Raw genomic sequence first — 143474 nt, 5'->3', positions numbered from 1 at the left:
GATACCCACAGCTTAGAATGTCTTTGAGGAATTAACAAGATGATGTATGTGGTCTGCCTGACACTTATTAGCCAATTTTATTAGCCAATTTTTTTTTTTTTGACCGTGCTGATCGGCATGTGGGATCTTAAGTTTCCTGACCAGAGACTGAACCACGGGCCCCCTGCACTGAGAGCACAGAGTCTTAACCACTGGATCACCAGGGAAGTCCCATTAGCCAATTTTTTAAATGTGTGTTTTCTTTCCATTCTTTTCTCTGAGAACTCACAGATTTCTTGGACTCTCCAATTAACTCATTCAACAATGTTTATTTTGCATTTATGCATGCTGGGCACCAGTGCAGTTCTCAGGAAACCAGTATGAATATGAGAGAGGCAGGTAATTTTGTGGGTGTTAGGAATGTTTTGTTCTAACAAGGCAACTCTGGGTGGGCTCCTGGGTGGCTCCTGGTTGAGGGTTGGTCAATACAAAGATTAGAAGATTGGAATTTTCAGCCCTGCCTCTCATTCTCTTGAGTAGGGAGAAGGGCTAAAAATGGAGTTAATGATCAATCATGCCTACAGGGTGAAGCCTCCATAAAAATCTCCAGAACTTGGGAAAATTCTGGATAGGTGAACACATCTACCGGAAAGGTGGCATACCCCAACTCCACGTGGACAGAAGTTCCTGGGCTCAGGACCCTCCCAGACCTCACCCTATATATCTCTTCATCTGGCTGTTCAGTGGTATTCTTTATCTATCCTTTAATAGAGTGGTAAATGTGTTTCCCTGAGTACTGTGAGCCCCTCTAGCAAATTACTCAAACCCTAGGAGGGGGTCATGGGAACCTCTGATTTGTAGCCAAAGTTGGACAGGACTGTGGGAAACCTGGAGACCTAGTAATTGTGATTGGCATCTGAAGTAGGGTGAAAGCAGTCTTGTGGGACTGAGCCCTTAACCTGTGGTATCTGACATTATCTCAGGGTAGATAGTGTCAGAATGGAGTTAAATTGTAGAACACTCAGCTGGTGTTGCAGAGAATTACTTGGAAAACAGATTAAAAGCCAGTAATAGAAAAAAAAAAAAAAAAAAAGCCAGTAATGGGAATTCCCTGGTGGTCCAGTGGTTAGGACTCCTTGCTTTCGCTGCCCTGGCCCACGTTCTGTCCCTAGTCAGGGAACTAAGATACTGCAAGCCGGTGTGGCACAGCCAAAAAAAAGAAAAGAAAAGCCAATAATATTTCAGACAAAAAACATAAAAAGTCTAACCATATTCACTAGTTCACCACTCAGTCCTATGTCACCAATCCTTGATTTTAATCTTCTGTTAATAGTTTTATGAAGCCATCAGGGTTTCCATTAGAATTCTTTAATTTATTACCCAATCCAGCGGTATTATCTGAAAGGTATCAGACATCTGTACTTGTCAAAAAGTCCTTTTTGTGAATCTTCTTGAAGATGAAGCATTTTTTGCAAAAGCATCAAACAATAACTGTTTATAGATGACAAAAGACTTAAAATCATGGTCAAAGATCTGATTACAATGCAGTTGACAAAGAAATGTGGTTACTGCTGTGACATACAACATTTTAAGATAATAACAAGAATTATGACTGATAACGTTTTATCAGGACATATTCAACTTTTAGAAATTTTAAATAATTTCTAGACATTAATATTAATGACATTTACTCATACAATATAACCTAAGAAGGCTTATTACCACTTATTTGAGAATGCTTTCCATGTAATTTAACATACCAAATAAACCTAATTAGTTTAATATTTCTTTCTCTGAGGTGCTTCCAGGGCCCTCTCTGAAGCATCCCACAGTTAGCTAGAGGTCAAAAGAACTTCAATTAGAATTTGATATTTGGTTAAGTTTGTCAAAACTATCAAAAAAGTTTTAAACACTTGAGGTCAAATAGAATCATATGGCACTTGGAAATAATACTTACTCATTTAATTAAAGTGGCGATAAAAAGAGTTCAAAAGCAAATACAGAAAGTAACAACAGATTACTTAAAAGGTAAAGAAACTTTACAATCTGTTATCAAAAGCAGTAATATTCTAAGAAAACTTTGTTCTCTTAACAGAGAGAAAACCAAATTCAGGTTTTGTACCACTTTGCCTTTAATATTAAAATTTATCTATTCAGTTAAATTTATTCCACTCTTAGTCCTGACCACACATAGAATTCCTTTCTAAAGATTCTTTTTTTCCCCTCACAAACCTTCTATAACTTCCTATATCCAAATTAATTTGTCTTTTATTTTCTTTGCCATTTAGAAATAAACAGCTTTTGGACAAAATGACTTCCTTTTCCCTTAACAAAACACACTTCCATCCTTTATATCTTCTTTTTCCTTGCATACCAAGAGGTTTTCCTTATTAATATTTAGTACATATTTTTATATATTTTAATTACATATTTAATCAGAATTCATAACCTTAGAACCTCAGTTTTAAGACATGAACAATATACTCAAACATCTTTAGTTTTTCTCTAATAAAAAGGCAAAAGTAGGTAAACTTAGACTTGTTTAGCAATTAATTTTCCAGCATCTTATTTGGAAATGATCGGGATATTCAGTCAGTTCCTGTCATTTAACTTAATTTAGCAGTTTCAAGTTACCAAAATATGGAGAAACTATTTTAAAGTAAAAAGTCCTAAAACATAATTATTTCTAAAGAGTTCACCTAAAAATTCTTAACTCATTTACATTTAATTTACTTAAAAGTTTGACCATATCACTAAATCACTTTGCTGTACACCTGAAATGAACACAACATTGTAAATCAACTATACTCCAACATAAAATAAATTTTTTTTTAAGTTTGACCATATCAAGTTTTTTTCATGCTGACAGATTTTATAACAGGAATAATAAGATTGTATTTGACTTCTAGTAAACCTACGTACAATAAAAATATATTTAATTTTGATGACCCAAAAGATATGACTGCAATCATTAAAACAATAAACTTAAACTTGTTTTAATTCATTAAAAATTAATCCTATATCATGTGATCCTGAAATTCATTCGTGTTAGTTTCTTTTACATTTCTAAATATTTATATAAGTGCTTAATTTCCTTTAAGTCAATTAGAGTTCTTTTACAATTGATTTCAGCAATACAGTAATTCTAGAACACACGTATATTGATACATACAAACATGCAAACACATACAGAGACTCCATAGTTCCCATTCTCAAATTTTAGCCATGAATCAGGTACAATAATGCAAAACCCATCTGTTACAAGAGAAGTTGGATTCAAGTTGTGTTTCTGGCAGATGGAACAAATCAGGTCACCTGTTTATACAACTAAACTCTTTATTATTATTTATGGAGAAGACACTTAAGATTTGTATTTGACCTTGACAAGTCAAGTTCCAAATTACCTACCCCCTTTTGTTTTTTCTTTAGATAAAAGTTACCTTCCTGAAATTTGCATTTTAGAAAGACGGCCTAGATGAGAGTTTCTGGAGAAGACCAGGTAGAACATTTATACCTCAAAGGCATAAGAGGAGAAATGCCAGTTCCTCCTAGGAGGACTTTGTTCCCTTAAGGCCAGAATGTTTTACTTACAAGTCTTTTAAGATGAATAGGGGAAGTTTGGAGAGTATAAAACCTATTATTGGCTTTGAATTGTTTCTGGAGCCACACCTCTGGTCCTGTTAAGACTAGATTTGTAAAACAAGGACAACTATTTTTAATTCCTCAAAGAATTGGATGGCCACCTCAATGATATCAAAGGAGTGACATACCCATACACCTAAGTTGGAATGTTTTCCTTTCCCTCATTTAGCTTAAAGAAGAAGGCAAAAAAAAAAAAAAATTCCTATCAGGCTCTGAATATCAGTTATGGTCAGTTTAGTCAGACAGGTGGCCTGCCATCTTGATTATTCATTTACAAAAAATTTTAAGGATCCCCCCTGGGCTTAAGAAATTCTTTAACTGTGGCCCTCAGTTCAGCCTTTGATCTGAAGAGGCTCGCTTAGAGCCTCATGCAGTCCCATTTCTAAAAGTAACCACTTACTAGTCTCTTCAGAGTGGAAAGGCAATTCAGACAGAGGATTACTACAGTGAGTACTCAAATAAAGGAAGATAGAGGGAAGCAGTAATTACATCACTCTTAAGGGGTTTTTGTTTGTTGTTGTTGTTTATTTGTCTGTTTGTTTGTTTTAGTACCTTTTATATCATTAATCTTTCATTAGCCTTCTACAACCAATCCTTCAATGAAGCTGTTTTGGAATTTTGAAGCCTTCTGGGGCTTCAAAATGCAATGTCAGAAAAGAGTCCCATCATCCTTGCCATTTCAGGGCAGGATTTCCTTTAATTTCCAATTAAGTAAGCACTTGCAAGCATACATAAGCCCTGCTGGTATTCCCATAGGTGACTCTCCACTGGGGGGCTGTTTGGCCTCTGAGGCACAATTTCCCATTATTAATTTGGTAGTCTAATTCAGATATGAGATATGATCTGAACAATTTTTTTTTTTTTTTGCCCCGCCGCACAGCCTGTGGGATCTTAGTTCCCCGACCAGGGATTGAACCCATGAACAACTTTCTGAGGACAGTGTGGTGGATCGAATATGTACTGCTTCTGGATCTAGCTCCCCAAGGCGTTACCCTTGAGTACATTCAACTCCTTTACATATCTCGATTTCTCCCTCTGACAGTGTAAAGCCACCATGGGTACTCAGAGCACTGGATGATCAGTCCTTATCTCGTGCATCCCCAGAAGAGCACTATTTACTTAATGGCTGTAGTGGGGTTTCCCTGTAGAACCGCTACACATCACAAGGATTAATCCTCAGATACTTCCACTAGGTCCTCAGTTGCCTGAGGACACCTTGTGGCCAGAAGGAGCAAATGTCCCTTGTTTTGTGGAGTTGAATAATTCAAACTGTCATTCACTAGCAAAAGTTTTATTCAGACCATATATCAACTTGTTTTTTTCCATTTAAACCAAATTTAACAAAAACCCAGCCACCCATGTTTCCCTGGGCCTCCTGCCCATATGCCCCCAGGTCTCTGCCTAGGAAATGCACTGGTGCCCTTTAAGACTGTGAGTCTTAAGTAAAAACAGCTCAAATAAAATTTTTAGGATCATCAGGGACTTCCCTGGTGGTCCAGTGAGTAAGACTCTGCGATCCCAATGCAGGGGGCCCAGGTTTGATCGGGGAGCTAGATCCTGCATGCATGCTGCAACTAAGGAGTCTCCATGCCACAATTAAAGATCCCACAAGCTGCAACAAAGATCCCGGGTGCTACAACTAAGACCTGGTGCAGCCAAAATAAATACATAAATAAATAAATATTTTTTAAAAAATAAAATTTTTAGGATCATCACTTAAAAGCAATGAAATCCAGATATCGGGAGAACTCACTGGAATACCTGAGGAGTACCGAGAAGCTGGTGGGGCTCAGTGGGCCTCTGCTGGTACCAAGTGCTGGTTCAGGGTAGACTCCAGGTGTCCTCTGGTGGGTATCTCTGATATCCTGCTGACTACACCATTCGTATGTTGATGAAAAAATTAATCAATAGTTTATCTAAGAAAGAAATGGAGAGTTGTATTCGAGCCAACCTGAGGATTATAACCTGGGAGACAGTCTTTCAGAAAGTGCTGAGGACTGTTCCACATGTTAGAGGTCAAAGCGCAGTTATTTAAGATTTTGAGACAAAGTGTCATATGTCAAATGATGTATTAACAGTTTACACAATCCAGATCTGCATGTACAAAATGAGTAGTGGGTCATCACAACCCCTTACAAAATTAAGAAAGAAGATTATTTCCTAAGTAGGTCTGGTTAATGCAGATGCAATACACTCTAAAGGGGAGGGACAAGGCCCAAACAAGCAGAGAAAAATTTTATGTTTAATTTTTTCTTGTCTTGCCATAAAATACAAATTTTGTTTCATCACTGGCTACAAGTTCACTCATAGGCAAAAAAGGGGAGAGGGGTTTTGGTGAACATCTAGCAATCTCTTCCATACATCATTCCAACGGCCCACATTTCCTTGAGGGTCTGTATTAGCTTCCTAGGGCTGCCATAACAAAGTACCACACACTGCGTGGCTTAACACAGCAGAAATTTATTGTCTCACACTCTGGCAACAAGAACTGAAATTAAGGTGTCATCAGGGCCATGGTCTCTCTGAACTCTCTAGGGAATGAACTGTTCTCCATGTTTCTTTTCTAGCTTTTGGTTGTTCCAGACATGTCTTGCATTCCAGGTTTGTAGATGTGTGATTCCAATTCTCCATCTTAATATGGCCTTCTCCCTGTGTGTCTCCACATTGTCCTCCCTTTGTATATATCTGTCTCTGTGTCCAAATTTCTTCTTTTTAAGGACACTAATCACATTGGATTAGGGTTCACCCTAATGACCTCCTTTTAACTTGATTATCTTTGTGAAGATCCTATTTACAAATAAGGTCACATTCAGAAGTATTAGGGGTTAGGACTTCAACATATCTTTTTGGGGGGAGACACAATGCAATCCATAACAAGATGTATTGTCTGCAATCAACTCTTGGGCACTGATATCTGTATCATTTGCAACAAAAACAAACCTAAACAAAGAGAATGTATTGGAAGGATATTGGGTAGCTCCTGGCATCAAAGGAGCACTTAACCAGGCTTTGGTGGAGAAAGTCTGGGCAGAATCAGAAATCAGGGCATCCCTAGGCAAAAACTCATGGACATCTCCTTAGGGTCTGCCTTCTGCAGGACTCAGCTGCAACATCCTTCTGGCCAAGTGTTTCTTCTCTCAAGACACAAATTCTTGGAAGAGTCAGTTGGGTCAGCCTAACTGACTGGAACCAAGGCCTCTTCAGGGGTTTGTGAATGGAACATATTGTCTTGCTGGGACCTCATGGGAGTGGGGAAGGGGCAGCTCCTCAAAAGAAACAGGGGGCTGCTACCAAAAGATGGGGGAGGAATGTGTTTTGCAGGAAAAACCACAGCTGTTTGCTACCCATTGTAATTCATTTGAGAAAGATTTTCAGCCCAGGCAGTTATATTTCTAAATATTTTGGCACTTAAAGGAGCCATTTAGTCATCTGGAAAATGCAGAGTTGTGGAAAAATGGCGTGTCATGTGGTAAAAGGAGCACTCATGGTGGAATCAGGAGAGCAGGTTTTATTTTTTTTAAATATTTGCAGATGGTATAATTTTATCCTGGAAACTGAAGAGCTCTTGGAAAAAACAGGAATGTTCAACCAAGTATCAAGTTACTAACTGGAAATAAAAATAATGCATTATAAAGCAATTATTAGAAAAGCATAACAGAACCAAAGATGTTATTCAAATTAGCTATCAAGGCAATTTGTAAAGGAATAAACTCAGCAAAAACTGCAAAGCACCTTTATTAAGAAAAAACATCAGATTCGCCTTGGAGGCAAAAAAGATGAAGGACGGGCAGACTTGAGATTAAAAATATGTCACCTCTCACTAAATTGATTCATTCAGTGAAAAAATTCTCAGCCAAAAAAAAAAAAGAAAACACCTCAGCCAATCAAAATCTTAAGTTGTTTAAACTTGAAAATATGAGTCTAAAATTCAAGAGAAAAGTCCCCGTCCTTAGACATCAGGCCCTCATAGCCAGCAAGTTTCCTTGCAAGGGACGGGGTCCAGGTTTTTTTCTTTTTTTGGCTGCATTGGGTCTTCGTTGCTGCACGCAGGCTTTCTCTAGTTGCAGTGAGCAGGGGCTACTGTTCATTGCGGTGCGTGGGCTTCTCATTGCGGTGGCTTCTCTTGTTGAGGAGCACGGGCTCTAGGCCCGCGCTCTAGAGGACAGGCTCAGTAGTTGTAGCGCACGGGCTTAGTTGCTCCACGGCATGTGGGATCTTCCCGGACCAGTGCTCGAACCCACGTCTCCTGCATTAGCAAGTGGATTCTTAACCACTGTGCCACCAGGGAAGCCCCTAGGGTCCAGGTTTTGATTCTGGCTCTGCCAATTACTGATCTATGAGAACTTGGGCAAGTAATGTACCCTTTTGGGACCTTACTTTCTCCATCTGTGAAGTGGGATAATCATATCTTCCTGCTTCAAGAGCTGTTGCAAGGATCATGTAAGAGAAAGTATTTGAAAATGTTTTATAAACTGTAAGGCACTCTTCATGCTGTAACTGCGATTTTTTTAAGCCCCCAATGATGCCAGACAAATGTGACAAATCACAATGAGAAAAGTCTCCATTTTGCTCTCATTTTGCAAAAAGACAAACACTTTTTCTTATTAAACTCAAGTTACAAGATGATTGTCAATATTTGATTCCTGTGGAAGACAGAGAAAAGCTCTGTGAGCTGTTTGCTGCACTAGAGGGGTAGTCATTCACTTGACTGCTCACTGGTCACGTGACCTGAACAGGATTCTTGTACCTCCCAGTGCTCTCTCTACTCTACCCCGACCCTGCCCTGCCCAAGCTATCATTTCCCATCTGGAGAATGGAAGGTTTTGGACTTCATGGGGTTTGAGAGCAAAAACTCTGGAGTCTTCACAGATCTCAGTTTGAACCCTGTTGCCATCACTTACCTTGGCTAATTCTTTCTTTTGCCTTCATTTCAAAATCTATTAGATGGGGATGATAATAATAGCTACCTTATCAGGAAGACTTTAGGATTAAATGTGATAATAAATACAAAGTGCTTGGAGGATAATAAATGCTCAATAAATGGTAGCTGTTATAATTACCATAATAATAATAAACACTATTATTATCATATGCTAGTATTATTATTATCACCTCTAAGGGCCTTTGCAGCTCTGACATTCTAGGATAATATATCATAGAAAAGCTAAAACAGAGAGAAAATGGAAAAAATTCCCTTAATAGGACTTGAGTCAGTATTGCAAGTGGGACATTTTTCTGGAAGGCAGGCCCATGTGTTCACAGGGCCTTATTTAACCCTGGTGACTCACAAATAGAGCTCAGCTAGGCCCTACCTCCTGTGGAAAAAGGGAGAGAGAAGAGGGCAAAGCCAGATGGATATGGGAAAGCCCTGGCCTGGGAAGCTGCAACCGATGGCCCCTTAGAGAGTTTAGTCCAAGGGTTTTTAACTTGTATAAAATATATTTTGATCTGAGGTTTTTTTTTTTCCTGTAAATAATTTTTGAGGTAGGCACCATTGGTATGCCCTTCTCCTTCCTTGAGGGCAGAACCCTGATGTGGTCAGGATCAGGCAGCTGTGGGTCATTAGAGAATGAAGCAGCCTTAGGGCAAGCGGTAGGAGGAAACCTGATTATTCTTTCCAGTGATTGGCTTAGGAAAGGCCATGTGACATAATTCTGGCCAATGAGATATGAAAAGATGTCTGCTCAGGGGCTTCTGGGAAAATTTTCCTCTTCCTTAAAAAAGGACGTTCAGTATAGTTTTGATGGGATGGCAAAAGCAGTACAGCACCTATGGTGGGCACATTAGTTTCCAATTGCTTCTTTAACAAATTACCACCAACTTGGTGACTTAAAATATCACAAATTATTCTCTTAAAGTTCTGGAGGTCAGAAGTCTTACAGGGCTGTAACCAAGGTGGTTGGCAGGGCTGTGCTTCCTCCGGAGTCTCCAGGGGAGACCTATTTCCTTCCCTTTTCTGTGTTCTAGAGCTTCATTCCTTCTGTTCCTTGGCACATAGCTCCTTTCTCCATCTTCAAGGCCAGCAATGCAGTCTCTGCTCAGTTTTCACATGGCCTTCTCTTCCATAGTAAAATCTCCTTCTGCCTCCCTTTTATAAGGACACTTATGATTGTATTAGGTTTTACCTGGATAATCTAGGATACTCTGCCTATCTCAAGATTCCTAATTTAATCTCATCTGCAAAATCCCTTTTGCCATAAAAGGTAATATCCACAGGTTCCAGGAATTGGGACCTGGATATCTGTGGGAGCCATTAATCATCCTACCACAGAGGGGATTTTATACTAATTAGCAAAATTACCTGTGCATTTATCTTTTTTTTTTTTGTCAGGTTTATTGAGGTGTAATTTATATATAGCAAAATTCACTCTTTTTAGTGTACAGTTCTATGAGTTTCAACAAGCACGTACAGTTGCATAATTACCACAATTCCATCACCCCCCCAAATTCCAACATGCAGCCCCTTAGGCATCAAACTACCCCTCACCTCAGCCCTTGGCAACCACTGATGTGTTCTCTGTCCCTACGGTATTGCCTTTTGGACAATGTCATATAAATGGAATCATGGAGTAGGTAGCATTTTAAATCTGACTTCTTTTTCTTAGAAGAATGTATTTGAAATACATCCATGATGTAATGCACCAGTAGCTTGTTCCTTTTTATTGCTGGGTAGCATTTGATTTTAGAAATGTGTCACAATTTATCCATCAGTTGAAGGACACTTGAGCTGTTTCCAATTTTTGGCAATTATGAATGCAGTCTCCTTAAATGTTCAGGTACACACAAATCTTATGTGAATATAAGTTTTCATTTCTCTTGAGTAAATATAGGAAAGGGATTGCTAGGTCATATTGTAAATGTGTGTTAAACTTTATAAGGGACTGCCAAACGGTTTTCCAAAGTGCTGTACCATTTTGTTTTCTCACTAGCAATGAATGAGAATTCCAGTTGCTCTACAACCTCACCACCATTTGGTATTATTTTTTTCCTCTCTTAGTTTTAGCCATTTGGATAGGTGTGTGGTGATGCAGCAATCCTACTTCTAGAGATCTATCACAGGAGTGCAGTGGCAAAAAGGTGAAAAGATGCACATACAAGGCTATCCAATATAGCTTTGTAATCACAAGAGACTGGAAACAACCCAAATCCTCACCAATAGAAAACTAATTGAATAGACTATGGTACATCCCCCAAATGGAGTATAGCAAGGAATAAGAAAATTCTTTATTACTATGGTATGATCTCCAGGATACATTTCTAAAGTAAAAAAATAAATGTAAGAGAAAAGTGTGTAAAATGTGCAATCATTTATCTACATATAAAAGCAGCTATAAAAATTTAATAAATATTACTATAGCAGAGGGAGGGACTAGAGAGGAAAGGAATAGGGTAGAATCTACAATCTATATTAAAAATATATAATGTGTTTTGTAGATTTAACTTTGGAGCCAGCTAAGTATTTTATATAATTGCCAAAAAATTTTATATAATTACCAAAAACAAAAAAACGAGAAAGCAATCCTTAGAAATAGAAAGTAAAATAAAATACAAATGTTCCTAACTGTGGATTCGGTGGATGATGTAACCATACAGAGAAGGCTTTGAGTGACTTTAAGTCATCATCATTTGACTCTATATCCCTAGAGCGATATATCCAAAGACAAAAGAACTGTGTATTATGGGATAAAAATATATAACCATGTTGGTGCCCTTAAGACCTGAGATATTTGGCATAGAGGTACAGATTAGGATTGATGAGGTTAACTGAAAACTGTAATTCTCCATTTCAGTTGGAATTATTCATGTGAACATGTTATACCTTTTATCTTTAGAAAATAATATATACTTCCTAGCTATGACCACTAAAAAGAATTCAAATTCAAGTAAACAGTAAAAAGCAAAACACATTTTTAAGACAAGTAGGGAAAAGTGAATCATTTTGCAGATTTGATGACACTAGGAAATGGTTGGCAATATTTTAGCTGTGATCATGATATTGTGGAGATTTTTTTTAAAAAAAGAATTTGTATCTTTTATAGATATATTATGAAAGATTTACAAAAGAAATAAGTGTTTAAGATTTGCCTCAAAATAATCTGACAGGAGGGGAAAGATGTGTGAAAGTGTAGATGATACAGAATGATTGTGTAGTGATAGTTGTGAAAGCTGGGTGATGAGTATATTGGGACCATTATCCTATTCTATTTTTAAAAGATTTAAAAATCCTTCAAAAGAAAAACCAGTGTTTTTCTGAAAAAAAATTTATTTGAAAAACTTTGTAGCTATTGTGTGAGGATGTGATGCTTGGAGCTGCTGCAGCCACCTTGTGACCATGAGCATGCAAGCCTGAAGTCAAAAGCATCCAAATTCATAGCTATTTAATTTGTATAAATTCAAGTTTATTAAACTGACTAACTAACTAACTACTTAATGAGAAAATGAGACAATTTCAGTGGATAAAAATATTGAAACTGGAGATTCTCAATGTACATTCATGAAAATTCTTTGATTGTAATTAATGGAAATCTTAGCTTAGGCAAAATTTGGAGATGTATTATGGGCCTTCAGGGCAATCTCATGGAATTCTAGCACAGAAATGCCCCTGAGACTCATGAAGAACATAGCTCAAGATGTAAAGTCTGTCATTATTCTTTCTTCAATTCTCATCTCCACTGCTCAGCTTAATTATGACTATCACTGCTCTATCTTTTTTTTTTTTTTTTTTTTTTTTGCGGTACGCAGGCCTCTCACTGTTGTGGCCTCTCCTGTTGAGGAGCACAGGCTCCGGACGCGCAAGCTCAGCGGCCATGGCTCACGGGCCCAGCCGCTCCGCGGCATGTGGGATCTTCCTGGACCGGGGCACGAACCCGTGTCCCCCACATCGGCAGGCGGTCTCTCAACCACTGCGCCACCAGGGAAGCCCACTGCTCTATCTTTTGTAGACCAACTTTCTTCATTTTCCAGTCCACATCACGGAAAACGTGCACATCCATAGTCTCTGGTTTTATACGCTCAAGTTCAGTCATTCAGATAGTGACTGATTTTTTCCCCCCTAGACCCAGTTCCAAAAATTCTGGAAGAATGGATTGATTGGTCCAGGAACTGGCATTGTCCTATCCAAAGGGAAGGGCTCACTTAGGTCAGTCATGCCCAGGGTTCAAGGCATGTGCAAAATGGCTGATCCTGTGGTTCCGGTGGTGTTCATGTGAATGGGGGGGGGGGGTGACAAGAACAATTCCCAGAGATGGTGGGGGGGAAGTAGCTGGGCAGCAGACAATAGGGGTCTAGTTGGGTCAGGCCAGATCACGAAGTTTAGACTGGGTACAAAGACTGGTGAGAATGATGACTTGGATGAGTTTTACTTTGCTTGACTCAAGAAAGCAAGCAAGCAGCGCATAATATATGCGTGGGACAAGGATACAAGTGAGGAGACTCGGCTCCCAGCTGCTCCTGGGTCCTCACCCAAGAAAGTTCAGTGGGTTGTGCAGCAATGTAGGGGTCAGAAACTAACCAGCCCAGAAGTGCTCAGGCCATGGCACTGGGGGAAGCTTGTGCCAGCGATCAAGGGTCCATTTACTCCCGTATAAAGGATCCCTTGCCACACTGCTGTCCCATGTTAGTCCCATGTTGTTCTCTTTCTTACCATGCCATCAGGTCTAAACAGGGCCCACCTGGTCCACCAGACAAGTGTAACCTTCCATCTGTGCAGCTTCTAATTTCCTTCTGCCTTCTATTTTGGTTACATAGTATTGAGAAAATCCTGATTCACATGGATAAGGAGTTGCAAACTGAAGCAGTTTTTCATCCTCTCCCATTGCAATGTCAGGCCTGAGCTACTGTCCAATTAAACTGATCCAGAGCGAAGCATGTAAAAAATGTTCAGTCTGGGTTTAAATCATTAGTAATAGCCAATTGTTGTGGGTATTCCTTATCATTCATTTAACAGAGGAGAAAAAGAGCACCCAGGATTTAAAGTAAGTACAAAAAGTATCCAAAATAGAACAAAGTCAGGGACTTCCCTGGTGGTCCACCCGTTAAGACTGCTCTCCCAATGCAGGGAGGGAGCCTGGGTTCGATCCCTGGTCAGGGAACTAGATCCCGCATGCCTCAACTAAAGACCTGGTGCAGCCAAATAAATAAATAAATATTTTAAAAACAAACAAACAAAAACACCCAAAATAGAACAACGTCATCAAATTTACACACTTGTTACACTGTGATCCCAGTGGTCCCCAATGTCCAACCCACCTGGCTCACAAGGTTCTGGTAATGAGTCACTGATAAGACATAACTAATGCTACCTCACTCACCTTGACTCCGACCCCCTGCAAGGGAGTCCTGCCCAACAACGGGTGGTCCACTAATACTGCCGTCTTCAGTTAATTAAGGGAATAAATGCTATACAATGGCTAATTAATAATAACTAGTGTTTTCATGGAAATGAATAAAGTGCTTCCATATTCCTTTCTTTATTTGATCTCCAATAAGCCTGTGAGTTAATTGGACAGGTTATTTTATAAAGGAGGAGACTGAGTCTCAGAGGAGTGCCATAACCTTCCAAGTTAGTGACAAATAGAGAAAACAAGTGTGGAACTTCAAGCCCTTGTTTTTTCCTTTTTCCTTCCTCTCTTCCTTCCTTCCTCCCTTCCCTTCCCTTCCTTCTCTTCCCTTCTCCTTCATTCCTTCTTTGCTTTTCTCTCCTTCCCTGCTTTTCACTCTCCTTCCCTTCTTACATCCTTCCATAAGCATTTGTTGATTCCTACTGTGGGTCAGGCCCTAGGCTCGAACTGGGGATTTAAAGGTAAATGAGACATGGTTACTGCTCTGGAAAAACACGGCAGGAGAGACAGATGTAACCAGAGCTAAAAATGAACGCAATGTGGATGCACCGCAGAGGGAGGGAGGACATTTAGCTAGACCTTGAAGGGTAAGTAGCATCCCCAGAGAGAGATCGTGGAAACGGGAATGTGACATTTACTCTCTAAATACGTCTCTTTTAGAGTAAATACTTCCCTTTCCCTTCCCTTATTATTCTTGTTCAGTTTTTGGAGTAAACTTTTTAATTGAAGTGTAACATACACACAGCTGATGTTCATTTTTAAAAGACCCGCCCCAAATAAAATAAAAGACCCATTCGCAATTATTTAAAAATCATTATTCAAAATTAAACATAAGACAAATTAATCAATTCTCCCCCAAACATTTCACAGAATATTTTTTCAGTGCTCGTGGGTACTGGGGAAATCCAGAGTTCATAGCCTATTGGGGGTGGGTGGATGGGTGTGGGAAAGACACACAAACAAAGTATTATTTGAAAAATTCTAAAGTAGAAGCATTTACTTGACAAATATTTATCTAGTGCCCACTATGTGCCAGGCACTGTGAAAGATGCCAGGAAGTCAGTCCCATGGACTCTAAGTGCTAAAGGAAGTATATAAGAAGAGATGTGGCAGAACTGAAAAGGGTCAATTAGTTTTACCCCAAGGGCTCAGGAGTGGAGAAGGTGGTATTTGAGTTGGGCTTAAAAAAGTAGAATTGGCAGATGGTGAAGGTAGACAAAGGGCATTTTATTGTTCAAGAGCCAGCATGAGCAAAGGTCTGGGGGAATGATGGTTCAAGGACATGTCTGGGGAGCTGGGAGAAATGCCTGTGACCAGAGGTGGATTATGAGTTGGGAAGGGGGCCAGTGGCAGGAAATGAAGCTGGAGGGAATCCTGGGGGGAGATCACAAAGGGTCTCGAATGCTATGTATGAAGAGATATTTACTGCTTCCCAAATATCCTTCTCCTCCCCACATTTCCCTGTCTCCTCGCCGTTAAAGAGAACCACCTGCCTAGTTTCACCAACGGCTGTCAGTGGAAGTTACGCGTGTCAGTTCTGGACTGGAGTATTAAAAAGCAAGTTCTTGGGCTTCCCTGGAGGCGCAGTGGTTGAGAGTCTGCCTGCCAGTGCAGGGGACACGGGTTCGAGCCCTGGTCTGGGAAGATCCCACATGCCGCAGAGCAACTAGGCCCGTGAGCCACAACTACTGAGCCTGCGCGTCTGGAGCCTGTGCTCCGCAACAAGAGAGGCCGCGACAGTGAGAGAGCCCCGCGCACCGCGATGAAGAGTGGCCCCCGCTCGCCACAACTAGAGAAAGCCCTTGCACATTAACAAAGACCCAACACGGCCAAAAATAAATAAATAAACAAATGTGGGGTTTAAAAAAAAGAAAAAAGAATATTATTAAAAAAAAAAAAAAAGCAAGCAAGTTCTTCCTTAGCTTTCCTGCCTCGCCAAGGAGCCAAGGAGCCCTCATGTTCCGAGTGATACAGCTCCACCATGGTGGCCCCCCCATCCGTCTGGGTCCGTGACTGATTGTAAGTGGAGTGCATGCATGCAATGTGTACCATGAATAAGAAATAAATTTATGTTGTGGTAAGCCATTAGGATTTGGGGATTACTGCAGCATAATTTAGGCTACTCTGACTGATACACCAGGCTAAGAAATTTGGAATTTGCCCTAGAGGTGGAGTATAGCCATTGAAAGTGCGTAACGTTGTCAGATTTGCCAGACACTGCTCTCCAGATTATCCCTGGTCATGCGTAACAGTGGTGTCATTAAGCACTGTCCCATCTCAGGAGGATTTGAGCTTGTTCAGTTCAAATCCCACTTTTCTCATTCCCCTTCCCGCACTGAGTACAGATGCCCAGAGCTTTCTTGTCACCATTCCACTGGGTCCAGGTGCCCATTCCCTTGCTTTGGGCTCATGGGTTTTGTCCTGGGGCATGATGTCACCTGGAGGAATGGGGCAGGTTCATGTTGAAGTTGTGTGGCATGGCTGGGCAGGCATCCAGTGAGTTAGAGATGCTAATGCATCTAACAGCTCCAATGCTGTTAGAGGGACCTGTTCACCAGCTGCCCACAGAGGAGCAATGTGTGTGGATGAGTTTGGGGCAGGCAACAGGAGGTTCTCTGGTCATGGCTGCGTGACCTGTGACAATGACTCAGCTCTTGCCTTGCTCCTTGTTGCTCAAACAATGTCCCTTGAAGCCTTGTTTGCTAATTCAATTCACCTGGCTCAACTGTGCTTTGGGTCGTGTTCCTTTTTGATAAACTGCCCCAGATCAGCTCCCAGGCCAGGAGTGTCCTTGTGTCAACCCCTGCCTGTCACTTTCCTCTCCTCCTCACATCCTCTGACCTCCTTCTACTTTAGAGAAAATCTTTCTTTCCCCTTTTGGTCACCTCCAAAGGGTCACGCCCCTTCCTCTCTTCTCGTTCCTCTGCTCTTCTCCAGTTCGTTAACAGAGGACTTGATGATCTATTAAATCGAGGGTCTGGATCATCAGCAATTAATACAAACAAACCAAAAAAGAGAAAGAAAAAGAGTTCCCTTTTTTTAAGGGTAGGGACAACTCACCTTTCAAACTGCACAATAAATAAGGGAGAATAATTGTGGTAAGTAGGCGAAAAAAGGGAGGCAACTGCAGACTGTTTTGGTATTGAAAAGGTTTGAGCCCTCACATCCTGCCACATTCATAATGGCAAGATCTGGCTCCCCCTAAAACAATAGTCACTTGTTCTAAAGGCCTCCAGCCTTACACCATTATGGAGAGCCATCTCAGCCCTGGAGGTCTGTTCCTATTTCTTATTCTTATTTAGTTCCTTCTCTTTATTCTTTTCTTTCGCCAGGTCTCAGTGCCCCAAACTCCTGGCTCTTGGGTCCACCTCAGAGGAGATAAAGAATTACTTAAAATCAGAACTACCTCTCACCCAGAGAGGTCACCCGTTACTTTCTGATGGTTTTAGCTGGGCTTTGGCTCTGCACACCCAAAAGACCCTTAGAAGGTTTTCTCCCCAACAGGAGAGCAATTTTCTCCAGAATATGAATTCTTCTGCCATCTCTTTAGCAACAAGTACATACTGCTGTATTTTTGTGTCTCTGCAACATGTGTTTTCTGTCTATTATTGTTATTATTTTGAATAGAGGATACATTCAGATGATTTAAAATTCAAAGGCAACAAAGGGTATACACAGAAAAATCCCCTTTCTGCCCGTGTCTAGCTACCCCAAGATTCTCTCCAGAGGTGAACAATGTTACTAGTTTCTTATGTATCCTTCCAAAGTACTTTATACAAGTACAAACACATGTATCTATTCTTTCTCTCTCTCTCTCTCTTTTTTTTCAGTCTTCTCACATATGCTGGCATTGTATACATGCTGCTTTGCACCTTGCTTTTTTCACTGACAAATATGCATATAGTTTGGGAATGCCCCCATTTTACTACATAGAGCGTCACCAATCTATGGTATTCTAGTGTATGCACGTTACGTGACTTATTTAAATCATCCCCTATTAATGGACATTTAAGTGATTTCCAGTTTTTTGCTACTATAAGCATTGCTGCCCTAATCACCTTGTAGATGTGCCCTTTTGCACATTTTTGAGTACGTCTGTAGAAAAGAATTCCTGGAGGTGGAATTCTTGGATCAAATGATAAGTATTCCAATTGTCCATCTTTGGGCTTTTACCAATTTACATTCTCACTAACCATTAAGAGATTCTGTTTTCCCACAGAGTGCTTTACATGTATTTCTAGAAAAATCCTTCTGGGGCCATGTGGAAATCGGACTGGAAGGAGAAGACCTAACAGTACCCATGAGAGAGATGGTGTGTTCTAGGTAAAGTGGGGCAGGGAAGATTTGCTCTTTGGAGGTCAGAGAAGGCTTTCTGAAAATAAGCTCTTGAAGAATCAGGTGCTCGCCAGACAGAGAAAAAGCCTGTGTGGCCATGCTGGCTCTTCCTGGTAGTTTAATCTGAAGAGATAATTTTGGGGAGATAAAAACATTGTATGCCTGAGGATGTACCTTGCAGAATCACCTATAAGAATAAGGAATAAGAAATCATTTGGTAAGGGTTAAATGATGATACATGAACGTTATAGAAAAGCAAAGTATAATAATAATAGCAATAGTAAGAGCAGCTTTTTTTTTTTTTTTTTTTTTTTGCTCCAGACACGCAGGCTCAGCGGCCATGGCTCACGGGCCCAGCCGCTCCGCGGCATGTGGGATCTTCCCAGACCGGGGCACGAACCCGTGTCCCCTGCATCAGCAGGCGGACTCTCAACCACTGTGCCACCAGGGAAGCCCAAGAGCAGCTTTTTTAAATATTTGCTAAGAAATTTATTATTTTCTGATATAAAGCTTAGCAATTAAATGATAAAATTGTATCTGAAAAATATACACATGCATATAAACTTTAAGTTTAGGACCATATCTTGGTAAAACTAGCATAAAATATGAAAATAAGACAAAGAAAAAGAGAATTATCTTGGGCTAGGCAATTCAAGATATTTGATTTTTCATTAATAGCAGCTATTGTTTATTAAGGGCTACTCTGTGTCAGGCACTGGATTACATATTACACATGCATTTCTCAAAACCCATTGAATCTTTATTCCATCTCTCTGCATAAGGCACAACTATTTCCAATTTAACAGGTAAGAAAACCGAGGATCAAAGATGACAAGTAACTTGCCACAGGTAACATAACAAGGAAGTGGCAAAACCAGGATTCCACAAAGTTGTGTGACCACAAAGCCTGCCCTCTCACCCACTAGAATAGCCTCCTCCCTGTTAGCTTGCTCAACTCTCCAGAGCTCTGGTGAAGGTGTCAGCGGAGATGAAGCGATTACAGGTATAAAGAATATATTGCAGGGCTTCCCTGGTGGTGCAGTGGTTGGGGGTCCGCCTGCCGGTGCAGGGGACACGGGTTCGTGCCCCGGTCCGGGAAGATCCCGCATGCCGCGTAGCGGCTGGGCCCGTGAGCCATGGCCGCTGGGCCTGCGCGTCCAGAGCCTGTGCTCCGCAGTGGGAGAGGCCACAGCGGTGAAAGGCCCGTGTACTGCAAAAAATAAATAAATAAATAAAATAATAACATAGCGAGGGAAAAAAAGCTATGTGCATAATTGTTTAAATGAGAAGATCACAACTATGTAAAAATAGAAATACCTGTGGGTTTGCTGATTACCCATCCAGAATAGTCTAGGGCAGTCCTGGGTTTAAGTTCCTGATTGTTGGCAGTCCTGTATCGGGTGCTATGCTCTGACTTTAGGGAAGTTGGGGAAAGTTGGCTATTGTAGTTAAAACTAAAGACTATATTGAATACATTTAAGTATTTTTGATACCACTGAGCATTTAAATATGTAAGTATTATGGAACAAACAGAGTTCCTAAAACCTTTGTAATTTCCTAAGTGGTAAGGCTGCCAGGAGCATCTTTTGTACTGATGTTTGGTTTACTGATCCTGTTTCCTGACACAGAGCTCCTAAATCCCTTGGAATGTCCTGGGTGATAGGAATGTCTGTTCTAATGAGGAGAATTTTGGTGGGTAGGAATGACTATTATTCTAATGAGGAGACTCTTGGTGAGCTGGTGGATGGCTTCAGCATGGGGGTTGGTCATCAGAAAAAACTAAGCTGTGGTTAGAAGTCTGGAACTTTCAGCCCCACTTCCTCCATCCTCTGAGAAGGGGAGAAGAGCTGGAGATTGAGTTAATACTTGATCATGCCTGTATGATGAAGCCTCCATAAAAATTCCTGAACTACGGGGTTCAGAGAACTTGCAGGTCGCTGAACACATACAGCTGCTGGGAGAGTTGTGACTCCAGAGAGGGCATGGAGCCCAGCTCAGCACCTTTCCTCCACATCTTGCCCTGTGTATCTCTTCCATCTGGCTGTTCCTGACTTGTATCCCTTATTGTAAAATGGTCACCTAGTAAGTAAATTGTCTTCCTGAGTTCTGTGAGCCATTCTAGCAAATTACCAAACCTGAGGAGAGGGTCATGAGAACCCCTGACTTACAGCTGGTTGGTCAGAGGTACTGGAGGCTTGGGCTTGCCTTTGGCATCTGAAGTGGAGGTGGAGGACATTCTTGTGGGACTGAGCCCTTAACCTGTGGGGTCTGATGCTAACTCCAAGTAGATAATGTCAGAATTGAATCGGATTGTAGGACACCCAGCTGGTGTCACAGAATTGGTCAGTGTGGGGAAAACACCTACACATTTGGTGCCAAAGTGAAGTTCTGCGTGATTGTAGAGAACAGTAGTTTCCCCTTTACACACACACACACGCACACACACACATTTCAGGGTTGTTACAGTGACTCAAACTTCTTTAAAATATGAAACTTGGAAAGGGGTGATATTTGATACAAACCTAGAAGGTTAAGGAAGCAGACGTTTTGAGAGGGTATCTTAGCCTTACTAATTAATGTAAATTGATAGCAATGTCTTGCCTATTCATTACTCCAGTCATTGGATTTCTGTGGTGACTGTTTTTTAAAGGTTAGACTTGACCAACTCCATTATAATTTTTTTTCCAGTGGTACAAGCAGACAGAATCAAGAGAGGAGGCTTATGTTTATTTCAAATAGTGAAAGTAACAGCTATCAATAGGTTGTATCAGAAAGGTTATTGGAATTCCTTTATTTGATCGTTTGTTCATCCTGTCTTCATGTTAGTTCTGCTCTTTATTCATTAAAAAAATTTTTTTTTTAATTTATTTTCGGCTGTGCCATGTGGCATGCGGGATCTTAGTTCCCCAACCAGGGATCGAACCTGGAACCCGTGCCCCCTGTGGTGGAAGCGTAGAGTCTTAAACACTGGACCGCCAGAGAAGTCCCTATTCATTTAATTCATTCATTCATTTATTCATTCCACATTTACTAGTCTCCCATTATATGCCAAGTTCTGTGCTGGGCACTGGGAGCATAATAGTGAATGAGACTTTGTCCCTGCCCATGAGGGGTTCACTGGTAGTGCTAGAAACATAAACAGATGATTATTAACACAGTGTGATCAGTGCCATTTCAATTCAATTTAATAAGTGTATTCTGAGGGTCTGCTCTGTCCAGGATGCTGTGCCGGCCACTTTCATAGGTGGTAGAGGATGAGATATCTGGCCTTGTCCTTAGGGAGCTCATAGTCTAGTGAGGGAGACAGCATACAGACCAGTAACTGAATCATTACAAATGACCATCATTTGTAAGGGAATTAAGCAGGGTTCTGGGATGAAGAAAAACAGGACAGGGGAACCTATTTTGGCAGAATGGTCCAGGAAGTGCTATGACAGAGGCATCGCAGGGGACCATTGGAGCACGGAGGGGCAGCTGGTATGACATACCATGTAGGAGTCAGAGAAGGCTTTGCTAAGGAGGTTCCCCCCAAAGCTAAATCTGAAAAGGTAGGAAAGATTTAAACAGGAGGAAAATGTCAAGATGGGCAATCTGAAGAGAGAGAGAACTGGGGTACAAAGCTCTGGAGGTGTTGAGGTGACAGAAAGCAGGATCTGCCGGAAGATCAGCAGGTGATTCAGTGGCAGAGGGGTACAGGGTTCAGGCAGGAGGGGACGAGATGGAGTTGCAAAGATAAAGCAAGGCCAGGTCATGTGTGGCCACCAATACCAGGCTATACAAGCTTGGAATTGTCTGGATGGTGATAAAATGTAGAGCTTGCCAACCCATGGCCCTCAGCACCTAAGGTTCGCACAGCTTTCCATGGGTCCCCTAAAACCAGAGTGTACTGATTGCATTTTATGCCATGATTAAGTTGTATACTTTAAAAGAGTGTGACAGGTTGCCCTCTGAAGATTTATATGTTTTTCTTTTTCATCTCTAGGGAAAGATGAGCTTAGAGATCCTCTTTGGGTAATTCACCTTTAACTGCTTAAAGGTTTCTCCCTCATCCCTGAAGGGGGACATGTAGGGCACCTGGAGACAAAAAAAAAAAAAAAAAAAAAAAAAAAGGGGGAGGTCTGGAGTTCCAAAGGGCAGAAATGCACACAAATTTTGATCTGGACCTTTTGGATATATGGGTATGGTATGAGCTATAATATCAATCGGGTTCTTGGGGTTTATCGTATGAGCCCACCACACATTCACAGTAGGTATATATGTTGATACACGAGCATATTTTACATCAGCCACTATAATTATCACTATTCCCACAGGGGTAAAAGTGTTTAGCTGACTGGCAACACTCCACGGAGGTAATATTAAATGGTCCCTGGCCGTGATGTTTCATCTTCCTTTTCACGGTCGGTGGACTAACAGGCATTGTCCTGTTAGCTAATTCATCATTAGTATTGTCCTTCACGATACCTACTATGTAGTCACACACTTTCACTATGTGCTCTCAATTGGAGCTGTTTTCACTATCGTAGGAGGATTTGTGCACTGATTCCCACTCTTCTCAGGATATACACTCAACTCAACATGAGCAAAAGTTCACTTTGTAATCATATTTGTGGGTGTCAACGTAACCTTCTTCCCACAGCATGTTTTAGGCTTATCTGGCATGCCTCGACGATACTCCACTACCCGGATGCCTATACAACATGAAACACTAGTTCATCAACAGGCTCATTCATCTCGTTAACAGCAGTCATGCTGATAATCTTCATTATCTGAGGAGCAGTTGCATCCAAACGAGAAGTACTAACAGGGGAACTCACTACTACAAATTTAGAGTGATTAAATGGATGTCCTCCACCATACCACACATTAGAAGAGCCAATCCACGTCAATCTAAAGTAGTCAAGAAAGGAAGGGGTCGAACCCTTTTTTATCAGTTTCAGGCCAACACCATAGCCGCTATGTCTTTCTCCATGAATGAGATATTAGTAAAATTTTATATAACTTTGTTGAAGTTAAGTCACAGGTGGAAATCTTGTATATCTCTATGGCATATCCCTTCCAACTAGGTTTTCAAGATGCAACATCGCCCATCATAGAAGAGCTACTACACTTTCACGACCACACACTAATAATTGTTTTCTTTTTTTTTTTTTTTTGCGGTACTTGGGTCTCTCACTGCCGTGGCCTCTCCCGTTGCGGAGCACAGGCTCCGGACGCGCAGGCTCAGCGGCCGTGGCTCACGGGCCCAGCCGCTCCGCGGCATGTGGGATCTTCCCAGACCGGGGCACGAACCCGCGTCCCCTGCATTGGCAGGCGGACTCTCAACCACTGCGCCACCAGGGAAGCCCTAATAATTGTTTTCTTAATTAGCTCCCTGGTTCTTTATATTATTTCACTAATAATAACTAAGCTAACACATACTAGCACTATAGATGCACAGGAAGTAGGAACTATCTGGACTATCTTGCCGGCCATTATCTTGATCTTAATCGCCCTGCCGGCACTACAAAGCCTTTACATAATAGACGAAATTAACAATCCATCTGTTACTGTAAAAACTATAGGTCACCAATGATACTGAAGCTATGAATATACTGACTACGAAGACCTAAATTTTGATTCCTATATAATCCCAACATCAGACCTAAAACCAGGAGAACTACGACTGCTAGAAGTAGATAACTGAGTAGTTTTGCCTATAGAGATAACAATCCGAATACTACTCTCCTCCAAAGACGTATGGCACTCATGAGCCGTACCTTCCTTAGGTCTAAAAACAGATGTAATCCAAGGACGCCTAAACCGAACAACCCTAATATCAGCATGACCAGGCTTATATTACGGACAGTGTTCAGAGATCTGTGGGTCAAACCATAGCTTCATGCCAATTGTCTTTGAGTTAGTGCCTCTAAAATACTTTGAAAAATGATCCGCATCTATGCTATAAGCTCATTAAGAAGCTAGGTTAGTGTTAACCTTTTAAGTTAAAGACTGAGAGCTAAGATTCTCCTTAATGACATACCACAACTAGATATATCAATGTGATTTATTACCATTTCATCTATATTTCTAACACTATTTATTATATTTCAACTAAAAATCTCAAAACTTATCTACTACCTCAACCCAAAGTCAACACTCACTAAAGTGCAAAAACAACCTACCCCTTGAGAGACAGTATGAACGAAAATTTATTTGCCCCTTTCGTGACCCCAACAATAATAAGCCTCCCCATAGTCATTCTAATTATTATATTCCCAAGTATTTTATTTCCAACATCAAAACAACTAATTAACAATCGCATAATTTCCCTTCAACAATGGCTAATCCAACTCACATCAAAACAAATAATAAGGGCTTCCCTGGTGGCGCAGTGGTTAAGAATCCGCCTGCCAATGCAGGGGACACAGGTTCAAGCCCTGGTCCAGGAAGATCCCACATGCCTCGGAGCAACTAAGTTCGTGCGCCACAACTACTGAGACTGCGCTCTAGAGCCCGCGAGCCACAGCTACTGAGCCCGCATGCCACAACTACTGAAGCCCGCATGCCTAGAGCCTGTGCTCTGCACGCAACAAGAGAAGCCACTGCAATGAGAAGCCCGTGCAACGCAACGAAGAGTAGCCCCCGCTCCCCGCAACTAGAGAAAGCCCGCGTGCAGCAACGAAGACCCAACGCAGCCAAAATAAATAAATAAATAAATAATAATAAACATCCATAATCATAAAGGACAGACTTGATCACTGATACCAATGTCACTTATCCTATTTATTGGGTCAACCAACCTTCTCGGACTACTGCCCCGCCCATTTACACCCACCACGCAGCTCTCAATGAATGTGGGGGTAGCCATCCCACTATGAGCCGGTGCCGTGGTTCTAGGTCTCCGCAACAAAACAAAAGCATCACTTCCTACCACAAGGCATGCCCACCCCCCTCAACCCCATGCTAGTAGTTATCAAAACTATCAGCCTATTCATCCAACCAGTAGCACTAGCTGTGCGACTAACGGCCAATATTACAGCAGGTCATTTATTAATACACCTAATCGGAGAAACAACCTTAGCGCTAATAAGTATCAGCACGTTCACTGCTCTCATTACATTCATTCTTCTCACCCTACTCGCTGTCCTCGAATTCACTGTTGCTATAATTCAAGCCTATGTATCTACCCTCTTGGTAAGCTTATATCTGCACAACAACACATAGTGACCCACCAAATCCACACGTACCACAAAACATAGTAAACCCTAGTCCTTGGCCCCTTACGGGAGCCCTTTCAGCCCTTCTCATAACATCAGGCCTAATCATATGATTTCACTTCAATTCAATAATTCTACTAATACTAGGCCTACTAACTAATACTCTAACAATATATCAGTGATGACGAGATGTTATTCGAGAAAGCACTTTCCAAGGCCACCACACACCAACTGTCCAAAAGGGACCTCAGTACGGAATAATCTTTCTTTTTGTTTTTTTTTTTGCAGTACGTGGGCCTCTCACTGTTGTGGCCTCTCCCGTTGCGGAGCACAGGCTCCGGATGCACAGGCTCAGCGGCCATGGCTCACGGGCCCAGCCGCTCCGCGGCATGTGGGATCTTCCCGGACCGGGGCACGAACCCGTGTCCCCTGCATCGGCAGGCGGACTCTCAACCACTGCGCCACCAGGGAAGCCCCGGAATAATCTTATTTATCGTCTTAGAAGTCCTCTTTTTTTACCAGCTTCTTTTGAGCCTTCTATCACTCAAGCCTCACCCCTACACCTGAATTAGGCAGGTGCTGGCCACCAACAGGCGTTCACCCTCGAAACCCCTTAGAGGTACTGCTTCTCAACACTTCTGTGCTATTGGCCTCTGGCGTGTCCATTACTTGGGCCCATCACAGCATTATGGAAGGAAATCGCAAACACATACTTCAAGCCCTCTTTATTACAATTACTCTTGGTATCTATTTTACAATCCCACAAGCATCAGAGTATTACGGTCTCAGATGGGGTCTACAGATCGACTTTCTTCATAGCCACAGGATTCCACAGACTACATGCAATTATTGTGTCTACCTTCCTTGTTGTTTGTTTCCTGCGCCAATTAAAATTCCACTTCACATCCAACCACCACTTCGGCTTTGAAGCTGCTGCTTGATACTGACCTTTTGTAGATGTTGTATGACTCTTCCTTTACATATCTATCCATTGATGAGGCTCATAGTTCTGTTAGTATTAATTAGTGCAACTGACTTCCAATCAGTTAGTTTCGGTACACTCCGAAAAAGAATAATAAACTTAATACTGACCCTATTAACAAATACAACACTGGCCTCATTACTTGTACTCATCGCCTGCTGACTCCCTCAACTAAACACTTAGGCAGAAAAAACAAGCCCTTAGGAACGTGGATTTGACCCTATAGGATCCACCCGCTTACGTTTTTCCATAAAATTTTTCCTAGTAGCAATCACGTTCCTCCTTTTCGACCTGGAAATTGCTCTCCTACTGCCCCTCCCCTGAGCAACCCAAACAAACAACCTAAAAACAATACTCACCATGGCTCTACTTTTAATCTCAGTATTGGCAATTAGCCTGGCCTATGAGTGAACTCAAAAGGGACTGGAGTGAGCTGAATATGGTATTTAGTTTAAAACAAAACAAGTGATTTCGACTCATTAGATTAGGATTAGGCTCATCACTACCAAGTGTCTTTAGTACATATAAATATTATCATAGCTTTCACTATATCCCTCATAGGGTTACTAATATATCGAGCCCGCCTAATATTCTCACTACTGGAAGGCTGGGACCTTGGAGAATGGCTGGGTGAGAAACTGAGCATGGGGTCTAGGCTAAGCAGTATGGGAGCTGGCCAGCTCCTGGAGACCCCTGGCACCTGCTCAGGGACCTGGATCTGCAGGGTCCCCTGTCTGAGGTCAAGGTCGGTACAGCACCACTGTGTGCCAGGGAGAAAGCAAAACTCCAGATTCCCTGCTTGGTGTGGACATGGGCAGACCCTCTCCCTGCTGGGGCTGCTTCAGCCTGGGAGTTTCTTGTTGAAACCTAAAAACAGGTTTCTCAAGTTGGTGGTTTTGATTTGAGAAGAAAAAAACTGAAGTGATTGCATTTGCCCTGTGAGTTTCTGAAGACATTCTTACAAATCACAGCTGTAAAAGAAGACAACCTAGAGTGACTTGACCTGAAGTCTAACATTTTGAAGGACAGTTTACTAGATCTTAAGAGACAGAGGCCCTCTGGCTCTCCTTGGGGCCAGTGCAGCAGAAGCAGGGGCTGGAAAAGCTCCTGGGTTTATGAGCCACGTATAACCTTTCTCAGAGGCGGTTACTTCTATTGTCCCAATTTGCCGATGAGACAACGGAGGATCAGAGGAGTGAGTGACTTGCCCAGGACCATCCTGCAAGAAAGAGGCAGGGCAGGGAGTGAACGCGGGTGTTCTCATTCCCCGGGCAAGGCTATTTGGACTCCAGCAAAGCACTGCTACTGCTGAAACAGCAGTGAGAAAGGAGAAAGCGGAGAAGGAGGAAGGGGGAAAAAAGAAAGAGGGAAGCACAAAAGAATAGGGGGAAGGGAAAGGAGGAGGAGAAAGTGGAGGAGCAGGAAAGCAGAGGAACGAGATCAACCCAATCAGCTGTTATGGACGACTTTTTGTTTGTTTTTTCCATTCCTCAAATCGCAAAGAAGGTAATGCATTGCTGGTCTGATTGTGTTTCTACCACAACTTGCAGCCCAAGATGCAGCACAACCTCTGAAAAGCCCATTGTTCCTTGGAGCGATAACTATAACTCTCTGGAAATGGTGCGGCCCAGTGCACACAGCTCTGCCTGCCCCCACCCCACTGGTGACCTGCTGGGGCAGCTGAATGCCTTCTGGTCCGCTGAGCCCAGAAGAGTGGGGCTGGGCTTTCAGAAACAGCTGCGCTGATTCATCTAGAACAAAAGCCAGCTCTTCCTGCTAAATCCTTGGCAGGCAAGGGTTGCGAGGCCAGCAGGCCCCTGTGCCCCTCCGCAGAAACTTCTTCTTGATCCGGCTACAACAGCGTGGGTCTGCTGCATGAGAGTCAGCTTCCCGCTGCCCCATCCCTTCAGCCTGGCCTGCTCTTAGCCCCTCCTGGGGGACAGTGGCTTTGGAGTGAAATCCGGCTTCTCGTCCCAGTCCTGCCATTTCCCAGCTGTGCAATGTAAACGAGGGACTTCACTTCTCTGAGCTTCAGTTTCTCCATCTGTGAACTGGGAGGGAGAGTAGTTTCGATCTGAGGAACTGCTGTCAGATTTGAAGGAGATAATGCCCGGAGCAGGCACCTATGACTAATTGTCCTCTTGCTGTCTTGTCATCTTGCTGTCTGGCCTCATCTTTCATAACTCAGTCCGGTACCTTGCATTCCAGACACGATGGCACAAGCTCACCCTTCTTCAACTCCTCCGTGTCTTTACCTGTAGGCTTCCCGTAAATGATACCAGCTTCTGTTTACAGAGGCCCTGCTATGCCCCAGGCCTTGCGGCAAGCAGTTGACGTAGATAATTTCACTTCATTTTCCCACAACTTTTTGAGGTGGACACAGATATCAGATGAAGAAACTGAAGCACAGAGAGGCATCTTCCAAGGCCCAGCTCGTCTCCTTCTTTGCAGTCTTCTTGGAGTCTGCTCCCCAGCTTCTCCTCTCGTCCCCACACTGAGCTTCCTCTTTCTTAGTTCCTGTAACACCCTATTGTAACTGTCTTGTTTCCTTAGCCACAGACCCTGCAAAGATTGAGTCTATGACCGATTCACTTCTATGCCCTTCACACCAGGCACAGGGCTTGTACTCAGAAAAGCGGTAAGTAAATAATAACTAAGGGAAAAACAAAAAACATGAACTTCCTATGCGGATACAGAATGAAAGGATACCAAAATAGCACTGCGTCCAAGGTTTTTGGGTGTGTGTGTGTTTAAGGGGTTTTATGAATTACTTTTTATTTGTAAAGCACAGCAGTGTACAACCTTTCTTAAAACAGGCGTACATTTCTTAAACAACTCCAGATACTTTCCACATAAAGAAATACTGAGTTTTCATCAAACATTATATGAAATGTACAGGGAAGGGCCCAACTTCAGGCCCTAACCTTGTCAAGATGAAGAGAAATAATTCCTGATCGTGAACAGAAGGTATGGAAAAGCCTTTATCTTCCCCTTGACTTTCACTTTGACTGTAGAAAGAGCCTGGACTTTGGAGACAGACCTGGGTTCAAATCCCAGGCTACCACTCACCCAGCTGTGACACCTTAATCAGGTTACTTACCTTTTCTGAGACTGTTTATTTATTTGTGAAATTGAAGATTATACCTAACTTGGAGGTAGTTGTAAGACTTAACTGCAATAATAAAGTGGCCAATAAGCATCCCCAAAGTGGTAGCTATGATTACAATTTTAGCTTTTATTATTTAAAGTACCACTGTCCTAGGGCCAGCTATGTGTAGCTGTGGACAGCAGTGACAGGCATGGCAGAAGGAAGAAGGGTGTCTGGGCGCTTCTACAATTTCCTTGAAAATCTAACCTGGGAGGCTGGACAGAGGGGAAATCAGCACCAGGACGCTCTCCAAAGCTCAGGCTGCTCAGCATTTTATTGGCATGTGTGGGGCACAATTATAGGATCAGGCCTTCTAGGGATTCAAACGATGTGGAAATATAGAAACTATGCGTTAGGACTGAGCTGACAGTGATTGTATGGTACATGCTTCTAAGTTCTCATTAAAATAGTGTGACACACACGTTCCTGCCCGGGGCGTTCCGAAGACGCTAGGATTGGCGGCTCTTGAAATTCAAAGCGCAGCCCTCTCCTGCGTCCTTCTGAGGCATCCCAACTCACTCTGTCCGGCCAAACTTATCTCTTGTTTCCCTCACTTACTGATCGATTAATTCAGTAAAAATCTGCTAAGCACTGGCTCTGTGCCAGGCACTATTTGACACTGGGGATATATTGGAAAACCAAGCAAACACACTTCCTCCTTCTACTGCGTACCCAGTCAAACAGGCGATCTCAATGCAGAGACCTGAATGGGGGAAACCCACCTCCACTCCGGCTCGAGTCAGTTGGATAAAGGGTAGGCATCTGCCTAAGTTAGCATGTGGGCCACAGACAACGAGTCCAGCTCACTGCTGGTAAAAGGCATTTTGTGGAAAGCAGAGATGCTTTTCTCATGTGAGCCAGAGCAATGAAGCAGATGGGCAGAGATGAACGATGGAGTGAGAGTACTTCCTGGGTTTCCTTAGTACTCAGGCCCTGCTTCTAGTCTGACTCTGAGGCCCAGCTGCATCCCTGCCCTAGGGCTCCTTGAGATAATTCCAAGGTCTCTCCTGAGAGCACTTCTTCAATTACTCCTTTGCATAACATCTCCACTTGGGCTCTGCTTCTATAAGGCATTCACTGCTCAGAAGACACCTGTCCTTATAACTTATTTTTCTGAAGCTAGCTCCAGGAGAGGTCTGCGTCCAAAAGAGGCCACAGATCCAGAAGTCTTCCCTGGTCAGCCCAGCCTTTTCCTCCCTGCGTTTCTTCACACCCATCTAGTCATTTAATGAGAGTCTCATTGGCTTTCTCTGTGGAAGACAGCTGCCTCACAATGGTGGCACTGGCCTTCAGAGATGACCAGTCCTCACATGCCCAGCTAATCAATCACCACTGTTATGTCCCAAATTCTAGTTCCAAACTCTGATAGTGCAGTTTGGTTGTGGTGTCCACTCCAGATGGTGTCAACTGTGTTTGTGGTGGGGTGAGAGTTATAGTACCAACTTGGGTACCAAGTGAGGGCCACCACTGTGGATGGGGAAAGGCAGTCTCAGAAGAGGGAGCGGGTACCCCCAAATTGTCTACTGCATGGCCTGGGTGTGGCCTTTGTTTCCCCCATCCTCACTCCTGGGAAAGAGGTGGTCTTCTGGCAAAAGACGTCAAAGTTCTTCCATGAGAGGAGGTCCATATCAGCAAGAACAAGAAGACATTCACTCTGAAGGGGAGCTACAGGGCAAACAGTCCTTACTGATCCCTAGACCAATGGGGAGAGGAGTACAAAAAGGAGTCTAGAAAGAAATGAGAATAAGACACCAAGGCAGAGGAGACCTCTGTGCATCCACGCAAGGCTGACTTGACCCTGACTGAAGGGTCAGGCCGAGATATATCCTGATTAGCTGTGAGACACACATTGTCCTGTTGACATATATAGAGCAGAGCGCTAGGAATTTGCTTGGCCCTCCGATGTCTTATTGGATGTCACTCTTGTTGTCATAATCATTTTTTAAAATTATTTCTCGTGACAGTCTAGACTGATGGGCTTCTCCAGGACCAAATGGAGCTGTCAGAGTGTTCTGTGGGCAAGCCTCTCTGCTCTCTTGGCCTCAGTTTCCCCATTTCTAAAATGAGGGGTTGGATTAGATGTTCTCCAATGTTTCCTCCATGCCAATATCATATCCTCCAGTTATCTGAAGACACAGATTCAGAGGTTTCCCTCTCTTTGCCTGAGAGAAGTTGCTGGGGTTGGAAATGATAAGTTAGATAATTCGAGGTCATGTGTATACCAGGGACTGTAATCAAAGAGCCTAGAACTAAATAGTCTGTGTTTATGCCTTCCTCCCCATCTATCCCGCAGTGGGCCACAGGCAGCCTCTGGGAAAAAGCAGGGAGTGGCAGAGAGAGGGTGGGAGCCTCCTGGGGGTGAAGGTGGGAGCCTCCTGGGGGTGAGGCATCCTGCTTCAGTTCTCAGAGAAAGTGGAACTGGACAGAGTTTGCCAAGCCAGGAAGAGTGGCAGAGTATGACAGAGGACATTGAGCAAAGAAGAGGGGGCCAAGGACTCAGACATGCACAGTGTCACTTGTGTGAACTCGGGAGAGCTACTTAACCCTCTCTGTGCCTGGGTCTCCTCATCTGAAAACTGCACATGGTAACGCTTACCCTGGGGGAGCAGGGAACGGGTAAGGTGAGGATGAACGTCGGTAACATGTGGGAAGCCCAGAGCATGGCACGAGGTGTTCAAGAAATGGTTCTTGTAATCACTAGAGTTGTAGAAAGGGATTGGGGGCAGGAGGAAGAGCCAGGCTGGGATTTCCCCAGGCCCTGTGGCTTCCCTGACTGCTACTCAGTGGAAACACTAGGAAAAACCAGGAAGTGAGTGTGTGCTCTTAGCTTCTCTGCTACTTTGACAACACAAGCTTTTCTGTCTCTATTCCCAGCACTCGGCAATTATTGACTTGGTACATTTTACCTTCTGTTGGAGGGAGGTTTACCCAGCTGAACATGGGACTGCTGCCAGCACCTAAGCTGAGAATGGACCTCGCAGTCAACTGCTCTAGTCTCCTGCAGTGTGAATCGTCCCAACTCGGAGTCACAGAGCAGCTGCAAGAGGCCAGGATATCACATGTGCACAGGACTGTTGGGAGGCTGTCCTATGCCCTCCTCCATCGTAAATGGCTCTCTGTCACATGCATGTGAGATGCTATTGCTATAAATAAAATATTACATTTGTTTAAAAGTGACGTGGCATTCATATTTTGACAAGGTGGATTTGCTCTATCATCTAAAGTAATATCCGCTGTCACACTAATAAGAACGTCCATTTATAGAGAACCCACGGTACCAGCCATTGTGTTAAGAGTCTTTCTCTCACTGAGTCTTCCCAACAGCCCCGTGAAGAGGAAACTATGATGTCCATTTTACAGATGAGGAAATTGAAACTTTGATACGTTAAGTCATTTGCCCGAAGTTACAGGACTAGTAAGTGTCGGGGGGGGGGGGTCCACCCCAGGCAGTCTGACTCCAAAGCCGCCGCTTAATATTTTAAAGACAAGGATGCGCTTTGGCATTTCTTATATTTCTTGTTTCTGAATGCAGTTGGGAATCATTCTGATCCTTTGTTCCCTTCCGTGGGTCTAGCTGCTGCTTATACGCCTCCCCGGTTTTGTGGGTTGCCCAGGTTTCAGTGGTTTTGCCTCTGAAGCCTGAACTCCCCCGGAGCTGAATCCGCCTCCGCACGCTGCCCATTCCAACTGAGCTCTTTGGCCCCAGCCCAGCTCAAGCTCTCCCCGGGTCTCCTCCCCTGCCCGCCAGGTTCCTTCAGATCTCCCCTCCGCCTCCGGGCCTCAGTTTCCTCCCGTGTAAAGCAGGGAGCTTGATGCTTTCCTTGGGCAAGTAGCGCGGGGTCTGGGGCAAAGTCACATGCAGTGCACTCCACGAACGCCAGCCCGGAGCCAGAGTCGCCATCCTCCCCGCCGCCTATGGGAGGGGCCGTCGCTCCTCCCCTCTCCCCCCCGACCGCACGGCGGCCCCGCCCTGAGGGCGGCTCCCGCCCGCGCCCTGCCCATCCCAGCCCGGCGACCTCAGCGCCCCTGCCCTGCAGCCAGGAACCAGCTGAGCACAGCTGGACCCAGCAGCCGCCGTCGCCAGCGCCGCAGCAGCAGGTAGGGGAGGGGAGCGACCACGACCCTGGGGCATCTGGGGATCCCGGGCCTCTGGGTCTTTCTCCCTCCTCTCGCGGTCCTGTCCGAGGTTGCCCGCGCCTGGATCTCGGCCCGGCAGCCGGGGCATCGCTGGAGAAGAGCTTCCTCCCTCACCTTGCTGGTCTTCCAGGGGACCAAGGAGAGTTGGATTGGGGGCTTAGGGCAGGGGAGGAGGAGGTTCAGGCCTCCACCCACAGGCCCCGTTTGCTGCAAGCACCTGAACTAACTTTGACCCAGTTCGCGCGGTTGGGGTTAAGTGGGCCCGGGGTCACCCCTGCACTCCCTTGCCGGCGGTCTCCAGCACGCGGGCTGGGCGGTGGCTCCGCTGGGCGGGTCTGCTCCGCGGATCCTGGATTCCATCCAGGGTTAACGCCTTTGCCTGCGCTCCCCCGACGATGAGGAGCCCTCGACCTCCTTCCTCTTTCAGGGCCCAGGACTGTTAGAAAGTGCTTCCTCCTACTCCGGAATCCGCTTGCACTTGCTACCTGTCGGTACTGTCTTTTCCCCCGCCCTGCAGAGTATGTTCTCTTCCCTGACGCACACGGAAACTTCTTTCAGAGTTGAAGACAGTGATGGGAATCTCCCTTTCCCTCTAGGCCCCCATCTCTTCTTGGGTCCAAACGCCCCAGATCGTGATTACAGCAGTGTTTCCTGGCTCAGTGCAGGCCGGCTGCTCTGGACAGTGGCCAGAAGGAAGCCTGGGTCCTTGGAGACTGTGGGGGATGCAGGGGACATTGGCTTCTTCTGCAGCCCCTCATCTGCCCAGACATCCACTCCTTATCCTGCTTTCACATCTTCCTCAGAGCAGAGAGGACATCTTTACAACACCCAGAACTCTGTAGGGCCAAGGACATTCAGGGCTGCCCTGGGGGTAACTGCTTTTTGTGGAAGGCAGGGCCTCTGGAGGCTTTTAGGCTTAATCCTGCAGGTCCTGTTCTCCCAGGACCATGTTTCTGACCAGGGCACTGTGAACTCTTGGCGCACTTTACTTTACAGTGACCATAGCTTGTTGGAGTCTCCCCGCAGCCCTGTTCGTTCCACAGTTGAGAAAACTGAAGGGCCCTGAGAGTTTGTGACTAGCTGATAGTCACGCAATGAGGAAGGGGCAGGGACTAGCTGATAGTCACACAATGAGGAAGGGGCAGCGCTGGGACCCAGTTGCAGGCCTCACTTAGCTGACTCCTAGCTGGTGGGACTGTAGACTCTTTCTTGAGTCTCGAGTTCCCTTCACGAAGAAACTGAGCACTGCAGCAACACCCCTGCACCAACACACACCCACATGTTGGGGTGCTGGCTGGTGTTTCTTGGGGATGTTAATTAAGGGGTAGAGGCCTTGGAACAAAGGAGGTGGGCTGGGAGTGGGGACAGTTGGCATCCAGCTCCCTTGAAACTCCATTTTCCTCTTTGGGGCCTCACTATTTATAAATGCCAGGGAAATTGTAAACAGCCGGGGGAGCTTGCATTGGCACCCGGGTGAGTTTCACAGCAGCAAATGTTTCCGTGTGAATCAGGGAAAGGAACTTTCCTCCAGAATTTTCCATAGTCTTTTTTATTGTGGACTGACATGGATCTGGAAAAGCAAGCGGCTCCCAGGAGGAGGCTGTAGGGGTTGCCTCTCATGGCATTTCCTTCCTTCCCTCCTTCCTGGATTTAGCGCTCTTCTGGGTCCATGTTCTGTGTCTTACCCTGTGAGGGGCCTCAGAGCCTTGAGGAGGACAAAGCTATTTGTCCTCAAGATGCTTCTCATCTGTAGTGGTTGGAACAAACATGCAATACTGAGAGCTACTTCAGCCTAAAGGGGTGATTAAGTCTGTCTGGCCGACCCAGGCCTTGGAGATGAGTAATAGTTTTCTAGGGCATAAAGCGATTGGGGAAAAGGCATTCTAAGAAGCTGGAACAGCTCATGCAAAGGCACTGAGGTTTTCTGAACAATCAACATGGCTAGAATGGCAGATGAATGAAAGGTGGAGTGGTGGGAGTTGAGACCGTAAATCAAAATGGAACTAGATTGTAAACTAAGGGCTTGGAATTACTTTATCCTGAAGGCAGTGATCAAAACTCTCATTAATCTTGTGGCTGATGTAGCAGATGCACTGGAAGGGGCTAACTGGAGGCAGGGAGATCCCGAGGAGGCTGTTGGGTGGTCAAGAGAGTGCAGGTCTGAACCGGAGCAGAGACCACGGAATGGACTAGAGTGGCAGATTCTGGAAGCCCAGCTGAAGAACCTGTCAGAACCTGCAGTAAATTTCATCTCAAAGCAGACAAAAGGCTTGTAGCTATCGGATAAGGTTGCTGTTACTCTGAGTTGTTCAGTGTTGGGTTTTACTTTTAAAGCAAAAAGATATTGTTAAAGATTCAAACGTAAAGAAGGGTGTAGAGTGGGCTTCATCCCTCTAACCCGCTTCTTTCCCAAGAGGTGGCCCCTGTTGACAGCCTTGTGTGCACTTCTGCCAAGCTGGCACAAGCAAGGGCTGTAGACTGGATGCCTTCACACTTCTTAGCCATCCAGTGCCAGAGGGTCACTTCTCCCCACTCCATGTGGGCAGTTTGGGTCTCTCATGAGAAGTTGCCAGGTCATGGAGATGATTTCTGTATGGTCTGTCATCCTTTGCTGAGGCATTTCTTCAAGAAAACTTTACAGCCTGTATCTAGTCTCTGAGCATGTATATTTGGTTATTAGAGATTGTAGGGCTAAGAGAAGTTAGACACACTGACCTGGGAGTGGAGCTGTAGTCTGAGTTCTTCTGAGTGACCTTGGACAAGTCCCAGTTTGTTGGGCCTCAGTGACCTCATCTGTAAAATGGAGATGTTGGTCTCCGTGATAATAATAAAAAGCTACCTTTTAGTAAAACAAGCGCTGGAACATTAATTACTTTGTTGGTTCCTCACAACCGTTCCTCTAAGGTAGCTACTATTATCCGCTTTTATAGAGGAGGAAACTGAGGCTCAGAGAGGCTAAATAACGTGCCTCGGGTTGTGAGGCTGTTAGGTGTCGGTGACAGGATTCTGGAGGTCTGACTGTAGAGCTGTAGCTCTTAATCACTGCACTAAATGTTCTCCCGGAGGTTCTGTTTAGTCCTGACATGATGAGAACTGAGGGGGAGTTTTGCTGTGGCTGTGACGAGGGATGCAAATCAGTGTGTGTGGCTTGGGGAGCTCAGCTCTGCAGCACATAGGCCTGGAGGGGCCTCTTGGGACTGTGCGTAAACTGATGCTTTTCTGTACTGTCTACAGGACTCCAGAGTGTAGGTCCATCTCCCCTCCGTTTTAGGGAATTCAGGCTCTGAGAGGACACAGACTTGCCCAGGGTCACTCAGAGAGTTAGCAGGGGGCCCAGCCAGGCCCAGTCTCCCTCCTTTCACCATTTGAGCCCATGCTCTGGAAAGCTTTCTGAGGAAGCCAGGAAGAGTGGGCACCCCTCTTGCCCCACGGTTATTTCCTGAGAAAATGCTGGCAGAAGCAGGGAAAACCAGGTCCCAGGAGCTATGCATTTTGGGGGGGAGGGAAAGAAAGAGACCAGTGTTCAGGCAGCTGGGGGATGTTAAGTAAAAATATCTCCTCCCTTTCAACTGAGTGAGCCTGTGTCATATTTCAGCCTGGTGTGGTTTGAGAGTTTGGAGACCACAGGCAGGCTGGGTTCCTGCTGCTCTCCAGTTTTTCTTCCCCACTCTCCACCCCCGGCTGTAGACTGACTGCTCCCCCCTGCCCTGCCTGGGACCACATCAACAATTTAAGGGCAGGGCAGAGGACAGCAGTAGGCGTGGTGGGCAAGGCTGGACAGCAGAAGGCCTGGGCTTGGGTCCTGGTTTTGCCACTGACAAACTACTGGGTGACTTGAGCTAATCCTTGCCTTCCTCTGGGCCCCGGTGTCCTCCTGGCACTAGGGGGGTGGATAGAATAACATCAGGCTTTCCCAGCTCTGGTGGCCTCTGAGTCAGGGCTTTGTGCTCAGTGCAGGAACATGGGACCCGCACGTCTGTAAGCATAAAGTGAGCCCACAGCAATCATTTTTGTTTAAGTGACTTGCACCAGTGCCAGCTGGAGATTCAGCTACTGTTCATAAATTTGGTCTTTGTGTGTTGAATTGGTTGCCCATTTGACAGATAGGGAAGTTGAGGCCTAGGATTCATTCATGTATCCTAGTTCCTGTTCCATAAGCAATAAGGATGAGGGCCCCTGTCTGTAGTATTCTTACTGTCTGTGTTCACTTTTTGTCTTCACTGCCTTGTTTAATCTTTTAACAGCTCTACTAGGGAGGAGATATTGACTCAGTTTTACAGATAAGGAAATTGATGTTCAGCCTAGAGAGCTGAAATGCCTTACTTTCTCTTTTTTGAGCCTCACGGTAGCCCTGAGGTTGTTATGGGTCCCATTTCACAGATGAGGAAACTGAGGCCTGGAGATGTGAGCTCTCATGCCCAGGGGTCCCCAGGGACCACGTGGCCAGTTAGGTTCCTTCCCAGGCCCCCCATCCTACTCCTTCCAATACCTTGCTGATTCTGCTTCAGAACCTCTTACATTCAATGCTTGGACTCAGGGGTAACAGTTTTCTTCCTGGGCTGTAATGTATCCCTGAAACATGCTCTTCCCAAGGGGGCTCCAGCAGCAGTTAGAGCTGCAGAGCTTCTCAGGGAACTCGGATGAAGGCGCCGCAGAGCTTCTCAGGGAACTCGGATGAAGGCGCCACCGCACCAGTGGGAGTAGATTTATTTATTCTGCTGAACTGGTTAAGCAAACAACCTTATTTCTTTCCAGCTTCAGCAAGGATATCATCTGGGCTCCGCTTATTTGCCAGACAAAGAATATACACCCGGTATATGTGAGCCTTCAGGGTGGGGCTTGGCCCTTAATTTTCCTTTTATAGTGGCTGTGGCTGTGCTGGGCCCTTGGTGGGTACTCAGTAAATACCAGTTAATTTGGGGGGAGTGGCAAAGTGGTATGGGTGGGATACCCATGGGATATGGGTACTTTTCCCCGCCTCTTCCAATGACTTTTTTTCTTGTTCTAAATATAACTCTTTATGATAGAAAATCTAGAAAATAAAAATAGCATAAAAAAATAAGAACTGTCCATAATTCTGCCAACATGAGATAATCGCCGCTAACATTTGGGTGCATTTCCTTCCTGATATTTTCAGCACATTTTTTTTTTTTTACCCCCATATAATTGTGGTCATACCACATTTGTAATCTTCTATTCTTTTCAATTTTTTTCCAACATTATAACATAAATATTTTTTCATGTTATTTAGTACTCTAAATTTAATTTTTAAAAGAGTTTTAAAAGTATACTTACTCAGCCATAAAAAGAAACGAAATTGAGTTATTTGTAGTGAGGTGGATGGACCTAGAGACTGTCATACAGAGTGAAGTAAGTCAGGAAGAGAAAAACAAATACCGTATGCTAACACATATGTATGGAATAAAAAAAAAATGGTCATGAAGAACCTAGGGGCAGGACGGGAATAAAGATGCAGACCTACTAGAGAATGGACCTGAGGACACGAGGAGGGGGAAGGGTAAGCTGGGACAAAGTGAGAGAGTGGCATGGACATATATACACTACCAAATGTAAAATAGATAGCTAGTGGGAAGCAGCCGCATAGCACAGGGAGATCAGCTCGGCGCTTTGTGACCATCTAGAGGGGTGGGATAGGGAGAGTGGGAGGGAGACGCAAGAGGGAGGAGATATGGGGATGTATGTATTATGTATAGCTGATTCACTTTGTTATAAAGCAGAAACTAATACGCCATTGTAAAGCAATTATACTCCAATAAAGATGTTAAAAAATAAAAAATGATTAGAAAACAAAAGTATATTCTACCTAAGTAGATAAATGCATGTTTATTTAAAATCTTTCATTCCAATAGTCTGGGGGAATTAAAGAAGTGAAATAATGCATTTTATTTGTAAAAAACAAGTTTTACGTTTTTATTATTAAAATGATAAATGCTGACCTGATTTTTTATTATTCTCTATTATTGTATCTATGGTGTGAATTGTTCACTTAACTGATCCTGTATTATTAGGCATCCAGGCTGTTCATAAACAATCCTGCAATGAACATTCTAGTGCATAAATTATTCCTCTTTCATTATTTTCTACAAGAGAGCCCAAGAAATGAAGTTGTTGGGTCAAAAATGATGTATTTACAGCTTTTGCTACATTTTGCCAAATTGCTACCCTTGAAAGGTTGTAGCAGTTCTTTATTTCCACCAGCCATTCACAAGGATGGCAGCATTCTTTAAGGAGCATTGGAAGCTGGTTATCAAAAGGCAAGCTGTCCTGTTAGAAGGCTCAGGGACCATTTTCCTGAAACATCTACTTCATTTCTTCATTTAGCAAATACAGGCATAAGTTGGAGGTATTGTGGGTTCGATTCCAGATCACTACAATAAAGTGAATATTGCAAGAGAGCGTGTCACACAAGGTTTTTGGTTTCATAGCTCATGTGAAAGTTATGTTTACACTATACTGTAGTCTATTAAGTGTGCAATAGCATTCTGTCTAAAAAAAAAAATGTACATACCTTAATTCAAAAATGCTTTATTGCTAAAAAATGCTACCCATCATCTGAGACTTCAGCGAGTCGTAGTAGTAACAGCAAAGATCATTGATGACAGGTCACCATCACAAATATAATAATCATGAAAAAGTCTGAAATATGGCGAGAATTACCAAAATGTGACACAGAGACACAAAGTGAGCAAATGTTGTTGGGAGAATGATGCCACAAGGCCATTTGCTCGAAGGGTGCCACACACCTTCAATTTGTGAAAAACACAGTATCTATGAAGCACAATAAACAGAAGTGCAATATAACGAGGTATGCCTGTAGATCTGCACAGTTCAGCATCAGTAAGGGATGACGATTAAGATCCCAGGCTGAAGAGGCAGAGAGGATCTGTTCTCACTCCAGTTTCTGCTTGGCACTTGCCATAAGACCTTGAGCTTGTGCCCGGTCACTGCTCTGCCTCCATGCTTAGGACAGAGGGACTTGCCTTTTTGTTTCCAGTGCAGAGACTTTGTTGTGATTGTGGTCACCCTCTGCTGAAGGCTTCTCTCCTGACTGCCTCCTCGCCTTGAAACCGTTTCCAGATTCCGACCATAACGGCTGGACCTCGGGAGTTGCTTGGTCCCACCTCCTCACTCCATGGCCAGGGATGCTAATGCCCAGAGAGAGCAAGTGAATTTCCTAAAGCACAAAGCAAGTTCTCTGATTTCTGCTCCACCACTTGTGAGATTTCAAAAGTTCTGGTCTAAACCGAAAGGATTTCAGTTATTATTAAACCCAAGACCTGGGAAGAAAGGAACTTGGTCATGGTCAGACCCCGAGTCTGTCCTGGCAGTGTTGTCCTGTGAAAGTCATTTTCCTCTCTAGCCGGTTTCCGCCACTGTGAAATGGGGATGGGCACCTTCTCTGGTCTGCCTGGGTCTACTTTTCCACCAGTCAAAGGCTTAATCACAAGATCCAGCGGCAGGTCTTGGTCTCTTGATTGTGCATCCTAAAGTGGGTGACCTCAAGCTTTTTGAGGTCAGTGGTGCAGACGTTAGGGCAGAGACTTAATATTACGACATAAAAAAAGATGCCTTTGGACCCTTTCTCTCCTCGGGGGAAGGGTTTTGTTAACAATGTTGCAGTTGGTTGTAAGGGATGTTCTAGAGCATCTCAAACTTATCTTGCACACAAATCACCTGGGGATTTTGTGAAAATGCGATTCTGGTTCCATAGGTCTGGAGTGGGGCCTGATACTCTGCATTTCTAACAGGCTTGCAGGTAATGCAGGTGTTGCTGGGTCAGGGACCACACTTTGCACAGTAAGGTTCTAAATCCTTTGGTAAGGGCCCAGACTAGAGCCCACATCTCTTGATGTCTTCTCTTTGAGGTTCTTTCTACCCATCGTGTTTGCCTCCCTCCTCTCTTCACAACACTGAGTTGAACTGTATTTGGTCCACAGTTATGAGTTTCTAGAATCTGAACAGCCCTTGAAATATTTTGCTACCTAATTGCAGAGCGAGGTAGGGCTCTTCTTCAGGAGAGAGTGACTCAGTAGGAAGCCATCTGAAGGGGGAGAAATACAGCTGAAGGACCTAGCATTTGGCATAAACATTTCCACCAGAAGTTTTTATACTCAAGATTATAAATATTATTCTTTTGTAGCTGTAGGCTGCAAACTACAGCCCCGGGGAAGCCCCAGCCTGTTTTTGTATGTCTCTAAGCTAAGAATGGTTTTTACATTTTTTTAGATGTAAAGATGTAAAAAAGAAAATCCAAAACTAAACAAGGAAGAATATGAAACAGAGAGGGTATGTGCCTGCAAAGCCTAAAATACTCACTCTCTGGCTCTTTACTGTCAAAGTTTGCTAACCCCGGTCTAGAGTAAGTGGAGCTTTATATTTTTCTCTAGTGAGCGAGAGGCCCAGCCTTATAGCTTGAAATTTAGTGAGACCAAGGTATCGGGGAGGCAGCCTGACTTGATGGGAGCTGGCCCGACATCTTAGCTGTGTGACCCTGAGCACATCGCTTCACCTCTCTGAACTTCTGCTCTTCCTTCACAAAATAGGGACTGTGACATCTGCTGGCTGAGTTATTGTGAGGATGAGACATGGTGTATGTAAGGAATTTAACACTTGGTAGGTGCTCAAAAAATGACAGCTGTTGTCATTGGGGCGGCCATTTGAACCCTTCTGGCGTTACTGGACAGATAACACGTTGCCCCCACCAAATCTGAGGGTCCTCCCAGCGAGCTGGGAGCAGTCTTTTAGGATAGAACACCTCTGTTCCAGCCTCCCCCAACCACCACCCCCCCCTCCAGGGCAGAAAGCTCCTCTTCAGCCACCCGGACAGATGGGGTTCCTGGTGCTTGTACGCTTTCACTAACGGCAAGCTCTCTGCTCACTCTTTCCACTTGTGGGCAGCTCTGACTATTAGAAAGTGCTTCTCTCCCTCCCTAAGATATAATTCAGCAAACAGGCACCACGCGAGCCCCAGACTGGGACAGTGAGTACTGGAAGGACACTTCCTCTTTATGGCTCCATCCAACATGTGGGTGGTAGACTCGAGCTAGTGGTTTATGGACCTTGTTTCTAAGTTGTGGCAGCCTTAAGGTCCAAAATGGAAAACAGACCAACTTGGAGTTAGCTGGAGCTAATTCTAAACCCAGTTGAGTTTGAAACTCTGGGGCTCTCGGTGTCCAGAGCCTGGAAAAGAGTGTAATGCTCTTTCTGCCCATAGATGGCAGCACCTGTACCCTTTGCCGTCTCTGTGAACGCGTGTGCGCATGAGTGTTTATGCACGTGTGCACACACGTGTACACGCATGTGTGCATGCATGTGATTTACCAGTTTTTTCCTTCGATGAATCTTGAGCTGTGGTGGCCCTAGACTAGGCGCTGGGATAGCCAGGAGCAGGTCTTGGTCTGATGGGGGAGGCTGACTTGGAAACAGACCATTAACAGTGTGACAGGGGAGATGGGTGGTGGCTCAGAGGAGCTCAGCCTCATGGGGGAAGGGGAAGTTAGAGGAGAGCTCTTGGAGGAAAGCTGGGCTTGATCATGAGCGGGAGAAAAGAACAGGAGGGATGGAAGAGAGTTTGGGAACAGAGGAAACAGTCTGTGCAAAGATTACAGGAAGATTCAAGGAACAGAGTGCAGCTGCCTCTGGCTGGAGCTTGGAGGGGTGTGGGTGGAAGACAGGAACTGATGAGAGCTGAGGCTCAAGGCGCTGATGGGGGCAGATCGTAAAAGGCTTTGAAAGGTTCGCTGAGGATCTTGTGTTTTACCTGGGGGCTGTCGGGGAGCCATGGTCGAGTCTGAGCAGAGGAGTAACAGTGGTCTGGGCTTGCTTTGTAGGCGAGGAGAGAGGAAGCAGGAGGACCAGGTAGGAAGCACTGCAGTATGCCAGGTGAGAGGCAATGGTGCCTGGACCAAAATGTTGGCAGTCGGGGTGGGGAGAAGTGGATGCATTAGGGTAGAACCAGCAGGCAGTTTTGCAGCTGAGCGTGACAGAGCAGGGAAGACTGAAGAGGTGGGTGCCTCGGTGTCTGGCCTGGCCCCGTGTGTACATGGTGGGTGACGGTGCTGATGCTGAGATGGAGAGCATTGAGGGTGAAACAGGTGGCACTTGGGAACAAATGCAGCACTGCCGGTGAGGATGAGCGTGAGATTTGGAGGTGTGTCAGAGAAGGGGGCTGGATTTGAAAGGTTTGTCCTCAGGGAGTTAACAGAAAGTGGGATGTCATTAGTCATTTGCAGGAACCCAGCTCTACTTTGATCTATCCCGTGGAACTGGGAAGTTTCTGTGGAATTCTTTGAAGAGGGCCCATGGAGGTGGCATTTAGGGGCATCTAGGTCATGGGGCCCAGATAAGCGCCCAACCTCTTTCCAGATCCCTTGCTATGCACTGGTGCCACTCACAATGCAGACATCCTCAGGACTGTCTGAGCCATTTACTGTCAGCTAAGAATAGGGTTCATTTGTGTCTTAATCCCAGGAGCCTGCAGGGCTCCACTGCATTTGGAATCTTGGACTGTCTCCCCTTGGCTTGGAGGTTTGTGCAGAGAAATTTACCAGTTCAGGCAGGAGCGAGTGTGCTCAGCTGCTCCCTGAATGTGGATGAGCTGTGAATGGGTCTGGGAGTGAGGTAGGGTGACGATCCAGGTTGTCCCTGAAAGTGTGGGAGCTGAAAGACTGGGCTGCACTATCTACTCTGGGGCCGGCGTAGGCTGGCCCTTCGTTTAGTCATCCAGCATATACCCACTGGTCCTGCTGTTTGCTAGGTCACGTGCCAGCGCTGGAGTTTCAAAGGCAAAACAGTCTAATGGAGCTCACAGTTTGATGGGAGAGAGAGACCCATCACCAGATAGTGATAATACAGTCTTACAATAATAGAGCAATGCTAAGCATAGAGGTGGGGACATGGCATGTAAACAGCTTGGGTCCCCAATCTGCACCAGTACAGGATGAGAAAGATATAATTTTTAGAAAAAGGCTTAGAGATTAATAATCAGAGTAAGCACATACACTGTTCAAAACCCTAGACATATGTTATCTCATTTAATCCTCATAATGAGCCTATGGGATAGGTTCTAACATAATCCCTCTTTTACAGAGAAGAAAACTGGGACTCAGAAAGATGAAGGAACTTGGTTAAGTTACATATTAGTTAAATGAGGGGCCATTTTTGTCTAACTCCAGGATCTTGAACCACAGCTCTGAAGGTGACCATAAGCTAAATTCAGTCATGCAGTGAGGTTACCTTCAATGCTCATGGGACTTTAGGCTGCATTAATAGAGGCATGATATCTAGAATGATGGAGGTGAGAATTCTGCTTGCCCTGCCCTGGATAGAGCTCGGCTAAATGTTGAATTCTGAGCCTTGTGCCGTCAGTAGGGACCGGGTTCATTTGAAGTAGATCAGGGAAGCAGGGGGAGGGAACCAGACACCTTGATCTCAGGAAGAGCTGGAGGAAGGGGGGTGTACAACTTGCAGAAGACTTGAGGGGCCCAGGGTCATTGTCTTCAAGTCTCTATGGAGACATTGGGAAACAGGGTGGCAGACCTGTTCTGGGTGACCCCAGAGGGTAGAGTTAGGACTAGTGTGTATGAGGCATGGGAAGAGAGATCTTAGCACATCCTTGTGACAAGCCTTTTAACCAGCCAGACTCTCCAACAGAAGGTCTTGCAGCCTTGGCAGGAAGTGAGTGCCCCGTGGCTGGAGGTGTGCAAGTAGGGGCTATGTGACCTTGGTGTGGAGGGGGGGTGGGGATTGGGGACGAGTGGAAGTATCAAATGGGGCTTTGACCAGATGACCTTGAGCCCCTGACCCGGGGAGTCTTGGCCCTTTCTTTACAGGTGGTGCTGATAACGTCCTGTACCGTGCTTCCGCCTTGGTCCTGACACCTCCCAACAGGAGCAACCGTCTTCACCCAGCAGCCTGCAAGGTAGGTAGAGCAGTGCAGACACCCCGGCGTCCTTCTAAACCTAGCCCTGGCTGCCCAGGGGAGTCTGGAGGGGACTGTGGAAGCAGCTGCTGGTCGCCACAAGTGGATTCAAAGGCAGTCGCCGAGGTTTTTCTAGTAAGGCTCAGCGAATGCTTCTGCTCATTACTTCATTTACCCCTCACGGTCCCTTGAGAGGGAGGCCAGACAAGGGTGATCCCGTGGGGAAGAGGCAAGAACTGGGCTGGGTGCCAGGGCTCCTGGGCCCCGAGCCTGGCTGTGCTGCTTGCGTGCTGGGTGACTGTGGGAAAGCGCTTTCCCTCTCAAGGCCTCTGTTAGCGCTTCTGTAAGAGGGTGGACTCCCGTGAGGAGGAGGTGTAGGAATTCTTTGGAGAGGTGAGAAAAGCTGGGGTACGGCTGCCAAGGAGGCTCCAGGCTTGTTGACCCTAGGAGGAGTGAGAAGTGTGAGTCATGGGGAAAGTGGATGAGTCATACCCACCTGGGATGGCCGGCAGGGCGGGGCCCGCCTGACTATCAGGTTCACAGGTGACCCGCTGAAGGAGGCTGAGAGGCAGGGGGTGGAGTGCAGAGTCCTCGGCTGGAAGCAGGAGACCTGGTTCAGGTGCCAGCTCGGGTCTCGGTTTCTCTGCCTATAAAATGGGTGCATTGGTCTCCCCCACTCACCTAACAAGGTTGTCGTGAGTACTGCACAAGCTCATAGATGCTGAAGGGCTTTGTGAGCTGTGGAAAGGGGAAGTATCAGCCCTAGGGGAATAACCCAGCTTCCAGTGTCGGAACAGAAAGAAGTGAGTTTGTGATAGCAACCCTGCGGAGAGCCTGGAAAACACCCCTCCAGGTCATGACATCACCCTTAGCTGCCAAAAGGAGAAGGGGCTGAATGCCTCAGGGCTGACTCATCCTTGCAGCCCAGCTGGCTTGGGGGGGGGGGTGGTGGGGGGTGTGTGTGGTGGTGACACGACAAGCCAACTGCAGCTGGAGCTGTTCCTCTTTCCCCAAGCTTAGATGAAAGGGTCTTCCGATGGTCTCCAGAATGTTGTGTCCTCAAAGCTGGGGATTCCTACAAGGCCTGCTGGGTCCTGAGAGGGGGACTTGTCCAATTGTAGCCGTATCCCGAGGGGTCTAGATGAAGGGGCAGCCCTGAAGCTGCCCAGATAGGAGGGATGGGGGCCGTCTTGGTTCTGATGCTCCTGATTTTGAGACCGAGCCCCGACAACTCCCAGAGCCGAAGTGCCTCAGAGTGATCCGTCACCAGAAAGAGTTATGCTGTGTTAATGCTTTTGGTGACAATGACACAGGAGCCATCTTCTGCTTTCCCACTTCTGCAGAAGTGAGCACCCACCGAGCGCATACCTGTCAGCTGAGGGCTTTACGTGTTCACCCCTTCCCTCCTCCATCCCTGTGCTGTACCCTACCTCACGCCCACCTCTGATGGGACCCCGCCGGTGACCTCCTCCTTGTCAAAATCCAGTGGTGTTTCCTCCGCTCTCCATGTCCTACCTCTCTGGAGCCTCGGGTACCTCCTCCTTCTGGAAGCTCTCTCTTCTTTTTGCTTCTGGTGGGCTGCACCGTTCACTTTATCTCCTACTTCTCTGACCTTCCTAATCAGGGCCCTGGTTTTTCTCCTCAAACATTCAGCAGGATTCTGACTACTTCTTTCTCGAGTTACACGTATAATAACATAGTTACTATATATACGATACTATAGTAACGTAGTTCATTCATTCGTTCATTCATTCATGCCTGCATTCACCTGACAGAAATTTGGGCCCTGGACTGGGTGATGGAGAATCAGCAACGAACGAGATTTTTCCAGCCCTCATGGTCTTACCGTCTTGGGTCTTACATACATTGTTCTACACATAACAAATTCATTCTTTCCTCAGCTATGAAGGAAAGGACCAGCGTCATGGGAGCATATGGGATTGGGTGGGTGTGATGGGATCTTGTCTGGACAGATGAGGGAGGCCTTCCTGAAAACCCTCAGACCTGAAGAAGAAGTAGAAGGTGGCTGAGTGGGTAGGGACAGAGCCCCAGGCAGAGGGAACAGCATGAGTGTGGCCTTGAGGAACTCAAAGAAGGGAGCACGACGAGAGAAGGGCCTGGAGACCAGGCAGCACCTTGGTCGTGTGGGCCCTTGGGGACCTTGGTTAGGGTTTGGACTTTTTCCTAGACCCCTGGGGAACCACTGGAAGTTTTAAAGTAGGGGAGAAGTTTGCCCTGATTTCATTATTAGAACCCTTGAAAGAGAGTCAGAAGCCCCACCCTGATGAGCCCCGAGGCTGTAATTTCTGGCTCTTCCACACTGTGGCATCCTGACGCTGTTCGTCAGTAGAAGGCTTGGTGTTGGGCAGCCCTGAAATGTGTACTGGGTAGTATTCTCTGGGCTCCTTGCATTTTTTTCATTGCTGAACTTCTGCACTGGGGAGAGGAGGTGAATCAGACCCTGTCCTGCCCTGGGAGATCCAGACCTGCGGTGGCTGATGCCTGGGGCCCTGGGAGCCGCAGAGGGCTTCCCCCTGAGTCAGGCGCGAGGCTGAGAGGATGGGCATTCCAGGCAAGGGAGGTGCCCGTGCAAAGGCTTGGCCCCCTGCTGGAACCTCTGTGCTTGGGGACTAGTGAGCAGAGTGGCTAAAGCAGGAGGGTGGGGTTGAGGTGGGGAGACTGGGAGAGCGCGCGCGCGCGCGGGAGAGGCTTCGAACGCAGGGTCCTGATCCTCTGGGTGTCAGGGAGCCGTGGCAGGTCTCGAGCTGAGCAGTGGCTTGAGCAATGGGATTTGAGAACAATCAGCTGTTGGTGGGAGGCAGAGGGGAGGGCGGATCGAAGGGGCAACAGTGTGAACTGGTTGGAGAGAATGAGTATCCCTGGGTGAAGCCTTGTCAGTCCCACCCACCTACACACACACAGTCAAATGCTCTGTGCCTCTTTCTGTTCTGTGTCCTGTTGGGTCATTCCCCCGTCGGCTGGCCCTCCTGAGCTGTTTCGCTGGGGTTTGGTTACACCCTGGGCTCCAGAGGCAAGCAGGTCTGAGCATCACTCTGGCTCTGACTTGCTATTTGCCCCTTGACATGTCCTTTAACCCCTTTCAGCCTCAGTTTCCTCATCTGTGAAATGGGGGTGATATTAGGGTTGTTGAGGATTAATGATGGGGAAGTAAAGTCCTAAGCATATGCCTGGTACCTAGTGGTGGCTTGGTTATCTTTATTTCCCTGTTGGTTGGTAATGGCCCAGTCTTTGTCATGATCTGCCCCTTTGGGAGGCCTCCTCTGTGGCCATAAATCTGTAATGTGAACTGGAAACAAGGTGTCCCCAGAAGCCCTGAAGGGAGCCTATAGTGGGATGCCGAGTGGTTTGGAGATGCCTTTACACTTCCCCCACTGGGGTGTGGCACGGGGCTGGGCTCCGAGAGCTGGACCAGGTCTTAGCTGTCTTTTAGCACCAGCACTCAGCACAAGACTGGCCTATCATGGTTCTCATAAATACTAAACAAACAAAAAAAATTTTTAATTAAAATAAAGTCATAGACCTCAGGCATCCATCTACCAGCACCTTCATCTTATGACTGAGGAATCTGGGGCCCAGAGAGGGATAGTGACTCCTCCAAGGTCACCCAGCCCTTCAGTGGCATGGCTTGGGTCTGTCTCAAGTATTTATTGCAATTCTAATTTTTAAAATACTGACAGGACTTCCCTGGTGGCGCAGTGGTTGAGAATCTGCCTGCTAATGCAGGGGACACGGGTTCGAGCCCTGGTCTGGGAAGATCCCACATGCCGCGGAGCATCTAGGCCCGTGAGCCACAACTACTGAGCCTGCGCGTCTGGAGCCTGCGCTCCGCAACAAGAGAGGCCACGACAGTGAGAGGCCCGTGCACCGCGATGAAGAGTGGCCCCCGCTCGCCACAACTAGAAAAAGCCCTCGCACAGAAACGAAGACCCAACACAGCCAAACATAAAAAAATAAATTAATTAAAAGAAGGCTCAACATTTAAAAAAAAAAAATACTGACCATTTCAAAGTTCCCAAGTAGACTGGGAAAGGGGTAACAATGTCCCCTAGACAATTCTGGGGAGCATCCTGGCTAGAAGGGCCCCAAGGATATCAAGTGCAACCTCCCAGTTTACATTTGGGGAGACTGAGGCCCAGAGAGAGGTAGTGACTTGCTCGGCGTCCCCAGAGAGCGGAAAGCAGAGGAGCAGCCACAAGGCCCATTTCCAGTAGCCTGCAGTAGGTGGGTGGGCTCTTCTCCCAGCCCACTGCCTCGTGTTTAAGAAAGCGAATTAGAGCATGAGCAGTCGTGTCCTGAGGAAGTTTGGGGTTTTAACTGTGTCAAGGCGAAGGAGCATTTCTGGAACTGTGTGCCTGTGGAGTTGGGCCTGGCACAGCTATTTCAGACTAAGCCGCAGGGCCCTATTTATAGGCCGATGTGATTAGATTGATGTGGTCAGGAGAGGCCCGCCTGTCCTCTGCCCAGCCCAGCTATGGTGGAGGAAGAGGCCCTCAGGGGCGACGCTGACCCATGGGTGAGTAGCAAGGGATCTAGGGTCGTCCCCAAGGCCTGCTTGGAAGAGGAGCTCCGGGGAGGCCTCAGGGGAAGTCCCAGCCCTGACTCCCAGTTCATCCGCCAGCCAGGCCCTCTGCAGAGATGAAACCAGCTCCGAGCTTATTCTCTCCGGGCTTAAAAAATCCTCCACTGCCTCAGATCAGGCCAGGACCCCTAGCAGTCAGGCCGCTCCAGTGTTTACCCACCAGGTCTTAACCCCAGGCATGCCTCGCCAGTGCTTGCATTTTCCAGTGGGGGCACACCTCCGAGCGTTTGCTTTTGCTGTTCCCTCCGCCTGGCGTGCTGGTTCCCTGTTCCCCAAAGACAAACCTCCATTCATCCTTCAAGACCCTGCTCAGATGCTCCTTTGTGGTTCATCAGGCCCTGGGCGCTTCCTGCCTTGTGTTCCTGCTGCCTAGAGCCATTTGGGTGAATACCCAAGTTCCTGTGTGTGCCCCACTGGGCCGGGGAGTCCTGAGGCAGGACCTGACACAGGGAAGAAAGGAGAAAATCATGTGTGGTTGAGCCCCTACCGGGCCATTGACCTTACACGGTTTATGAGACAAGATCAGCATGCCACGCTACGCGGTAGGTATTTTTAAAAGGAGTGAGAGTAGCACTTTGGAGTCAGATAGCCCTGGGTTTGGACTCTGCTCTGTACTTCCTAACTGTGTAACTTTGGGCTGAACCTTTCTGGGTCTCAGTTTCCCCATCTGTAAAATGGGCATGATGCTAGCCATGAGTTTTGGGGAAGCATTGTCAGCAAGACAAAGCTGAGAAGGACTTATCCTGTTGCCTGGCCCACATTGAGCTTCTATGTGCAGGAGCAGGTGTTATTTACTCAGGGGAAACTGAGGTCGGAGCAGGGAAGCGCCTTCTCTAGGGCTCAGTGGTAGAGAGGAAAGACCAAGTCTTGGGGTCCCAGCTTCCAACTCCATCCTGTATTCTCCTCCCCTTCCTCTTTTAACCCCCTGGGCCTATTCTGTTCCCCAGATCAGGGGAAGCTTTGTTTGGGGATTGTTTTTCCTAAGAAGTTTCCTCTCCCGTGCCCTTGGATGACTCAGAGCCCTGAGTCACCAGGAGGCTGAGGGCCAGGGAGGAGTGGGGCGGGAGGAGGAGGGAAGGAGAGAAGGAACCAGGAAGCGGCCCCAATTCCAGCCCAGGCCCTCCCACTGCTTGATGGACTAGATCTGGCAAGTCCCCAGTGCTGCCTGGCCTCAGTTTCCCCAAGTGCGAGAGGAGATGTTGGGCTTTGATGAGCGTTTCCCAGTCCAGGTTGAGCCTCATCACCCCAGGTTTCCAGGCCCCACCCCGAGCTATAGACAGACGCTGGGCGTGGGGTTTTCAGGAGCTCCGCAGGTAACTCTGCTGCACACCTGGTCTGTAGAGGTGTTTGGGAACCATGTGGCTCATGGCTGCTTTCCCCTGGGCCTCAGAGGGGCTGCTCAGCCTCTGCTTGACCGTCAGCACGAACTCACGGAGAGCACTTTTCTTGCCGAATGCCTTGGCGGAATGGTGCCCGGGAAGCGCATGGGCTTTAAAAAACCAAAACCAAAACCAGCTTTATTGCAGTATAACTTACGTAAATTGCTGGAGTAAGTTTACATATAATTTACATACATATAATTCACTGGTTTTAATTAATTCAGTAATTTTTAGTAAACTTACATGAGGGATGCCAGTGTCACCACAATCCAGTTTGAGAACATTTTTATCACCCCTCATCACCCCTAAAAGGTGCCTGTGCCTGCTGGCCAGCACTCTGCACACCCACCTCCTAGCCCACCACTAATCTACTTTCTGTCCCTCTGGACGCCCAGACCTGTGTGCAACTCCCAGCTTCACCCTTTCTGGCTGTGTGACCTCCTGCAGGTTTTCGCCCCTCCCTGAGCCTTGGATTTCTCTCCCGTAGGGGAGGAGGCATAGCCTCCTTGTAGCTCTTTGGTTGAATTGGACTAACGTGATAGAGTGTCTGATGCACAGTAGGGGCTGGGGTCGAGCGAGCCTGGTAGGCAGCACACAGGACGTGGTACAGATACGTGGGCACCGTTGTAACAATACAGCAAACGTCTGATAGACTCACTGTGTGTCAGGCACTGGGCTAAGCCCTGTAATTGCTATATCTCCTTCAATCCCCACGACAAGACTTCTTAGGTAAATGTCAATATCATTTCCATTTTATAGCCAAAGAAACTGAGGCACTGAGAAGGGGAGTAACTTTTGCAAGGTCGTGTAGGTAACGGTTGATAGTACTAGGAGTCTGTCCCAGAGCCTGTCCTCCTTGACCTTCACACAACAGACGGGAATCATGGCGCAAGGGACACAGTGTGTGAACCCAGGGCAAGGTTTATGGCATACACTTCCAAGGGACAGGGCCTGCGACAGTGGACGTGGGATTCAAAAGATGATAGATAGCACAGATCTTCCTTAACTTAAAATGGGGTTACGTCCCAATAAGTTGAAAATATCTTAAGTCAAAATGCATTTAATACACCTAACCTACCTTGCCTTCACATGTCATAGCTTAGCCTAGCCTACCTTACATGTGCTCAGAACACTTACATTAGCCTACACTTGGGCAAGATCTAACACAAAGCCTACTTTATAATAAAGTGTTGATTATCTCATGTAATTTGTTGAATACTGTCTTGACGGTGAAAAAACAGAATGGTTGTCTGGGTGCAGAATCGTTATGAGTGTACCGGTTGTTTCCTCTGGTGATCGCGTGGCTGTCTGGGAGCGGCCGCAGCCCAGCATCACAACAGAGAATAGTACAGCATATCGCTAGCCCAGGAAAGATCAAAATTCAAAATTGAAAGCACTTTTTTTTTTTTAAGTCTTTATTGAATTTGTTACAATATTGCTTCTGTTTTATGTTTTGGTTTTTTGGCCACGAGGCACGTGGGATCTTAGTCCCCCTACCAGGTTTCTAGGGAATGTGTATTGCTTTTGCACGGTTGTAAAGTCCCAGAATCCTAAGTTGGACCATCACAAGTCAGGGACCGTCTATACAGAGTACATCACACAGCAGAAGTGACATGGTGCATGGTGTGTGATCCAAGCTGTAAGTGACATGGGACGCAGCACGTGGACTGTGCACCAGGGTACACAGGCAGGACAAGGTATGAGGAACACAGGGTCTGGTATGGGACACAGAGAACACGGTGTATGGGACGCTGGACGTGGTTCAAAGTATATGACGCAAGAACAAGGTCCCCAGGGTATAGGGTTTGATGTACAGCAACGCGGCACAGAGGGTCCTTTTTTCATGTCAGTGCCTGGGGCCCCAGCATGTGGCAGCAGGAGCCAATTTTCTCCTCTCACAAAGGCCTGTCTGGTTTGTCTCCTCCTCTCTGCCTCTTTGGTTGCCAAAGAGTGGGAGTGTCCCAGAGGACTGGAGCTCAGAGTCCCCCCCCCACCAGCTCAGACAGGGGTCAAGGCTTGGGGCCAAGTTCATGGCTCAGGAAGAGCCTGCCAGGCCCCCAGGTCCCCTCTGTCAGAAGCAGCTGTGAGCCCCTGTTGGCTGGGCCGGAGCCGGGTAATTTTCCTCTAAGCCGTCCTCCCTCCTGCTTCCCTCCCTGGCTGCCACTGCGGCTGTGAGCGCGTCTTAGTTGCGGGGCTTAAGGGAGAGAGAGCCCCTACGGCTGCTGGGGCAGAGGAGCCCATCCCTACCAGCTGCTGTCAGAGTGGGGGAAACGGAGGTGCAGGTGCAGCGGGGAGGCTGTGGCTCCCGCGCTAGCATTGCCCAAGCCCTCCTGGCACCTGACGCTCACTCCCTTACCTTGTCTCATCTGCACAAGGCCTCCAATAGCCTGATGAGGAGACTGAAGCTCAGAGAGGCAAAGAGCTTGCCTGAGGTCATGCAGTCAGAGCCACAGCTGAGGCTAGACCCCCCACCCTCAGCTCTCCGGGAGGCAGGAAGTATAGAGGCAAGAGGTGTCGCAGAGGGTGTCGGGGGGAAGGTGAAGGGGGTTGTCAGTGGGTGATGAGGCTGCAAGAGCGTGTAGGTACCAGATCCCAGAGGGCCTTAAAACCCAAGCTGAGGAGTCCTGACTTCTTTCAGTTTGCACTGGGGTCCGTGGAAGGGTCTTGAGCAGGGAATGATGTGATCCCTGTGGATAAAGGGAGAGTCGAAGGCACTGAGGAAGCTGGTGCAGTGGTTCCAGAGAAAAGATGGGAACCCTGAACCAGGACAGTGTCTGGGAGGCGGGAGAGGGAAGTGAGTGTGAATGGGGAGTATGTGGGGTTGAGCGTCTCTGCTCTGGCCTCAGCCCTTGTGTATGGCCTGGTGGGATGACTCTGGAGTGTCCCAGAGGGTTCTGGAAGCCCTCAGAGGGCTTGATGATGCGGGTCATTGGGCAGGTGCCTGGATGGAGGTGAGGCTGGGAGAACATCTGGGGAAAGGAGACAGCACCGTTCCGGAGCGCTGTCATGTGCTAGGCACTGTGCTTTGTGGACTGGATCTCATTCATTTCTTCCAGCTGGTTACGATTATTCACTGAGCTGGGAAAGGAACAAAAGGGTTCCAGTACTATACCTCTGTTTGTGTTTAAGAGGGGAAAGTACGTTTTAAAAAGCCTTATTAAAATTGAAGTGATTAGTAAGGATAAAAAATATCTTTGAATCTCTGGTAGTTCTATTGTAGTTAAAAGTTTGAGATAAATTGCAGAGAGTTTCTAATCATGCTATAGCATTTGGAGTTTTTCCATAACTGATTTTTACTAGTGTCAAGTTCCAGCAAGCCTGTGAGATAGTCTGGCTTTTCTATACCCAGGGACACAGGTTCAGAGAGGTTGAGTCACTTGCAGGGTCACCTAGGTAGTAAGAGACAGGGCTGGGATCGGGCAGTGACTCCAGAGCCCTTGTGCCTTGGGGTGGGAGGAGACCAGAGGAGAGGGGAGGGCATCATAACGAGGTTTGTGGATGGGGTGGGAGGCAAGGGGGGCTCTTGAAGTGCTGGATTGAGGCCCCCTCCTAAGAAGCCTTCCTATCCTTGGCACCAGCCATCCCTCCAGGTCTCTGGGCCTTGGCTGGGACCCTCCAGTCCTACCCTGCTTTGGATGCAAGGATGCAGAGATAGAAGTCAAGGGTGGGTATGGGGGCCAGTGGGCTGTTGGTTTCCGGGGCCTGGACACATGCCGGGCGCTTGTCTTTGGGTGTTGCAGTTACTGAGCGCTTGCTGTGTGCTAATAAGCACAGTGCTGGGAGCTCCTTCAACCCTCCTCCCAGATGACCCCCAGGGTAGGACTCATCACCGCATTTTATAGAGGAGGAAATTGAAACACTGCAGAAGGGCCATTGGCCCAAGTCCCCCCCCGCTCCCCGAGGTAGGGATTTGGGCTCTGTCCAAACTCAGCCTGGATATTATCTTGTCTTCCCTTGGATGGAAGGTTGTGCACCCCTCACCCTACTGGTCATTCTTGGTATCCCGAGCTCACCTAAGCTCTGCTCCTGGATTCTGCTCCTGGATTCTGGACTCTCTCCTCTGTCCTGAACCTGCCCCCTTTGTGTTTCTTGGAAGTTCTGCCTGCAAGGTACAAACTGACACCCAGAAGATGGGCTCCTGTTTACAGGAGGTCTTGGCTGTCACTGGCTGTGCAAAGCTTGGGGACAGAGAAAGGCTTCACTTGGAGCCTGCAGCAGGAGGGATATGTCACCGTCTTCTGAGGTCCTGTCATGGTGATTATTGGCCTAGGGAGCTGGGTCCTGCTGAAGGATGAACTTGATCCCCAGACAGACAGTGGGGGACCTTGACCAGATGCTCAAACATTGTTTGCCTTTTGCTGTTTCTTTCAGAATCTTAAAGTCCCAGGGCCTGAAGTGTCCTTAGAAATGGGCTGCTTTGCTCATCATCTGAATCCCCTTGGCTGGGTCACCACTGGGCCACTCATTATCTCTCTGGAAGAGGGGGAAGGAAACCGGCATTTTTGAACTGTCTTATGCCAGGCATGGTCCTAGGATCTTCCACATTTATGGTCTCATTCAGTGCTCTCCACTCACCTTTGAGAAAAACATTTTAACACTGATTTTATACATAAGGAACTTGAGTGTCAGAGAGAGAGAGAGAGAGAGAGAGAGATTGAGAGAGAGAGAGAGAGAGAGATTGAGAGAGAGAGAGAGAGAGAGAGAGAGAGATGCTTCCTAGCCCCCAGCAAACAACCACCACAGCTTCCTCTATATGTGCATAGGCTAGGCCAAGCCCTGTGCTAAGCCCCAAATGTATTTTTACCTTACGACATTCTCACAGCAACTCTGGGAAGAAGCAATTCTAATCCCCATTTTACAGATGAGGAAATTGAGGCTCAGAGAGCAGAAGCCACAGAGCTAAAAGTGGTAGGTCGGGATTTATACACAGCTTTTCCTGTTGGGAGCTCTTTCCACAATCATGCACGTTGTTTTTCTCTCTATTGGAAAGCCTTTCCTCTGTGGAGCAGGGAGCTGCCTCCTGTGGCCTTTGTTGCTTCTGGCTCTTGTTTGGGCCCCGTAGGCCCTGCTGCCCCAGGAGGCTGGCGCGCGGAGACTGTGTTCCCACCTTCTACTGGTCCTGCACCGCAGTGCCCGTAGTTGGGCCTCACTGTCCTGCTGCTGATAGTGTTTGTGCCTGGACTCCCCTATCGGTGGGCTGTGGGGTGCCAGAGGGGCTACGATACAGCTGTTTGCAGCTCCAGCTGCTGGCCTGCCAAGCCTCCCAGGGCCACTGCCTCCCCAGAGAAGGGGACACCGACTTCAAAGTGGACCCTGGCAGGGAGGGCACTGACTCACACCCACGGCCAGATCTGGCTGCTTCCAGGGCACAGGCTCAGGAAGTGGCAGGGTTAGTCCCTCTCTGAATGTCCTGCCCTGGCTCTCAGCACTAGGTGGGGTTGCCTCCAAAGCTGGGGAAGAGCCAGTGGCTTTGGTCCCAGGGATAGTCAGCCTCTTGGAGTCCCACTGGCCATCTCCCCGCCAGCTGTCCACACCCAGGGTAGACTGGGCCAGGGCAGAGGTCCAGCTGGCCCTTACAGGGCGCCTTGTCATGTCATGGGCTCAGGCCTTACCTCTGGCCCAGGAATGGAGACCTGGGTTCTAGGTCTGCTCTGCCAGGTACTTGCTATGTGATTCTCAGAAGTTACACTCTTGTTCTTGGTGTCATAGTCTACAAAGAGAGGATGGACTAGTGAGCGTTGCTACAGATAAGTCCTACTCTGTGCAATGCACTCCAACAGTCTCGCTCCTGAGCTCCCAACTGTCCTGCAACTGGGCACTACTATCCCCTTTTACAGATGAGTGACCCAACGCTCAGAGAGGGAAAGCAACTTGCTCCAGGTTCCACAGCCCAGACCTGAACTCAAGAATCTCCTGTGAAGTCTGTAACCTTCCTCCAGCACCACCACGCTGCTCTCACGTGGCACATGCTGAACAGAGGCCTCTGTGCAAAGAAAGCAGTTCAAAAAATGGGCACTAACTTTTGGGAAGCTTCTACTGTGTGTCGGGCCCTGGGCCTCCTCACTGCTCTGTGAGCTGGGTATCATTCTCCCCATTTTATAGATAAGGAAACTGAGGCCCTGATCACAGGAGCTGAGTCTCCCAGATTCTAAAACGTGTTCTTTCAAGTCCCCAGGGCTCCCCAGACCTCACAGAGGCCCTGTCCGCTTTCACTGGGTTTCATAACTGCCTTCTCTGTTTACTGCCTGTTGTCCCATTTAGCAAAACCAGAGGGGTGGGTATTCCCAGGAGGACCCAGAGTGACCCAGAAAGCAAGCAAGCTCTGAGAGAAGACTTTCCATGAGTAGCCGGCTGCCTGGGAATCAAGAACAACAGTGTTTGGGGTGAAGAAAAAAGAACAGGGTGGTGTCTTCCAGGGCCAGCCAAGGCCTTTTGTACATCGAGGCCGGGGGCGGAGGGTGAGGCTGCCTGCTCCCGTCTCTGATAGCTGCCTTGGGAGGTCCAGGGAGACACGGACGCTAGCCTAAGGTCACAGAGGAGCAGGGCCAGAGCTAGTGGTGGGGGTCCTGGATCCAACTACAGGGGAGAGATGTGGGCTGATGCTGAAAGCCACCTACTGTGTGTAGCACTAGGCGGGAGCCTGGAACACCCAAGATCAGAGGTCAAGGGGATCTCTGAGGTCCAGAGAAGGGCAGGGACTAGGGCGTACTCACATAGCAAGTGGTGGCAGAGCCAGGCTGCCTCTCAAGTACAGGAGACCGTGCCTGACCTGTGTGCCCATGAGTGGCACAGAGTGTAGGTACCACAGTCCTTCTTCCACCCAGGGGCTGCAGCCTGGGGACCTTCCTAGGACAAGCCTCTGTCCTGGGTGCTCACAGGTGCAGGTGCAGGGCTGGAGGGCTGCGACCTCTTCAGCCTGGGACGCGTGGTAGGGACGGCCACCCCACGGAGTTCGGGCTGCCAGGCTTGGCTCGGGCTTGACCCTTTACCTGTAAACGGTACTGTTTCTCCCTTCCTGCCCAGGTGGGATGGTGCTGGGAGGCCCTGCTTGATCCCCAGATAGAGCTTGGGCACTGGAGCCAGCCAGTCTTGTGTCTGAATCTCAGCAGTGCCTCTTTCTAGCTGAATGACCCCAAGCAAGTGACTGAAACTCCCTGAATGTCTGTTTCCTGGTCTATAAAATGAGAAATTTAATACCTCTTTCCCCTGGTTGCTGTGAGGAGACTCAGAATCAGACACCGCCCATCCCTTCCTCCCTCTCTTCTCCCAGAGATGTCTGGATCCAGAGGTGAGGTGGCATGCTGCCATCGGTGACCGCCGTGCCCCCTTGTGTAGTTCAGGGGCCCTGCACTGTCTCATTCAGAAGGACCTGTAGAGGCAACCTGGACCAGTGCTCCCATTTTACAGATGGAAACCCTGAGGCTTAGAGACGTGTCGGTTCTGGATATGGTTGTAGAGCCAGTATCTGGGAATGCTGGGCTAGGAATGAGGCTTAGAGTCAGAGCATCAGGGCCTACCCCATCTTTTGGGTATCTGGACCTTGAGGCCCAGATAGGGACAGTGATTTGCCCAAAGTCCCCCAGGAAGTCAGTGGCAGAGGGAAGCCTAGCACTGGGTGGGGACTCTTCCTTTCTACCTAGAAGTTTTTCTTTTGCATTTAAGTCCCCCCACTGGCCCCTGCCCCCACCCTCGCCCTGAACTCATCCTCTTCCAGGCAGGGAGCAGCATAAGACCATGTCCCCATCACAGTCTGCACACATCACTGCCCTGTAGTGAGAGTTTCTAGGCCATGGGCTCCCCGAGGGCAGGAGCCAGGGCCCGTTCACCAGGTCTCTAGCGCTGAGGACCCAGGCTCCAGAGCTATGTGACAGGCAAAGCTGCAGGGCCTTTGTGATCATTAACCAGGGGCCAGTGACCCTGGGCTAGTGTTCAGTGACCCCTGGCACCAAGGCCAAGCCACAGCAGCCCTCTGTTAATCACCAACTGAGCAGAAAGGACTGCTCAGCTGGGCCAGATGCCGACTCAGGGTCATTCGGGGGACAGGGATGACAAGGAAATTTCTTCTTCCTGCTTGTTTGGATTTTCCAAATTGTCTAATGAGCAGGTATCATTCTCTATTTTAAAGGTATTATTTCTAGATCAGTCTTTTTTTTTTTTTCCTCGGCCATGCCACGTGGCATACGGGATCTTGGTTCCCCGACCAGGGATGGAATCCGTGCCCCCTGCAGTGGAAGCGCAGAGTCTTAACCACTGGACTACTGAGGAAGTCCCCGTAGATCAGTCTTTTATAAAAAAAAAAAAAAAAAACCCAAAAAACCAAAAAAAACTTCATTGGATAAATACTTGTAAATAGTTTCAATCCCTAGAGCACATTAAAAAAAATTTTCACACAAGTATATTGAGGTATAATTTAGATACCAGAACAATTCACCCATGGTAAGCAGACGGGACTGTGATTTTTAGTACATTTTTCAGTTGTGTAATCATCACCATAATCCAGAGTTAGAATGTTTTCATCACCCTAAGATGTTCCCTTGTGCCAATGGCAGCAATGTGGGTGCTTGACCCCAACCTCTTATCCCTTTCAAACAAACTGGCTTGACGGTTTGGTGTTTACCCTCCTTGATTTTTTTAAGGATGTATACAAAAACAGACACCCTCATAAAACAGAGGAGAGGAGTCACATTATAGTCATTGTACAATTCGCTTTTTGCACTTGGAGATCTCTCCGTGCTTATTGAGCACCTACTATGTGCCAGGGACGGTCCGCACTAGCTTATTCTTTTTTCACAGCTGCAGAGTGGTCTGTTGTATGGCGGCTCCATAATTTGTTTAACCGGGACACTTGGGTCCTTTCCAGTTTTCTTCAAACAATGCTTCAGTGAACATCCTTGCACGTATATTTCCACGTTCCTCTGCAAGTGATACTGAAGGAAATGGCACTGTTGTTGCAATATGTGTTTCGAATTTGTGGTCATAAATTGCTCTCTAGAGAGGGGAGACTGGTTTATACTTCCATCAAGAGCATATGAGAACTGTGGGGTTTTTATAACCCTCGAAATGCCTAAGGAGAGGGAAGAGCTCTCTGAATTTAGGCCAGAGCTGATTCACTGCAGGCTCTACAGGCCCAGGACTAGACATAGGGCTTCAAGAACTCGGGCATCTCTCTGTGGTTCCCCACAGACACTGGGATAAAATTCAGACTCCTCAGTGTGACACACAGGCCCCTGTGACCCCCGCCACCCTCCTCTAGCCTCATCTCTTCTTGCTCCTGTGTTTGAGACAGGACCCCTCCTTAGTCACTGCATGTGGCCTGCATTTGCCCTTTGCCCATGCTGTTCCCTCCTCAGAATGCCTCTTCTTCTCAACCTCCCTCCTCCCTGTCCTTCAAGGCCCAGGTCACAAGTCCCTTTGTCCATGAAGCTTTCTTATAATCCCTGCAGTCTGATTTGTCTTCTCCGTGTGTGTGTTCATTTAGCCCTTTATCTGACCCACAGTCCATCTTAAATGGGAGGAAGTTGTGTGTGATGGAAGGCAAACTTCAGCCTGATTAGATAGAAACTGGGCTCCAGGAGGAGCTGGTGTGGATGACTAAAGCTCGTGGGGAAGGGGGATGGGAACTCCCATTTACTAATTGTCAGACCAGGCCATTTTCACACAGAGAGACTGGTTTAAGTCTCAGCAACCACTTTATACCCATTTACTAGATGAGAAGACTGAGGCAGAGAAGAAGAAAGTAACTTACACACAGTGGACGTGGGAATCAAACCCAGGTCTCCAGCTTCTGCATTCTCTTCCCTGTCACTGCATTCCCTGTTATTGGGAAAGGAGGAGATTTGGGATGCAAAGGGAACTTGGAAATAGAGAAGCTGGGCCCGGCAGAGTAGTGAGAGGGAGAAGAGAGGGGCTGGAGAAGGTGGGAAGCAGGCCTGGGTGAATTCGAACAGCACTTCTAACCCAGTGACTGACTGTAAGCCTCCAGTGGGAGAGTGAGAGATGGAAAGGGAGCCTGGGAGAAGGGCAAGAGGCTTGAATCCTTGACTTCCCCAGGGAGAGCCAATAGGACCTAAAACTGAAAAAAACAAGAACAAAACCAAAACTAACACCCCCCCCAAAAAAAGAAAAAAACCCAAACAACAAGGGCTTGTTATTTAAGACATGAAGCCAAACACTGAAATCAGCTGAAGGAGGAAGATAGAAGTGGTTGGTTGCCCCAAGGTGTAAGTGGGGTTGAGAGGCAAAACTTTGCATAAATAACGTGACTTTAAGTTTTTATCAAAACAACCTTTTACAAAATAAAAACTTTTTTAAAAGGAAGGAAAGACGGGCAGTCTTGAGTAAAATAGAACCTGCAATCCAAGAAGTTGAGAGATCTGCCTGCCTTTCTCTGTCTGGCTTGTTCAAGGGTCCAGTGAAGGTCAGCCTCCCGGACTGTGTCCTCAGCTGGTGACAGCCACATGCTGCCTAAGTGGGTCGTCCACTCAGAGCACCTGGAGTGAAATGTTGCCTTTCATTTCCTAGTAGTGTGCAAATTGCTTGACCTTTCTGCACTCAGTTTTCCCCTCTTTAAAATGGGGCTGTCGATGGTACCCAGTCTGTAAAGGATGTTGGGATGTGTCCGTTTTCATATGAAGTGGAAAACCTTCAATAAATATTAGTTCATGGGATTTGTTGCTGGAGACGTTAGGGGTGGAGAGGGAAGGGTTCTTGCATGGATCACACAGGAGGCTAAGATGGGTGAACTCCCTGCCATTCTTACGTGTGCCCATTTAGTGTGCACTGAGTTAGCGCCTGCTGCTTGGTCTCCACCCCTGACCTGGGGTGAAGGGGTGGCCACGCCCAGTTGGATCTGTCCGGGTGGGAACCCCGAGGTCTCTAAAATCCAGGCCAGATCCCCGCCCTTCCCAGGCCCGCGGGGGCCCAGCCCTGCCGCACGCCCTCCCTACGGGGCGGTCCCCAGCTTGGGCGGGATGGGCGGGCGGCTACTTAAGGTCTGCGACTAGGGAGGCAGAGGCTGCCGCCCAGGTCTTCTGCCGCCGTCGCTGCCATGGCTCCGCACCGCTCCGCGCTACTGGACGCGCTGGTCCTGGCGCTGTGCGCGCTGTCGCCGCCGGCCCGCGCCGCCACCGCGTCGCGGGGGGTGACCCAGGTGCGGGTGAGTGCCCGGGGGGCCCCGGGGGGCTCCCGGAGTAACTCTCTATTGTAAGTTCTTGCAGATACAGCGCTAGGAAAAGGGGAGTATTTCAGGTCTAGAATGGAAAAACTGTTTTGTTGCTTTGTAAGTATCTCTTGCTGCTTCCGGGGCTCTGGTGGATGGGGGTGGGAGCCTCAGGGCCCTGGCTGTTTCCCTCCCTAGAGGCTAACCTCACCTTGGCCGGATTTCTTTTTCCCTCGGTGCTACCTTCTGATTTCGTACCCATCTCTGCCCCTAGATTTCTCCTCTTCCTTGCCTGATTTCTCCTTCCCTCTGCCTCATTTCTCTCCTTCCCTCTTCTGATTTCTTCTTCCATTTCAGATTCCTCTTTCTCATCTAATTTCTCTCTGCCTCTTCAATATTTTCCCCCTCTTCCCTGTATGATCTCACCTCCGCCTGCTTACCGTCCTTCCTGTTATTTATTCTCGCCTCTCTGGTACCTCCTCTGCCCTGTCTGGTTTCTCCTCACTCCTGCTGTCCTTTTGTGTTCTCCGTCCCTCTGCCTGAGTTCTCCCATCTGTTTTTTTGACTTCTTCCACCAGATCCGGCCCGAGGTGACCTGCGCCTGCTGATTTCCACCCTCTGACTCCAAGCTAACCATCCCACTCTGCTCCATGTCTAGCCCCAGTGCATGTCTGACGGCCTTCCCCCATCCTTGACCACCTCATCTCCAACAGGCTCCTGCAGACCCCGGCTGCGTCCTCTCGCCTTTTCCAAGAAATGGAATTTGGGGGGGGTGGGGTTTTGGGGGCAGGAGGGAGGAGGCAGACAGCGCAGGAGGCCACTTGGGCTCAGTCATCTAGGCCCTTCTTGGAGGTGTGGACATGGACATGGCTGGGGCATGGGAAATCTTCCCACTTCCAAAGAGCAAAAGCAGACAGGCTGTGTGACCTTAGGCTAGTCCCCTTCCCCTCTTGGGGCCTCAATTTTCCTGTCTGCAGGGTGGAGTTGGATAATGAACTCTGTGAGGACCCTTCTAGTTCTGAGGACCACTGAGGATGCTGGAAGGGAACAAGCTGAGCCCCTGGCGACCCCCAGATTTACCATTGCCATCTGAGGGGTCTCCCCATGGTCCCAAAACTCGTGCTCTTAGAGCATGGGCCAATTCCTGCTCTGTCATTTCCCAGCTAGGGGGTCCCCGTCTTCACCTCTCTGCGCCTCGACTGTTGCATCTAATTGGCACTAAGAAAGGAAGAGAGAAGGGAGAGAGAGCCTTCTGTCCCCCCATCACCAGGGAGCTGAGGAGGGGAGACAGATGCTGGCCACGGACAGGGTTTGGAGCCTAAACTCTGCCCTGTTTGCTCACTCGTCGAGCAGGGGTCATAGAACGGGGTGGGGAGAGTCAGCGGCTCAAGTGAGATGCTCTTGGTGCTGGAAACCACCCTCCCTCGTGCCCCGGGGTGGGGTCTCTCCCCGCCGAGGCTCCTGCCCTCACTCAGGCTCCTCCCCGTCTCTTGCAGCCCAGCAGCATGGTGGTGGAACACCCCGAGTTCCTCAAGGCGGGGAAGGAGCCCGGCCTGCAGATCTGGCGTGTGGAGAAGTTCGACCTGGTTCCCGTGCCCCGCAAACTTTACGGAGACTTCTTCACAGGCGATGCCTATGTCATCCTGAAGACGGTGAAGCTCAGGAGTGGGAACCTGCAGTACGACCTCCACTACTGGCTGGGTGAGGCTGGCCCCGCCCGAGCCCCCATCCCAGCCCCTCTGCCGTAAAGCACAGACCTTTGAGGCATGGTCGCCAGGAAGTGCCCACGGGAATTAAGTGACTATTGAGCATCAAGTGTGTGCCAGACCCTTGGTTACGTGTTCCCAAGACTCTAGAGCCCACCTGCCCGAGTTCAGACCCCGGCTCTGCCCTTTGGCAAGATATTCAGTGTCTCTGTAAAGTGGACCTGATGATTGCGCTAGACTACCTCATAGGACTATTGTGAGGGTTAAACAAGCCACTATGGCACACAGACTGGAGGTGATCTGGGGACCCTGGACCCCCTGCACAGCTCCAGTCACACTCCAGTTTGCCCTTCAGAGTCGGAGCCTGGAGCCCTGCCACAGCTCTGCTGTGTGACTCTGTGAGTCCTGCCCCCTCACTGTGCCTTGGTTTTCTGTTTTGTTGTTGTTTTGTTTTGTTTTTTGTTTTGTGGTACGCGGGCCTCTCACTGCTGTGGCCTCTCCCGTTGCGGAGATGCGCAGGCTCAGCGGCCATGGCTCACGGGCCCAGCCGCTCCGCGGCATGTGGGATCCTCCCGGACCGGGGCACGAACCCGTGTCCCCTGCATCGGCAGGCGGACTCCCAACCACTGCGCCACCAGGGAAGCCCTGTGCCTTGGTTTTCTGATGCTCCCTGGCCTGACTTCGTGCTCAGGAAGGTTGAGAGTGAGTGCAGGGGGAAGCGTCAGAGCTGGGAGGACTCCTAGAGACCTGGAGTCAGCCTCCCACCTCCCCCATTATACAGATAGATTAACCGAAGCTCATAGGAGGCAGGGGCTTGCCCAGCTTCTACAGCCAGTGCAGGGCACTGCTGGGGGCTCCAGACTCCTCCTCTGTGGGAGGCTGGGGCCACTTTACAGAAGCCCGGCTCATGCTGCTCTGATGTCCCCCAGGCAATGAATGCAGCCAGGATGAGAGCGGGGCAGCTGCTATCTTCACCGTGCAGCTGGATGACTACCTGAACGGTCGGGCTGTGCAGCACCGTGAGGTCCAGGGCTTCGAGTCTGCCACCTTCCTTGGTTACTTCAAGCATGGCCTCAAGTACAAGGTGGGTGCCGGGCAGCAGGGACAGATGCATCAATGGCAGGGCTCACTCAGGTCCATCCATCATCTTTCAGTCTTGTTTGGTGATGTGGGCAGATGGGTCAGAGCTCAGCCTTTGGAGTTGGTTAGCTCTGGGCCCTTCCTAGCTGCGCGACCTTGGACAAATCACACTCTCTCTCTCTGAGCCTCTGGTTTCTTATTAAATTGAGAGAAGAAAATTCTCCATCACTTCACAGGGTGGTCTTCCTAGCCCCAGCTGTAAGGGGTGGGCCATGGGTGGGAACCTTGCTTTCCCGGGGCTTGAGCCTGCCAACAGAGGGGCCTATGTTAGGTATTTGAAACACATTTGATCACATGTCTCCTTCTGCTTGTTAGAATCCCCCTTGAACTTGAACTCTGAAGCGTCTGAGCCCCAGCCCCAAGCCAGGTAGGGCTGAGCAAAACCAAGCTGGAAGCCCCAAGAGGCTGTGCCGTGTATTGTGTATGACGTCTGGGAAACCGCTTGGCCTCCCTGAGCCTCCCTTTCCTCTTCTGTTACATGAGAACCAGCTGTACCTGCCCTTTGGGCCTGGGGAGAGGATTTGGTGAAGGCATAGCTGGGAAATGCCTTGCATAGAGCTTGGCACCTTGGAAGGGCTCCTGGAAAGCTGTAGTTTTACGAAGCTGGGGTTCTCGTTGGTCAGGATAAGGAGGGGATCATAAGCTTTGATGGTCTTAATGTCAGAGTTCAAATCTCTTATTTTAAGAGAGGGAGGGGCAACTGAGGCATAGAGAGGTTAAGCAACTGGTCCGGGGTCACACAGCCAGTCAGTCCCAGAGCCAGGACCAGAACCCAGATCTCCTGACTCCCAGCTTTTTCCCACTACACCAACCTGCTTCTCATGAGCAGGGTTCTAGGATAGGTATTAAGCCCCATCTATGCTGCCGATGTGCTGTGTGACCTTAGAGAAGTCATCATCCATCTCTGGGCCTCCGGGGTGTCTGTGTTAGCAGGGTGGCCACGCTGTCTGCTCAGCTGACACATCAGGGATTAGGTGATGGAAAAGCTCTCATGAGACTGAGATAGCAGAGGGCAGGGTGTGTTGTGGGAACAGGGCCTCAGCCCTGCGCTGGGTGGAGCAGGGTTGGAGTCCCTGGAGGCTACCAGCACCCCTGTCAGTCACATCCACGCCCACAGTGCCTCCTGCGGAGCTGTCCAGTTCTACCTTCTTTCTACAGCCTCTTCTGGGGCCCTGGTACCGACGGAGGGAGGGGTGAGAAGCTTGGGACCCAGTCCCTGGACTTGGAGAAGGACCAGGGCTTTTTGCAGCTCCTGGAGCAGAAAGCGGAAAGGACACTCGATCAGGAGTCAGAGAGGTTGGTTCAGGTCCCAAGGCCACCCCTCTCCCTGCTTGTGCCTCCAGGTGGGCGCTCTCACATATTTGTCATTCATTCAGCAAATAGTTATCAAGCCCCTTGAGCAACAGCGCCTGCTTTTTGTTGTTGCTGTCTGGACAGCAGTGACTTAACTTGTGGACAAGTTAAGCAGCTTACAGAGCTGGTAAGTGACAGAGCTGGGATTTAAACCCAGGTGTGAAGGGCCTTGCACAGAACGAGTTCAGAGTGGACATTTGAAGACTCCCTGGTCTCTGATCTTAGCTCAGATGGAGCCTAGGAATCTGCATGTTTAGCAAGCCTCCTTCACCCTCCGGTGATTTTTCCAAGATGTTCTTGGACCATACTCTGAGGAATGTTCCAGGGGATGCGTTCCCAGCCCAAGCCTGGATTTGGGACTTCAGTCCTGAGAGGCCCTGGCTTTCGGTGGAAATGTGAGGTCCAAAGCCAGTCCTGTTTTCCACCTTCTGCAAGTCCTCCCGCCGCCCCTGCACTTGGCAGGCCCAGTTCAAGGTTCTCGGCCTGGCGCCCTCATCAATTATAGATTTCCAAGGAGCAGAGCTTGTTACGCAAGACTTGTTTCTGTGAAAGCCTGCTCCTGGCGCCAGTTCCATCCTCAGGGTGTGAGAAGGGGCAGGGAGGGGACGAGAGCCGCTGGAAAGGGCTTTCACGGGGCCTGTGCTGTCCTGTTCTGTGACCTCCACATCCTTCAAGTCATTGCATTTGATCCCTCCTCCTCCTCCTGACTCCCAGACAGAACCCTAGAGACCCCACGGGGCTGCATTATTTGAAAACCTTGGTTCAAGCAGAGGCTGGGGTGGCCTGAGTCCTAGAAGCTCCCGAACGCAATGGGAACTCACAGAATCACTTGAACCCTTCCTGTCCTCCCTCCTGTTTCTTAGATGAGGAACACTGAGTTTAGAGGGTGGAGGGGACCAGCCCCAATCAGTAGGTTTTTCTTTGTTTTATAACATATTTTAAAATGTAGATCTTTATAGCTTTTATCCTTCTTCAGACTGCAAGTGTGATACAAGCTTACTGTAAAATGTCAAACGTAGAAATATGGCTTCTAGGAAGTAAAAGTTCCCCATGATTCTACTCGTGGAGATATACACCAAATGGTACATAATTTTTCTCTATATATACATGAACATATATGTTATTTATTTATTTTTTTAGCCGCACCGCGCGGCATGTGGAACCTTCCCCATGACCAGGGATCGAACCCATGCCCCCTGCAGTGGAAGTGCAGGGTCTTAACCACCGGACTGCCAGGGAAGTCCCTATATGAACGTATAGATGTGTATATTATGTATAGATATAGAATCTATACATATATATGTATATATAGATATATCATCACTTTAATTTGGAAAGTGGCTTTTAAAACAATATCCTATTAAATTTTGTTTAAATAATTTGATGCCAATCTCTGCCCACCTAATGATTAGACCATAGAAAGCAACAATCAATCCTAAAGATTAAAGTAAAAATAGTGAAAAATAGTAAAACTTTCCAAAAAGTCCTGCCCCTTATACTTGGAGATCCACTAATGTCTCCTAAGAGCTTACTTTTATTTTTTTGCTAACTAATCTTTCTAAGTCTAATTTCCCAGATCAGGAAGATTAGAGGAGTTAATTAATCAGGAAATGCCTGTCCATACTCATTAGAAATCAAGTATTCTTTTAATTTATAAATTCATATACAGAGAATTTATTGGAACCAAGATTTATGACATTGAACAACACTTTTCCTTTTTTAAAAGAAAGTTTCTATTTTTTTGATAAAAAATAAAAGGCACACTTGTACAAGTAAAATATTTTAGAGATGTATTTCTACAAGTTAAGGGTCTTTCTCTTCCCTCATTTCCCCATTTCTTCCTCTCTGAGGAATCCATGAAAATGGTCCATGTGTCCGTTCAGCACCTTTTGGAAAAGCTTTTCAGATCCACGGTCTCTGTACCTCCAGATGAATGAGGTTCCAGGGTCAGTGGTGCCCACAGACACTCAGGAGTTCCTGGGCTGGCAGACTTGGGCAAGGCTGGTCCCTAGAAGGGCAAACTTGGGGGTAAAACTTACACCAATTATCTGGGACCCTGGGCACGGGGCTGAACCTCTTTTCACCTCAGTTTCCATGCCTGTGAAGTGGGGTAATGAGAGTTGCTACCTCAGGGGCTTGTGGGGACCACACCGCATGGCCATAAAGCAGGTGCCTCAGCCTCTGTCACAGGCCTAGTAAGTGGCAGCCTCTGCGGTCATTACCAGGTGAGCACGGGGCATTGCATCTTCTTCCCCAGCTGCCTTTCCTTACCTGCTCCCCAGCAGGAGGGTCCCTGAAGCCAGGTGGAAAGAAAGGCTCTGCGAATACCTTGGCCACCCTGCTGGGCCCGAGGGGATGCTCTTGAAAGGCCTCATGCTAGTACTAAGAAAGGACACCAGGGCGCTCCACTCACAACAGGGAAAACATTTCAACTTGAAGAACCTTGCTCTGAACAGTGGTTTGTTCCTGCCTCCCATCCTGGGTGACCCTAGTGACCTTTGCTCTAAGAAAACCTGATGTTGGGGGAAAATGTGGCCCTTACAAATTTAGTTACACCTGGGTTTGCATCCTAGCTCCACCATTTACTAGCTTTGAGATCTTAGGCAAGTCTCTTCACTTCTGGCGTCTGCATTTCTCATCTGTAAGTTGGGGATGATGACACCTCCCTCATAGAGGACACATACAAAATGCCCGGCAGAGTGGGCATTATCATTTCACAACCACTTCTGTATTGCTTACTGCGTGTAGACGTAATAGGAACCCAATTATACTCACTCCCTTTGTCCCTTGCCCTCATGGACTCTGCGGCAAGTCAGACTTGGCTTTGCTCTGCAAACTGAGGTGTCAGCAAGGGGCCTGGAGGTGATGGCCACATTTCTGGCCTTAGTGGCCCTTGACGTGTGGAGCAGGGAGGTGAGTGCCAGATTGGGAACAGGAGGCAAGGTTTTACTCCTTAGCTTTGCCGCGTGCTTTTTGAGTGCCCTTGAGTAAGTCACTTCACTTTTCTGGGCTTCAGTTTCCTCATGCATAAAACGGGAAGCTCATAAGGACCTTCGCAGCTCTGACTTGACATCCCTGGGGCTTGGGGTCGATGAGCACCTGGAGCTGGGAACTGTTAATGAGGACGCCCAGCCCACTTTATTTGGCTTTCTACTGAGCCAAGGGCAGTTTTGACCGCTGCCAGGAATCCTTCCTGAAGTTCCCTGGAACTTGGTGATGACTGCAGAAGGTGGCACAGCAGGGGCTTTTGTCACCATTTCAAAACGGAGAGGCCTGAGGCTCAGAGAGGGAAAGAGACTTACCCAAAGTCACCCAGCACTGTAGTGGCAGGGCAGGGACTTGAACCTGAGGTCAGTGCTCTGTCGTTTACCCACAGCTGCCTCTGAAGGCACAGCTGGGTGGGACTTGCTGCAGCAGCATCAGAGGAGGGAGGGGAATGGTCTCGGCTGGAGACCGAGAGAGCCTTGAAGGATGGGAAAGCTTCGGGTGAGTGCTTCTGAAAGTGGGTTTTGCAGAACACTCGAGCTACAGGCAGGATGAGGAGGAGAAAAGCAGTTCTTGATTCAATAAGGCAGGGAAATATTCTCTAAAACAAAAGGCAAGCAGGTTTATTTACCAGAGGACTTCCCAGAGCCTTTATTATGTGGATGTACATTATGTAACAGTCAGGGAGCAAGTAGGGAGCATTCCTTGTGCTTATTTGATCATGGAATCCTTTCCTTGCAGACTATTTGGGGGATTAGAGTTCCTTAGAACATCCCTTAGAAAATGCAGCTTTTGAGAAAGGAATGTTTGAAGCTTTTTGATCCAGGAAAGTGGGCCCAGTGGTCTTTGTTAGTGGAGTATGAGATTCAAAGGGGTGGCAGCAATGTGCAGTGGGTAGGGAATCTGCTAGAAGTCCAGTGGTGCATAGGCCAGAATTTCCTTCAACTCATCCCTATCCCTTCCCCAGACGCTCTGCCGTGGACTAACGCTGTCTCCTTGACCCAACAGAAAGGAGGCGTGGCATCAGGATTCAAGCACGTGGTACCCAATGAGGTGGTGGTGCAGAGACTCTTCCAGGTCAAAGGGCGGCGTGTGCCCCGCGGCACCGAGGTGCCTGTGTCCTGGGAGAGCTTCAACAATGGCGACTGCTTCATCCTGGACCTGGGCAATGTAAGTTGTGCCCTCCCCTTTCCCAGGGGCCACTGAGGTGCTCCAGGCCTGACTCTGGGGAGGTGGACGCATCCACGTGAACAAGTAGGGCAAGCCACAGAGACAGCAGCCCCCGTGCACACACATGCTCTGTGTAGCAGTCAGACATACCTGCAGAGATTTGGGTGCAGATGTGCCTGGCGTGTAGACTCAGACTCATCATATGCCCACACACAGACCTCACGCACAGCGCACTCTGGCTTCAGTTGACGTACAGACTCCCTGGCATGTTCATGTGCACATCTTGTGTACCTTTTTACACGTAGTCATTCACTTGCAAATACATGGCGCGCATGTGCAGCAACTATAGGCTTTTGGAATATAGCCAATATTTTATAACCACTACAAATGGTGTATAGTCTTTAAAAATTGTGAATCACTATGTTGTACACGTGAAACTTATGTAGCACTGTAAGTCAACTATATCTCAATTAAAAAAAAAAACTATAAGCTCTTGCCCAGCAGGCGTGGGCATGGCATCACGATGAGTGCCTACACATGGAGACTTGGGCATGTTGTTCAGGGACCCACAATGTGCACGTCATACGTGTAGTTGCACATGCCCACTTGTATGTGGCAACGTGTGTGGGCTGCACTTACCCAGGCCCCCCTTACTGACTGATGCTTTGTACACATTCTTCTCAAATCCACATATACTCATACCTGCAGAAGGACATGGCCGGATGTTCTACACCCAACCTCATATATACACGTGGTGTAAGGTCCATGCAAACGGAGGCACACACTGAGTGTAAGCTTGTTATTAAAGTGTAGCAGGTACACAGAAGAGTGTGTGAATCCTGAGTGTGCATCTCTATAGATTTCAGAGTGAACACACCCGTGTAATTAACACCCAGATCAAGAAACAGAATGTCACCAGCCCCCAGAAGGCCCCATCTGTCCTCTTCTTAGATTTTTTTTTTTTTGGCCGCGTGGTTTGTAGGATCTTAGTTTCCTGACCAGGGGTGGAACCCATGCCCCCTGCAGTGGGCCCCACAGAGTCCCAACCACTGGACCACCAGGGAATTCCCCGTCTGTCCTCTTCTCATCCTTTTACCCCCAAGGATAACCGTCATCCCAGACTCTCTCAACCAACAGCATAGACTGGTTCCACCTGTTTCTGAACTTCATGTACGTGGAATCTTTGCTTTTGATCTCTGACTTCTTTTGCCCAACATTTTCTTTCTGAGATCCATCCATATTGTTGCCTTTAGTTGTAAATTGTTCCTTCTCCTTGTTATATAAGAATTGATCGGGCAGATATGCCACAGTTCATTGATCCATTCTGTTGTTGACGGACACTTGGGATAGTTTGGGGCTATTCCAGGTGGTGCTGCTCTGAACATCCTTGCACGGGTCTTTTGGTGGATGTATGCATGCACTTCTGTTGGGTGTATTCCCAGGAGAGGGATTGCTGAGTCATAGGATACCGGTATACAGAGCTTTAGAAGGTACAGCCAAATGGGTTTCCAAAGTGGTTGTACTAATTTCTGCTCCCACCAGCAGGCAAACATTTCTATACACATTCTATGTGTAGGGGTACCTGTGAAGAAACACATATCCCAAATCATGCACTCACATACCCTGGTGCACACAGATCACACCTGTTGTGCTTGGATGTGGGCATGTGTGTGCTCCACCGCTGTCACCTGGGCAAGCAGAGAACAAGGTGAGCTCACCACCCGCCCCCATAGTTCCCTCCTTGCCATGTCGCTGGGCAGGGCTTATATGCGGCACTGCCTTACGTGGGGTACCTGTCTTACAGGACATCTATCAGTGGTGCGGCTCCAAGAGCAACCGTTTCGAGAGGCTGAAGGCCACAGAGCTGTCCAAGGGCATCCGAGACAACGAGCGGAATGGCCGGGCCCGTGTGCACGTGTCCGAGGAGGGCTCCGAGCCGGAGGCGATGCTCCAGGTGCCCACGGCCACATCCTGGGAGTGCATGGTGGGGCTGAGAATAGGGACAGGAGGCTCCTTTCTTTCCTCCATCCAACAGGCAGTTTTGAGGTGAATTTGTTTTTCCACCAAGCTGGAAGAGCAGCTTCCCCGACAACTCCCAGACTCCCCTGAGAAGTGGGGCTGGAATCCCAGGACCTGGTACATCCCGGGGTTGTGAGCCACACCCTCCCACTGGGAGGGCTAGGTCCTCCAAAGGAGCTGAGAAGGAGGGTCTTGGCGTCTTCCGAGGGTGGACCTGGTGCTAGAGCCAGGTCAGAAAGAGACAATGGAGACCCTATCCCCTCTTTCCTCTTCTGACCATTCCTAGTAGTTTATAGCCCATTTCATCAAATTGCATGATGGCATTGTCAGCCGTTGTGCTTTGAGGACATATCAACAGAGGCAGAGGTCACCAGGAAAAGGAGGAGACCACGGGCTCTGCTCCATGCCACTTGTCTCCTGCTTGTCTGGGGCTGTTGAGTTCTGGTTTTTAGGAAGAGCAGAAGGTGATTATTATGGGGAGGAGCCTGGACACCAAACATGGCTTGAGAGGGGCAGTAGCTGGGGCCATTGAGGCTCGAGGTAGCTCAGAATGGAGGTGTGAAAATAGACTCTAAAATCACAGGGATACGGGTTCAAATTCCAACTTAGCCACCTTATAGCTGTGTGGACAAGGTACTTCTTCTCTCTAGACTTCAGTTTCCTCTCCTGTGAAACGAGAGTGATAATCTGTGCCTCTCAGCATGGGTGCGAAGATGAAATGAGGTCTGTTAAAGGCATGTGGTGGAAGGTATTCATAGCTCTATTTATCATTCTTAGAAGGCTAGGAGGAAATGGTAGAATAAATACCTGAAGGACTGTCCAGGAGGCAGAGGAGCACGGAGCTCCTGGAGACAAGGAACAAGGAGGGAAGGACTCGACAGGCAGCCCTGGTTGAGCTCTGCACACAGGAGACACGTCAAGAGATGCAGGATGTCTCTGGAGGGGACCTTACCCTAAGTGGAAGGTCGCTGTGGATGGACGCCCACGTGGTCCTTACCTGCCTGGGGAGGGAGCTGTCTCAGGAATTCAGTCCCCTCCCTGGGGGAGGAGGCTGCCAGGAGCTCACCGCCACCCTTTCTTCCGTGTCTCCCTCTCCTGCAGGTGCTGGGTCCCAAGCCGGCTCTGCCCGAGGGTACCGAGGACACAGCCAAGGAGGACGCAGCCAACCGCAAGCTGGCCAAGCTCTACAAGGTGAGCCTCAGCTGCGCTGGCCCCTGGGTCTTGGGTCAGGAGACCTGGTCTTCCTGAGCTCCGCTGCCACGGGGCCTTGAGCAAAGCATGCGTGGGGGTGGGGTGGGGGGGGACTCGGCTTCCACACGCCTCCAGTAGACGCCCACCTGCTGCCTTTGCCTTCCTGCCCCGGGAGTAAGGGCGTGCGAGCGACTGCAGACACACGTGCGTTACATTCATCTGTGGGGTCTTGGGCGGCACATGTTCTCTGCTGGGTCTCAGTTTCCTAGTCTGTAAAGTGGGGAGAAGGGCAGTCGAGTCAACTTTTCAGGATTTCCGGGGGTCCACAGAGGAAACTGATGGGAGTATTGTAGGAAGATACAGGGAAATAGTACAAAAGTGTGTGTGGGGTGTGTGTGTGTGTGTGTGTGTGTGTGTGTGTGTGTGTGTGTGTTGAGGGGCAGGTTATGGTTAATGACTTTATTTATAATTTCTTCTTGTGATTTTATTATTTATTTATTTTGGTCGCGCTGTGCGGCTTGTGGGATCTTAGTTCCCTTTAACCCACGCCCTCGGCAGTGAAAGCACGGAGTCCTAACCACTGGACCGCCGGGGAATTTGCCTTCTTGTGATTTAAAGAAGTGAATCGAGGCTGCTCCTGGGCCAGGGAACTCTGGCCTCTGGGCCTGTGACACCCATGTCGTGCCCTAGGCTTGTTTGTGGTAAAATAACAACAACATGAGGTGAAGGTTCTCATCACTACCACGGAAAAACCGCATTGTTGACATTTACTCTGATACTAAAGTAACACATACGCGTTGTAAATAACAGTACTGAGCAGTTCTCAGGAACGTAAGAAGAAAATACGAGTCAGTGCAATTTCACTAGTTTAAGGTAGCCAGTACTGTTTTAAAAATGGGTTTTAATTACAGAAGTAACGACACTCAAAAGTCAACCTCGCCTCCTCTCCTCTCCATGGGTTACCATGGTTACATGGTTACCCTTTTGGTAAAGAAATCTCCAGATACAGCTTTCTGTGTCTAGTTACATATATTTTTCCATCTCTGTTTGATATTCATGGATCCAAACGATTCATGCTTTTCTGTGGCCTTTTTTCCACTTGACGTGGTCAGGAATATCTGTCTGTAATAGAGTTACACATGGTCCTTTATAACGGCTGTGTAGTATTCTATTTTAGGAATGTAGGAATCTCAGCAGATCCCTATTTGATGGACATTAGAATGTTTCCACCTTTTCTGATTGCAGACAGTCCCTCTTTGTGCACTTGGGCGAAGTGTGGCATTAGGGGAGTTTCCCAGACATGGATTGCTGGGTCATAGGCTGAATAAAGAGTCAGTGATTGAAAATACTGGTTCTTGGGAGTCCTCTGGTGGCCTAGTTGTTAGGATTCTGGGCTCTCACTGCTGTGGTTCAATCCCGGGTCCGGGAACTGAGATCCTGCAAGCCTCAGGATGTGGCCAAAAAAAAAAAAAAAAAATTACCGGTTCTGGAGTCAGACTACCTGGGTTCGAATCCCAGGTCTGGTACTTTCTAGCTGTGCAGGTTACTTAATCTCTCTGTGCCTTGGTTTCCTTGTGAATAAAATGGGGACACTACTAGGACTACCACAGGGTTGTTTTAAGGATTAAAGGAGTTGTATAATTGTAGAAGTGATTAAATTATATAAATTACATAAATTGCTTAGAACAGTGCCTGGCACATAGTAAGTTTTCAATAAATGTGGAGCACTTATTTTTTAGAGTTCTGATATGTATTACTAAAATGCATTCTAGAAGGGCTCCCTAGTTACCTTCATCACGGGTTTGAAAGTGCCTGTTCACCCAGAGTCTTTTCAACGCTGAGTATTGTCGATCTTTTTTTTTTTTTTTTTTTTTGCGGTACGCGGGCCTCTCACTGTTGTGGCCTCTCCCGTTGCGGAGCACAGACTCCGGACGCGCAGGCTCAGCGGCCGTGGCTCACGGGCCCAGCCGCTCCGCGGCATGTGGGATCTTCCCGGACCAGGGCACGAACCCGCGTCCCCTGCATCGGCAGGCGCCACCACGGAAGCCCGTGGGTATTGTCAGTCTTTTGAATTTTGACGAGTATGGTACACTTAAAAAAATTCAATGAACTTTTATTTTAGAATAATTTTTAGGTTTACAGAAATATTGCAAAGATAGTACAGAGGGTTCCCGTATACCCTTCACCCAGCTTCTCCTGAACATCTTAACATAACCAGGTACATTTGTCAAAACTAAGAAACATCAGTTCAATACTACTAACTAAACTGCAGACTTTATTCAGTTTTCCCCAATTTTTCATTCCAGGTTCCAATCCAGAATCCTACACTGCGTTTAGATCTTTTTCTTTTTCTTCTTTATTTCCTTTTTTTTTTTAACTGATGAGGTTGAATATCTTTTCACCAACTATACAGTTCTTTTCCTATGCCACCTGCATTCCTGCATTGGATCCTCCCCCTTCCCTTTCCGTGTGCAGTTTCCATGCTACACCTGTGTGTAGGTCGCAGATGTGGTTGTGACATAGTGGAAAAAGACAAAGAAATCCTGAATGAGCCTCAGGGCTTGAGGGCACAAGTCCTCATGTTACCCTGCAGTGTCGTTTGGGGGTGGGGGTGAGACGAGGGTCTCCCCACGTGTGGTCTTGGGGGCGCCCATGGTTAGGCTGAAGTGGTGGAGGTCACTGATGGGCTGGGCTGCCTTTCCCTTGTCCTCCCAGGTCTCCAATGGTGCGGGCACCATGTCGGTCTCCCTCGTGGCTGATGAGAACCCCTTCGCCCAGGGGGCCTTGAAGTCCGAGGACTGCTTCATCCTGGACCATGGCAAAGATGGGAAAATCTTTGTCTGGAAAGGTATTGGGGACAGGGGAGGGGCTTGAACAGAACCTCGAGTGGGAGCTCCAGCAGCCTTGCAGGAACTTGGCTCATGAGTCTAGGCAAGAGGAGGGGGGCCTGAGGGTCTGAGTTGCAACTTTCCTACTGGCTGAGCGGCCTTGGTCAAGTCACTTCACCTCTCTAAGACCCTGGTTTCCTTATATGTAAATGAGGACAAGATAATGATCTTTATCACATAAGGTTGTTGTGTGGATGAAATGCCATCATTTTTGTATAGTTCTGAGCTCAGTAAATGGGCCACAGTGGTCGGTGTGCTTGCCATCATCAAGCAGGACCCCCAGCTGGCCCCCCGAGAGCTCATGGTGTGATCAGCTCTGAGTTCTCTGGCCTTGGCTGTCCACAGTCTAGGAAGAGGAGGGAGGGAGGTTGGCCTTCTGCTTTCCCTGGACCATTGGATGCGGGGGCACAGCACTGACCCCCGGCCCCTTACCCTCCCTCTGTTGACAGGCAGGCAGGCCAACACGGAGGAGAGGAAGGCTGCCCTCAAAACGGCCTCCGACTTCATCTCCAAGATGGACTACCCCAAGCAGACCCAGGTGAGTCTTGGAGCCAGGTAGGACAGTGAGAATGGGTCCATTTTGGGTGGGTATCCCACCTCAGTGTGGACTGGGTGTCTGAGGCTCCCTTGAGGACCCCTGCTGGGTGGCCCCTGTCCTCAGGGGGACCCCAAGCCAGCATGTCCTGCTCTCCCCCCTCCCCTTCCAGGTCTCCGTCCTTCCTGAGGGTGGCGAGACCCCACTGTTCAAACAGTTCTTCAAGAACTGGCGCGACCTAGACCAGACGGATGGCCTGGGCCTGACCTATCTCTCCAGCCACATCGCCAACATAGAGCGCGTGCCCTTCGACGCCGCCACCCTGCACACCTCCACTGCAATGGCCGCCCAGCACGGCATGGATGACAATGGCACAGGCCAGAAACAGGTACCTGGGGGGCTGGGGTGGGTGTGTCCAGGCCCCTTCCTTGCTCCCTCCCTGGCACCTCTGGCCCACCCACTGCCTCCTGCTTCTCTGAAGATGTTTCTCTAAGAGATTTTGACCACAGTTTTTGGTGGATGGCATTATTTTGTCTTGCTGGATTATTGCAACCAACATACCCTAAGCACCTACTGTCTTCCAGGCTCCATGCCAAGTGTCTGAGACCCCACCCCGCCCATGAAGAGTACATGGTCTGGGAGGGGAGGTGACCACAGCCACAGCTGGTTGCTCAGACCTGTGTGGTCAGTGGGAGATGGGAGGTGCACAGGGATTATGGGAACACAGGAAGGGAAGTGAAGGTGGGTGGTTGGGGCAGTCTTCACAGAGGTGGGGACCTTTTGGTTGGGCCTCAGAGTATGAGTAGGAGTTTGCTGCCAGAGACGAAGAGTAGGTATTCCAGGCAGGGAGCTGTCCTGGGAGCCTGCTGCTGATGGCATCCTCAAGGAGGGGCCTTGAGTTCCATGTCCAGGGGTGTGGACTTGATCCTGTAACCATTAGGTGCTAGTGAGGGGTTTTTTTTCTTTTTCTTTTTTTTAAAGGCAGAAATGTGACAGGCTCAGTTCTGTGCTTCCTAAACTCACTGTGAAAATGAATTTAGAGACAGGATAATGACGGTAGAGACCTCCTGAGGAGGTTATAATAGTCTAGGGAAGAGATAATGACCTTGAGATCAGGAAGGTCACAGTGAAGATGGAGAAGTGTGGGGGGGTGGAATTCAGAGATGTTTATGAAGTAGAATCTGCTTCAGGCAAACACTGATTCCATCCTTCACAATAGAAATAGCAAAAGTGTTTATTTTTATTTATTATTGTTTTTGTCATTGGTGTTATTATTTTTCATTCATCACTCATTCATTACTTCAGTGGGAGGGGAGGATGCAATGAAAATGATCAGGATAGGGCAGTGTGGAAAGAGCTCTGGCAGCTCAGCTGTGTGACCTCGGGCAAGTTACTTAACCTTTTTGAACCTCACTTTCCTCACCTGTAAAATGAGGCTTAGCCCACTCCATCACCTTCGAGAATTTTCAAAGTCCGGAGATTGTTTCCCGGGACTTGCAGCACCACCAGGTGGCGCTGCAGGGCTTTGTGACCACTTTTGACACCGTGTTACCGGAGCTCTGCAAAGAGATCTGCCAGCAGGTGTCATTCTGAGGTCACTTAGTGATGGCCCTGCCTCTGCAGGTGATCTATAAAATTCAGACAACTTAATAATGATCCAGATAATGGCAACATTAATAATAAAATAATAATGGTGCTAATAATTAAGAGTAGCTGCCACCTGTAGAGCCATTACCCTGTGCCAGGCACTGCGCTAGACTTTCATGAATAGACCAACATCCTTTATTAGTCTCCTACTGAGGCTCATAGACAGTGAGCAAGTTGTCCAAGGCTGCACAACCTCTAAGGGGGTGGATCCTGATTTGGATCCAGGTCATTCGTTGATTTGTACCCTTAGCCTGGGTTATACTGTGTAACGCCCACTAAACCCATTTTGCAAATACTATCATGCAGGTCCAGTATACTACCATGCGGCCACCAGTCCCTGTGCTGATTTATACAAGGAGGAAGTACAGGGTGGGGCAGGGGTGCAGTATAAGGATCCGGAGCAGGAAACATGGGTTTGAATCCTAGTGGCTGTGTGATTTGGGCAGATTATTTCACTTTAGTCTGAGCCCGAGTGCGGTCGTGTTTTGTAACCACTACCCACCACTGTGTGGTTTCTCAACTGGTCTGAGTTGGGGACTGGGGGTGCTGCACTGTGTCTGAGCCCAGCTTTGCTCTGGTAGATCTGGAGAATTGAAGGCTCCAACAAAGTGCCCGTGGACCCCGCCACGTATGGACAGTTCTACGGTGGTGACAGCTACATCATTCTGTACAACTACCGTCATGGCGGCCGTCAGGGACAGATCATCTACAACTGGTGAGGGTCTGGGGCCCTGTGCTGTGGGGCGAGCATGGCAGCAAGGAGGGATGTGAACAGGGCTGCGGGAAGCCTGCGAGTGTGTGGACCTGAGCCGGGGCAGCCACCATCCACTGGGAAAGGCTCTCGTCCACAGGGCAACACCTCTTGTCTTTTTTCTCTAAACAAATTTTAAACTATTCTCATAAAAGCATTACGTGTCCATTGTAGGAGACATGGGGACTAGGGAGAAACAAACAAACAGAAAATCTCTCCCACAATCCCACTCTAAGTACTGTTCATCCTCCCACCTTTTCTAATTAAAAATTATTTTTAATTCTTTAAAAATAGATAATACATTCACAAGTCAAGGATCGAAACAGCATAAAAACGCATGTATTGAGAAAGCTTGTCCCCATTCTGTCCCTCCCCACCTTGCTCTATGACCCCCACCCCTCCATGGATGCCCACTTTCATTAGTTTCTTGTATACTCTTCCAGTAATTTTTGATGCAAATATAAGAAAATCTCACCCTATATTCCTAGTTCTTTTCCTTCCTTACAAAAGCTGGCAAACTATGTATTTTATCCTGCACTTTGCTTTTTTTCACTTAATACTTCCTGGAGCTTAGTCTCTGTCAGTACATAGAGAACTTCCCCACTCCTTTTTACAGCTGCATAATATTCCATCACGTGGCTATCCTGTAGTTTATTTAACAAATTCCCTGCTGTTGCGTACTTGGGTTGATTCCAGACTTTTGCTATTAGAAGCATTGCTGTGATTAGTAACCTTAAACAAACATCAGTTTGAATGTGTAGAGAAATATCTTTGCAGCAAGTTCCCAGAAGTGGGATTGCTGGGTCAAACAGTAAATGCACTTGTCATTTTGATAGATAGCACCCAGTTTCCGTAGGTGGAGTTTGTAGTATTTGCATTCTCACCTGCAACAAATGAGAGTGTCTGTTTCCCCACGGCCTCACCAGTGGACTGTGTTATCAAACTTTTGCTGTTTGTCAACCTTATAGTTTATGAAATGGTATCTCAGTATAGTATTTTTCTTTTTTCATTTCGTTTCTCTTATAGGCAGTCTCAAACTTTTTGAAGATTGACGGTTGGGTTTCTTTTTTAAAAAACTTTCTATTTTGAAATGACTTGCTGAAAAGTTGCAAAAATACTACAGCCAGTTCCCACACACCCATTACACAGCTCCCTCTATGATCATGTCTTAACCATAGTTCAAGTTTCAAAACCGGGAAATTAACATTGTTGCAATACTATTTACTAATCTATAGACCTTACTTGAATCTCACCAGTTCTCCCACTAATATCCTTTTTCTGGTCTAAGATCTAACCCAGGATCTCACATGCCATTTAGTCATCACGTCTCCTTAGTGACATTTAATCATGTCTTTAATCTGTGACAGTTCCTCAGTCTTTACTCTTTTTTTTTTTTTCAATAAATTTATTTATTTTATTTATTTATTTTTGGCTGCATTGGGTCTTCGTTGCTGCACGCAGGCTTTCTCTAGTTGTGACAAGCGGGGGCTACTCTTCATTGCGGTACACGGGCTTCTCATTGCAGTGGCTTCTCTTGTTGCAGAGCACGGGCTCTAGGCGCACGGGCTTCAGTAGTTGTGGCACGCGGGCTTCAGTAGTTGTGGCGCACAGGCTTAGTTACTCCGCGGCATGTGGGATCTTCCTGGACCAGGGCTCGAACCCGTGTCCCCTGCATTGGCAGGTGGATTCTTAACAACTGTGCCACCAGGGAAGCCCTCAGGCTTTACTCTTCTTTCACAACCTTGATACTTTGGAAGAGCACTAGTCTTATTCTGTAGAATGCCTCTCAATTTGACAACCTCAGATTTTTTTTTTAACATCTTTATTGCAGTATAATTGCTTTACAATGGTGTGTTAGTTTCTGCTTTATAACAAAGTGAATCAGTTATACATATACATATGTTCCCATATCTCTTCCCTCTTGCATCTCCCTCCCTCCCACCCTCCCTATCCCACCCCTCTAGGTGGTCACAAACCACCGAGCTGATCTCCCTGTGCTATGCGGCTGCTTCCCACTAGCTATCTATTTTACGTTTGGTAGTGTATATATGTCCATGCCACTCTCTCACTTTGTCACAGCTTACCCTTCCCCCTCCCCATATTCTCAAGTCCATTCTCTAGTAGGTCTGTGTCTTTATTCCCATCTTACCCCTAGGTTCTTCATGACCTTTTTTTTTTTTTCTTAGATTCCATATATATGTGTTAGCATACGGTATTTGTTTTTCTCTTTCTGACTTACTTCACTCTGTATGGACAGACTCTAGGTCCATCCACCTCACTACAAATATCTCAATTTCATTTCTTTTTATGGCTGATTCCATTGTATATATGTGCCACATCTTCTTTATCCATTCATCCAATGAGGGACACTTAGGTTGCTTCCATGTCCTGGCTATTGTAAATAGAGCTGCAATGAACATTTTGGTACATGACTCTTTTTGAATTATGGTTTTCTCAGGGTATTTGCCCAGTAGTGGGATTGCTGGGTCGTATGGTAGTTCTATTTTTAGTTTTTTAAGGAACGTCCATACTGGCTGTATCAATTTACATTCCCACCAACAGTGCAAGAGGGTTCCCTTTTCTCCACACCCTCTCCAGCATTTATTGTTTGTAGATTTTTTGAGGATGGCCATTCTTACTGGTGTGAGATGATATCTCATTGTAGTTTTGATTTGCATTTCTCTAATGATTAACGATGACAACCTCAGACTTTTAAAAGCAGCTTGAAAGAATTTTTTTTGGACACGGTAATACACACACGGTACAAAATTCATGAGAAGCGTTTTTTTTTTTTCTTAATAGCTGCATCAGCACGTTGATTTGTCAGATTGTTTGCTTATACAGATAACACATGTTGGTTATGAGAAATTTAGACAGTCATAGGAAGAGGTGGGGCAGAAAGCCACCCACTGTAAATATCCCTGCAGGGCAGATTTAGGATGAGGAAGTCTGTTGGTTGTGGTCAGATCTCTATAAGAGGTGAGATGCTGAGCTGGAGGATGTGGCATGTTGGTCTGGTTCCTGGCACTGGTTGCTTTTGAGAGAACCCCTTTTCCTCTCTGTGTCTCAGTTTCGTTACCTGTAATCTGGGGATTTGTGGGTTTCTCAGGCCCAGGGTGAAGGAGAGACTCGGAGCTCTTTGCAAACCTCAGTGCTGAGTATCACTTCCCTTCCAGGCAGGGTGCCCAGTCCACCCAGGATGAGGTCGCCGCATCTGCCATCCTGACCGCCCAGCTGGATGAGGAACTGGGAGGTACCCCTGTCCAGGTGAGCCCATTGTCCCTCGGGGCCACACCCTGGGCCCTGTCCATCTGTTCACTCATCTATCTGACTGTCCATCATCCCATTCATCCATCCATCCTTTCAGCGAACATTTATGCAGGGCTCTGACACTGCATCTGCAGCCATGAACCCACAGATCCCACCCCTGCCCTGCCCTGAACTGCTGTGATGTGGTTTACAGTCTAGGGGGGAGAAAGATGTTCAGCAGACATGCAGGCAAAGGTTGGACAATCACACATAACGACGTGTGCAGTGAGTGAAAATGATAAGACAGCAGAGGAGCAGGAGAGGCAGTGTGGTGGTTTAGTTCAGAGGATGGACATGGAGCTAGCCTGCTTGGGTTTAAAGCTAGTCTTCACCTCTGGGCAGCCTCGGACAGGTCACTTAGCCTCTCTATGCCTCTGTGTTCTCAAACTGGGGTTAATAACAGTACCTATCTCACAGGATTGCTGTGAGGATGAAGAGTTAACATTTGTAAGGCATTTAGAGCCATGCTTGGCCCATAATAGACCCCTTATACAGGTGTGTTAAGTGTAAGGACACATACGTCCCAAGTAGGAGCTAATTGGGTTAGACAGGGCCCCCATCCAGGGAGGGATTTTTCAGCTGGGACCCAATGGTTGAGTAGGAGTTAGCCAGGCATATTCCAGGTAGAGGGAAGGGTACATATAAAAGCCCTGAGGTGGGAGGGGGCACTGGTTATTAAAGCGAGGGGAGGGTGCCACGATAGGAGCCTGGGGAGATGATCAGAGGGACCAGACCACCCAGAAGCCACCGTGAGGATGTTGACCTTGACCCTGAGAACAAGGGGACGTTGCTAACATGGTAAATGTAATGTGAAGGGATTCATGAGTTTAAAAGGTTGCTCTGGCTACAGTGTTGGGCCCTGGAGGGCAGCAGGTGGGGGAAGACATGGGAGAAGGAGACAGAATCCTCCTTTCTCTATCCTACCCTTGGAATGAGCAGGGCTCTGGATTCAGCTTTGGGGTTGGTGCCTTGAACTTTGACCACGACAGTGGGATCCTCTGGGTCCTGGAGGCTGGGTGCCGGGTGCCGGGTGGGATGATTACTGCCTCAGCTCATCCCAACATCAGCCTTAGGAGTAGCATTCTTGGCCCCATTTCACAGAGGAAGAAACTGAGAGGTTGAGGCCCGTGCCTGAATTCTCGCTGTCAGGGCGGAGCTTGGCTCTGAGCTCTGACCCAGCAGTGGTGGCGCACGTTGGGAAGTGACTCCAATACCCCCGGCCTACACGTGCGATTGTCTTCTAGATTCAGCTAGCCAGGGTCACAACTGGGATCCGAAATGAAATGGGCACACAGGGCAGAAGCAGATGTGATATATCTTAGACCTCCTTGCCCTCTCCCTCCCACCACTAAGCCCTTGACTGCAGTCTGCTTGTGGGGTGCACTGGCTGTGCAGGAGGGGTCTCTCCAGATCTGGAAGGCTCTATTCTCACCACTCTGCCAGCTTTCATGCCTGAGGCTGACATCACCATCCTGGAAGAAAGTGCACGAACAGTCCCTGTGCTTCCATTTAAGGGAATATTTGCAAACGTGGGCTCTCTTGGTTCTTGGACTAGACTCAGGCTCAGCAAGGCAGGGCCTCGTGGGAGGGGAGCGGCCGAAGCAGTGCCCGGGGGGCCTCAGGCAATAGTGCTGTGTCCGGCCTTCCTGGAACTCCTGTTCCCCTGCCAGCCCCTGTGTGCTGTAGGGTCAGGCACCACCCGCGCACAGACCCAAGTGTGACGGCCTTATTTGAGGGGTGAGCCCAGGCTGTGCTGGCTGCAGGGGGTGGCGGTGAGCCTGGTGTCGTACAGGACTGACGTTCCCACCCCTTTCCTGACTTGCTCTCCTATCTCCCTCCCAGAGCCGTGTGGTCCAAGGCAAGGAGCCTGCTCACCTCATGAGCCTGTTTGGCGGGAAACCCATGATCGTCTACAGGGGTGGCACCTCCCGCGAGGGTGGACAGACAGCTCCTGCCAGTACCCGCCTCTTCCAGGTCCGGGCCAGCAGTTCTGGAGCCACCCGAGCTGTTGAGGTAATGCCCAGGCCCTGGACCCCAGGCAGGGTTGGCCTCTCTGAAGCCTCCCAGGCTTGATGGGGAGATCTCCGGGCACGGGATTGGGTGGGTTTGGCTGAGGGGTTAAGAAGTAGCTTTTCGTACCTTCCTGCCCTGGCAGCAAGATTGTGTGTCTTAGATTTCCCCTTGTTTCAAGAAATGCCCATTGCCCCTTGCATACCTTCCATAACGGGCAGCTCACTACCTCACAGGCAGTCCATTCTTCACAATTTGGACATTGTTCTTCATTACATTCCAGTTGGCTGCTCTCCCTTTCATGGTGGAAGGTGCAGATCTGAACATAATCCTACTGAGCAGCCTAGAGGAGAATGGGATTATCACCTTCTTTGTTCTGGGCGCCCAACTTCTGTTAATGCAGCCCAGATTTCTAGAATCTCCTTGGCTAGCCACAGTGCACTAGTGACTCATGGGAGTCAACTAAGGCCCTCAGTGCCCAAAGTCTGTGACCTCACCTAAGAGCTGGTCCTGCTGCAGCGTCTCCTGGGCTACGAGGAGGGGGCTGAGGACATTTTATCTGGTTCCTGATTAATCGAGGACTGCCCTCCCAGGTGATCCCCAAGGCTGGCGTGCTGAACTCCAACGATGCCTTTGTCCTGAAAACCCCCTCAGCCGCCTACCTGTGGGTGGGTACAGGAGCCAGCCAGGCAGAGAAGACCGGGGCCCAGGAGCTGCTCCAGGTGCTTCGGGCCCAACCTGTGCAAGTGGCAGAAGGCAGCGAGCCAGGTAGGAGCAACGGGCAGAGGGGCCTCTGCTGCTTCTGGGGATGCAGCTGTTATGTTTCCCTCCCTTCTGTCTGCTTGGGGGTTTCTATATCCTCCCCCCTCTCCTGAGCACCTGTCCCCTAATGTGCGTTAATAAAAGTGAGTTAGGGAATTCCCTGGCGGTCCAGTGGTTAGGACTCTGCGCTTTCACCACAGGGGCACGGGTTCAATTCCTGGTCGGGGAACTAAGATCCCGCATGGCACAGCGCTGCCCAAAAAAAAAAAAAAAAGTGAGTTAGATGAAAATGAGGGCTATGGTCAGTGAGAGGGAGGCGTCCAGGAGTTAGAGAAAGGAGAGCTCAGTGTGGGCTGGGGCAGGTGGGGAAGTCAGCTGGAAGAGGGGTCACAATGCCACAAGCCTGCTTTGTTTCCAGAGCATGGGTCAGGAACACCTTTGTTATGCCAACCCTAGGTCTTTCCATTCTTACTTTTAAGCCCAATCCCTCCTGCTTGATGCTTAGCAGAAATGGGGAAGAGTAGTTCTGTCTAGAGCAGCACAGTCCACTGGAACCTTCTGAGAGAATGGACATGTTCTATGTCTGCCAGGTCCAATTGGGTGGCCACTAGTCACATTTTTAGGCTAATGAATATTTAAATGTGACTGGTGGGAAAATGCAATTAAATTTAAATAGCACATGTGGACAGAGCAGGTATAGTGGAAATGATACGTGGCTTTACAGCATACTAGCTGTGTGATGTTGGGTGAGTTGCTTAACCTCTCTGAGCCTCAGCCGCCTCATATGTTGAGCGGGGATAATTATCCCCATCCCGCGGTGCTGTCGTCAGTCTCAAACAAGAAGTAGTCCTGGCTGTGTGTCCACTGCCAAGTCTTCCCTCTCTGGGCCTCCGTTTCATCACCGTCGAATCCCTCAGGCCCCTTCCTCCTTTGGCGCCCTGGGATTTTAAGATGCAGTCTGCGGATTGAGAGCAGTTGGTTGTGCTAGGGCAGGGCTTGTCCCAGGGTCTAAAGAGAAGTGCTGGAGGGGGGAGGGTGCGGTCAGTTGGTAACTGGTGTGGCCTCCCCTCACAGACAGCTTCTGGGAGGCCCTGGGTGGGAAGGCCGCCTACCGCACGTCCCCACGGCTGAAGGACAAGAAGATGGATGCCCACCCTCCTCGCCTCTTCGCCTGCTCCAACAAGATCGGACGTTTTGTGGTGAGTCCCAGCGGAGGGCGGAGGGCGCTCCCTCTGCTTGCCCCTTGGGAGGTGTGTTCCAGGGAGCGGAGCTGTTGCAGCTGCAGCAGGGGCAGGGAGTGTACCCTTCTGACAGACCAGCATAGACCCATGCAGGTTGGAGCCAGCTCTGCATCTCACTCAAGGGGGCAGATAGAGCAGGCCTACGGCGGGGGTGGGGGGGGGGGAAGGGGCTTGCTGGTGCGCTGTTATTAACCTCTTCCATTCCTTCCCAGATCGAAGAGGTCCCTGGCGAGCTCATGCAGGAAGACCTGGCCACCGATGACGTCATGCTTCTGGACATCTGGGACCAGGTGGGTGAAGCACGGTGCTGCAAGTCACTTTCCCTGTCTGAGCCTCCATTTTCTCATCTGCAGAATGGGCAGATGAGAGGTAGATAAAATCTCCTTGCCAACTGCAAAGCACCATATAAATGCAAATCAGACGACCAGCGTTACTTCCCAGGCCTTAGGGGAGCGTGAACTCTTCCTTTAAATCTGTTTGTAAAGAAAGTTGAACTTTGCAGCATGTCACATGCAGGCATAAACTGTCCGGGGTGTCACCTAGAAGTAGACATTTCCCTGTCCCCACGGGGCTTGCATTCTCGTGGGGGGTGGCAGTCCATAACCCCTCCTATCAAGCTGACTTCTCCCAGAGTTGTCAGGGTTAGAGATAGCAGCCATGCAGGTGTAAGACTCCCCTCGACCCGCAGGGCTGTTTCTTGGGCTCCCCAGTTGGAGGATCAGTACCAGAAGGTTTGCAGTTTAGCCGTTCAGCTGCTGGCAACTTTGTTCCATTTACTACTTAATCTGTACATTCATCTGTTTATTCACTCACTCAGCCAACATTTTTGAAGCACTGCTGTCTTCCAGGCAAAATGCTGTGATGCTGGGAGTCCTGTGATGAGCAGTACAGTCACAATTCCTGGTGTTGAGGGGCCGATGTACTGCAGTAGGGAACACATTTGTAAATAAGTGAGGGCGAGGAAGTCTGGCATTTTATTGTCTGATACCATCTTATCAATGACATGCTCTTTAAGATATTTTAGATACACATCAAAATAAATGAGACATAAAAATCAGCTGGATAGGTTTTTTGGTGTAACAAGCTTGTCATAAGATTCAGGATGGTGGTAGTGGTGGTGAGTTGTTTTTATTCCAAGCCTTAGACCTTGTTGGCTCAGACACACGGAGACTGGCACATAGCAGACTCTTAATGCATGTTCGTTGGGTGAAGAAACCAGTGAGCATATGTTAGGCTGCTCATTTGCTGAACAAGCAAATGCCCGGAAAAGGATCATTCCTGAACTGCTAGAGAGGGGTCTCAACCTCAGTGGCTGACGGCACCTGTTAGTGAGTGAAGCAGGCCGAGCTGGGGAGACACGAAGGCATGGTGGAGTCTGAGGCAAACTGGAACTTCCCATTGAGAGGGGCAGCTGCTACTCAGCTTCGTCATCCACGTGCAGGTGAAGCTGCCAGATCCTCCCCGTTTGCAAGGGAAGTTGGAAGTCTGGATTGAATGTAATCCGCTAGTCACTCAGTTTGTCTAAAAGCAGACCACCCCCTAGAGGGTGGTGGGCCTACAGAGCAGGTTGGAGGTCACCAGTTTGCCGTCTCTGTTCCAAATCCTTGGATTCCCGGTCCGCGGGCTCTGTCAGCGGAGGGGGTGTCTGGTCCACACCTGGAACCTGCCGCGCTTCCTCCAGGAGCGTGTAGAGTCAGCACGCCTCACGCCATTTCATCTCGCGCCTCTCTTCCAGGTCTTTGTCTGGGTTGGAAAGGATTCTCAAGAAGAGGAAAAGACGGAAGCCTTGACCTCTGGTGAGGACCCAAGGGTGCCTGTGGGTCTGTGTCGTGCGGTGGGGTGGAAGCAGCTTCCTCTGCGGGTCTGGGCGTTTGTGACGGTGGAGGTGGGGACTTTCGCATCCGTGGTCAGCCCCCGGTGAGCCCTCCCTGGGGTGGTGAAAGAACAGCTCACTTTCTGCAGAAGGCTTAGGTCCCACCAAAAGGAAGCAGCAGCTAGGAGCTGCTTCAGATTCCCAGAATGCCCAAGGACCAAACTTGTCAGGATTTAGATGTGGGAAAGCAGATCCCTGGTGGCGGAGCAGATCTGATTTGGGAGCTGGAAACCCAAAAGCTGGTTCTTTGATATCTTCCAGTAGGGGACGAAGCTGGAGGTTAAACTGTGACCCCCGTTCCTTCCATGTTCCTGGGCAGGGCAGTGGAGGAGTCATGTGGGTGTCATTGCCTTTAAGGGATGGTGGTGTCCAGTGCGGGGTTGGGCCTTGGGTACAGTGGGACCAAAAACCATCTTAGGCAGGGAACCATGTCTCCTTGGCGAGGGAGACCCTAAGGATTCTTCTCCTGCCTATGTGTCTGCAGCTAAGCGGTACATCGAGACAGACCCAGCTAATCGTGATAGGCGGACCCCTATCACCATGGTGAAGCAAGGCTTTGAGCCTCCCTCCTTCGTGGGCTGGTTCCTTGGCTGGGATGACAGCTATTGGTCTATGGATCCCTTGGACAGGGCCCTAGCTGAGCTGGCTGCCTGAGGAAGGCCCCACCCTGTTACTGGTCAGTGCCTTTCAGAACTGTCCATCCTGCAAGGAGACCTTACAGCGAGCAGGGCCACTCTGGTGTGTGTGTGTGTGTGGTGGTTGTTTTGTTTGTTTGTTTGCTTTTTTACAGTAGCCAAAAACAGCCCTGCAAAAATTCAGGGTGCTTGCAAAATTGTCTCAAGTATTTGTGCTTTTGGAAATAATTGAATTCAATAAAAAGCTTTTTGAAGTGTGTTACCCTGCTGTGGCTCATTTGTCTTAGTCATTGTTCTGAGAAGGAAGGGGGAGGCATGGCTTGTGTCTGTGAACCAGTGAGTGAGTTTCATTCACCTGGTGTGTGAATCATGGTCCGCTGAGAAGCAGTGAGGTGAAACGGGTATAGATTGTACTAGGGGTAAAATGCTTACGTGGAAGGAAATTGGGGGGGGAACCAGGAGGCTGGAGAGCCATCAGACTGAGATGCAAGTCTGACCTCAAGTGAAGGAGGGAGGAAGAGGGGTTGGGCGGATGCATCTTAGATGGCCGTGCAGTCCAGCAAGCTTCAGCAAAGCTTTTGGGGAGTCCTTGAGCCAAAGTAAAAAAAAAAAAAAATTTAATGTAGAGTCCCATTTTTGTTATTATTTTTTATTGTAGTAAACTATACATAACATAGTATTTTATCACTTTGACCATTTGTAAATGTACAATTCAGTGGCACTAAATACATTTACAATGTTATGTAGCCGTCCCCACTGTCTGTACCCAAACCTTTTTCATAATCTCCAACATAAACTCTGTGCCCATTAAACAATAACTCCTATTCCCCCCTCCCCTCTGCCCCTGGCAACCTTTATTCCACTTTCTGTCTTCATGAATTTGCCTATTCTAGGTACCTCGTATAAGTGGAATCATGCATTTGTCCTCTGTCTGCCTTATTTCACTCAGCATAATGTTTTCAAAATTCATACATTTTACAGCACATGTAAAAATTACATTCCTTTTTGTGGCTGAATAATATTCCATTGTGTGTATATGCCACATTTTATTTATCCATTCATCCATCGATGGACACTCAGGTCATTTCCACCTTTTGGCTATTGTGAATAATGCTGCTGTGAACCTTGGTGTACAAATATTTGTTTGATTTAAAATGTTCTGGAGCCCAAGTCAAATCAGCCAACAAAGGATTTGAAGGTCTCCCAGGGGTGAGGTGTGTCTTATCTCCCCACTACACTCAGTCATTGGGAGGCCTGGCCTTGGAACACTGTCGGTAGGAGTTCAAAGCCAGCAGCTGGACCCCTGAGTCACTTACATTCCCTGTAGGAGAACGTGGGCAAGGTACCACACCCTGTAACATCTGCCTGCATCTTCTTCGCTTCCTCTGGTTCCCACGAGTGTTTCTGCTGACATGAGGTGCTCCTGGATGCTCCCGAAATTTGCAGCCTTTGGGGTGTGGAAGAGGGACTTCCTCTGTGCCCCACTTGGTCCCCCAGACCCTAACTCTTCGCTGATGCTCCGTTTGTCACGAAGTTCCTCTTAGACGTCTCCATGAACTTACGTCTCTAAACCTTTTCTCCATGGAGATCCCAAACCAGTCCAAGGAACTGCTGGGAGATAGATCCCCTTCCCTCCCCTCTATCCTTCTGGTCTTTTCTCTCCGCGTTTTCCCCTTTTTTGTTCTATGCCTCTCCCCCACCCATCCGCATCAACTTACAGAGGGAAAACTCGTTCATAGGACCGCGGAAGAACAGAAACCAGTGTGAGGGTTTATGTGGTGGGATGGGTGTGTGTGTGTTTACACTGCTGTTTCCAAAGCTGGCTGATCACCCTCATTGCCCAGGGGGTTTTTAAAACCGTAAATTCCCTAGGGGCCCTACCTCAATAGAGTCTGATTCATCGCAGAAGTGACGAGAGTAGTGGGGAAGGAATTTTCCAGGTGAAACATGGAGTGGTCGGGAGTCAGGTCATCTCAGGCAGGGTATGGAGCTATACAAAGATGGAGCTCTGAGGGAGAATGTTGTACTCAGGGACAGACAGCAGCCCAGGGGGCTGGAGCAGAAGGTGGGGAAGCAGAGAGTTCACAGAGGACCTCAAATACCACGCTGAGGGGTTTGAACTTGATCTTGTAATGCCTACCTCTACTCCAAAAGGCCACTTTCATGGTCAAAGCTATCAACTTGACAAATGCAAAGTTCTGGAACAAAGGCAGCCTTTACCACCTAGAGCTTGTAGGGCCTTCACTAGGGGAAAGTGGAGGCTTGTCTAGACAGAGCCAGCTCGCTGTGGAAGGTCAAAGGCAGGTGAACCTGCCATGCGTTCTTCATTTCCATTTATTGGCATTCAAGGCAGTTTATTGGCCAATTTCGGTGTATTAGTGTCTGTGGCTTCAGAGAGAGAGGTCTGCCTACTCTGAGAAAGGAAGTTGTCTGAGGCAATGGAGTTGCTTCGACTCCATATTTTTTTCTCTCAAAGACAAAATAATGAGTCAGGAACACTATCACTTCAACCATATATTTTTCTCTTCCTAACGGTTTTTGAGAGACGTTGGATTCCATCGTCTACAATGGAGAAGTCATTGTGAAATGCCATGACAGGTGCCCAGGGGGCGTCTCTTGGAAAGAGGTTGGTCTGGGCTTGGATCCTGAATCCTATCTTGGACAGTTCAGTTCAACAGATATATATTTATGCCAGGCCGTGTGCAAGGCACTAGGGATAGGACAGAAAATTTCTGTGAGCCTCAGCTTCCCCACCTGCAAAATGGTAATATTGTATTCATATAGTACCTAACTGCAGGTGGTACAATACAGGGATTGAAAGTGGGGCTTTGAAGTCAGACCTGGGTTCAAATTCTAGCTACACCACTAATCAGCAGTGTAATCTTACTTCAATTCTTTGTAGCTTCCTTAGCTGCAAAATGGGAATAAGAACAGAGCCCACCCAACTAAGACTTTTATGAGATTATGCTTAATACAATACCTGGCACATAGTAAATGCTCAAAAATGTTATTATTATTATTTGGTAAAACCAAAGAGCCTAGTCCACAGCAGGACTTAGTACCTAACCATGGAGGTAAAGACCCACTACACTGTGGATCAGATAGGATATTTTTGGCTGTAAGCAGTGGAAAACCAACTCAAATCAAATTAAACCATAAGCACACTTATATGCTCTCATAAATGGTAGTGCAGAGTTTAGGGGGCCTCTTGGTTGACTAAACCCATTGGGTCTGTCTGGGTTTCTTGTTGATTCTCTTGGCTCTGCCACTCCCAATCTGGTAGTGAAATATCTGTAGACATCCTGTCTATCACACCCATGCATGGCAACGCCCAAAGGAAAAGATAAAGGATTGTTTCGAGAAGTTCTCCCAGATAAGGGAGGAGGAACTATCCCCCAGTCCATAGAAAACCTCTCCTCAGATCTCAAGAGCCCGTATGGGGTTACATGACCATTCCTGACCAAATCATGGGCTGGGGGATAGAATTATCAATAGGCCAGTAAAATTCATGACAGGAACTGGGATTGGATTCCTCTTCCCCTGAGATAAGAGCTCTAACGGGGAGAAACCTAAAGTCATGGTTCCTAGGAAGGAGGAAGGGGGTAAATGGACACTGGGTAGACAGGCATTTTGTGGGAGACTTTTTTGGAGTCAGATGCTAAAAGTAATAATGAACAGTAATGGTTCCTTACAGTTTTATGACGTCTAGTAATTTCCAGAGGGCTTAATTTCCAGCCTTTTGTTTTGTTTTGTTTCTTGTTTTTTTTCTTCAGAATCTTTGTGGGAAGATTCCCAGCCTCCATTATGGTTACTAAGTTTCTAGAGCTTCCTGAAATCTGTTAGTTGTTTCAATTTCCTTTGTCAACAAACTCTGGCTATAGGGTGGATTGAAAAGGGCTGCATCCTATTCGCAAGTGTGACTCCTTTAGGCAAATCCCAGCCTGATCTGAGCCCAGAGCTGCTGAAATTAGGAAAGATCTTGAAGATCATCTATCTTAGTCCAATGGTTCTCTAGTCTTTGGACAGGCATGGTGGTGGGGTCAGTGCATCTCTTAAAGTTGTGTACAAATTTGTGCTTATAGCTTCCAACACTTTCTCTAAAGGTCTGAGACCCAAACAGGTGGAACTCAACTTCTTATCTTACAGGTGAGGAAAATGAGGCTCAGAAAGGAGTATGACCTATCTGAGGTCACCTTACAAGTTCAAGGGTGTAGTGGGAAAAGCCTCAAGAGCAGTGATTTTAAAACTGGGATCTGGGAGCTTCCCTGGTGGCGCAGTGGTTGAGAGTCTGCCTGCCAATGCAGAGGACACGGGTTCGAGCCCTGGTCTGGGAAGACCCCACGTGCCGCGGAGCAACTAGGCCCGTGAGCCACAACTACTGAGCCTGCGCGTCTGGAGCCTGTGCTCCACAAGAGAGGCCGCGACACTGAGAGGCCCGCGCACTGCAATGAACAGTGGCCCCCGCTTGCCGCAACTAGAGAAAGCCCTCACACAGAAACGAAGACCCAACACAGCCAAAAATAAATAAATAAATTTATTAAAAAACAAAAAAACTGGGATCTGTACAATTCTATGAGGTGCTTCAGTGATTTTACAAATGTTTGATTCAAATTCCATTTTTAAAGTGGTAACAAATATCACAGACACTTGAAATTGAATGTAGAGCCTAATTTAAGGCTGTAATTGCCTTTTGTAACTCTGATTAACATTAATTTTTTTCAAAACAGCCTCATCGATTGACATTAAGTAAATGTTATAAATGTGAACTTAAGAATTTATCCTGATAAGAGGCATTTTAAATCTTTTGCTTTATAGTTTCCTTTGGAAAAAGAAAAAAGGGGGTTGCTGCTAAAAAGAAGTTTGGAAACAGGTGGTTCGCCATTTACTAGCTAGTAACCTTGTGAAGCCCAGCGTGGTGAAGCTCGCAGAGATAATAAAGTTTAAAAGGCCACGAAACTTCAAAGATCCATGGAACCCTGGTTTCCTCCCACTCAGGCCGGTGTGTTCTAACAATGTTGTGGTTACCAACACCCAATCTACTTACTTCATTTGGACTGAAGCCTAGATCTGATGGTCCAAAACTAGAGTTTAAGGCCTGCCTGGGTATGAATGCAAAGTTTCACGAGTCAAATGAAACTTGACAGTCTTGAAAAGTGATTTACATATAAAAAGACTGTGGGTGGTGGTGTGTATATGAAAGTGGAGGAGGCAGGCACTGCCTCGCCAGGATACATTCAGACAACTTAGGAGTCTTTGGAGTTAGATCCACGTTCAAATCCCAAGTCAGCTCCTCACTACCCATGTGACTTTGGGTAACTTTTAACCTTTGAGCCCCAGGGTCCTCATCGATAAAATGGCTAAAAATATGTCTAATCAAGCTGTTTTTTTACTTTTATAAACATTTTTATTTATTTATTTGGCTGCATTGGGTCTTCGTTGCTGCGCGCGGGCTTTCTCTAGTTGTGGCGAGCGGGGGCTACTCTTTGTTGCGGTGTGCGGGCTTCTCATCATGGTGGTTTCTCTTGTTGCGGAGGACAGGCTCTAGGCGCGTGGGCTTCAGTAGTTGTGGCATGCGGGCTCAGTAGTTGTGGCTCGTGGGCTCTAGAGCACAGGCTCAGTAGCTGTGGCGCAGGGGCTTAGTTTCTCCGCAGCATGTGGGGTCTTCCCGGACCAGGGCTCGAACCCGTGTCCCTGGCATTGGCAGGTGGATTCTTAACCACTGTGCTACCAGGGAAGTCCTTTTTTCTAAGTTTTTTTTTGATGTGGACCATTTTTAAAGTCTTTATTGAATTTGTTACAATATTGCTTCTGTTTTATGTTTTGGTTTTTTGGCCCCAAGGTATGTGGTCTTAGCTCCCTGACCAGGGAATGAATCTGCACCCCTTGCATTGGAAGACAAAGCCTTAATCACTGGACCACCAGGGAAGTCCCTCATCAAGTTGTTTTGAAGATGAAATGATAGAATGTATGTATAAGTATTCGAGCACAGGGCCAGGTACCTAGTGCTCCACAAGCGGTAGCCATTAGTTCAAGATGGTTCTTTGAAGGTTGGATGTGGCAGGTAACACCCATTAGTTTTATATCATTTATTTCTCTTTTATTTATTTATCTTTTGAGGTACGCGGGCCTCTCACTGTTGTGGCCTCTCCCGTTGCGGAGCACAGGCTCCGGACGCGCAGGCTCAGCGGCCATGGCTCACGGGCCCAGCTGCTCCACGGCACGTGGCATCCTCCCGGACCGGGCCACGAACCCGTGTCCCCCGCATCAGCAGGCTGACTCTCAACCACTGCGCCACCAGGGAAGCCCTAGTTCTCTTTTTAAGTAGGGGGTATGCCAGTGTGATTAGCTGGGTGACAGTAAGAAGTGAGGTCCTGTCCTGTTTGGATTAAGGCAAAGGGAAATGAGCCCAGCCAAGGATTCAGTGATCTCAAACTCCCCAGGGAAACTGCAGGCAGGTGCACCAGAGGGAGCCAAGACATGAGAGACGGCAGATGGACCACGGCCTCTCCTCCTCCTCTGGCCCAGGAAAAGCACACAGAAGCCAAAGCGGCTAGTCCAGGACTGGAGGAACTGATGTGCCGCTTCTGAAAAACGAAATCCACATACACGAAATGCAGGCAGAACGAGACTCACCCAAAGAAAACTCTCACCCAAAGAAAATGAGTAAAAGTGCAGTTTATTAGGTACAGCATTGGAAAGGGAGGCCACCTGGAAAAAACTCTCGTACTAACACTGTCATCCTAGAGCTCCTTCTATGCCTCCTCACTCCCAGGCAATTTAATTCCAACCTTTTGGACTATGAATCCACAAGGCAGAAGAGCGAAGGTTGTTTGGTATCTGGAGATAGACTCAAGGAACAGAAAGCACTGAACCTCTAAGTCTGACAAGAGATTTTCAGCCAGGATATGTGGTTGTCTCCTGGTCCTCAGTGGTCGAGGGTGAGCCACCTCACGAAAGAGACAAAATCATTATTTAAAAATTCAAAATATAAATGCAGCTTGAGTTCCAAGCCAGAATGCTCTGTATATTGTATATCTAATGAACTCTACCAGGCACCTGGATCCACGGTGGTTCAAGGTTTTGTAAAATAACCTTAGAAATGGGCTGTCAGGAGGGGACTCTCGTAGGCTGGGATTTGACAGAGTGACCCAGCTAAGGACAGATATGAAGGGCAGCTTTGGGTAAGGAAGCTGCTATTCTTAGACTTTTCTAGGTGAACTCAGAGCTTCAAAGAGGAAGTGGTGCAAATGTCACCAGGCGGCTTTCCAGACCAATAGAAGAATGCCAGGCTACTTGGCTTCACAGGCATTTGTGAAACGGAAGGTGCTTCTTAATATTACAGCAGTGGTGGTTCAGAAGGGCTGACCACTTCCTCCTTCAGCATCACCGTATACGACAGAAAGAAAAAAAATCACCAGGGAAATAAAAAGGATCTATACCTATATAGATATGCTAAGCTTGAGAGCATCTTCCCAAGCTCCTGGGATATCGTGTGCCCGAGAGACTATGAATTCCTTCTACTACTTAATGAATGGCAACCAAGATAGCTCACAGTGTACACGAGTCGATAGCATGCAGACAGGAAAATATAATGGTTTTCTGAAGATATATTTTTTTCAAGTATTAGTCCCTTAAGCTATTCAAATGGGTATATAAACAATGGCTTATAGAACTTAGAGAAAATTTTATTTAAAAAAATCAAAACTATTTAGAACCTGATATATGAAAATAGGCAAAAGTGAGAAAAAAAAGCACTTTTGTGACAAGTATTTAGCTGGTTTGAAAGACCACAGAGGAATCATTTACTCATAAAGGGGCTCAGAGAAGTTAAAAAAACAAACCACCCATGTTATTTTAAAAGGACGTCTACAGCAATGGATTTAGAAGTCTTTCAAGGGTTAGGGTCATCATTTTCCTTGGTCTTCCCCTTTTTCTCCAGTGCTAACAGGTACTGGCAAGGACACGTCTACCCTTAAGTAAGGATTACTTTGCAGCATCGGGGGTGTGGGTGGGGCAGTTTGAGTTTAGAAGGTAAACTGATGTTAGGGAAATTTCCTTAGCTGAGACTCCCCGGAAGTAAGGCACATGTGGCCCAGAGAAGCTGGTTGTAGCCCGAGGTCACTGTTCTCTGCAAAACATTTGTCCAGCCAGGGTGTCGGGTTGGGATGATAGTCTGCCTTCCTCCTTTTGGCCTGGCTGCTGACAGAGGGCACAGAATGACTCAATGAGATTCGAAAGAAGATTTAACCTATCGCATAACAATCTAAAAATACGAACTTTGAAGTATTTTAGAGTGAGAGATTATCTTACATAAATCATCACTCTCACGTACTATTTACAAGCTAACAACCTTCATCTGTGGCTAGCTAGGAGCACTACACGTTCTAAGAACATCACACTCAACATATGGAAAAAGGAAGGGAGGGAAGAAAGTCAAGGTTCCCACCCTATTCCCTCCTATGGGTTAGAGGCTGGTTTGGTCCCCACTTCATCCTTAGGAGGGAAGAGCTCATCTCTGCATCGGCCTACATGGCTCACTGTTTTGCCCCCATGATGCCTTGCAGCATATCTATGGGCAGAGGGAAGACGATTGTCGAGTTTTTCTCAGCAGCAATGGTGGTCAGTGTCTGAAGGTACCGGAGCTGAAGGGCAGCAGGAGATTCGGTGATGACCATGGAGGCTTCTTTCAGAGCCCTGGATGCATTCATTTCTCCCTCAGCGGCAATGACCTACAGAACAGTGGCAAGGAGAAGTCAAACCAGAGAACACGGGCGGGTGTTGAGCAGTTCAAACCGGGGTACGTCTAGCTCAGGTGGTACACAGAGCCTTCCTGAGGGTCAGCCAGAATAATTCTAAGGAAATCAATTTCCAGACTCAGTTCCTGTATGTTCTTTTTCCTGTAACTGATTTGCGTGAATATGTGCCTGAGGGCAAGACATTCTCTTTTACTATTTATTGCCTTTCTCCCATTTCTAGGGCACCAAACAAGGGAACAATTCAGAATACTGTGTAGGGGCTGAGAAAGTGAATGACCCCAGTGACTATACAAAGCCTTTTGCAAGTCAGATGGATTTCCAATGCTTTGATTTCAAAGAAAGGGAAGAGGACCTTATTGTACTGCAAGCGGATGGATAATTAAAAGTATTTTTTGATGAAAGATCACTGTAGGATTTTTTAGCACGTAAATTCAGAGGGAGTGCTAAGAATTGTATAAAGTTACTTGAAAAAAACCTTCCAATTCCATCTACTTATTTATATAAATAAGGTTTCTTACTCCTTATACCTGTAAAAATGAAAAGTAGAATTGATGCTGAATATTGTCTTATTCTAGCAATAAGTAACAACCATCTACAAAGACATGGATTCATTCCTCATTCATCTCATTGAGACCCTTGCTTGTAGTCAGAGAAATTTTAAAAATATTTTAACTTATATACTAAATGTGTTCCAGAAGGGTGAGAAAATAATTCAGGACAAAATACATTATATTAGGAAAAGACTCTGTGGGGGAGGTGGAATGGAAATAAAAGTTCAAGGAGAAAAAGAAAAAATGAAAAATTCCTAATTGCTAAAAGAACTTATTCTTTCATCATTCTATAAAACAGAGGATGAAATCATTACGTTATCGAAATTTCACTGGATACATTTAAAAGAATGATGTTAACAGTTTCATTTCAAAATGTCAATTTTTAAAACATGCCAGGACTTATATGCTTGACAAGTATATACATTCAAAATGAAAAATTTTACATGTCTATTTAAGATGTGAGATGGGACGTAGAGTTTTTCTAAGTTCTTTGAGGGGTTACACGAGCAAAAAGTTTGAAGATCACTGGAGTGGTGGGGACGGCAGGGGCGATGGAGTCTGGATGGTCTTAAGCTCAAATCGCAAACCTAACCCTTCCTAGCTGAGTGTCCTCAGAAAGGTTACAGTAAGTCCCCCACAAACGAACGAGTTCCACTCTGAGAGCACGTTCATAAGTCCAATTTGTTCGTAAGTCCAACAAAGTTAGCCTAGGTACCCAACTAACACAATTGGCTACATACCGCTGCTTCTACACTTGCTTCCAGACATCCTGGGCTTGAAATAAAGATACTGTACTACTGTACTCTATGCAGTACTGTAACGTACACAAAAGCACAACCACTTGGAGAGGATGCACGCACACGACAACGTAACCCAGACACGTGCACTAACTTATGTTGACTGGACACGCACTAACGCACGTTTGCATCTTTGAAAGTTCGCAACTGGAAGGTACGTAACTTGAAGGTTCGTATGTAGGGGACTTACTGTATTTAACATTCTGAGTCTCAGTTTCTTATTCTTAAAATGGGATAGCACCTACCATTGTGAGGAAGACAGAGAAAGTCTATTATATGTTGAGTGTATAAACGGAGGCTAATTATGTAGGAAGGGCAAGCGCCAAGTCAAGACCTAATTTTCGGATCCACTTATACCCTAATTCCTAAAAGATTCAGAAGTCAAATCAAGGCAGTTACTTCTAATTCGTAATCCTAGGAGAAGAGGTGTAAACACACCATAATCCTCAAGGCTAAAAGGGTAGTTAGGCTGTTCTCACAGGGATCTCAAAATATTAATGGCTCTTAACACTGCTGTGAATATCAGAATTGAAAGCAATAGTCTTATGACCAGTACAATTTCATTGACGTATACAGTAAACGTTGGGGGGCCCCCAGGTGTCAAGCCCTGTGAGGGGCTAGGGATAGAGGCGGACTCCCCTGCCTCCCTCAGCTCCTGGCCAAGTAGGGGAGACAGACTGGAAGCAGATCATTTCATTCCAGTGTGACAAATGCTGACAGAGACATGTACAAATGCCGGCACTGAAAGGAAAGCAATTTTTGCAGAAGGTGAAGTGGTGAGGTTACAGAAGAAGCTGAACATTACAGGACGAAAGCCTTGCTGTCTGGATTAAGATGAGAAAGAATATTTCAGACAGAACACATGAAAAGGTACTGAGGTGTAAAAAAGCTGGTGTATTCCAGGATCCTGTAAGGGGATGAGCACTATGGGGAAGAAGGAAAGGTAGGGGATGAATGAGGCAAGGTTGGAAGTGGGGGGTGAATGGGGCAGAGGGGAAGGTGGGAGACGAATGGGACAAGGTGGGAAGGTGGGGGGTGGGAATGGGGCCGGGTAGGAAGGGCAGCACAAGCTCGGGTGTTTGTCTTCACCCCGGAGGCGATGGGAACCCTCATCAGATCTAGTTTGAGCAAACACTCCGACAGATGTCTGAGCATCAGTAAGAGAAAAGACCGAGAGGGGGAGCTTTCAGAGTGATTTGGTGCCAGTCACCGGCAGTGGGGATGGAGGAGGAAACAGACTGGGGCGCTGCTCAGGAGGGAGACTCAACAGTGTGGGGCAGACTGGGACGGGACCAGAGGGGCACAGAGGCTGAGTCCAGGTTCCTGGATTGCGGTGCATTCGGTGAGACAGGGGATACTTACTGGGAGATGGAACCCAGATTAGAGGATAAAAACCTAAATTTATCAAGGCAAACCATTATGCCCTACTAGGTGTGTGAGAAGGGGCCAGTGCCAGCTATACTGAAAGGGACTCCGGGAACTGTCCTCCCAGGCAAACACTGGAGAGAACGCACAAGCCGACCCTGCCACGAGAATGGCAGGCTCTGATTTTCTTTCCACGTCATCTCAGATGCCCAGTTAGGTCCTTTTTTCTGTCTGGACATGGACCAACTGCAAAGATAGCTCATCTCCCACTACCAATCAATACACCATCTCTTGGCTGGGAAGCCAGACCCACCCGGCTGTCTCACATTTTGTTAATAGAAAAGCTGCTCTGAGTGAGCTGCCCAAGAGGTGAACACGATACCACCGGCTGTGTCTAATACAGGCCAAGCGGGCACTGCGGGTAGGATGTTAGGAAGCAACGCAAGCTACCCATGGGTGTGTGCACCTTCTGCAAAAAGTGCAGTAGCCCCCTGTCAATCTGCACTTCATCTTTACAGACCGTCGTGTCGAAAGCTGGCATTTTCAGGTACGTGGGCCGTCCTGCTGTCTCCTCCTGTGGCCTAGGTGGGCTGCTCTGAGGGAAGCGCCAAGAAAGGTGACCTGCATTCTTGCACCCCACCCTCTCAATTATTAGATGAGTAACCCCAGAGATAGGAGCCTGAAAGCACATGCCAGGCACTCTTCTGAGAACCGTGAAAAAGGAAATAAGGGAGAATTTGCAAGCACGGAAGACATTCCATTTCCAGTCATTAAGAGTTGGTCTGAAAACTTTAAAAAGAGGTCCCCCTAACGTATCATAACACGTTCAGGATAATCTGTCCTCTTTCGTGACCTTTCTTCTCACAATTACGCTTGTGAGCACTTACACGTTCATCTCTTTGCTGTGCGGTGCACCTTCGTATGAACCACATGTTTATTTACCCATCCAGCTAGCAATGGATATGTGGGTAGTTGCCAGTCGGGGGTAATTACAAATTGCTGCTGGAGCACTGGAGTGAACACTCCAGCATGTGCCCTTTGGTACACAAACATGTGCACTCCTCGCAGATACAGACAGACAGTTCTGCAGAGCGGCTGTACCGATCTATATTCTCACCAACAAAACCTCCTCCCTCGCCCACACTTGGATCTTTTGTTTCCTTTTTTCTTTTTTTAAGCCGTTCTGGTGGATGGTTAGCGTGGCATCTGCTTGTGACTTGCATTTGTGTTTCCCTGACGGCCAATTAACTTGAGGAATTTTTCTCTGAAGTCTCTTCACCTACAGACTCTCCCGCCCTTTTCCTCTGCAATTTATTTGTTGAAGAAATGGTGACCCCTATTTCCCTGAGAACTTGAGTGCAGGGCCTTATGGCTGTTGCGGGGTCACTGTACCTTATGGAAGGATAAGATTCATGGTGATTCTGCGTGTTAACCGCAACCTTAAAGACAGCCTCACCCAAGTGAGAGCACAGTAATTCAGAATTCTAACCAGCTTCCTTTATCTCTTCTTATTGTTAGAAAGGCAAGTCAGGAGTTCTCTTTCTTAACTGGTGAGAATGCTGGTAGAAGAGGCTCGGTCCGTCCTGGAAAGTCCCAGAAGAGGCAGTGGGGAGCAGAAGAAATTCTAATCTCCATGGTCACTAATCAACTGTGTGCTTTTCAGGGAAACACATAACTTTTCTGGGCTTTGACGTTTTCATCTAAAGTGTGAGATGGCAAATAAGTTTCATGTTTAGGGCCAATTCCAAGCAGTTGCAGGCTGTCGCCTGGAGTGTTTCAGCACTGTTCTAAGGTCAAGTCAAGCTCAGGGGAAAACGGTGCTGTGGTTAATTACTGGCCTGGGAGCCTGAGGGTGGAGTGGCAGCCTCTGGGCCAGGTATTTGTCACCTTCAGAAGATAATCCCTAAGGACCCTTCAGGCTCCGATACTCTACGTATTCTATGTATGATAAATTCTATTATTCAATATGGTTTGGAAATGGGGCTTTTGGTTAATGACATATTCTAGGTAAAAGCGATTCCTAATCTTCCAAATAACTGAATTATAGTGGGGCATATTTAATATCATTAGCACAAATGTAATTTAATCTTCTAAATAAAATATGATGGTTTGGAGAGAAAGTACTTGAGGGTGTTGTAGTGTTATCACAAGCATCAATGAACACATCAGGCAAATCTAAAAATCCTGGTCAGTAGAAAATTCTGGATGCAGTGTGTCAAATGAACTACTATTCTATTTGGTGCTGGCTAAAAAATTATAGTGACCAATCCGTAGCTTACAGGGCATCCTAACAGAAGGGCAGGGTTCCAATTATCACCAGTTACTACTGTTTTCTAACGGCAACAAATTGGTTCGCTCCTGGTATCCTAGGAGATCTGTCACATCCACAGCAACCACTCCTATGAAAACTATCCCTCTTCCTCCACCCATTCATAGGTAAGGGGCCGTGGGACCTTATTAGGATCTTTGAGTGAAGTTGGACTGAAAAGAATCACTCTGCTGTGAATTTGGAATCGGGGCTGGTGTGTCTCCTTCAGCGTTCAACTGGGGAGACGTGCACTTGGGACGTGCACTTGGGAGTCAGACGTGCACTTGTGACCTCGGGAGAGGCCACGAACAGAAAGAGAAGTGAAAAAAAGAGAAGAGGAGAGAAAGGAAGAGGAAATAGTAAGAAGAAAGAAGAACCTGGGAAAAGACAGAGAATGAAACAGAAGACAAAAATAAGGAAGGAATGAATGGTAAGCAAACTGATGCAATTGCCCATCTGCTCTGAAGTCAGAACTGTTAATGTGTCCTTAATAGGGGACTGGGAGAATAATGTATGGGATGTGCAGTTAGAACGAGGTAGATCTCTGTGTACTGCTATTCCCAGGAGATACTGTTGAGTGAGAAAAGCAAGGTGAAGAACAGTTATGTATTGTATGATCCCACTTTTGTAAACCAAACAAGCCAGTAGACTAACAACCTAGTCAAATAAACCCCAAATGGAAATCTTCCAGTATGTACACTAAGCTGTTAAGAGTGCTGGCCTCTGGGGGAAATGTAAAGTGACGGGGAGAGCCTTCATCTTCACTACTTCAGGATCGTTTCAATTTTTTACAACAAACACGTTTTACTTTGTGTAATTAAAAAAGAAAACTCAACAGGAAAAACAAACGGGCTACAAAAAAAAAAAAAAGGTTACCTTGGCTCGGGCCTCCCGGGATGCCTCTGCTTCAGCAGCCATGGCTCTCTGGAGCTGCACAGGGAGCTTCACATCCTTAATTTCCACACGTTCCACCTTTATTCCCCAGTCATCAGTGGCATCATCCAGAGTAGTCTGTTAGGAAGAGAGAAGGAAGCTAGAAATGTTCAGCCCCCACCCCGTGGCCTAAGGTAGCTCTGTTCATTGGGATTTGGAGCGGGAAAGGCACTGGTGGAGGGTTGCAGAGAGATCAGTTATCCATGCAGGCAGGGAGGCTGAAGTGGGGGGCTGGGTTACTGGGGAGCGGATCCTGATTCCGTTACTAATAAGCTAACGTGGGCTGGCAAACTTTTTCTAAAAGGGTCATATAGTGATTGTTTATTTTCAGTCTCTGTTGCAACTAACCCTACCCTTGTAGGTCAAAAGCAGCCATGGGTAGTACATTAAACAATGGGTGTGGCTGTATTCCAATAAAACTTCACTTATAAAAACAGGTGGCCAGCAGACTCCTGAGCCAATGTGACTCTGTGTGAGCCACGTTATTTCTTTGGGCTTCAGTATCCTCCCTTTACAACGGTAGGAATGAAATCATTCTATTCTATTTCATATGGTTGTTGCGGGCATCAAGTAAGACCAGAGATCTCACACACAGTGAAGTCTATACAAATAATAACAGTTCAGATTTATAGTACTTGATCTTTTCTGAACAAGTCAGGTTTGATTCGTCATCTGTTACGTAAGCAAGACTGGAAAGCGTAAGAGTTGCAAAGGCAGTCACGGGACTCGCACAGAATATGGCTTTAACTACACCTGCGCTATCTTGCAGAACGGCCTCTGAACTATTATGCTAAAGAAAAAGGTTAACACTAATTCTGGGAGAAAAAAATACACACTGGAGGGAATTAAAAAACAATGCACACATCGGAGTGTTATTAACCCAGGAGCTAATTATGTGAAAAAAATCCCCTTCCATCAAGTTTGGTAAAACTTTTCTACAAAGAAAAAAAGGCCGGTGATTCCCCAACTTGACTTGATGAAAAGTTCTCAAATACCCATTGACCCTTTGCTTTATTTTCCAACTTCTGTGAGATGCAGCACTGGTGCACTCCTCACCTGCATGTTGTGTGCAATTTCTTCCCTGTCGGAGAGGATCTGGGAAAGGTTCTTGGTGCCCAGGACATTCCTCAGAGTCGTTTGTGCCAAAAGACGGGTTGCTGAGTCAGCGTTGGTGATGTTCGCCACAGCTAGGGTAGCGTTCTGAACGCGGTAGTAGACCACGCCGTCCACACTAATTGTCACTGAATCCTTAGTGAGGATCTACAACACAAAGGAAGCAATTTTACAACTGTCAACCACCTCTTTCTTTAATAAAACCGTAAGGAATGGTATGTGACAGAACACCTTAAAACACTAGCTCATCGTCTTTAGTAAGTGCTGTTGACTAAATGTTTGTGTTCCCCCAAAATCCATGTTGAAACCCAATCCCCAATGTGTTGGTGTGTGGAGGTGGGCCTTTGGGAGGTGATTAGGTCATGAGAGTGAACCCCTCGTGAATGGGATTCGTGCCCTTAGAAAAGAGGCCCCAGAGAGATCCCTCCCCGCTTCTGCCATGTGAGGACACAATGAAAAGACAGTGGAAGCAGGCCCTCATCAGACACCAAAGCTGCTGGTGCCTTGATCTCGGACTCCTCAGACTCCGGAACTGTGAGCAATACACTTCTGTTGCTTATAAGTCACATAGTCTATGGTGGTTTGTTACAGAAGCCCCAAGGGACTAAGAGAGCAAAGCGTTAGAATGTTAACTATGTCTACAAAATTTTAACAAAGTACATTCATTTATTTATTAATTCCATTCCTTCATTCGATCACTTAACAAATACTGAGACTTAGTAGCGGTTAGCAGCAGGCACTGTGCTATGTTCCAGGGATAAAGGTATGAAAAAACTTGGTTCCCACTTTCAAAGAGGTTGAGGAATCAAGGGAAGCTCTAAGGGACTAGGGATGGACAGTTTTAGGTGGCAGAGGTGATACATGAACTAAGCCTTGAAAAAGGGAATAAACATTTTCTGAGGATAGAGGGAAAGAGTATTCAGGGCAGAGAGAATAATGTGTGAAAGGAACAGAGGTACCAGGGAGCCGAGGTTTGATGAACTGTAAGTAGCAGAGTGTTACTAGAACAAAAAGTGAACGGAACTGTTTTCGTAGGGTGAGGTCAAGGTGGAAGTATATTTACAGCAGGCTACGTGGAAATGCTCAACAGGACACAATGAATCAGTGCTTCCTATCACATCCAAGGGCAAAGTCCTTGGTTTGGTGTAAAGCCCTTTGACATCTGCCCTCTGGCTTCATTCCTCCCCACTCCTGCACACACTCTATGCTAGATGACATGCAGGTCCCCACGTGCACCATGTTCCATGCCCCAGGCCTTTCTGCAGATGGCCCTCTCCTTGCATGTCCTCCCTTCCCTCTCCCCCACGGCTTCAGGCTGGAGTGTCCTTACTCATCATTTAAGACACAGCTCAAGTGTCCTCTTCTCTATGGAACTTCCCTGATTCACTCGGCAGAGTTAAACACGCTTTCCTTTGCCCCTTCACTGCAGTGACACGATTTATCTACATCATCACTTCTCTGTTAGACTATGAATGTCCTGAGGGAAGTTTGTCTTTGTATCTCTAGCACTGGCAGAGCACTTGACACACAGCAGGTAGTCAGTAGACAAGAGATGAACGGGACTGAAACGTGGTCCCAGGAATACAGTGAGGGATGAAGAGTGGGAGTGAGAGAGTCAGGAGACCCCAACTATAGTTTCAGCTCTGCCGGCACCTCCCTTGGTGACCTCCAGCAAGGCCTTTAGACTGACTTAGCGATTCCTCATTTGTGAGATGGGGCTAATAATACGGCCCAAGTCTATGCAAATTTCTCTGAAGGTCAAAGAAGAAGATGTTTGGAAACGAAGCCCTTTTGCGAGTGTAGAGAGCTATGTACGTGGAAAGTAATAAAAACAATGATAGTACACAGCAGTTTAGTTCTGCAAGGCATCAAAGCAGTAATCCTTTTTTTTTAGTAACCTAGAAATACTTCTAACCTGGAAGAGAAGTGGGGGATCTGTAAATAGATACACAGTATATTACCGTCTTGTGTGAAAATTAATCTTTTCCTACGATGCAATGGGAAAAGGGGTATCGTTTCTAAATGAGCTCTTGCCACTGTGACTCGCCACAGCTGGAGCTTTGTGAAGTTGCATCCTCGCTATCTACTGATTATTGTGGGCGGAGTGTTTATCTCCCGTCGCAGTAAGTTCACAGGGGATCAGAAAAAGGACTGCTTGCCAAGTTCCAATCCGCTCTGTGTTTAGAAAGCAGCTGGAAGGCAGAAGCTCACAGTGACCCTGCCAGACGCCTGCCATGTTTACAGAGGAAAGTGCCAGGAGAATTCCCCGCTGCCCTGAACGGGGCTCCTAAGGGCCAATCTTCCACGCAGAGAATACAGCAATGCTCTCAGTCTTGTTCTTGGGGGTGAAAATGATTTCCGGTTTCACCCGGTATGTGTGGATTATGAAGTCTGACCTCCCTAACTACTTGGCTCAGCGCCAGCAGGGAAATGCCTGAGCTGGTTTCTGGATTTTGTGACAAGGCTCCACCACTCTGCTGAGTACCTGGCCTGTGGCCAGAAAACACTGGCCGTTTTCTTCTGTCCCTCCCGTCATCATGTTTTTAGGCTTTCTATCTGCGACGGTTATTACAACTCCTTAGACACGAGTGCCAGGATGGCCATCACCGCGTCAAGGGCCAGGACGGACCTGCTGCAGGATGCACTTAGCATGGAGCTGTGGGGAAGGCACTGCACAGGGAATCCGAAGAGCTGCCTTTGAGTCCTGGCTCCACCACTGTAGTTTGGAGGAATTCCTCTGTCTCACTGCAACCATCTACTTTCTGGGTTCTGCTGTGCGTTTCAATGGTGATTTGTGGAACAATTTGAAAAAGCCTGAAATAATTACTAATATAAAACATGATATGCTTATCTAAAGTACCAAAGGGGCAGTTTCTAATTCTTTGGCTTCTAACCAATTTATTTAGAATACAGTCGAGAACCGTAAGAAGAATATCGTATCAGAAACCCAGAGAGGAGAAGTGTGGTAGTAAAAATGATGACAACGGTGATGACAGTAATATTATACTTACATTAACATGACAGTACGTTTTGTAATAATAGTAACGACAAGCACTTTCATAGCACTTACTACCTATCAGCCTCTGCTCTAAGCACTTTACATAGAGTATCTCATTTATTCCTCACAAGAACCATATAAAGTAGGTCCTGTTATTATAACCTCTATTTTATAGATGAGGAAACGGAGGCACAGAGAAGTTAAAGAACTTGCTCAAGGTCACACAGCCAGAAAATGGTGAGGGCAGACAGCCTCTAAAGCCGTGCTCTGACTACTGTCCCCTGCTGCCTCTCAACGCCAGGCCCCTTCCCCGGTGACAGCTCAGTTACTCACAGCAAAAGACAACCTTACCTCCTGAGGAGGAATATCAAATGAAATAGTTCTCATGTCCACTTTGATGAAGCTGTCAGTGCACGGCAGAATAAAAAACAAACCTGCAACAGAGACATACACGAGATTAGAGAGAGACACCAGCACCTGACCAGCTCACCGCACTATTCAGTTCTAACAGAATCAACCTGATAAACCGAAAGAAAGCAGTTCACCTCAGTGAATGAGCCGGAAGCCAGGAATGTCATCCTTACGCCCGCTCTTTCTTCCCACATCTAACTGTCCCCACAAGACCTGTGGATTGCATCTCCTTACTTCACTGTTACTGTCGCCCATTTGTTTTCCCTTAGACCAACGCAATCACTTCCCAAGTCATCTTTCTAATCCTTCTAGTTTCTCTCCTATGAACCAACACAAACCCCTGAACAAGCCGTACAAGGTCCTGCACGACCTTGACCCCGCTTACCTCTTCACCCACTACGCTCTCCTCCCGTCCTGCACTCTGGCTGGGCCGCCTGCAGTTCCCTGAGCCTACAATGCTCTCCTCTGCATTGCTCTGCACATATTCTGTGCTGGGAACACCTCTCCCCTGCCTCACACCCTTTCCTGGCAAGATGTCACCTCCAGAAAGCATCCACTAGTTGGGGTCATCACTCTTCTCTGGGTTTCCACAGCCATCTGTGACTGTTTGACCATAATACTTATCACGTGGGATTGTAACTACCTGTTTCCTTGTTGGTGTCCCACCTCCAGGCAGTAAGATCCTTGAGGGCAGGGACTGTGTTTTCATCTCCCTTGAATTCCCAGAGCCTGGAACTCAGTGGGAGCTTAATCGAAGTTTGCCAAAAATAATGACTGAAAGCATTTATTTCAGTAGGGACTCTCACGCTCTAATTTCGATAGCTGTGGCTATTCTTGGCCTAAGATAAACTTATCAACTCAAGTAGGAAAGGGAGGGGAGAGGCAGGAAGGAAAGGGTAATTTCTGGTAGGCAGCACTGCTATTGTTGCACAACTTCTGCTATGAGAACTCTCTTCTGAGTCAACAGAGACCCTCATAAGGGAAATCACAACAGTAAAAGGACGAATCTCGTTCTCCAGGCAAACAGTTCAGAATCCTAGTACTGACCAGGTCCTTTGGCGCCTCCTTGTAAGATGCGACCCAGTCTAAAGATGATGGCTCTTTCATATTCTTTTATGATCTAGATTAAAAGCACAAATAATAATTTAACATGAGGAGTACAAGTATTTATATGCATAGCTTTCAAAATACATATTTCTGCTCCAAACAAGTGAGATGCCTCTATTTTCTTTTCTTCTCTATAATCCAGATAATAGCTATAGGTAACATGGTTAATGTTTAATCATCCCTGCCAAAATAACCAAGTTATTTACTTTTATTATGGATCATAAAAGCAATGGATACTCCTTGTATAAAATCTGGAAAGTATAGAAGAGTATACAGAAGCAAATCCACGCTCCTCAGCTGTTAACATTATTATCCAGTTACTCATGCATTGTCAATACAGGAAAAAAAGCGCTAAAGTCCTCATAGCTTGTCTTCTGATTCCTTAAATTATAATAGTAACATAATCTGAAAATTCTTAGAGCATATTTTCTCTTTTTAGGAATATGAAGATGATAGTCATTTATCACAGTATTAATAACTTTATAGACATTATTAACGTTATTAATGTATTACTAACACATGCCAGGTGTTGTGATAAGTACGTAATTCATTTAATCCTCACAACAGCCCTATAAAGCAGGTGTTGCTATTTCCTCACATTATACATGGCAAAGGTCACACAGTAAATAATGGCATCAGCAGTCACACCTCAGCATCCTGACTCTGGAGGACTTGTTCTCACAGGACTACCCCACATCCCTGACTCCAGAAAATTTTAGATGGTGATCCTTACTTTAATCGTCAGGAGGGGCTGACTGGGCAGTGGCTGAAAAGAAGTCTTAAGATTCCATAAGATTCCATGATAATTGGTGACTAGAGTTAAGAATTATAGGCCAGTATGGTCTCTCTCTCTCTCTCTCTCTCACACACACACACACACACACACACACACACACACACACACACACACACACACACACACACACACACACAGTGGGCTTATGTACTTAGGAGTTGACCCCTTACCAGATGTTGATGAAATATTCTTTACCTTTATGCACATCCATATTGACAATGGGAAAGTTAAAACTGTGAACAAGAATGATATGGCCACCAAAATCCATCCACAAGGTCCCAGGCCTGCACTGGGGCTATCTGTGAAAACCAAAAACATACAGCTCTTATCACTGTTCTTAGCATGGTCCCCCCATCATCTTCATCCTTGCTATTCACTGAACACCAGCTGTTTACATGTATTTTCCCATCGAATCCTCATAAAAACCTTGAAGTGCAGGTGCTACTTTCCCTAATTTTTATTATTGCAGTGAAGTGATAAAAGTAAGAGCCAATCCCAACTACCAAGAAGGTTACAGTTTAGCGGGCAAGACAGACAAACAGATCATTATATACTAAGTGCAGATACAGTGTCCGTTCAGCATATTTTGAAAACACAGAATAGGGGTAACTCACACCACACCGCTGGGATGGAGGTGAAAGTAGGGTGGGGTGGGGTGGGTAGGCAATGGTGATGGTTGTCAGAGGGGCTTCTTGCAGGATGTAATGGTTAAGGAAAATACCAACGAAAAGGGGAAGGAGGGCAAAGTGAATGGAAGCCGAGGGTACAGCACAATTAAAGGTGAAAATCATATGATACACGCATATAAGCTCATTTAGGTCCTCTTTTTAAAAAGGCCACCTGTAAAATATCTCACTGGGTATATGCACAATGTATCATCCACATTGGTTCTGATTTCTTACTATTATGAACAACGCTATAACGAACATCTTTGTACATAGCTTCCCTCTCACATTTCTAATAGTTTCCCTTTTCTGTAACATGGAATCGTTTTTTTCCTTCTTTTTTTTTTTTTGGCTGCGCCATGAGGCTTGTGGGATCTTAGTGCCCCGACCAGGGATTGAATCCGCACCCTTGGCAGTGAAAGCGTGGGGTCCTAACCACTGAACCGCCAGGGAATTCCCTGAAGTAGCTTTTGTCTGATCACAAAGATAATACATGCCCCACTGCAGAAAAATTTAGAAAAGTATAAGAAGGGAAAAATCATTCAATTCAGAGATGATAAATATTCTTCCAAACTCTTTCTATGTGCATGCATTTTTCGAAGTAAATAAATAAAATTTGTCACCTATGTTTCTCCCCTCTAGATAGTGTTGTTTCACCTTCTTTTTTAGCCTGTCGCTATGCATTTGTGCTTCTTCTGTTTTAGTTTTAATTTTTTATCAGTTAAACTTGCATAAAGTTAAAAAAGTCAAACAGTTCCACGAGTACAAGAGGGCAGTCCCCTGCTCACCTCTTGCAATTTCTTCTACTCAAGGCAACCGCTCTTTCGGCTGAATATTGTCGTATTTAACCCCCCTGTTTCTAAATAATACACTGGTTTGGTTATTTGTTGCTTTTTTCAGTGTTGAGCTTTATCTGTTGACTTTCTACCCCTCCCCCCCAAATAAATATACCCATCCTTGGAATTGCATCATAATTTTGGTTAGACCAATATCAAATTTTATATTTCATGAATATGCAAATGCCATTCAGAGCTAAGCCACGTAGTGAAGCACAATTCGTTTTCTTTTCCTGTTCACCTTTTTTTTTTTTTCTGGAGTCAATGTCTGTCTTTTTCCCCTTTGCTTAGTTTTCAATGTACTTATTGATTCAACCCCAAACGCTTCATCAATCGTCCACACCTCCTTCCAGCAGGCTCAGGTATTCTACCAATTTCACCTTCCAAAGAAGAGTCTTGGAGTCATGTCTGGACCTATTCATGTTCCTGGTGCAGCAACCATCCCTCTGATCGCCTTTCACTGTCATCCTGGGAAACTGCCTTCCCTTCCTAAGTTGTGTTTCCCACTCTCTGTGTCCAATGTCTTCCTCGTTTTTAGTTTGTTTTTCCTTTCTGTGGGGGACAGAGGGACTGAACAGGCCGAGGGATAGATCGCTTTTCTTATCAACCACAGAAGGCATCTGCTGTCTTTCCAGGAGCTGTTTTAATAATGGGAGGGAGGGAGGTGGTCAGAGGGGAAGAGGTAGGCCAGGCATGGGTTACTACTCAGATCAGGAGGGGTGAAGACAGCAGCAAGATGGGGCTTTGAATAAATAGGAGGCCAAGAAAGAAGCAGAGTGACGGCTGGGAGCACGAAGAAAAGACACACGTGGGTATCCAGGTCAAGTGCTCTAAAACATAAGATGAAAAACCAGAAATACACGAGTACTTTGGTTATACACGACTTTGTAGTTTTCCGATCCTGTGTCATAGTGTCAGGTTAACATCCTAATGCGTACTTAAGTAAAAGTGAGCTAAGTTAATCCTGGAGGCTTCTAAGTTATCATTTTGAGGGGTACGGACATGTTCAGTGAGAGAATACTCCAAGCAACACCACTTCTCCACAGGTGGAGGAGCCTATCAGGTGCTGTCATAACGGATACGAATCACAGCAGCCTTTTTAGACAGTTTGTTATACTTCATGCACTGTAATAAATTACTTTAGACACGTATCTCATTTACTCCTTACAAAGCCCTGGGAAGTTAGGTGTTTTTAATTCCACCGTACAAATGAAGTAACTGAAGCAACATCTCTCCCAAGGTCACAAAATGGAGGACTTGGGATTCAAACACAGGTCTTCTCACTCCAAAGGCCACGTTCTAAATCAATTCACTCTTTGACCCTTTGCCTCTGAATTAAAAAAAAAAAAAAATCCTTATTAAAGAAGTTGTTGTGTTTGGAGCACTTTCTCAAGACAGAATCCAAGCTGGGAAAGCATGGTAGGAGTTCCAGGAATGAATCTGATATTCTTACAGAGGAAGCCCCCTTAATTCCAGCTGTGCCTATTTATAGCAAGAGACAGTCTCAAGGCTCATTGCCAGGCTCAGGTCTAGGTTTCCAAAATGAAAGGAATTCCAAACAAGGAAGAGATGGGCCACAAATACTTATCTGACAGCATTTGGTGATTTCTAAAATACTGCCCCAAGTCTCCCATATTCCAGGCAAAACTCTGTGTCCTGAACTGTAATAGATGATAAACTCCCTGAGGGCAGGGATGTTCCTTTTTTATTTTTATATTCTCAATGTCTAGCACAGTGCCTTGCAGAGAGTGGATATAAAGTACTTAGCCAGTTTTCCAACTAGATATGTAATTTCTTGTGCATTTATATCCCTTATTAGATGAATTTCCTGAGAATAGGGAATGTTTAAGTTTCAACTTTCTGTGACTTCTTAGTTGTGCGATCTTTACCTCTCTGAACCTTTGTGTCCTTACTTGAAATAATCAGACTGGCCTTGCAGGACTGAGGCAGTGCTCAGTAAACACAGATGACAGTTTTCTGTCATTCTCCTATTTCACTCAAGTGTTCAATTTCCATGATGAAAAATGGGAAAATAGGTGGCTTTTACTCTTCTTGATAAAAGCCTCTGAAACTACTTAATTTTTCCCTCACTTCGTGCCTCCCTCCTGCCAGGCTAGGCCTGGACATTCAAAGACCTTCAAGAAGCTGATTAGTGAATCAAATTATTAAGTTATTGAATTATTATCTACATAAGGACAAATGGGAAAGTACAGCCCAGGTTTTTTGTGCTCAATTTCCACTATGTTGTTGAAAACCTCAGATGAGTATATGGGATTTGAACGCAAATCAAGAGGAAGAAGAAATTAAGTGGATTTTCTGAAAACTGGACTTGGTCTTTTTTTGCGGTACGCGGGCCTCTCACTGTTGTGGCCTCTCCCGTTGTGGCGCACAGGCTCTGGACGTGCAGGCTCAGCGGCCATGGCTCACGGGCCCAGCCGTTCCGCGGCATGTGGGATCTTCCCGGACTGGGGCACGAACCCGTATCCCCTGCATCGGCAGGCGGACTCTCAACCACTGCGCCACCAGGGAAGCCCTGTCTTTCACTTTTCAAATGCTCAGCTAGAAATAATCCGAGCGTACACACTGGAGAAATGGTGCTATTTCATAATATTCTAGTGCCTTTAAAATGAAACGATCCCATTCTCAACCCTGAAACTCTTCCCCACCTGGTTATAGCTTAAAAAGGTGCATACATCACATTCCTCAGAGAGGTGAGGCTTAAACTCCACCAGGCTGTAAACAAACTCTTAGTCATTTCCAGTCAGTACAGCCCAAAGAGGAAAAGAAATCTCAGTTACTCCCTCAAATTTTATGAAATTCATTTCCTTCAAGATTCCCACTTATTACCCTGAGGACTGAATCCTCCCTCCTACCTTTATGAGGTAAAAGACAAATAATGAACAATAGGTATTTCTGAGACATTTTGGTTGATATACTTGTTGATACTTGCTGGGTAGGAACAATCTTAAAGATTAGGGATCCCATGATACTTGGTTGTAAATACCACTTTGCCATGGTTTAGAGTACTTTTTTTTTTCTTTTACTACAAAATTCTTTCCTGAAAACCGTGGTAGAATAAAATTTTAACCAAAGCATGGTATTGAAAATGGATATAAGCCCATACATTAACATTTTTTAATTGAGCATTCAAATTGGGCTTACCTCCAGGAAACTAACGTAAATTTTTAAAAATATTACTTTTTTTTCTTATTTTAAAAGTAAAATACTGTCACTATAACATTTAAAATTACAGTTTAGAATAGAGGAAGAAAAATAATCTATACTTTTATATCTCTGGACGGTGATTATTTTCTGCCTTGCTATTGGACACACAATATATATGTGTCCTTTTTTTCAAAAATAAAATAATGGTATACATAATAATTTTAAATCTGTTTTCCCCCCTATATTGTGGACACTTTTTCATGTCAGGAAATACTCTTTATTATTAAAGGTTGAATAATATTCTATCGTTCCATATGATGAACATTTAGGTTGTGTCCAGTTTTCTCAATTAGAAACTCTTTTGCTTTGAATATACTTTCAGCAAAGTTTCCATACATCCTTATTGCGTAAACTAATTTTGCTGAAAAGATGAAATTACACAATTCTTAAATTTCTCTTATTCTGGAGGTACATTTTATTAACACTAATAATCACCATTTATTAAATGCCTATCACACATCAGCCACAAGCTAACTCCATATATACATTATTTCTCATGTTTACAAAAATCTGTAAAGTAGGTATAACATATTCCTTCCAGAGTCCCAAAGTACTAAAGCAAAAGAATTTCTGGAAAGAGACAAAAGAAAACAAAACAAAACCATGAAACAAATGGAAAAAAACAAAAAACAAAACCAAGTTGTACAGTAATTTTTGTTGGGTTGGCTTCCAGACAGGCAGTAAAATATTCTTTTCAAGATTATAACAGGCATAATTTCAGAGTACTGCATATTGTTAATGATCCCATATCAGCTGATTTCCTTTACGGTTGATTGAATTTGGCACTACTAGAAATCATGTGAAATAATAAATTCCATTTACCATTGGGACTCTATTCTAAAGTTCAAAAGATACGGGATTTCTTCTTCAAGCAAAGGCCAGAAACATACCTTCACGCAGTATGTGAAAATCTGACTGAGTCATACACATTACTACACAAAGAAAAGGTAAGCCAAAGAATTATTGAAATACCAACATTTAAAGCACAATCTTTTCCTTCCTCTTTCCCAGTATACAGATGAAATGCTTCATGTTGTAAATTGCCAAAAACGTTGTTGTTTGGGTGGGGAAAGATAGCATGGCTAAGAATTTAGTCTCAAAAACACGTTATCTGGTTCTAATAGCAACTTTTAAGGGGCAATAGTAGGTCGAAACGAAAGGTCTTGGCATTTTTTGAGTTTTTCTTACAAGCATATATATTCAGCATACAAGTGTTCTTTTTGGCCACAACTACTCCTCATTGGAGATTCCATGTCAAGGTGTGGTAAACTTTTCCTGTAAAGGGCCACAGAATAAACACTTAAGGCTTTACAGGCCAGAAAGTCGGTCTCAACCACTGAATACTCTGCAAAAGCAGTCACAGACTATACATATATGAATGAACACAGCTGTGTTCCAGGAAAATGTAATTTATGAACACTAAAATCTGAGTTCCATATAAGTTTCAAAGCTTCCTCTTTTTTAAAAAAATGTATAAATATAATAAAAACTATTCTTAGCTTGTGCGGCATACAAAGCAAGCAGTCGGCCAGATTTGGTCCACAGGCCATACGACTCATTCTAGTTCTATCTCATATAGTCATCTATTTGAGGAGGAGGACATTGTGAGTTAAAGAAGACATCTGATCTTTCTTCTGGCATTTCAAGTAAGGGTACAGTTCCCAGATTCCTAGTTTCTCTTCCCTTTGTTTTGAAACAAGGTCTTTAAAAGACCTGATAAATAAGAATTCAAGGCGGAAACAGGCAAAAGGGCAGATAAAATATTTTATTTGAATATAAATACATCTTCAATTAATCAAAATTTTACTATAACTGAGTTTTTCAAATGACTGGGATTTTAGGAGAAAGACAGAAAAGGGAAGGAAACGATAGAAGAAAAGGCAAATAAGAGAAATGGAAAAAAGGAGTTAAGAGAAGAGAGACAACAAAAGTGAAGGCAGCATCCTGTAGACAGAAAGATTCAAACAGGTAGAGGGGAGAAAAGCAGAGTTTAGCACATAGTAGGGTGTCAATAAACAGATGTTGAAAAAATGATGCTGTTTACTTGGCAACTGCAACTTGCAGTTCATTGGGCAGAGGTTTTGAAAGCAAACAAGCACACACTATAACCCATCTTTCAAAAGACTATTTTAATTAGGCATGGTTTACAGTTCTTCAAATGCCCTTATCCTTAAACCTCTAGGGAAGAAATTATGCTCTGGACTGGAGTGGCTACAGGCCAGATGGTATCAAGTTAAGAACCATGACTGAAGACCATAACTTTTCCGCCCTATTATAAACCTGTAGATACTAGACTAAAAGAACTAGTACTGATGAAGCATTATGTGACTTGAATTACAAAACTCAAAATGTGTTTACCATGAGACAGTAAGGAGAGGAAATGGACTAGTCCTTTTAAGAAAGATTTTCAATAAAAGTTGAAATAAAGGGAATGCTGTGCTTAGCTCAAGAAGAATCAGGAGGGCTTCTCTGGTGGCACAGTGGTTAAGAATCCACCTGCCAATGCAGGGGACATGGGTTCGAGCCCTGGTCTGGGAAGATCCCACATGCTGCGGAGCAACTAAGCCTGCGAGCCACAACTGCTGAGCCAGCGTGCCACAACTACTGAAGCCCACGCGCCTAGAGCCTGTGCTCTGCAACGAGAAGCCACCGCAATGAGAAGCCTTCGCACCGCAACAAAGAGCAGCCCCCGCTCGCCACAACTATAGAAAGCCCACGTGCAGCAACGAAGACCCAATGCTGCCAAAAATAAATAAATAAATTTATTTTTTTTTTAAAAAGAAGAATCAGGAAATTAAATATTTTATTTCCCAAGCATCTTGAGGATTTTCTGTAGCTTTCCTTCATTCAAATATTTCTAGCCATAAAACAGGAGGAAAAAATAGGTGAGACTATCATCAATGATTTTAAATTTGAACCCCTGAGTCTTTAATAGGGTCCCCTCTCCTAACCTATAGCACTTCACCCTCTCTAAACACTACTTATCATACTTGTAATTATCTTATTCAGTGTCTTCTTCATGAGATTTTGGTCTTGTTAAAATAGTACAGCATAAGGCTTCAGAGTTGGCTCTGCCACTTATTAGCTGTGTGATCTTTGGCAAGTGTCTTGGCTCTCTGTGCTTCACTCTAACCATCTAAGAAGAGGGCTAATAAGAGTACCCCCTCAAGGGTCAGTGTGAAGAGTTAAGTGAGCTATCATGGGAGACACCCAGTGCATAACAGATGCTTGAACAACATTTGTTAAGTAAACAGCTGTTGAATGAATTGAGTGATTCTGCTGGTTTTTGTTTGTTTGCTTTGCTTTGTTTTTGGCCGTGCCATGCGGCTTGTGGGATCCTAGTTCCCTGACCAGGGATTGAACCTGGGCCCTTGCCAGTGAAAGCGCAGAGTCCCAACCACTGGACCACCAGGGAATTCCCAGATACTGCTGTTTTCTGGGGAGGGGAAGAAAAGGCTGAGTATTACAGAAGATAAATGGAAATTACATGTCTGCATACAGGATCCCAGAATACAGTTCATCAATTGTTGGTGGTGAGCATGCTGTATGGTAGGTAGATAGAAACAGAAATACAATGTTGTATTCATGAAACTTATAAACCAATGTTACTTAAAAAAAAAAAAAAGAATACAGTTCAGAATCGTCCTCTGTCCCAAAGCAGTGGTCATAATGCTTTCCCCAAATGTTTTCTTTCCTTTTCTCTTTTTAAAATCAGCCCTTTTCACCTGTGAGGTGAGAGAATTCAGGAAGGTAGAAGGATGGGCTGAATATGACCCATGTCTGGAAAGATAAAAATAGTTATGTTCAGAAAAACTGGAGAGAAAAACAATTTCATAATGTTATTAAGTTAATTAAATTTAGGCTAGGCCTGAAATATACTAAACAAAACAAAACCCCCTCTGCTTCTTCAGTTTTGTTTTTTTTTCCAGCTCTTTTACTTGGATATCTTAAAAGTAACTATAATTAGGTTTTTCTCATAAAAGTCTTTGGAGGGCAACATCATTTTCATTAAATAATGGGAAACAGAAGCATAAGGAAACTAGATCATGAGGTTTCCAATTCTTCAACTGAGGCTGAGTAGCTAAACAGTGGCTAAGAGCTTGGAGTTTTGGTGCCAGATTTCCATTCTACCACTAAATTTTCTCATTAGTAAAATGAGGGACGAGAACAGTCATTATCTTACAGGAGAAAATACGTAAAATGTTTGACACTTAGGAAGCATTCAATAAATAGTAGCCATTATTATTATCAGAACCTTAAGGTCATTACTGATACAGTTTATAGGAATAAACTTTGTATTAAGTGAATTGCCTTCTGGGACCTGAACACCATAGAGAAAATATCGACTAACAACCTGCTTGGGGACTCTGTCTTTGGAGGAGAAACAGACCACATTTGGGGAGGTAAGTTGGAGTCCCGAAGTTTCCTGGACCGTCTTTTATACAACTTTTTGTGCATAAATTTTAATTTCCTGTATAATTACTAGGCTTCCCGAACAGTCATTGTTAACCTTTTTATTCTTTGTTTTCCCCATTAAATAATATCTTAATAATTTACACTTTAAAGTTTCAAAAGTCCATTCATATAAATTTTCTCATTTGATACTTAAAACCTTGGGAGCTAGATACCACAGTAAGATTAAGCCCAACATGAAGACGAGGAATTGACTCTGGAGACTGAGACTTCCCAAAGTGATGCTACTGAGGTCTCAATTCAGATCTTCAAATTGGAGATTCCACTCTCATTTCGCTATCCTATACCATCCTACCATCAGTGCATATCCACAACTAGGTAAGGCTGGTATCTAATCTTCATTGTCTGATATTTTAGGACAGACACATTATTGCTCGTATCTTCAAGGCTAATCTAGAGTATAGAGGCTCAGAGTATAGACAAAGGTTCAAAAAGAATGGAGGAACGATTTGTGTGTCAACAGGCAACTGACACACACTTCCTTCTTTCTACTGTGACCTCTAACTGCTCTTTCCACACTTTCGTAAGTAAGAGGAGATTCCTTAAGTACAGTATATTATCGTAACAATTATAATCCCTTTATTGATAATATAAACCCAGACAGTCTATCTGTATGAGGAACATGTCCACACCCTAAAATCAATAGTTTGGGTTGTAACAAACTTAATAAAAATAAACTGTAAACAGAAAAACATCTCCACCAACGTAAGCCAAACATTTAACAACTTGATCTACTCTATGGGTGTCTTTATCTCCCTGCTTCCTTTTACTTTCAACAAATATTTTTGCAAATCTACTATGCACTTGACCCTGAACTTATTACAGTGATGAAGGACACAATCACTGCTTTCAGAAGCTCTCCTGGTCTAACAAAGGTGATTATAATTGATATTTATAATCTGTGCAATAAACATTATGACAGAGGTAGGCACAAGATGCCAGGCAGACACAGAGGAGAGGTGCTCATTTCTTCTGGTTACAGTAATTTTCAGGAAAACGTTTTCCCACATCTTCTTAAAAAACAGACTTTGAATCCAATCTTTATCACTTTATCAACATTAAAAATTTTTTTCTTCAAAGCTGACCAGGTGATCAGTGACTCTGTCTTTTACAGTGTACAAGTTACACCATCAGGTGGAACCAATGACCTATTTAATTATAAAAAATTATATAAATGCCAACTTTTGTAGACTTGGTTGTCACTTGAGTTAATCTATGACCATTGATGGTTTAACTCAGATTAATTATTAAATAAATTACAAAGTTCTCCCCAATCTGGTCGGCTGTAACAACTGAAATAAACAAATCAGTCCCTTGATTCTGCTTATTTTCAGGCGTTCTTCCGAAGGGATTTATTCTGTTGACATGGCTCTTAATTATAACCATACATTTCTTTGCAATCCACCTGCATTATTTCATTAGAAAGCAAATGCACTGGCTTTAAGAAAAACTAGTCTTGCCCTAGGTTTGGTCATATTTATGTTCCTAAGACTAATTATCAGCAAAATCCTAAAGGGGCAGTTTGGACTTTTATATTCCACTGCTTCTCTCAGAAGCAGCCCTCTGGAGCTGTCTAGCCAGGGGGTCTTGATTGAAGCCAGGTTCCTTTGGGCTTTATTTACTGTCTCTCACCTTCAGTGAAGTACTGATGTTTGACAAGTTCCTCCTTTTGGGTATGCAATTTGGAAGCAGCTCTAGGATAGGTAAAATGATTTGGAAAATCAGCCCAAGTTTGAACCTCGTTCACAGGTGTGGGTGATTTTTCCACTCTGAGCCTCCGTTTTCTTGCTGTAAAGTGGTAGATAATGACACTCTCCTTGTGGAGCTGCTAGAGGATTGCATTCGATAATGCTTTCAAAGCATTTAGGCTGTATTTGGCATATGGCAAGCACTCGATAAATTCTATTTAATAAATTCTAGTAGTGGTTTTCCTACCAGTGTCAGGTCTCTAAGGCGTACATTTTTAGAAAGGTGACAGCGGGACTTCCCTGGTGGCACAGTGGATAAGAATCCGCCTGCCAATGCAGGGGACATGGGTTCGAGTCCTGGTCCAGGAAGATCCCACATGCCGCGGAGCAGCTAAGCCAGTGAGCCACAACTACTGAGTCTGAGCTCTAGAGCCCGCGAGCCACAACTACTGAGCCCGCATGCCACGAGCCCGTGCTCCGCAACAAGAGAAGCCACTGCAACGAGAAGCCCGTGCACTGCAATGAAGAGTAGCCCCCGCTCGCCGCAACTAGAGAAAGCTCGCGCGCAGCAACGAAGACCCAACACAGCCAAAAATAAATTAAAAAAAAAAAAAAAAGGTGACAGCGACCAAGCAAAATTTTGTTTGTATATATAATTTTCAGAGGAAAGGGTGCACAGTTTTAAATAGATTTTTAAAAGACTTCTGTCTAAAAAGTAGTGTAGAACCAACAAAGAGTTTAGGCGTGAAAGCTGTTCTGTGACCATGAAAGACAACTAACATTAAGTACAAAGATCATGTTTATTCCCAAAGAACTTCTACAGATTTCCCACTGCAGTTTCACCAAACTTCTAACATTGTCCTCACAGTCCTTTAGTTTCCCACCAGGACATCAGGGTACAGATGAAAGAAAGGATCCTGCCTACCTTCCTTTCTAGGAAGAGACAACTGACTATCAAAGAGGCCGGACTGCACAATTTTTATACCGGCAGGTTTTAGAATCAGTCAAACCCAGATTTCAAATATGACTCCATTACTTATAAACTGTGTGACTTTAAAGTAATTTAACTTCTCTGAGTATCAGTTTCTTCAAGTACATCCTCTCTGTCACACTCCTGATTTGGGAAAATAACTGTCCAAGGTACAGAAAAGAGGAAATAAGATTTCTGTAATTCTTTTGATGTTCCTGGGGAGGAACTAAAGACAAAGATTGCTGGGGAAAGGAAAAGGGGACATATGGGATCGGTGGACAAGGCTGGCATTACAAATAATCAGAATAAATGAGTCCAGTATAGTGTTCTTTGTGGGGTGATGGAAAAGCCCACCCAGTCCCCTGAACTTCTTTCACTATGTCATTCTGTCTGAAATTCCATCCTTAGAAATAATTCCTTTGGATCACTAAGAGCCCCGGGGAGGCAACCAGTACTCCCAAGTGGTTTATCGCCTCTCTTTATGAATCCCTCCTCCCCCGCAAGGATAGCCAATAAAGGTTCTAGGTGATAGCCCTCTCAAGGGTACTAGTCACAGGGCAACAAATTGAGTCACTCACACAATTTCTGCCTCAAGACTGGGAAGGCCCTGGTAGGGTGGGGAACTTACAGTTCCTTGTGAGGGACAAAAGCCCGGAAGGCGAGGTTTCTAGAACAAAGGAAGTGGATGGGGCAGAATGGGGCAGAAAGTGAAGCTGTAAAGAGATACAGGAAGGATGCTAAAAAGAGACTTCCTTCTTTTCTTCCGCAAATGTGTCGGGAACATGTGGCGAAACTACACAGGTCGGTCTTGCGGCTTAATAGGAAATTGGCAGGGGTGGGGGGTAGGAGTTCTTTCTAGTTCGGGAGGACGGCGGCGCACTCTGGGGGTGGGCGAGGTTTGGGTAAAGGAGCTGGCCTCCGATGGGGCGGGAAGGAAGGGGGAGTGGGGCGAAGACGCAGGCTCCCGGGTGTGGCGTGCAGGTCTGGGCCCGGCTCCACCACTCGCTGGCCGCCAGTTACTCAGGCACGTCCTCGTCCGCGTGCATGCCACGAGATAATGAGCGGAAAGCGCTGGCACAGGGCCTGGCATCTGGCAGCCGCTGGATAACGCGAGCCCCTGCTCTGGCTGTGGGCACTGGAGACGCGCCCTCTGTTGCAGGGTCCATAGTGTGCCGGGCACTGGGCTTGCACTCAGCACCCTAACATCCCTAAACCTGACCCCCAGCCCGCGAAGTAGGGCTCGTCATTCTCAGCGTACGAGTGGGGAAACCGCGGTTTTGAGCAGCGGTTGCTCGGCTAAGAAACATCCGAGACCTTCCTGGGACCTTTGGGCTAAGGCTCGTTCTCGAGAAGGTTAAGGGGCGGCGGGTGACCCCAAGGGCCTCGCCAGGGGCACAGGGCTCACCCGTGAAGGAGTCGGGAAGCCGCCGGGCTTGGGCTTCCGCTGATGGCCGCTTGTCAGACATGATGCCCGAACCGGAGTCGCTACTCTCAGGTCGCCGTAGCCGGGGCCGGAGCAGGAGCGGCGAGGAATGCCCGGAGGCGACCCAGGAGCCCGACACCCAGCCAGCAGCCCCGCCCACTGCCCGCGGCCCGGCCAATCGACGCCCAGGACCGAGGAGGACACGCCCCCACCCTCCACCGCCCTCCCCTCCCGCGCGGCAGCTTCTGGGGAGCTTCCCGCTATCCAAGGGCTGAGGGGCGTGGCCTGAGGGGCGAAGGACCCCTGAGGCGGGGGTCCGGGCCGGGGGCAGCACCGGAAGGGTGGGGCGGTGCCGGAAGGGAGGGGCGGAGGCCACAGGGCTAGGAATTGCGGCTGAAGAGACAGGGGACGGGGTAGAGAGGATGGCCTGAGAAAAGGCTACGAAGAAGAAAAAGGCGCCCCTTCTGGGCAGACGAATTAGAAGAAAATGGTGCCTTCCTTGGGCGGGGTAGGGTCCGAGTGAAGGGAGGAGGCAGAGAGGCACCTGTGTTGTGTGGCCAGAGTGAGGGCGCCGCGCCCAGCCCTAGACTGGGAGCACCCATCGTGTGAGGGGAGGAAAGCGGCGCGACCACCCTCGAGCCCAAGGGAGTGAATTCGAGTGTGGTGCCCTTTATTCAAGTAAAATCCTTTCCGAGCCCTTGCCGTCGCCAAGCAGCGTGCTCATTGCTAGGGGCGGAGCGGGCAAGGAGCAGACACGGGGCCCGCCCTCGTGGAGTTGACACAGGTAACAAGCAAGTAAACAAGTCATTATACGGGGGGAAGAGCGCGACGAAGGGCACGGGGGACTCAGAGGATAGCCGAGGGCAGCTACTCTAGTTAAGGGGACAAGGGAAGGCTGCTGTAAGGAGGTGGCATTGAGGTGTTACCTGAAAGATGAGAAGGAGCCACCCTTGGGAAGGGGGACTGGCGGGGCGGGAGGTCGGAAAGGGAATCCCAGGCGGAGGGAAAAGCACAGACAAGAGTATTCCGCACCTCACGCTTTGTGCTGGGTGGTGGCTGAAACCTCACCTTTGAAAACCAGGCTGTGTTTTATTCTCGATAAAACTTGTCCGAATGCAAACCGTTCAAAGTATGGTGATGCACACAAGCAGGTGCACTTTTAAAAACATTTCATGCAGAAATAAATACAGATTCTCAGGAAGTTGCAAAGGCAGTGCAGAGAGGTTATAGGTACCCTCTACCCAGTTTCCCCCAATAGTTACGTCTTACTTATCTGTAGTATCAAAGCCAGGAAATTGACAGTGGCGCAAATGTATATATAGTTCTATGCCATTTTGTCTCAAGCATAGATTTGTATAACCACCACTACAGTCAAATACAGAGCTATTCCATCACCACAAAGTTCTCCCTTTGGCCTTGTAATATCTAACACTCTGTGGTGTTTGGGTAATTGAAATGGTAGACTTTCTCTCTAGTTTTAGGTCTGGAGCCTTGTGGTGGTCAGGGTAGAAAATGGAGCACACACGATTGTTAACAGGTGTTGAGAGAGTGGCTGATCATCGTTGCTTTGGGGTACAGACACTAGTGTGTGGTTCACGGCTAATGCAGAGCTCTCAAGTTGATCTCCAGTCACATGTGGGAAGGAACTGCTTATATTCCTGGGGGTGGAGTACAGCTTGTGCAGTCACTTGGTTTATAAGCCTTCTGGAGCAGATAAGGAGGGGAGTACAGTTATTTAATGATCCTTTCTCTCTAAATTATCCTGGAGAAAGTCCACAGCTTCATTTTTTCCATTCCATAACGAATAAGCCCCAGAGGCATGAACTTCCTGTTTATGCCGCGGTTCCCAGGAATGAGGAGCAAATGCACAGGCTGCTAATTAAAACTTTTAATAAAGGAGGGCTTGATTACACATTGCATAATCAATTTGTGAAAAAGTATTTAGCTTGCATTTTTGCTGGAAAGGAAAATATTTCAGAATGAATTTAATGTTTGTACTCCTGCCTGCTGCGTTGATTCAATTCTCAAGGCAATTCCAACAGCATCATTTCTGGAGAATTAGAAAAGAGGCTTCACCCTTTGGGACAAAGAATTTGGTAAACACTTGTTGGCCCTGGTTTCAGGTTGCATCAGTTCGGGAGCTAATTCCAGGCCCCAAGCTGAGAACAAGACTTGACTTGATTTTTAGATTACTTTCAGAATAGATCGGAATTTACAGATTTAGATTTTAAAACGCTGAATTTCACTTGCCCCTGAAACTGTTGTATTCTGGCTTTCTTATGCATATTATGTATAAATGTATTGATTAAATGTACTTTAAAAATAAATATTATTGTATCACCCTCTCCCTTTGGGGGAATTTCTAGTCCTAAAATTTCTTCCAGTAGTGATTAGAAGTTAGAATGTTTTTTGAGAACTTTATGCTTTAAAAACTGAGACTTATTATATGAAATTACAAATAATTTGAAGAGAGAAAGAATTACTTCTCCTATTATTGCCTCTAACAGAACTATTATCATTTTGGTGAATTTTTCCTCTAGCTGTTATTTAAAGTATATTTGCATATAAGTTAAAATCAGAGTATTTATTCCGTATTTCTTTCAAGTTTTATTTTGCTGTTATTTCCCTAGCATATTCAGGGTACCAAATTAAGTATTGATTGATGGTGACAGCGATGACATTAAGACATGGAGATGGGTTTGAGACAGACATGCACCATGAATTCATAATTGAATAAGTCAGAAGGAAATTTAATTAATCTTTTTCCTATGTCCACATAAGAAATGCTTTAAGAACAACAGAGAAAAGTCCTTATTTATTTTCTTTTCCTTTAAATTATGATTCCAGGCTGTTCACAGTGACTGCAGTGAAATCAGCTAACCAGATGCTTTTGAGGGGACAGCAGTACCAGCAAGCTATGTCTGTATGTGGCATTTTCACCAGGATGGGTCTAACTAGGTTGATCTGTTTCTCTATGTGGACTAATTCACTTTTATTGTATTACAGCAGCATTTTTGTCTTCTTAGCTCTTCTGTTCTTCAGGAAATTACTCCGGAACGGAGTCATAACAGGAGTTTCACCAGTGGCTTTTGTACATTTGAGCTGTGGCAGCAGACCAATTACACCACAGCACTTGGTAAGAGCACTGGGTGTTTGTGTCCTCAGGTCTTATGAAAATAAAAAGCATTACTGAAACATTGGTGGTATTTAATAGAGTCATCTATGGCAAGAATTTTACTAATCTTCTTTATTTATCAATTCACAAAGCAAATATTTGTTGAATGCCTATTATGTGCCAGGCATCGTTGTAGGTGCCTGGGATAAAACAATGAACAAAAAAGACAAAAATTCTTGCCCTCATGGAGTTTTTTTTCTGGTATTCCTTTCCACATGTATTAGTTTGCTAGGGTTTACATAACAAAGTACCACAGACTGGGTGGCTTAAACATCAGAAGTATATTTTTCTTACACCACAGACTGGGCGGCTTAAACATCAGAAGTATATTTTTCTTACAGTTCTGGAAGTGAGAAGTCCAAGATCAAGGTTCAGCAGAGTTGGTTTCTTCTAATGGGCCTGAGGGAAGCATCTGTTCCAGGTCTCTCTCTTTGACTTGTAGATAACTGTCTTCTTCCTGTGTTTTCACATCGTCTTCTCTTTGTACACTTCTGTGTACAAATTTCCTCTTCTTATAAGGACACCAGTTGTAGTGGATTAGGGCCCACCCTAATGACCTCATTTTAACTTAATTACCTCTTTAAAGACCCTACCTCCAAATACAGTCACATTCTAAGGTCCCAGGGTTTAGGATTTCAACATGTGAATTTTGGGGGAACACAGTTCAGCCCGTAATACCACATATGACTATGGTGTATTCAAATCTTTGTCCTGCTTGTTTTCTCATATTAATATCTCTGAGGTATTCAAAGTCATGTATGTTTCCCTGTAAAATGTATCCAGGTAACCTATAATTATGAGTGATTATTTTTCTAGACATGATTTATTTTTAATAAATACTGAAAGTTCTTGGTTAGGAAGGATTACTCTGCTAGGAATGTTGCCCCATCTAGTGGCCGCTGTATTCAACTACTTCTGTCAAAGTTATAAAAATGAATAAAGGGGCACTATGTTGGAGAAAGGGTTCTCTTTTCAACAGGCTATTATTCACAGGGCACTAAGGATTCATGATAAAAAAATATTTTATCCATCACTGTATGTGGAATGAAAGAGAGGTCTACATAATGACACTATTTTTTTTTTTTTTTTTTTTAATGACACTATTTTTAATAATTCAAGTAATATCAATACCATCATTTAATATCACTACCAGTTACTGTTTATTTTTTATCTCCATGAGGAAACTGAGGCTTGGTTTACTCCCTTGCCCAAGATCTCACAGATTATAAGTAGTGTTTGTTTGAAGTCTATATGACTTCAGAGTGTAAGCGCTTAATCATTCAGGATAAATAAAAAGAAACAAAAAGACTCAAACATTTTGTAATGCATTCCTAATAAGTGACGCATCTAAGCATACACCTAAATGAGTACTCAGTTTGTCTTCAATCTTGATATATACTTCACCTTTATCTTGAAATGATACTTTATTGTTCAGTGTTTGTATCGTCGTTGATGTGCTGTGTCAAAGTGTGTCTGTCTGTCTTAGATAATGAATTTATAAAGGACACAATCCACAACCAGGTCAGTATTTATTGCATACCTTGAATTACGTCGAACATTTAAAATAACTATTAAAAAGTTTGGACTTTTTTGGTAATTTTAAAGAATAATTTTTGTTTCTCTATTATACAGGTTGAATGCGGCAGCTAACTTGCCTGGAAACATCAGGAAACGCTTCTGCAGAAAGCTGAGTTCGATAGGATAAATACAAGTTAGAAAAGGATGCCTTAGGAATACAGAGAAGCCCTTGTAACTGCATGGGAGTATGACAGAGTTTGACATTTTGGGAGAAATGTAAGTAGTCAGATATGCAGGGAGTGGGAGTGATAAGAGATGACAATGGACTAAAAGGCATATGCCAAACTGAGAAGGAAATTATGAAGCCATAAGTTATGGAAGATCTTAGCAAGAGAGGTGGAATGAACCCTTCTTATCAAAAGATCATGTAATAGACAATCTGAATAGGTCTTTATCTATTAAAGAAATTGAATAAGTAATAATCTTCTAAAACAGAAAGTCCAGGCCCAGACGGGGTCACTGGTGATTTCTACCAAACATTTAAGAAAGAAATTATACCAATTCTCTACAGTCTCTTCCATAAGATAGAAGCAGAAGGAGTACTTCCTAACTCATTCTGTGAGGCCAGGATTACTGTAATATCAAAATCAGACAATGACATTACATAAAAGAAAACTACAGACCAATATCTCTCATGAACATAGGTGCAAAAGTTCTCAACAAAATATTAGCAAATGGAATCCAACAATGTATAAAAGAATTATATACAGTTACATATAAAATGGTGTAACATTTGAAAATCAGTCAGTGTAATCCATCACATCAACAGGCTAAAGAAGAAAAGTCACATGATCCTATCAATAGATGCAGAAAAAGCATTTGACAAAATCCAATAGTCATTAATCGTAAAAAACTGAGTAAGGTAGGAATAGAGAGGACTTCCTCAACTTGATAAAGAACATGTACGAAAAACCTACAGTGAACATCATGCTTAATGGTGAGACACTAGAAGCTTTCCCACTAGGATCAGGAACAAGGCAACTCCTTTTCAACATCATATTGGAAGTCCTTGCTAATGAATAAGACAGGAAATGGAAGTAAAAGGTATACAGATTGGGAAGGGAGAAAATAAAACTGTCTTTGTTTGCAGAAGACATGACGGTCTATGTAGAAAGTCTGTACTTGTGCTCTTACGGTATTATATAAGGAAGCAAAAGAAAGGAGGAAGTTAAACAAACGAAGAAAGGGCCCAGAACAAATGGCTTCACATTTAATAATGGTGTTTTCTTATGTAGTTAACAATTGATATATGAACATAAGGTTATTAAAATGAATGATCCCAGTATATCATTTGCGGCTAGCTGAGCGTAAAATATCTTCTTGCTATTCTTGAAAACTTTTTTCTTGGACTTTAAGACATAATGGCTTGGAGCTACTGGATACAGTTACTACATCATTGGGCATTTTATGGGTGCTATTTGTACACTGTATCTTTACTTTAAAAAACCTTTCTTTAAAGAAGTTAACAGTGATCATTTCGATACTAGCCATTAAGTAATGCAAGTATAGTAATGTAGCATTTGATTATTGTGCCTGTGCTCCCTGTCTTTTTACAGTACTGCATTCCTGTAGGTCATGATAAGTAATCACTCATGTTACCTTTTTGCATATTGCCTAATCTCCATTTATAGAAGAGGCAAATGAGTGAGGCAAATAGAGGCGTAGTTAAGATCACAGGCTCTGTGCCTCCATTGCCTGTGTTAGAATCCTTGTTCCACCATTTCCTAGCTCTCTGACCTTGGGCAATTTATGGAAGAATAAGTGAAATAATCCATGTGAAGTGCTCAGCACAGTGCCTGGCACATAGTAAGCACTTCATAAGTGTTAGTGGTTACTAAAGTAATTGTATATTACACAGACATTATATACTATTTTTATTATTACAACAAACAATGACACCATGGATTTAAACTTAGGTAGCTCTGACCCTAAAGCTCCCCTGTTTCCCTCTATCAACACCGTCTCTGTAAATTTTTAGTCATTGATGAAGACAGAACTGATTCTCTTTAAATTGCTTTGGCTCCGTGAAAGAAGGTTTGCCAGTTTATCAGTCCAGATAGAGTAGATTATGCTGCATTAATGAACAACTTCCATATTTCCATGATTTTCCACAAAAATCTTTATTTCTTACTCCCATTTCATGTCCTGGGATGACAGAGGCTTTTTCATCATAGTCACCCAGGGATCTCAGCACATCTTAACATGTGCTTCCACCATCACCAAGGGAGGGAAAAGGGGATATGGTGACTTGTGCGCTGTCTCTTGAAGCCTTCTGCTTGGAAGTGACACATGCACTGATGCTTATATTTCATTGGCCAAAGCCAGTAGCACAGCTAGGTCCAACTTCAAACAAGCAGGGGAAAGTGCAGTTTTCTGGGTTTAGGAAAGAGAGAATTAGACATCAGTGAGCAGCATTAATAACTACCATACCAACAATTTGAATTTTTTTCAGTTTCCTAAGTTGATATTTATCTTTTCAGTTTCTAAATCTGCCCCCATCCTTTCTTATGTATACAGATCTTCCTCAACTTATGATGGGGTTATGTTCCAATAAACCTAAGTTGAAATCATAAGTTGAAAATATTGTAAGTTGAAAATGCGTTTAGTACATCTATCCTACTGAACACCATAGCCTAGCCCAGCCTACCTTAAACGTGCTCAGAACACTTACATTAGCCTACAGTTGGGCTAAATCACCTCACACAAAGCTATTTTATAATACAGTGTTGACTGTCTCATGCGATCTATTGAATACTGTACTGACAGTAAAAAACAGTATGGTTGTCTGGGTACAGAATGGTTTTAAGTGTATCAATTGTTTCCCCTTGTGATTGTGTGGCTGACTGGGGGCTGTGGCTGCCCAGCATCAAGAGAGAGTGCGATCGCTAGCCTGGGAAAAGATCAAAATTCGCAATTCAAAGTACAGTTTCTTCTAAATGCATATTTTCATGCCATTGTAACTCTTTTTTTTTTTTTTTTTTTTGCGGTACACGGGCCTCTCACTGCTGTGGCCTCTCCCGTTGCAGAGCAACAGGCTCCGGACGCGCAGGCTCAGCGGCCATGGCTCACGGGCCCAGCCGCTCCGCGGCATGTGGGATCTTCCCGGACCGGGGCACGAACCTGTGTCCCCTGCATCGGCAGGCGGACTCTCAACCACTGCGCCACCAGGGAAGCCCCATGCCATTGTAAAGTCAAAAAATTGTTAAGTTGAACCATTGTAAGTCAGGGATGTTTGTATAGATTCTTCAGGAAAAAGCCCAAGTATAGTTTCAGAGAAACAGCTCTCTTTCAGAGAGGTATATCAGAGTTATCTGGAGACTTTTTCAAGATCATGTGCCCAAGGCCCACCCAAGAATGGAAATATCTATAGGTCAGGCTCTGGGTGTGTATCTTTTGAAAAGCTCCCCAGATGGTTCTGGTTTGCTCCCTGTTGTGACTATGCAATTGTAAACTCATATTTGTTTTCAAGGGTTGTCCTTAAGACAGATGGGAGGAAACAGAGCTGAGAGGGTCAGAAAGAGGAAGGCATCAGGAAGGCACTATGACTGAAGTGTAGCAGGGCTCTCAGCTCAGGCTGAAGCTGTGCTCACCTCACAAGTCAGTATATCTGGCTTCTGGCATGGGTAGGTGACTCCAGGGTTCCATTTACATAAAGGAACACCAGTCCTCATGAGAAAGACCTCACCTTAAGGGAGACTTGACCCTGCCCCAACTTTTTATTGAAAAAAATTTTTTCAGAAGATTAAAAGAATTTACCCACCACTTAATTCAGTAAGTGCTAGCATTTTGCCATATTTGTTTTATTTATTTATCTTTTTTGACATCCACTGATGGTTGTTGCTTGAATCAATTATTTCATTGAGGGGAAGGGGTGCCAAATAGTGATTTTCTGATTCTCCCATTCTTTCTACATTTATTATCACTATCTAGCATTCTTCAATAAAGAGGAACTTTCCTTTATCAACTGGAGATGAATTAAGTTTTTCCTAAAAAGGCAGAATAAATAAATGCTTAATTTTTTAAACTAGGGAAGATTTTTCAGGAGCCTATGTTTGATTGAAGGACATTTGGCCAGCATTGTAGTGGACAGATGATCTAAATGGCTTATGCATTTAGTTCTACAGCCCAACTCTCAGACTCAGAATGATAGAGCATGGTAGCTAAAGTGGAAAATGGTGTAGGAATTATAGTGGCTGTAACACTGAGAACAGAAAGTGTCAATAGCATCAGTTGCAAGGCTTGGGAAGTGTCAGAGGACAGGACCCATGGCACAGACATCGGCAGGTTCCATCAGGACTGGTACCTGTTGGTGGGTCCCAGTAGCTAGCTATAGTACCGTCGGTGGCCACGGCAGCATGGCTGCTGTTTTGTTCATTAGCAACGCCAGGAAACAGCAGCAGCAGAAGAGCAAATGGCGCCAACCAAGTGGGTAATCAAGAGGATTTTTCTGTAGAGCCTCCATGAGGCAGCCGTTGGGGCACCCAAAGCTGTGGCAGGGAAGCTGGAGCTCTTGAAGTGCTGGTAGAGTCCGAATCAGAGTCAGAGACATACGGATTTGGGAGACTTAATACTTTACTCTTGGGCTGGTGTGATCTGGGGAAAAAGTGCTGCATCTTACCAAGAACAGAAAATGGTGAAGAAAGGGTTCTTTTTAGGCAAAGGAAACTCAAGGGATAAAGTGATGTATACAATTCAAAAGGCAGGGAGATGATGGCAGGTGGATTAGATTGAAAGAGAAAATCCAAAGATACCAGTTGACTAGTTGAGGGAAGCAGGAAATCTGTCGGTATTTCATGACAGGCTTAGGGAAGCTAACCACCTGGCAGAAGTCCGTAGTGCATGGATGGCTGAAGGGCCAGTTTTCTGATCCACAAGTATATCTCTCTCCATTTATTCAAATCTTCTTTTCTGCTTCTCAGTGCCATGTGATTTTTTAATAGTAAATACTGTTTCAATTAAAAGAAAAATTAAAAGTTTATTCCTGATAGAATCCATATACCCTGAAGAGTTAAAATGGTCTGAATATAAGGTTTCTTCTAATCTGTACTGAACATAGGGGTTGTGGTTACTAAAAGTTAGTCAAACCATATATAGGAAGTAAACTAATGATTGCTTTTCCCTTCCACTTTTAGGATTTTTTTTTTTTAAGGGAAGGCCATTTTTATTAAACTTGTACATTTTACTTCTTCCTTTCAGAATCCTAATTAAAAAAACATGTTTCTGCTTACTTTAAAAAACAAAACAAAACAGAAAACAAACAAAGGAAACTATTAAACATTACTTTTGTGATCGGAAAGGAGACAATAGGATTCAACATAAGCTAAGAAAACTATACGTGGAGCAAAGAAATAAATCGAAGAGGAACCGACTCCGATCTAGGGCTAAGACCATTTGCAACGTGCACAGCCCTTCACTAAGAGAATTTCCAAAGCAAACCCATCCCGGGAGACCAGGGAGCAGCCCTCTTACCTTCTGGATTAACAAACAGACCAAAAGCCCTAATGATCGCGCAAATACAAACCAATCACTCTATTTGAAAAAGCACAGATGCGTTCAACACTTGTCTCCCCTCCCTTCCCAGATTCTCTTCATTAACGGGGGATTGAGGAGGGCAGCCCCTTGGCGGCAGGGCATTCACAGGACGTAAGTGTTCTTCACCAGCGGCTCTTTGTCGTCCCCAGAGCTCCGCACAGTCCGGGGGGCGCGCTCCTGGTTCCTCCGCGCCACCCTGATCAGGCAGACCACGGAGGCTCCCAGCAAGAGCGTCAGGACCATCACGAACAGCCCTGCCAGGACCACCGCTTTAGTGCAGGCCAGGGCAGGACACAACTGCTTGCCGAAGCGGCGCTGCACGCACTCCTCCTTGGAGGGGTAGCTGTTTTCATTGCCCCGGCATCCGCCGTAGGTGAAGTTATCACAAGAGTTCTTCTCGGCATTAAAGTACCAGCGTGGGAAGGATGCACGGCAAGCCCCAGGAACGGCCTGGGCAGTGCAGTGTTCTTCACAGTTGAACATATCACTGGACAGGTCATCAGAATCCTGCCTTCCGGGAACACTTGGGACAGAGGAATCTGCTCCATTCCTGGACAGGTCATCGATGGTGTTTACTGTGACACCAGCACACTTTGCAAGACACTCCTCCTTGGTCATGGAATTATTGTCATTCCCTCCACAGCCTCCGTACACAAACTGCTGGCAGGATCCGTCAGTGACATTGTACCACCACTTAGGGATGGAGGCCCGGCATTTCCCCACACTCTTCGAAACTCGGCAAAAGTCTGTGCAGCTGTGTGTGGCTGGAGAAACACCTCACTCTTAGTAGATGCCCTTGCTTCCATGAACGCCACATTCTCCGTCGGCCGCCTCAGCGGGAGAGGAGCAGCGATGCCAGCAGGGTGAGGAGTGCCCAGTACCGCCTCAGCCCACACAGCTGCGCCATGAGGGGCTCCACCCCTAGGATTTTTTTTTTTAAATATAAAAACAAAGTGACTTTTTGTCACACTTTCCGTAAACATTGGTTTATCCATGGAGAAATGGAAACTTTTTCTACTGGAAGAAGGTAAGCTGAGAACTACTGCTGTGTTTGGTTCTATTTTTATTATTTATTAATGAAATATACATAGACTGAAAAGAAAATAAAAAAACAAGCTATGCATTAAATCATGGCAAACAGTCTGTATTGTAATCTGCATTTCATAAAATTAAGGAGTGATTTTATACAAATCCCCTCAAAATTAATAAAATTAAATTATGCTTAGCATTCAACTAAGGGATTGTAATTCAGCATAGTGGAACTATCTTTTTTTACTATAAAAGCTACCATGTGTTTATGGAGTGGCAGTACAGTAATTAGTAAAAGTGTTTGGTTTTGTCAGTGATTTTTTTCCCCTTGAGTGGAATTAATCAGTTTTTATACTCTGTAAGCAGTCATTGAATCATTCTTAGCTCTGTGTCAGGTAATTTAGTCAGGTGATGAAATCATCACAAGACTTTTTTGAGAGCTCTAGACCTTCCAAAGTGGCAGAAAGTTAATTGTTGCCTCCACAGTACTAACAGGGGCATTGGGCATGCACAATTTTGTGGCTGCAAGGAAAGTGAGCAGCACAGTGGTGGTATTTAGTGGACTTCATGTTCAGAAGAAGCCTCCTCCCAGAATCCATCATGTAATCCTTAATTTAGAAGCAGGTGAACCACAGTACTAACCAGAGAGCAAGTGAAGTGCAGAAACAAGAGCCGAAGATGTTCTCTAAGTCTTTTTTTAAAAAATAAATTTATTTATTTATTTATTTTTGGCTGCGTTGGGTCTTCGTTGCTGCGCACGGGCTTTTTCTCTAGTTGCGGTGAGCGGGGGCTACTCTTTGTTGTGGTGCGCGGGCTTCTCATTGCAGTGGCTTCTCTTTGTTGCGGAGCACGGGCTCTAGGCGCCTGGGCTTCAGTAGTTGTGGCTCGCAGGCTCAGTAGTTGTGGCGCACGGGCTTAGTTGCCCCACAGCATGTGGGATCGTCCCGGATCAGGGCTCAAATCCGTGTCCCCAGCATTGGCAGGCGGATTCTTAACCCCTGCGCCACCAGGGAAGACCTATGTTCTCTAAGTCTTGAAGTGATCTTAGGCAGTTTGTAAATTGGTGTATATTGTCTTCAGCATCCTTTCACTTCTCTTATCTGCTTCTCTTCTACTTCATAGTGCTTGGTGCTAACTACCCTAGTTACCACGTTGCCCCAGTCCATTCAAGCCTATCTTCTCCTGTCAAAGCTCTCTTTGCACCAAAATTACCTACATTCCTGTTTTGGAGAGTCTCTGATATTAGAAAAAAAGTAACTTCACTGTAGTGATTTGCCCTAATGAGTACATGGATTATTAATAGCCAACCTCTTAACATTTTCAGATATAATTGTTATTTTAAAGAAGAATGCCTGTTCAAATGAATTTAAATTTGGAAGAATTTCTTTCATTATTAGGATGTAAAAAAAAAATTCAGGCCGTTTCAAGAGGGCATTTTTGGGGAGGATAGGAGTGAAAGCAGTTTGGTTATCTCTTGGAGACCAGTACTGCGTGTACTTAGAAACGTAAGCTATTCAGCCTTTCCACAGTTTTACTTCCCTATGTGAAGAGCCTATAAGTTCTTAAGCTCTCAGTTCTTTCACACTGTCTCTTTTGACGATGGTAGCAGGGATGTTGGTTTTATTGTATGAGTTGTTTGAAAGGTCTTTCCTGTACCTTGGTAACTAGGTTACTAAGTATCTTTGTTATTAGGTCTCTGTCTTGAGAGACTTAGCTGAGGAGGAAAAGCAGATGAAGAAACATATGTAATAAGCACTTTAATAAAAAAGTTTCTTAGAGGAATTGACATTTGACTTTACTAATTAATTCAACAAATATTAACTGGGTGCCTGCTATGTGCCAAGTACAGCCTGGGTGCTGGGAATACAGTGATTAATAAGATAGGCTTGGTCCCTGGCTCCATGGAGCTTACTATCTAGTGGTTCCAGACAGTGGGCTGCAGGCAACACGTCCTCAGGGAAACGGTTATTACATAGAGGTCAGACAAAATGCAGAGACTTTCTTTCATATTCCATGATGGTAAAGTGGCATTCCGTATGCAATGGAAAAATAGCCAATCAAGTTATTTTGTATGATTATATGGAACTATGTAGGCGCTGAGGAGGAAGCTCTGGGGAATCAGATAGCTGTTGCCATAGTTCAATTTAAAGGGGAACAGGTGTGATTAAACCATGATGGGTGCCTTTAATCGCATGGGGTAATTTAAAGCAAGCAGGTGACATACTCAAATTGCAAAAGTGTTGCCTTAATAGAGTAAAACTCAAAAGCCTTTATGGGATAGTGTTGTAAAAATCTCTTATTGCTTGTAGTCATAGGGCTGAGGTAACTGAAAACCAAATTCAGAGACTGATGCTGTGATTTGGTAAATTATATTAGTATGTGAATCCACATACTTCGCCAAGTATTTTATATGAATGTCAGGTTAAGCTAAATTAGGGAAGAGTGGGGTCTTGACAAGTGGAATAGTAGTATATGAGAGACATCAAAGCTTAGAGAACCCCAAGCTCCTAGATTTATCTAAAACAGACTTCTCAGCTGTGGCACTATTAACATTTTGGAATGGATTATTTTGCTCTGGGGGGCTGCCCTGTGCATTGTAAGATGTTTAGTAGCATCCCTGGCCTCTATCTACCAGATGCCAGTAGCACCCCAGCCCTGAGTCATGGCGATCAAAAATGTCTCCAGATATTGCCAAATGCCTGCCCCCCAGGTGAGGCAAGGGAGGAAATTGCCTCTGGTGTAAGAAGCATTGGATAAGTGTTACCTGTTGTGCAAACCTTGCCTAAGGAAACCATGACTCATTGAGGGAGAAAACTGAGAAGTCGTCTCATGCTCCATCTCTCATTATTGCTTATCTGGTAATTCAAACTTAACGTTTTGTTTAAATCATATTAACCATTTTATAAAACTAAAACAAATTACAATTCTAGAATTAGTATCCATCTGTCAGTGTGAAATACATAGCTTGCTTCACACTTGTTATATCTAGACATATATACACACAGACTTAAGAGTAATATGAATTATTTAATATTACAAAATGTTTCTCAGTTGCTGTGTATAATGGTATTGAATAGTATGCTAATTAGTGCATATCACTGGATACTCCAGCTAGAATTTGAAGTGAAATTAAAAAAGATGGACATCCGACACTCTTGAGACTTTAATATGCAAGTATCTGTTTCATCCGTGCTCTCAGAAAGAAAGGTTGTCAAACTAATTAATTTGTAATTTCTCTTACCGAAGTGCTTCTGCTGTTCATATTCCTTCTGTAGCAAAGTCTGTGTTTGACAGCAGAAGCACAACCCACACTCCTATACAGCATTCAGGGACAGTCACCTTTTATTTAGAGGAGAAAGGAGGACAAGAGCAAGCGATGGGGAGACGCATCTTCAAATGAAGTTAGTGTCACAAAAGGGACATACTTAAGGTTATAGATTGCACTGTGCCAGCACTGGGTGCTGGGCCTTGATTGATAACGATACCCATGTGTTCTTTCATGAATTTATTCTCTCATCTCTCTGATTCATAGGGCTCTCTAACAAGTGGGGGGCCCAGGCACTCAGTTCTAAGGCTGGCATTGGGTCTTATCATTCAGTGTGCACAGTTTAGGTCCTGCTCCTGTTTCCCAGTAGGGTACCTGCACCACAGCTGTTCAGTCATTCTGCAGTTACCAGTTCCAGTCTTCTGCAGGAAGAGTTAATGCCATGAGGGAGGGGAAGTAGAGCTTTATCTCCTTTTCTCCATTTTATATTTTTATATCTTTTTATTTTGAAATTTTAGATTTACAAAAAAGTTGCAAAGATAGTACGGAGTACCTGTACACACTTCCCCAAGCTTCCCCAAAAGGTAACATCTTCCATAATCAAGCTGCATTTACCAAAACTAAGAAATTAACATGAGTACAATACTGTTGACAAAACCACAGACTTTATTTGGAGTTTACCAGTTTTTTCACTGATGCCCTTCTCTGTTTCAGGATATTACACTGCATTCAATCATCATGATCTCTTAGTCTCCAAGCTGTGACAGTTGTTTGGTCTTTCCTTGTCTTTTGTGACCTTGGCAATTTTGAAGAGTACAGGTCGGGTGTTGTAGGCTGCCCCTCTATTTGGGTTTGCCTGATGTTTGGGTTTGTCATGATTACATCAGGAATATGGATTTGGGGGAAGAATGCCACAGATGAACTGCCCTTTTCACTGCATCGTATCAGGAGAACATGACACCAACATGACTTGTGACTGGTGATCTTAAACTTGAGTGCTCACGTGGCTAAGGTGGTGTCTCTGGGTTCTCTCGTTACCTGTGTCTCTCTTCCCATACCCTAGTCTTTAGAAGAAAGTCGCTAAGCTCAGCCCACACTCAAGGGGTGGGGAATGTACTTTATTTTTTTAAATTAATTTTTATTGGAGTGTAGTTGCTTTACAATGTTGTGTTAGTTTCTATTGTACAGCAAAATGAATCAGCTATACATATAAATATATCCCCTCTTTTTTGGATTTCCTTCCCATTTAGGTCACCACAGTGCATTAAGAAGAGTTCCCAGTGCTATACAGTATGTTCTCATTACCTATTTTATACATAGTATCAATAGTGTATATGTATCTCAGCCATAAAAGGGAACGAAATTGGGTCATTTGTATAGACGTGGATGGACCTAGAGAGTGTCATACAGAGTGAAGTAAGTCAGAAAGAGAAAAACAAATATCGTGTATTAACGCATATATGTGGAATCTAGAAAAATGTTATAGATGATCTTATTTGCAAAGCAGAAATAGAGACACAGACGTAGGGAACAAATGTACGGATACCAAGGGGGAAGGGGGGTGGGAGGAATTGGGAGATTGGGAATGTATTTTAAAACTGCATTCTATCAGTCCTTATTTAATATCCCTTCTTACCCTGCCCCCCTCCCCCCACTTCCAAAAGTCCACTTAGTTCCTGAGCCTTTGGAAGATTCTGTGATATACATCAATTTAGTTCTTGGCTTTCCCCACTATATCCTAAGTCACTTTTCCACATTCCAGCCTTAATATTTTGTTGCTATTGTCTCTTCTTCTCTTCTCTCTGGATTTATAGGTTTATGAGTTAAAAAAAAAAAATCCCTTTACCGTACTTTCAGTGGAGTTTCAGAGGAAGTGAAATTGAATTATTATACTCAATCTGCCATCTTTATCTGGAAGCCTTGGGGGAAACATTTTTTAATCATCAATACTGACACTTAATCTGCGTTATTTGCCATTTCTGTTTGTCGTAATTCTACCATTGATATAATCCATGGAATCACTGAATGCTTTTTTTTGGTACCATTGTTGTGTTTCATAAAACATTGTGATCAGTCAAGAAACTCAGTTCACAGCTAGAGAAGTAAGGCTTCTAGTATTGGTTGGTGTGATTGGCCCTGATTATCAAAGGGTTACTGTATTAGGGTTATAGTATTAGGGTTACTGTTATAAAGCTAGTGGCGTCTGGATGCTTTCTTTTACATGCCCAGTTATTAAGTTTAACAAAAAACAAGGCAGGCTTAGACACCTCAGGAATCAAAGGTGTCTAAGGGTCAGTTGACTAGGCAAAGAACTTTAACTGACTTACACTAGCCAAAGGCAACCAAAGCTTGAATTGATGGAGGAAGGGAGTTAACATATCCACTATGGCTTCTTTACCATTTGTGTAAATGAGGACTGTAGCTCTCCACGTATTTGCTCTCTTTCTCTCTCCCTCCCTTGGCTTTCACCTTTCCTCTAATTTTTTTAAGAATTTTAAAGAGCAGTTTTAGGTTTATGATAAAATTAAGAAGAAGGTACAGAGAGTTCCCCTATACAGGCATACTTGTTTTATTGTGCTTTGCTTTATAGTGCTTGCAGATACTGTGTTCTTTTACAATTGAAGGTCTATGGCAACCCTGCATCAAGCAAGTCTGTTGGTGCCATTTTTTCCAACAGCATTTGTTCACCTAATATCTCTGTGTCAATTTTGGTAATTTTCGCAATATTTCAAACTTTTTCATTATTATTACATTTGTTGTGGTGATCTGTGATCAGTGATCCTTGATGTTAGTATTGTGTAATATTTATTTGGGGGAGCCATTAACCATGCCCATATATGATGGTGAACTTAATTGATAAATGCTGTGTGTATTCTGACTGCTCCGCCGACTGGCTGTTCCCCCATCTCTCTCCCTCTCCTCAGGCCTCCCTATTCCCTGAGACACAATAATATTGAAATTCGGCCAGTTAATAACTTCACAGTAGTCTCTAAGTGTTCAAGTAAAAGGAAGGGTTGCACACCTCTTACTTTAAATCAAAAACAAGAAATGATTAAGCTTAGTGAGGAAGGCACATTGAAACCAAGATGGGCCAAAAGCTAGGCCTCCTGCACCAGTTGGCCAAGTTGTGAATGCAAAGGAAGTGTTCTTGAAGGAAATTAAAAGTGCTATTCCAGTGAACACACAAACGCTAAGAAAGTGAAACAGCCTTATTGTTGATGTGGAGAAAGTTTTAGTGGTCTGGATAGAAGATTGAACCAGCCATAACATTCCCTTAAGCCAAAGCCTAATCCAGAGTAAGGCCCTAACTTTTCAATTCAATGAAGGCTGAGAGGTGAGGAAGCTACAGAAGAAAAGTTTGAAGCTAGCAGAGGCCGGTTCATGAGATTTAAGGAAAGAAGCCATCACTATAACATAAAAGTACAAGGTGAAGCAGCAAGTGTTGACATAGAAGCTGCTTGCAGCAAGTTTTCCAGAAGATCTAGCTAAGATAATTAATGAACGTGGCTACACTAAGCAACAGATTTTCAGTGTCGACAAAACAGCCTTATATTGGAAGAAGATGCCATCTAGGACTTTAATAGCTAGAGTGGAGAAGTCAATGCCTGGCTTCAAAGCTTCAAAGGACAGACTGACTCTCATGTTAGGGGCTACTGCAGCTGGTGACTTGAAGTTGAAGCCAGTGCTCATTTACCATTTTGAAAATCATGGGGCCTCCCGGAATTCTGCTAGATCTACTCTGCCTGTGCTGTATAAGTGAAACAACAAATACCAGATGACAGCACATCTGTTTACAACATGGGTTACTAAATATTTTAACCCCATGGTTGAGACCTACTGCTCAGAAAAAAGCATTCCTTTAAAAATATTACTGCTCATCGGCAGTGCACCTGGTCACCCAAGAGCTCTGATGGAGATGTACAATGAGATTAATGTTGTTTTCATGCCTGCTAACACAACTTCCACTCTGCAGCCCATGGTTAAAGAGTAATTTCAACTTTTAAGTCTTGTTATTTAAGAAATACATTTCATAAGGCTGTAGCTGCTATAGATGGATATTCCTCTGATGGATCTGGAAAAGTAAATTGAAAACCTTCTTGAAAGGATTCACCATTCTAGATGCCATTAAAAACATTCATGATTCACGGGAACCGGTCAAAATATCAACATGAACAGGAGTCTGGAAGAAGTTGATTCCAACACTCATGGATGATTTTGAGGGGTTCAGACTTCAGTGGAGGAAGAAACTGCAGAGGTGGTGGAAATAGGAAGAGAACTGGAAGTAGAAGTGCAGCCTGAGGATGTGACTGAATTGCTGCAATCTCATGATAAAACTTTAATGGATGAGGAGTTGCTTCTTATGGATGAGCAAAGAAATTGGCTTCTTGAGATGGAATCTACTTCTGGTAATGATGTTGTGATGAT

At 45.9% G+C, this 143474-nt stretch overlaps 2 protein-coding genes and 1 pseudogene across 7 annotated transcripts; 1 reads left to right on the top strand and 2 right to left on the bottom strand.

Annotated features, from left to right (window-relative positions):
* The first annotated feature begins 33668 nt into the window (after positions 1-33668).
* On the top strand, positions 33669-90317 carry GSN (gelsolin). 5 transcript variants are annotated; one of them, XM_082657113.1, is made up of 18 exons: positions 33669-33723; positions 45615-45703; positions 64337-64541; positions 65476-65630; positions 71033-71194; positions 72999-73148; positions 74315-74404; positions 77120-77252; positions 77742-77830; positions 78000-78215; positions 80056-80189; positions 83402-83492; positions 85377-85547; positions 86138-86312; positions 87381-87505; positions 87760-87837; positions 89283-89343; positions 89905-90317. In XM_082657113.1, exons 3-18 carry the CDS (start codon positions 64346-64348, stop codon positions 90072-90074), a joined length of 2196 nt encoding a protein of 731 aa, XP_082513239.1. In that variant the 5' UTR covers positions 33669-33723; positions 45615-45703; positions 64337-64345; the 3' UTR covers positions 90075-90317. The 5 variants fall into 5 exon arrangements, with proteins under 5 accessions (XP_082513239.1, XP_082513238.1, XP_082513236.1 ...); XM_082657112.1 differs by lacking the exons at positions 33669-33723; positions 45615-45703 and adding an exon at positions 50181-50237; XM_082657110.1 differs by lacking the exons at positions 33669-33723; positions 45615-45703 and adding an exon at positions 62691-62831.
* Positions 90318-96715: 6398 nt separating this feature from the next.
* On the bottom strand, positions 96716-124564 carry STOM (stomatin). The gene is made up of 7 exons (XM_082656554.1): positions 124453-124564; positions 111386-111489; positions 110335-110407; positions 109228-109310; positions 105822-106025; positions 104709-104843; positions 96716-98784 (listed from the first exon to the last, which is right to left on the bottom strand). Exons 1-7 carry the CDS (start codon positions 124511-124513, stop codon positions 98590-98592), a joined length of 855 nt encoding a protein of 284 aa, XP_082512680.1. The 5' UTR covers positions 124514-124564; the 3' UTR covers positions 96716-98589.
* Positions 124565-134857: 10293 nt separating this feature from the next.
* On the bottom strand, positions 134858-135662 carry LOC309823807 (kunitz-type protease inhibitor 2-like; annotated as a pseudogene). The gene is made up of 2 exons: positions 135571-135662; positions 134858-135519 (listed from the first exon to the last, which is right to left on the bottom strand). The product of its transcript is annotated as a kunitz-type protease inhibitor 2-like (transcript).
* Between the last annotated feature and the right edge of the window lie 7812 nt (positions 135663-143474).

Source organism: Grampus griseus (assembly GCF_964374135.1).
Source record: "Grampus griseus genome assembly, chromosome: 6".
Classification (NCBI taxonomy): domain Eukaryota; kingdom Metazoa; phylum Chordata; class Mammalia; order Artiodactyla; family Delphinidae; genus Grampus; species Grampus griseus.
The sequence above is the reverse complement of the archived record's forward strand: the minus strand, read 5'-3'. Positions and strand labels throughout refer to the sequence as shown.

What these genes read in the sequence shown, in the direction of transcription:
- STOM (XM_082656554.1), bottom strand. Translation starts at nt 124,513, where the DNA reads ATGTCTGACAAGCGGCCATCAGCGGAAGCCCAAGCCCGGCGGCTTCCC. An exon ending in CAATATGGATGTGCATAAAG is followed by an intron (nt 110,408 to 111,385) that starts GTAAAGAATATT and finishes CTTTTAATCTAG; the next exon opens with ATCATAAAAGAATATGAAAG. An exon ending in AAATTGCACACAACATGCAG is followed by an intron (nt 104,844 to 105,821) that starts GTGAGGAGTGCA and finishes TCTTCCTAACAG; the next exon opens with ACTACTCTGGATGATGCCAC.
- GSN (XM_082657109.1), top strand. Translation starts at nt 62,730, where the DNA reads ATGGCTCCGCACCGCTCCGCGCTACTGGACGCGCTGGTCCTGGCGCTG. An exon ending in TCATCCTGGACCTGGGCAAT is followed by an intron (nt 71,195 to 72,998) that starts GTAAGTTGTGCC and finishes CCTGTCTTACAG; the next exon opens with GACATCTATCAGTGGTGCGG. An exon ending in TGGGAGGTACCCCTGTCCAG is followed by an intron (nt 83,493 to 85,376) that starts GTGAGCCCATTG and finishes TCTCCCTCCCAG; the next exon opens with AGCCGTGTGGTCCAAGGCAA.